General features: G+C 40.3%; 5 protein-coding genes across 8 annotated transcripts; 1 reads left to right on the forward strand and 4 right to left on the reverse strand.

Moving 5' to 3' along the window:
* The first annotated feature begins 16,180 nt into the window (after positions 1 to 16,180).
* On the forward strand, positions 16,181 to 38,672 carry LOC139285705 (solute carrier organic anion transporter family member 1C1-like). The gene is made up of 14 exons (XM_070906330.1): positions 16,181 to 16,276; positions 24,082 to 24,223; positions 27,285 to 27,417; positions 28,244 to 28,365; positions 28,495 to 28,641; positions 29,145 to 29,243; positions 31,348 to 31,596; positions 32,247 to 32,411; positions 33,277 to 33,472; positions 34,050 to 34,215; positions 34,937 to 35,109; positions 37,104 to 37,168; positions 37,383 to 37,500; positions 38,435 to 38,672. The coding sequence occupies exons 1-14, from the start codon at positions 16,181 to 16,183 to the stop codon at positions 38,670 to 38,672; spliced, it is 2,109 nt and encodes a 702-aa protein (XP_070762431.1).
* A 3,222-nt stretch (positions 38,673 to 41,894) lies between these two features.
* Positions 41,895 to 44,212, reverse strand: bcap29 (B cell receptor associated protein 29). The gene is made up of 7 exons (XM_070906045.1): positions 44,121 to 44,212; positions 43,782 to 43,882; positions 43,422 to 43,569; positions 43,128 to 43,263; positions 42,522 to 42,624; positions 42,235 to 42,335; positions 41,895 to 41,930 (listed from the first exon to the last, which is right to left on the reverse strand). Exons 1-7 carry the CDS (start codon positions 44,210 to 44,212, stop codon positions 41,895 to 41,897), a joined length of 717 nt encoding a protein of 238 aa, XP_070762146.1.
* Positions 44,213 to 45,669: 1,457 nt separating this feature from the next.
* dus4l (dihydrouridine synthase 4-like (S. cerevisiae)) lies at positions 45,670 to 47,874 on the reverse strand. Its single transcript, XM_070906331.1, has 6 exons — positions 47,568 to 47,874; positions 47,171 to 47,292; positions 46,927 to 47,044; positions 46,543 to 46,665; positions 46,110 to 46,336; positions 45,670 to 45,993 (listed from the first exon to the last, which is right to left on the reverse strand). Exons 1-6 carry the CDS (start codon positions 47,657 to 47,659, stop codon positions 45,728 to 45,730), a joined length of 948 nt encoding a protein of 315 aa, XP_070762432.1. The 5' UTR covers positions 47,660 to 47,874; the 3' UTR covers positions 45,670 to 45,727.
* A 1,605-nt stretch (positions 47,875 to 49,479) lies between these two features.
* rflnb (refilin B) lies at positions 49,480 to 52,339 on the reverse strand. 2 transcript variants are annotated; one of them, XM_070905764.1, is made up of 3 exons: positions 51,749 to 52,339; positions 51,144 to 51,238; positions 49,480 to 50,932 (listed from the first exon to the last, which is right to left on the reverse strand). In XM_070905764.1, the coding sequence occupies exons 1-3, from the start codon at positions 51,944 to 51,946 to the stop codon at positions 50,614 to 50,616; spliced, it is 612 nt and encodes a 203-aa protein (XP_070761865.1). In that variant the 5' UTR covers positions 51,947 to 52,339; the 3' UTR covers positions 49,480 to 50,613. The 2 variants fall into 2 exon arrangements, with proteins under 2 accessions (XP_070761865.1, XP_070761866.1); XM_070905765.1 differs by having other exon boundaries at positions 51,144 to 51,231; positions 51,745 to 52,339.
* A 267-nt stretch (positions 52,340 to 52,606) lies between these two features.
* On the reverse strand, positions 52,607 to 78,095 carry vps53 (VPS53 subunit of GARP complex). 3 transcript variants are annotated; one of them, XM_070905583.1, is made up of 22 exons: positions 78,009 to 78,095; positions 77,432 to 77,512; positions 76,054 to 76,103; positions 75,890 to 75,956; positions 70,495 to 70,581; positions 69,842 to 69,957; positions 69,197 to 69,316; positions 66,695 to 66,773; positions 66,397 to 66,540; positions 66,160 to 66,302; positions 65,408 to 65,549; positions 64,891 to 64,989; positions 63,798 to 63,892; positions 62,472 to 62,714; positions 60,822 to 60,969; positions 60,418 to 60,500; positions 60,251 to 60,329; positions 59,875 to 60,023; positions 59,709 to 59,778; positions 59,376 to 59,513; positions 54,692 to 54,796; positions 52,607 to 54,001 (listed from the first exon to the last, which is right to left on the reverse strand). In XM_070905583.1, exons 1-22 carry the CDS (start codon positions 78,093 to 78,095, stop codon positions 53,831 to 53,833), a joined length of 2,496 nt encoding a protein of 831 aa, XP_070761684.1. In that variant the 3' UTR covers positions 52,607 to 53,830. The 3 variants fall into 3 exon arrangements, with proteins under 3 accessions (XP_070761684.1, XP_070761685.1, XP_070761686.1); XM_070905584.1 differs by having other exon boundaries at positions 64,891 to 64,983; positions 65,399 to 65,549; XM_070905585.1 differs by lacking the exon at positions 70,495 to 70,581 and having other exon boundaries at positions 64,891 to 64,983; positions 65,399 to 65,549.
* Positions 78,096 to 144,179: the final 66,084 nt, after the last annotated feature.

Raw genomic sequence — 144,179 nt, forward strand, 5'->3', positions numbered from 1 at the left:
ATAAATGTATAATGATAATTAATATATGATGTTAATTATTAATTTATTTAAGTAAAGTCAAATTTAGGATTAATGGAAAGTCTCGTAGTCTCAAATGCTGCCATCTGTAATTTTCCGTGACACTGTCAGGGTTCGTTTTTTTTTACCTACACTGAGGAGATCTGATGATGAGATGTAAAATAATGACGTCTGCGTTCTGCAGTTTCTTTTTAAAGTAACATATTTTGGCCAAAAGTGCAATCGAGTAATCGAAAGCTCCATTGAAATCTGATTATAGGCCAGCAGACTCACCACACCACCTTTTTTTTTCTCCATTTGTCGTCCTTACTGATGACATCGCGTACGGCTTAACGTGTTGTGTCAGTGCTCTCCTTTGATGTCCTCAGAGAGGCAGATTGGTGGTGATGGAGGAAAGTGAACAGGGAGAACAGCCTCAGTAATGAGACTTGGTAATGAAAGAGGAAGGAGGAGACGGAGAAGCCTTTTAGCTTGACTTGTAGCTGCTTATGAGGGGTCAGAGGGGTCTCAGATATTTTTCACATTTCAACAGATCCCTCTAGATGTAACTCTTTGAAGATGAGCCGGATTCAAAATCATGTGATGATGTACGTTTCCAAGTCTGTAAAATGTATTACAGGGATATGCAGTACAGTATATTTGATCTGACATCTGGAAAGCAACAGGGGCACTCGGTGCATCCAGATCCGGAGATTTAAGGATGCTTTGTGTCTCCACTTACCGTTTTGTAGCAGGTACTTTGTGTCAAAACTGAAAAGCGAACTAGGGCACATTTTAATACAATTGAAAGACTTTCTTGTGACAGCACTGAAGCTGCCTGAGATTTAAGGCTGACTCAACATGTGAGATAGACTTGGAAAGGTAAATCAGACTAGGGAGCGTGTGGTTCTATCTGCAGTGGCACTAGATGTCAGAGAGGCATTTAAGCGGCATTGATCTGTAATTTTGCTTAAGCTCTGTAGCAGGTAGGAAATTTGCCACTTTGCAGTACCCTCAATGATTAGCTGAGGTGCACACGAGATGACACAAAATGCCCAGGAGTATTGTGGTTTGTTAAGTCACCATAAACATTCAGAAACAAAATAGTAAACATGACAATTAGAAGCTGCAAGTCGCGAGTGGCAGGTGAGTTCCTGGGTGAGGGGCGATCACTCTGATCACTACCTTACAAGAGAGGGCAACAACATAACGCAACACTGACATGAAAACAGCAACCAAAAAGAGCATAAGATAGAAATACAAACATCCAAGGACATTAAACACTTTATGCAACCAGTCCTTCAGACATCATTCACATCCGCTGGATAAAAACAGCCTAAGCAATCTATTAAACAGGCTTGTTGGCAGACACTGTCTAAGTTTTTGCTGGCTGAACTTGCCCTACTGTGACCCAATTTCTTAACTCAATTAGAGTTTTGCTAACGTTAATACTGTCTAAATCCTTGGCTGTATCCATTGCACTGTTATCAAAATGCCCATTGTGCAAAGGAGAGCTAAACTGTGCAACATAATGCCCTTGACTGCTTATTCGCTGTACTTACAAAAGGGTGCAGTGGTTGAGCTTGTTTTTACTGCTATGAAAAAGAAAGCCTGTGCTAACCAAAGCCTGAGCTTATTGTTCGTGTTCAGTTGAAGTTGAGAGCTCTTAATAGGTGTTCAAAGTCTGATTTTTTATTTATTTATTTACGTTAGCTGTTGCAGACATTCAAAGACGGAACTTTTATTTTGAAAAACTGACTTGGGTTTGGCCTCACAAACTGTAATCCAGCATAATGAATTAATTAAAAGCGAAATGACCTAATGTTGATAATGTTGCTCAGCAACAGAAAAAAAGAGAGTGATATCTGACCCCTGAAACAAAGTACCTGCCAACACAAATGGCAGCAGCGTATTTGTTCCGTGTGCAGCAAGATACAGTTGGATTTAAAGTCCCCTCCTGGACCAAATGTCTTCCAATAGCCTCTCCTCGCATTGGCTTGTCATGACAAATCTACCTGTAGCAGTAAAAATTATCTGTACACACCAGCTGATACACGACTGACCTGCACGTCTGTGGGTCATGTAAGGCATCGACTGGTATTTTTGAATCTCTGTACAGCAACGTAGCTTTCAAAACTTCAGTTACTCTAAAAATAACCAAGACTGTAAAAAGCTTTTGATGAAACATGAATGAGCTTGAGCTCCATGCACTGTATATACCCTACGCACCATACAGTATATCGATGCCTCACTTGCAATCTAATGTGCATACTATTGCAATGGATTATTTTTCCTCACTTCTACCATCCCATGCTCCACCTCTGTGTTTGGGAATTTGAAGACTTTCTCACACTCCCTTCACTTATTCACTTGAATTCTATGTGATCAGAGAATTCAAAGCTCACGAGGGATCAAGTTAGTCAAAATATACGCTACCCTCCTCTGATCTCGCCCTCCCAGCCCTGCCTCACTAACTGTGTACACTACAGTGCAGCAATCAAAGAGACTTAATCAAAGCTGTGATAGAATTTGGGGTCGCTATTTTTGTCATAAACAATCCAAAACATTAGAGCTTGTGTGTGTGTGTGTGTGTGTGTGTGTGTGTAGCCATTGAGGCGGTTTTGAGTGAGACATGTGGGAGTGGTCAACTGGTCAAGTTTCCTTTCATCTTTTAAGAACAGGTTCCAGTTCTTTTTGCAATGAATTTAAAGGACCATACCAGTGTTTTTTCTATTTTCTGCTTCTTAACTACAAATCATGTATACTCAACATAACATATATCAACCATTTTCCCAAAGCCATTAGTTTTCATTCATTTCTCTACAGTATGAAAATCTATTGTCACAATCCATCACACTGAACATTTGTTATGCAGTTTAACAGCGGATGAATTTGAAAGCGCTGCTCTGCATTATTTCACAACACTGCAACTTGAAAATATGAATGCAGACTGGATTTTGAGCTCAAAAAAGTTTCAAGAGTATGCTAGATTTTCGTGTTGTGCAAAAATGTATGGAAAACAATGGATGCGGTTGATAAAATACATCCAAATTGGTGAAACTGGGAGTCACTTGGAATGTAAAGTACAAATGATTTATTAAAGGGAATCAAACATGTGGAACCACTGGTATGGTCCCAAAGTAACTTAACACCAGTCAAGTTGTCTCTGTTACACTTGTAACCGCACCAAACAGTGATGTCACGGTGTACTGACACACCCTGGAGTACACATGTACATCACTGCAGAAAGGTGACAAGTTAAACTACTGAAGAGTCAACAAAAACAAGGTTTTCAGGAGGTGTTAAGTTGCTCTTAAAGTTCATAGGTATCATAGTATCAACTATCTGCTGGCTCTCAATGACAGAAATGTTTGTGACAAAATGATTCATTATACCTCCTAAATACACTGCTCAAAAAAATTAAGGGAACACTAAATCATCACAGTATATCACCGAGTCATTTAAACTTCCGGGATATCAATCTGTCCAGTTAGGAAACATAATTGTATACGTGATTGTATATCAATTTCACCTGTTTTGGTGCAAATGAAAGTGACAACATGTGCACTGGAGAGGCAACAGCAAGACAACACCCAAAATGGGAATGGTTTTGTAGGTGGTGGCCACAGACAATTGCTCTCCCTTATCCTGCCTGACTGATTCGTCTCTAGTTTTGCATTTTGCTAGTGTCCTTGTCCCTACTGGTAGCATGAGGCGGTACCTGCAGCCCATTCAAGTTGCACAGGTAGTCCAGTTCCTCCAGGATGGCAAATCCATACGTGCTGTTGCAAGAAGGTTTGCTGTGTCTCCCAGCACAGTCTCAAGAGCAAGGAGACGGGCTCTTACACGAGGACAGCTGGACAGGGCCGTAGAAGGGCATCAACCCAGCAACAGGTATCGGTATCTGCTCCTTTGTGCGAGGAGGAACAGGAGGAGCACTGCCAGAGCCCCACAAAATGACCTCCAGCGGGCTACTGGTGTGCATGTTTCTGACCAAACTGTCAGAAACAGACTCCATGAGGGTGGCATGAGGGCCCGACGTCCTCTAGTGGGACCTGTGCTCACAGCCCAGCACCATGCAGCTCAATTGGCATCCGCCAGAGAGCACCAGAATTGGCAGGTCTCTTCACATGAGATGAGAGCAGGTTCACACTGAGCACATGTGACAGATGTGAAAGAGTATGGAGATGCCATGGTGAACGTTATGCTGCCTGCAACATCATCCAGCATGACTGGTTTGGTGGTGGGTCAGTGATGGTCTGGGGAGGCATTACCTTGAAGGGTCGCACAGACCTCCACGTGCTAGCCAACGGTTGCCGTGACTGCTGTTAGGTACTGGGATGAAATCCTCAGAGCCATGGTCAGACCTTACGCTGGTGCAGTGGGCCCTGGGTTCCTCCTAGTGCAGGACAATGCCTGGCCTCATGTGAGTGTGTAGGCAGTTCCTGGATGACGAAGGCATTGATGCCATTGACTGGCCCTCACGTTCCCCAGACCTGAATCCAATTGAGAACCTCTGGGACATTATGCATCAGTGCATCCGCACTGCCAAGTAGCGCCACAGACTGTCCAGGAGCTCACTGATGCCCTGATCCAGGTCTGGGAGGAGATCCCCCAGGACACCATCCGCCGTCTCATCAGAAGCATGCCCCGACATTGTCGGGAGCGCATATAGGCATGTGGGAGCCATACACACTACTGATAGTCACATTATGAGTTGCTGTGATGATTTCATCACGCAAGTTGAATCAGCCTGTGATCTCAATTTTTTACCTCGATTTTCAGTGATTTTGAATCCAGCCCTCAATCGGTTGGTGATCTTGGTTTCCACTGACCGTTGTTACGTCATTTTGTTCTCAATGAATTACACAGTGTACAGTAAAGATTTTGAACTCGTTCATCGAGATCCGATGTGTGATTTAAGTGTTCCCTTAATTTTTTGGAGCAGTGTATATTAGGTAAAGATTCTTGGCCACCACAGCAGTTTCGTTTTCATCATGGCAACATGAGCCGGTGGTTTGTACTGGGCAATCACATGGCATTCATAAATCTCGTTTGGCAATATCTTTGTGTAAAAGCTGGGCCAGAAAACAACAAAAGTACAGGGTCTACAACTAAATTATGTCAGTTCATCAAAGCCAGTGGTTTCTTCTAAATGACGAGAAGAAGGGGATTGCTGCGTGCTGGATGAACTTGTGCAAACCAAAGAAACTTTTTGAACTGTTTTTTTGTGATTTGCACAAAATTAGCCCTAAAAAAGAGCATGTTTCTTGTATCTTCTTATTTGTCCAGAACCTGATGAGGATGTCTGGATATGCATATGCTTTGTAACCGTTCTCATACAGGAGAGATAAAAACAACATAAGCACCATTTTAGCACTCATCTAACAGACCGGAGTTCACGGTGTTGTCCACACGTCTTTACTGCCTGTTATTATTTCACTGCCGTGTCAATAGGCAGCAGTAGCACTACAATGGAGCTGACCACCTGTTCTGTTCTCAGACTGAAGCCCTTGTAGTTTCTTTTGATGGTTTGAACCAAAAACATTCCTTTTTGTATTGTTTGTTGTTTCAGCCATTTTTAAAATGCGGCTATGCTCCTGTGCCATACCATTTTCACATGTATGTATGCATACATTGTTTGAATGCTGTATTCATCAACTTTCCTTGTTTGTCACAAAGGAAACCAAAACAAACTTTTTTTCACCACCTTTAAAGCAAGACAAACAAGACTGGTATGTTTTATCTACTAGCAGGCGCTTCACAGACTCAATTCTTTTCTTCTCTCCAGTATCTTGCACTTAACACATGTAGCAATACCTACAGGATGGGGAAATTGTGTGATTCACCAGTATTTGTTGAAGTGGAATATGACATTTTATTTCTAGATATTGTTTGACTTTGTATAAAATATATACTGTACAGATTCAAAAGTATATTATAACAAAAAACTTTTAGAAAAATATTTATTTTTACTGTTTTGTAATTTAGACACAATACTGTAGCTCCTCGATTGCCAGACTTACTGGAAGTGCCTCTTGATAATGTATTACAAAGTAACTATACAATATATTGGGATTATTAGAACATGTCACTAGCAGAGCAGTGTTGATGTTGTAATGTGAATATTGTTGAATAATAAGATTTATAAATGCTGCACGTGTTTGTCTTGTTCTTTAGCCATTTCTCCAACAACTCGTGGGTCATTTTAAAACGACAAGGTTCAAATTGTAATTAGATATCGCTGTAAATTATCTTGCAATTGTTCCAATAACACTGAACATATATTTTCAGTTGGTAATGAGCAACATGTACCGTATATACTTGCTACATTAAAGTATCTGTTGGTGCGTATTAGTCAATTTGACACACAGTATGGCCAAGCCTAACTAGCATAAAGCACAGCTCTATGCCTTTAGCCTATTTAACAGCGGCTCTGACCACATATGCTGATCACTATAATAAATAATGCTGTTAGATGTTCATGTATTTTCTGTTTGGCTGTATCTTGTGTTTATAATTAACTTTCTCACAATATGTGTAATGAAAGTGTAGCCAAGTGTAACATAGTAACACTGTTCTACACACTATTGAGACAGCGGTGCAGCAGCAGTCAAAAACAGACCATTTATTATCTTTACATTCTCATTGAAACTCTCACTGGGGGATGGAGCCGATCCACTGAGCACAAGGCAGATGACAGGACACACCTCAGGCAAGATACTGTCATATTCATGGGCCGTTAACAGTCTCCTGTCCACTGTACTTGCATGTCACTGGAATGTGAGAGAAAGGCAACAACACAGAAAGAACATGTAAAGTTCCCACAGGAAGCACCAGCACTGGGAACCTACTGCTGCCACCATTGAGCCTTTGTGTCTACATCTATTCATTGATGACTCAGGACCAAAATATGCTACTTGCTGTCTGTCTTCAACCCCATAGTTCAATAAACACAGGTGAATTATATGCATATCAATACTGGAAATTATTAGCTAGTTTAAACTGATGCCATCCTAAATCAACGGAAACCAGTACTCCACAGATTTAGCATTAAACACCTGTAACGTTGTATTCACGATTAAAAAAAAAAAAAAAAAATTGATGCAGCAGAACCAGAGACATGGTGTTTTTTATTCTATACATTCTTTTTCATTGTCAAAACCTGCCGCATACATTACCCACAATGCAACACGACTGCCGACAGTTCAGTCAGAGATTTGGGTGCGTTATGCTACTAATGCAGCCTCGAGCCGCTATAGCCTCAAGCAGTAATAAGGAGCGGGCTGAAGAGGTCTGGTAGGCTCACTTTTTTCTAGATTTCTTTCATTTTCAAACTTGTCGTCTTCAGCCCCAACCGACACCGACTCAAGTGACATCACTTGAGTCAATTCATTTTTCTCACAGCTCCCTCTGGAGTCACACTGTAAAAAGACTTTGATGTGTAAAATCTGTGGCGTTCCCTGACCACCATTTGAAAAGTAAACAACTCTGTCCTCAAATTCTTTAAACTCCTTTCCATAAGTTAGTAATATAAGACAAAGATGATTTCTATGTACACAAGGTCTCTATCTGAAAATACACAATTTCTTCAGCACATTGGACCATTTTATTTTATACAGGTGTGTACAGTAAGTGGAGGCAGTAATAATCCAATGATTATTTTCTATGTGATGTATAAGACAGTCAAAAGGTGGACTGGCATGCAATTTGATATTGAGGTTTGCCCCCTGTAAAGTAGATTTTACCATACATTGTTTAGTTTATTTAGATTTAAGCTGAATGAAATATGTCACACCTGGCCGGGTCCAGTGTACTTCATTGTGTTGAGAGATTTCCCGCCCGTCGAGTTGCAAGTAACTTGGTTATGTTGACTACTCTGGATGAGGAATTATTTACTCAAGAGCCCCTCGAATCAAGCTTTTTGGTCATGGCATCTTCCCTGTGCTTATTGCTGTTTTGTGCAGTGACAATTTTTTGCTTCTTTGTTTGACGTGCACACTACTGAAACACTGCCAGTTAATGCTGCCTAAAAGGAAGACAAATAGAAGGATGTGGGATGTGAGGATGCCAGAAATGTTTTGTTGTTGCAGTTCCCACCGTGAGCCTGATAAGAGTTTTTAGTTTTTATGTGTGCATTGACTCTAAACTGACAATGACAATATCATCAAATTCATTCTTATATTAATTTGATGTGTTGAGTATTTGTCAACCATTTTGACACCCGCAATTTCACTTTTGATTTGATAAAATGACTGTATGTTCTATCTAGTATAGATCAAAAGTAATCCCTTTGGTAATCTTGTTTTCATTGAAGATGCCTTCTACATGAAGTGCTCCCTGTCTGATCAATTTCACCTCAGCCTTTGGACTTTACTGGTGTGTGTGTGTGTTAAATATCAAGAGGCATTCTTTCCTTCCATCCACTGGGTGAAGAATATACGGTTAGAGTTCGGATTTGTACTTTGATATTGACATTTTGCCCTTCATCTTTATCACGGTGGTTAATGATATGGTTTAATGATATGGGTTATCTATACTATATCTATACTACAGTAAATGGGTAAGAAGTTGACTTACACTCTTCTCTGTGTATGTCATTGAGTCTTCTGCAAGAACTACATGTGCACACATACACTGCTGGCAGACTTACCTTTTTACCTTCTCTCATTCATGATCTCTCTCTCCCTCCATTCCAAACATCTTTCTGTATCCACGACTATCTCAGAGCTTCACTTCCTCCCCGTCATTCATTCCTCTCTCCCGATAATCCGTGCCCCTCTCAGATCTAGCCTTGAGACATCTGTGGATAATGAGCATGCAAGGGAATCAAGCCTTGCTGGACAGGAGGAGGGATCAACATCAGTCACATCTGAGGGGTGTACTACGAAGCGAGATTAGTGGGTTAGCGAGGTATGTTGAGCCTAAAGCCAGAGTTTTCAATGTCACAAAGCTCTCTTTTTACCTGGCTAGATCTAACTGGTAAGTAACCTGCTCCGGAATGGGTTATGTTCAGAGTTTCAGATTTAAATTGGCTATAAAAAGTGCCACCCTTTCACAAATCAACCACTTTGGAAATGGCATCACCATTCTTGCAAAATCCTGGTTAACTAAGAAAGTTGATAACCGCCGTCACGATCTCTGATGGAGGGTTTTAGGTTTTGTCGAGCCAGCAAACGCAAAGAAAGTCTGGCTATGCCAAACTTGCTTTGTAGTGCACCCCTCTGCTCTTAGATCAACAGACCTGGACTGTTTACATTCCCTCTGCAGTCTTCAAATTATCTCTCTAAGGTCGTCTCTGGCTAAATTTGAAGACACAACTTTTTCTCTCCATCCTCATAACTGTAAGCGACCAAACCAGAGTGGATAGTAGTAACAACTTTCCCAAGAGACAATGGAGTCCCCTGACCAAATGATGAACTGTTGTTAACCAGAAGAGGGAAAAAAAGGATATTTAGCGGGTTTCCTATTGATATAGGATTTCAGTGTGGACAGAGAAATACCAAAAAAATATTATTGTGGAAGCCAAGTTTTTACATGTAAATGGCATTTTCAGATTTAGCCACTTTAGTGTGGACATGGCCTAAATAATCCATTCCTGTAATCCCTATTAAGCTCTCACCAAGGACTGAAATAAGGAAATAAACTGTTTAAATTAAGATCATACCCGAGCCCTCTGACCTCACAGTGGATTCCATTCATCTCACACATGTAATAGACTGGATCGGATTGTCTGGCCTATGAGTAATAAAGTATATCTAAGTGGGAATAGTTAAAGCCAAGATGCTGACAACTGTAGACGATTAGCTTATATCACAATTGCTTACACATATGTTGCAATATTAAAAAGAAAAAAAATATATCTTTGAGACTAATGACTACAGCCATGCAGCTCTGTGAGGCTATACTTAGGCACAGCCTTGCTTTGAGCTATATGCTAATGTCAGCATGCTAACATGCTCACAATGACAATGCAAACATGCTGATGTTTATCGTGTTCATCATCTTAGTTTATGGTGTTAGAATGCTAACATTTGCCAATTGGCAAAAATCATATATTAAAGGTTTTTGGAGAAATATAAACTCGCTAAAGGAAAGTCAGGGGATCAACATCAAGTATTTAAGATTCATCCTCAGGGGACCATGAATGTCTGTACAAAATTTAATGGCAAGCAATCAGGTAGTTGTTGATCATTTCAATTCTTAATTCAGCATCAGGTAAAGTTAAAGTTTTCATTCTAGGTGCTGAAATCAGTGATAGTGACAGGGTTTACATGCAACACTGTATAATGTAGTATCATACAGTACCACTATAGCTGGCGTTATCCAGGCCCTTCATGGACCACATGTCACCATAGCAACAGAGAAACATCAAGTATGTGCATATTTTGTTCATGTTAACAGGAGGATGTTGAGGTGTACACCGTCCACTTCAGAAATTCACAGCACATAGCTGAGCTACAGAACATGATGCAGATTCCCAAACTCTCTAAGATATTGGGAACATGTCAGTGAACATAGGTACATTTAAGCCAACAGGAGAAAGTAATGCCACTTTGAGGTCCTCACTTCCCACAAACCAAAAAGGAAATTGAGACAGCAACAGCAATTTCTAGGCAAGGAGACTTATCCTACTGAGCTACTTTGACTCCAGACCTCTGCCATTTATAGAATTCCCAACAATCTCAGAATATCTGCACCCAAAGACTGTGATAAAGGCCCAGCAGACAGAACAGGAGGCTCCTATATCCAGTGACTACCATGTTAGATACGGAATAGGGGTGGACAAAAACCACAACAGTAAAATAATATTCAGGACAAACAAAATTCATACAAGGTGATCAAGCAGATAGAAGCATTGAGAGGGCAAGAGAAACTAATTACAACTCAAAACAGTCCTTGAGGGAATCCACTAAACTGTAACCCCTTATTGCAAAACCTTATTAAGACAACACTATTCATCCCATTAGCAACTTTTTTTGTTTTTCTAAGCATGCATGTTCTCTGTTTGTTTAGCCAGTGCACCATCTTCATCTATAGCATTGCTAGCGCATACTATCCCTGGTTTGCTTGTGTTTCGCTTTATATTTATGTAGTTTTCTTGCTTTTCCTGATTAAAACACGCCAACAATTCAGTTATTTACTATTATTATTTAATCTAGATTCTCATGAGTTACTTAGCCGATTAGCTTCATTTCCCCTCACTTATCCATACTTACCATGCTTTCCCAGGAGTCAAAGGGGGTGGCAACGGAGTGGCACTTCCTGCTTGTATGCACTTGCTGACACCATCAATGATGTCAGGGGTTAAACCATGAATGGGGAGATAGTCTTTACAAAATGGTGAGCAATATCTAAATTCTTGTTTGCACTGCAGATGTTAACTGATACAAGTAACATCTGTCATTTACCTGTTTTAGGTTTGAGAGACAAACACCCCTGAGAGAAACATGGTTCTGCCTAAACTGACTGTGCAGCAGATTGGAGGGCCTATTTAAGGGGTTAGTTGGGGAAAGATGTCTGTGTTTGTGAGTTGAGGTTGGAGACTACTGTTTTCATGACATTTGACAGGTGTCTCAAATGTTTTCCTACTATAGCCCCGCTCAAAAAAAATCCATAAAAAACTCCTTTTGTGTCTGAACTTAAAGGTGTTGAGTGATCCACCTGTGTGTGTCCGAGTCCCCCCCCTTTCCCCCCTTTCTCTTCTAAGTAACAGTTCAAATTCAGTTTAACAAGTTCAAACTAAGTTCAGCAGTTAAGGTCATGATGTACTTTAGACAACCTGTTGTCCGAATATGGGACCGGACGTCCTGTCTAGCAAATAACATTAATGTGAAATCAACACAGTCTGATCCAGAACATTATGATATAACCCCATCATGTGCCTGTTCTAAAATTGGGCATGAGTGGACATTTCATTTCTGAAAGATGTAATAAATAAACAGGGCTTTTATGACACTGTGCTGGCATGAGAAGACAGAGCAACAAAGAGACAGAGGAATAAAATCGGCAAAATAAACTTTTATGAACATAGACTAAATCAGGGAGATACAACTCATTATAAAATGCAGACTGAGTGACCATGACTCAGAAATTGAGAGGGGAATATAGAGCAGAGGATCAGTGGTCATAAACCAAATCAAAGATGTCAGACAAATTATTTTAAAAGTTTGAATTAAAAAACTTTTTTTTAATTAATTAATTAATTAATTTATCCTGAAAGGTATGATTCTTTCAAATGACACCGTGTCTATAGCTGGTCACAAACATTACAGCTGCTTACTGACAAATGCATGGCACTGTAAATGCTATATGATTCCAATAAAGCTCAGTTGAATTGTACAGAAATTAGAGAAAGGGAGGGGGAGAGGGAGACAGAGGGGGCTGGGGAGAGAGAGAGAGAGAGAGAGAGAGAGCTGCAGATTAAGACAGCCGTGTTTCTGTGTACGCTTGTTGTTCTGAAGCCTCTCTATCAGCAGAGTCAAAGAAGAAGAGGCAGCGGGGTCACTTTCCGAGCGCATCTATAACGCACCACATCTCCAAGCAGCGTTTCACTGATGTAGCCTGCAACCAGCCGGTGAAGACATGTTTCAGAAGATCAACATCCCCATTTGATTTCGATCAGTCTGCCCGAGAGGTACCGTGAAGTCGGCTGGAAATGAACTCTGAAGGTACATGTCGGTCTCAGAGCATTCATGAGTCGGCGCTTCTCCTGCTTCCCCATCCACATGAGAAGTTTGACCGGAGCTGGCTGAAAGGAGGCTGCCTGTGTTTCCGATTGGCTGTTTAATCTTTGCAGCTCCAGCGACTGGACGACTGTTACACGGCACACTGAGGTAAGTGGTGCGTTTTTCTTTCTTTTTTTTCTTTTCTTTTTTGGTGTGTCTGCGTCGTCTCAATCTGACCTCATCGCACATATTCAGATACCACCTGTTGAATATTTGTGTTTAACTAATAAATATCTCATTAAAGGACAATAATTCCTCTTTAAAACATTTTCATCCGGTTGTGAAGAGCTTTTTTTTCCCAATGAACTATAATACACTGTTATATGATTATACTGTGGAACACTGTACGTTTATGTGCTGAACAGTAGTGGTTAACTGTGAACAGGCTGGAAGATGTGCAGGTTGAAATTCTCCACAAAGCACCTGCAGGGCTTCCTGAGGAGCCTGAAAGCAGCATCCTGAGTTTAAATCTGCCAGGGGTGTCTTGCATGTCAGCTTCTTGAAAAATGTTCCTTCGATGAAGATTGTTTGACCTGTTTGATGAGGATATTTGCCAAAAGGCATCAATGGTCCTCAGAAATGCTACCAAACTGCTCAAAAAAGTGTTTTTCCAGCTGCAAATTAGTGTTTTTTCATGTACATAGTTTTCACTGGGCTTACATGTGTTTTAGTTGATGGAATAATGTGTGAAAGGACATGCAAAGCTGCAGGGTTGGTGTTGCCAGTGGCTGCTATAGTACTTTATTTCTACAGTTCTGCTCTGCATCCTGTAAAACTGATAACACTGACATCTTAAAAGATAGAACCACAGCTTCTTCAGAGGGCAATATGGAGCGCGATATACAGAACAGAAATATGCAGAGATATGCTGTATGGGGATATGGAACACAGTATATACGAGAGAGGACACATACTATTCCATGTATATTTAATAAGGGCTGGTGGAGGGAGTGTGCAGCACAACCAGTCAGTCGCTGTTTGTGGCAGGTAGAGATGAAAACGCTTCATATGATGACGTTTCATTTTAAAATGACAGCTCAGGTTGAGCATGTGACCATATTGAAATCTGAGGAGGAGGGTGGGCATCAGTTCGTGTTGGGTCCAGTGCTTGACATTGAATGAAATAACATAGAATGTATGACCAAGACAACTTATTGATGTATTTTTTAATATAAAGGAAAGATCAGCGAATAACAGCAAACATTCACACATACTGCTTTCCCTATGTCGCCTGAAGTATGGCATTTCTATCTTAGCTGATTACAAGTGCCCTTTAAAGGCCACTGCCTTGAAAAACAATGCTAATATTAGAGGTGAGCTGACTAATGTCACTATATTGGGTTTTTTTTTTAGTTCAATTTGCAGCAGTCAGTGGAGGCTTACATGCGTGTTAAGATCTTGTTTGTCTCAATTATTAAAAAGACAATTCTATAATAATATATGATGTAGCAAGCAGAGTGACTCATGTTGGAGCAAAGCATAGCCAGCATTATAATGAGCGTATGAGAGCTTGTGATTCGAGCACTTTGGGAACAATATATGGTAAACATAAACTAGGCTCAAGGGCCCTCATGCTAGCTTCAGAGATTCAGCGAAGACCATTGGATGCATGTTAAAGCTCTTAAGCAAGTAAGTGGACCTTGGTATTTACATCTTCAATATGCAGACTGGTGACATATTCATATACTACAAAATTTGAATACGTCATTATCTATAGTGAGTAAGTGATGCTAGAGCAAGTCACCCTATTAACCTGTTCTTTTTGCTGCTTCATGTTGGCCTACTTAAAGCTGCTGTTGGTCTAATTCCTTGAAAGTAGGTCAAACCTGTTGCGATTAGCCAGCTCCTTCGATCTGCTCCGATCTTCAAGACAGAAAAATCATTCAGGGAGAAATGCAAAAGTGTTACATGTCGCCCTGGTGGCAGTATCACTGACAGAAATGGTGATGGTATTGTGTTAGTGTTCTTTGCTGCATAGCAATCACTAGCCCCGTCCCCTGGAGCGGTTACATTCACTGTTTCACATGACTACTGGAAATGGACTGAGGGGGGAGGAGAGGGCAATACGTGAAATAAGCAAGACCAATGTGAGGAGTTAGAAAGAAAGAATTCATGGAAAGGGAGGGAAAGAAGTCAGGGAGGAAGACATGAAGGAAGAGGTGAAAGGAGATGAAAAGAAGGACGTAAAACCAGCTTTTAGTTTATTCGTATGAAGCCCCACAAATTTTTGCTCCACTTTCCTGTACCATGCTTTGTACGACTGCCACTGTGTTCAAACTTATCCATCACAAACAATTTAGAAATGTCCAAATCTGAACTGCAACTTCTATTGACCAGCGAGCAACCACAGTGACTAACTTAACACTTGCTGCTGCTGCATCACAGTGACGTTACGTTTTTTACGTGAATCTAACAACAGATATGTAGTTAAAAAAGCACCAGTGAAGGAACCAGGGAGTATTGATTTTGCTTCCACAATAAATAAATAGCTATCCAAGCTTTATTGAACTTAAATGTCATTGAGGCAAATACAGTAGTAATAAAGGGGATCAGATCAGAAAACGTCTTTACATGGATTGTGTGATTAGCATATGTGACTGTTTTACATGATGCCTTTTTTCTCTCTCTTTTCTTTGGTTTGAGCCACTCTGTTTAACATGATGTCAATGTAGCTCAGCTGAGGGTGGCACATCCACGCTTTGGCCCACTGCATGGATAGTGCATAGCTTGGCTCAAGAACGTCGTGCTGCAAATGCATAATGGAACAGATTGGCACAACATAAAGCATCTAAAACGGATAATACCATGCTAGTTAGCAAGTGGATGAGAATGACCCAAAAGGCTAAAAATACATGTACATCATACAGCTGTATTTTCCCAAAATACTGCCTACAGTACAACCATGAGTTGAACAATGGGAATCTTTCCCTTTTGTATATATTTCTTTACATTACACGTTAATATTTATATGTACTATGCACAAGTCCAAAAAGATTAATCCACACGTCACTCATTTTCCTCTAAAGTGGATTATATATGATTAAGGCTGATGATTATAGTTTTACCACACTTTACAACTCGGGTTTATGCTTCATTGTATTTGGTCACATGATGTCAGTTACCGGCCAAACAATACAGTAAAGTGTGTCATTATGACATATAGGAATGTGAAAAGTGCATGCGTCAACCGCGTCATTACAATGTTGACTTTCTTGTTGTGATTTAAGTCTTAAGATCTCTAGAACAAATACAAGGACCATTGTTTGTGTGTTTGTGTGTCTGTGTGTCGGTCTCCCCTCTGCCGGCTGCCGCAGACATGCTTCTGTTTTTGTGCTGAGGATGAGAAGTGGGTCACATGCTTGAATTATCCATTTGCAGGGTTGCATGCATCAGTGCCAAGAAATTGCATTACGTGGGAGACTTCTGCTAAGGAGACTCGGAGACATTTCTAGAGGATGGAGGTGGGAGCTGAGCAGGGACGCGCACAGGGGAACGGACGCAGTGACGCCACGGCCAGAGAACCACGTTCATCGCCCTGCACCAGCCTGAAGGTACACAAACTAAACTAATATGTCTAGGATGAAGGAGCTCCAGCTGACACCTATTTCTCTTGTAGATGCTGCGTGTGTGTTGGGGAGGGGGTCACATGCTCTCTTAGTAAGTTTGCTTGCGTGTGTGTGTGTAGAGACCAGTACTAAATAACCAAATTACAGCAACAGTCCAACAAGTCACTTCCACAAGGATAATGTGTGTGTCCATGAGAGGTATACTTTAACCTTTGACCTTTCTGTCTTAATAAACAGGCATTAGTAGAATGCCAGAGGAAATGAATCATGCTTTTCCTCATTCCCATTAGTTCACAGTGCCATAGTGCCCCTCCCTTAAGGTAAAACTGTTTGATGAGTGTTGTTATTCACATGAAAGTAAGAGTAGCCAGTCAACAAACACTGATCACTGATCATCTTATAGATGGGTTTCTTAGCGACGTCATCGGTGAGATGCACGCACAGGGGGTAGAAAACAAACCAGAATGATGGTTATGAGGAGATCAACATGTGAAGTTGTTCTTCTGCCTCAAACTGCATGAATCGCAAAAGCGAACGGTGGAAAATGTTCAATATAACCGCCTTGTTGGCTCAGAGTGTAGAATTAGCTAATAGTATCTAGCAATCTAGTCTGAGCTCTGGATTTTAGGTGGAGGATGGTTTTACACAGTAACTGCAGGAATGCCCTTATTAAGGTAAGACGGCTCACACTGCTTCATGTTTATGGCTGGTTATTTAACATTGCTAACATTTGTCAGGCTCTGTGATCAATGATTTGGCAGCCAGTTTGTTTGACATGCATTTAGACTTTCAGTATGTAAAGGTGCACACTGATGGCTTTGGATGGAAAATGCACCACGTATCATTTTTCAGAGAAAAAACAAACAAACCAACAGGTACGCAAAGTCCCTTTTTATGATGCTGCGGGCCCCGTATACACTGCAGTCATCTTATATGAGGTTTTGCATTAATGTAACACATCTGGCATATATGCATCTGGCAAAATATACCAGACACTGTTATATTTTGATGGTCCAACAGGGTTTTCATACGTGTTGACGTTAATTTAATATACAGAATGAGGGGGCTTCTGTGCTCTTAACTTACGTGCTGATGTTTTTACTGGTTTCCCGCAAGTTGCTTTATTTCTGTCCCACTTATCCCAGAATTAATTTGCGACAATACAAGGCTGTACAGTGATGATTCTTCCTTCCTTTTGCTCACACAACAAAACTCAACCGATCCTCTTTCCTTTATTATTCGTATGTCTTACATCACAGGCATAACAAAGTCTGAGTCTTAAAGTTCACTTTTGACCTTGGAAAAGCAGTTGACAAAACAATCTCACTTCAAGCTGCAGAGCAGTTGCTGCTCTGGATCTTTTAATCATATCACATGATCTCAAACAGCAGATGAAGTTTGCTCAGTAGTCATGTTCTCAGCACTTCAAGGACTTCTCATCCATGACGAACCAAGGTCCAGTTAATAAACTTTAATAAAGTTTAATACATTTTGTCCTTGCAAAGTTTCAAATAATTTTCCTGACAAAGACTTCTGAAAGACCTTTCAATCTATGTTTAGATCAACTTAAGATGTTTTTTTTATTTAGTTTTTAATGACACAATATTACTCTTTCAAATGAAAATTTTTATTTCCAAGCATAAAATGCACCATTGCTCAATTCAATAATTTAAACTGCTACAGCCTGCTACTTGGTCTGGCATGACCTGTAGCGTAGGATGGCTAATGTTAGCAAACCTGAGTCGATTTACTGACTTTATGGCTCATTATATTATTGGGGGTATTTTCCAATGTTTTCCAAATGAAATGGCTCCTTACAATTAACTCAATTATGTATAATTGTGAAAACATTTTTCAATATAAAAAAGTTTTAGATTTCCTCCTTGTATAGAAAAAACTTCACCTGTCATCCCAATTTGAACCTTCCAGAAGGCAACGCCTCACATGAACTTCCTCTGAACATCTCAACAAGCTAGAGTAAGAGAGTGGAATAGAGAAACAAGGCTGATTTCTTTGAGGTCTTGAAGAGTAAAAGTCGTTTATAGACCCTCGAATGGAGCACACTTAGGCTAATGACTCTACTTTAGAAACCACATGCTTTTTTTTAATAATGTTACTCTTGTGTCCTCTTGTTGCCATAGTGAAAATTATATAATGGTTATCAACGTTTCTTTCTGAGGAAAGTTCGAAAAATAAGGCAGAACATGATGTGAATCTCACATGGTTATAAATAGACCACCTCAGGTTTTCCTTTCTTCTCTTTTCTTTCTCCCACCTCAAACACTCAAAGTCCAATTGGCTGAAAGCATGTCTTCTGCCAACAACATGAAAGTTAGTAAAGCCCTAAATGAGATCAGACACTCTTGTTGCTTTTTCCCCACATGAAAGTGATGCGAGACAATGGTGTTCAAGCAGCTTATCATAATACAGACTGCAGTGGCAGGACAGACTTTTATTTCTTCTCAGAATTGTTTGGTTCCTTGACCGGCTGGGTGGGACATGGCACAGCCCGTTTCCACTCTAATCCTGTGCTCAATGTTATTTTCTGCTTTTTGTTAATTCCACCAAAGTAAGTGAATAAGACTAGAACTTTGGTGCTACAAATGTCCCAGTGTTTTTTAACTTCTTATTCATTTCTTGCTTCAAAGACCATCTCAGAACTCGTATGTATCGTATGATAAACTATAATAACATTTAGACATCACCCTCACAAATAATAGAAAACTGTGTGTGTGTGTGTGTGGCAGACTCTTGTCTTAGTCTAAGCGTATTAGGTGGGTGACATCAATGAGCTAAGGACAAAAGCGGGTCGCAGGTCAGGAGGTGGCTTTGTTTAAATTTTCAAACAGTCTTAATGTGACTCACTTTTTAGTGATCTTTAATCACAATGAGGCCACTGCTTATTTGGCACTCACTTTCTAAAAACCAATTAAAAGCACAGAATGAAATTGTCACAATGCATGCCATTGTTGCAAATTCCAAAATGAGCACAACGTTATTCACATGTAAGTAATCCATTACTAATTCATTAATTCCTTTACTCATGATTTACTCAGTAAGGAAAGTAATGACTTCACCCTCCTTCTGAGAGTCAGGTGAGAAGATGGGTAGCCCCCTCATATCTGTCCATTAAATGTAAGGCTACAACCAGCAGCCGGTTAGCTTCGCTTAGCACAAAGACTGGAAATGAGGGGAAACAACTTGCCTGCCAGCATCTTTAAAGCTCAAGTCAAATCATTATATCGCATTTGTTTAAATGGAAGTGTAAAAATGACAGGTTGCTGTTTCCGCCGAATGCCTGGAAACCTCACGGTGATGACAAGACAAAGTCACTGCTTATGTTCAAGAAATAGTTTGAGGTTTAGAGGTGCTGGTTGGCGGATGTTGTTACCTTTGGACAGAGCTAGAGCTAGTGCTAGGCTAGTTGTTTCCAGTCTTTATGCTAAGCTAAGCTAAATAGCTGCAAGCTGTAGCTTGACATTTAACGGTCAGATATGAAAATGTATTGAACTTCTCATCTAACTCGGCAAGAAAGGGAAATTTCCCAAAAAGTTGAACTATTAAGTTCTCTTCACCCACACACGTGTGCATTCTGACAGCAAAAGGAGCTGAGGCAAAATAACTTTCCTTGATAGATATATTGACAATAAGTTGTAATTCTAGATGTTGGAGCATAGTAAAACACTTTCCAGCAGGCCAGTACATGTATTTTAATGACAGAAATTTAATAATAATGCATTAAGCTGTTACATAAATGGTCTTCCACTAAGCCTAAGACAATTTGCAAAAGACAGATTTTTAGATAATTGAGAATGGCCGTTCAATGTTTATAGTTTTTTGGAGCAAATTAACAACTGGATATGCCTTGAATCTTTTTGTTTTTGTTGTATATGTAGAATGGTTGGGATTTTACAGTGAACACGTTGAGGGCTATTTTTTTGTGAAACAAGACGTGCAGATAGTGCAACTCTAACATACTTAAATAGGAGGAAGAAATTGTGCATTTGATTTCAGCCAGTAACCTTTACTTCACATGTTATTTCCATCCCATGTTTTTCTTTGCATTGTCTACAGGACACTGTTGAATAAGAGCAAAATGCCACCACAAATGATTTACCTTTTCTGGAAATAGTAAATAAGTAAAGGGTTTTTCTTCTTGCTGTGGCTGGAAATGTAGTTGAATGCATGCTTGCTTGTAATTTAATCCCCCCCCCCCGGAAAAGCACATGTGATGAGCTACTTTCGTTAATGCCCCACAGCCAGCATTGATAGTTAGCATGATCTCAACAGAGGTCTGTTTGCATTGGTGGGCCTTCATCGATCATATCATGCAAATGGACACTCTGTACGAGGTGACGTGCAGGGATAAGACAAGTTGTTACGCTTACAGTAAAACTCCTGATTTTCTAATTGTTGGTGTATACGCTGAATAGACTCAGAGCTACTCTTTCCCTCTTAAACTGTGTTCATGTGGTTTTACCAGCACTGGTGGTATAGTCAGCTGCTTCCAATTCAACTACCACTAAATGGTCAAAAGGCCAAATTGTATCCTCAATGCTGATTATTTCCACTTTATGAGCAATTGTATTGGGATATAGTGCAGGTTTATGCTATAGGTAAATAATACTTCCAGCCATTGTTCTGTCTGTGACCATGGTATGTCTTTGCCTGATCGTTTGTGTTATGTGACTCTCATGTGCACTGCTTTTCTCACGTCAGTACTGGATACCCAGTAAGGGGACAGGACTGCAGTAAAAGAACCATGACCATGTTGTGGTGGCTCCTGTGTGTCTCTGTGTGTGTGTGTGTGTGTGTGTGTGAGTTGTTGGAGAACCTTGTTGCACACAGTAAACAAGCATGTTAATAAATGTTTTCTTTAGACTGGAATACCTTTATGCTTGACAGACAGGTTATATGGCTTTGTCTTTTTCTGACATATTTTGAAAATAAATACCTAAATAATAATGAAAAAAGAAACTTGGCGTGAAATGAGTAGAGTGGACAGCACACTGTTTCATTGGACAGGTGGAAAGGTCACAGGAGACAAAGAATAAAAAGTTTCGGGGGGATTTGCTCCTATAGGCAAGCAGGAGAAAGCATGTGACTCTAGATTAGATTAAACGAGTCAACCATTCCTGGGCCTCGTTCTTCATACATGGATAACCAATTATCCAGATCAAGTTGACAATTTGACATGAGTCTCTATTTTTTAGATCTTTGAAGCTGCTTTAAAATTAATCTGGAACTGCTGTCCGATGTCAAGTCCTTAAACCCAAACCTGCAAAGGTGCAGGTTTATTGACAGCTGGATTGTGACCAAGAAGTTGATCTGGTGGCACACACACAATTTAATTTTCATAATGAAGAGTCAGCTATACTTATACATGATAAAATATACAACAAAATAAGTAATACAGTTTGTACAAAAAGAACAAAGCCAAATATAGTCTGAGACACTGTGAGTAAAAAGACATAAACTCAACTAAAAGATTCTGACTGTTAGAAGCCCAATGGAGCCAGAACGTATGGCATCTAATGACATTAAAATTTGTCATTTGAAAACTAAAAGTTGACTAAGTAATGATTAACTGCAGAACTCTCTTTGCAGAAAAGTGTTAACGTAATTAAAGCTGCTTTTTAAAAGATTTTAGTAAGGTTGCATTTTCATAGCAGGTATGTGATCATCACTTAAAAGTCCATTACGGAGAACCCCATCAATTGTGCATCAACATCACTCGTAGTCTAACCACATTCACTTGTGATATCTATCTCTGCTTAACAGAGAAGAAAGTGTGCAAACAGTGGAAACATTGTGGAGCACAATGTGGAACAAGATGACACCCGTAGCAAAACAGAAACACATAAAATGAGACTCATGAATGAATCTATTGTCCCAGTGCATGCTAGGAGGCTTCCCAACACACCTACTGCATGTAACTGCAATCACATGGTCACGTGGTCAGCACTCATAGCACTCTTATGAATGCTGATCATGGTTTCTCCACTCATTTTACCTTTATTCAAAATAAGAGCGCACTGTTAGCACACCCAAGATAACTTCATCCACAACAAATCAATCCTCAAACTGCTTTCAAAGAACCAAATTAGCTGGATGAGAATAAACAGGTTGATTTTAGCCTGAATTAGTTAAGCCTCATTTGAAGAACAGGGCCCAGCAGAACACAAATTTGTTTTCATTTCTGACATAATTTCACAGGAAACTGGGTTTAACATGCACACAGAGACTAGTTTATTTTGTGTCTTTAAGAACACTTTATTTCATGATAGACTGAGGATTCATTATCTAATTACTCAGTGCGTACCGACATGTAAACATCCCAAAGCATACAAATGAAACATATAGTGATAAGCAGATATAGAAGAAGAAGTGGTGAAAAGAAATTTCAATTCCTCATTTAATCCTGAGGGTTCCTCAGTATTTTATTCTAGACTCCAAAATGCTTCATATCTTTACAAGATCACCACCTCAAGGCAAGATCATAACTTTCTCAATTCCACAAAATCTGAAGGAAGAAGGGAGACTGTGGTTGGCCTTGGCATGGTGCCCAGTGATCATACAGTTCATATTATTGTGTCTTGTCAGTACTTTATTTGACTTTTTTCTAAGATTTAGATGATTGCTATCTTCTAAGAGTAGTTGGTTTGTGCAGACTTTTATGGTCCCAGGTTGGGAAGAACTGATCTATGCCAAAGAATGAGCAGATCACTTTTACTTTCAAAAGTACAAATTAAAAATGACTGGCTGACAATGATTGCATTAAGTTTGTAATTTGTTGTTATGTCACAACAGCCAAATTTGGATCATAAAAAGCTAATAACCTTTAAAAGATTGATTAAGTTTAAGTTTGAAAGAATCTGAAGAAGTTGTGGGAGGAAAAAGTAAAATACTGTCACTGAGAATATGTCTCAAGATGTTGATTATTTATAGTCTCTTATTATAGTTATTGAGGCGGTTGTATCCATCTTATAATGTAAGAAGTCAACCCATTCGCGTTTTTGTCTCATTTCATTTTGTATGAGGAACTGACATTTCCTGACTACTTTGATGTTAATAAGATTTGTCTGGCATTTTGGACATCTGCCATCAATGAATCTGTTCATTAGATTGCCTTAAGTTATGAGAGAATTGTTGATCTGGGCCCTGCCACTGTTAAAGGTGGCTCATCACTCTTCAGTCTCATTAAAGTGCCAATTAAAACCTTTGAGATGAAAAGATGATAGGTGGGGATTCCTTCTCTGTCTAAGCTACGTTTAAATTGCCTTTTGACTGGTTTTGACTTATTTTATTATGAAGAACTTCATCTTGACCTATGCTAGTCCATCCTACATGGATTGCTTTCTCTCTTTTCAATCAATAAATTCACCCATTTGTCTGGAAGTCTTCACTCCAGTGTAAGCCAGTTATTCTCTCATTGTGTTCATTTCCAACCCGCTCCTCCCACTCTACACCTCTTCACTCATCTGAACCCCATTATTCCTGTGATGCTGGCACTTGCTAATTAGTGAACATTGGACCAGTGGAAGTAGGTTAATGAGGGGAGTTCATGCATCGCAGCATAGTGATATCACACAAGTGCTTCTTTTCTTGTCCGTTCTCGGTGGACGAAAAACAAGCGTAAACATCACACGATCAAGTAGACTGCTGTTAGTGATAATTAGGTTAAAGCACTTTAGTTGCTTGTATGCATTCATGTTCCTGTGCATATTCATGTAAAATCCCTTTCTTTGTTTCTTTCTCTCTCCTTTTCTTATCTCACTTTCTTCTCCCAGATGTTTCTGGTGGCTTTATCCTTTGCCTATTTTGCAAAGGCTTTGTCGGGGAGCTACATGAAGAGCACAATAACTCAGATGGAGAGGCGCTTTGACATCCCCAGTTACCTAATAGGTGTCATTGACGGGAGCTTCGAGATAGGTGAGTAGACCTGCCAGTCACTGCTGTTATTTTGTTGTTCTGTTAGCAGCCTCTTTGTCATTGGCTCCCCTCCCTGCTCTCTTTCTGTCTTTGGGAAATATGAATGGGTCACAGAGGTATTCAAGCTGTGGATAAAGGATTCATCAGGCTTCCAAGAAGAGGACAGAGGGGTGTGTGTGTGTGTGTGTGTGTGTGTGCGTATGTGTGTGCGTGGTGAGTCATAGTGTCAGGGACTTAACACGCTCCGAGCTTTCTTTTTGCTGTGGACAGTCGTAATAAATACTATTGTTTAATCTCAGAACAGAACAGATGTATGAAGCAACTGCTTTTAAAGGGAACTCCGACAATTTTACACACCAAAGTCTGTTTACAGGTCTTGGGGAGTGCTACTACATATGTGAAAAAGTTGTATAAAGCCTTTTGTGGCTCCAGAGGGAGCTGTCTGATAAATGTCCTCAAGTGATGTCACTTGAGTCGGTGTCGGATGGGTCTGAAGACTACAAGTTTAAGAGTGAAAAAATAAGACGTGAGCTCACCAGACCTCTGTAGCCCGCTCCTCATCTCAGCTTGAGGCCAGCAGCCTGAGGCTACATTAGCCACTACTAACATAACACACCCAAATCGCCGACCTGAACTGTTTGCCGTCTAGCTGCTTTGTGGGTAATGTAGGTGACAGGTATTGACAAGGCAGAAGAATGCGTGGAATAAAAAAGACGACATCTCTGGTTCTACTGCATCAATTTTTATGATTTTTTAAAACTGTCCATTGTGAGTCTGACGTTGTTAAAGGTGTGCAATGGTAAATCTATGGCGTACTCTAAGTATATATGTTCAATGCAACAGGGAACACAAACATGGAAGTATACATAAACTTACATGATTGTTGTGTTTCAAGCTCATTTCATGTCTTCAGGTAGGTTGTACTGTTAACTATAGAAATGATTGAAATACCCGATTCCCAGCACTGGTAGTCTGATATCACATAAAGTAAAAGTTATATTTAAATGATTTGAGCAAAACCACAGATTTCATTTGTGAAAATATACAGCTAGTCAGTAGATCTGGCTTGTAGTACTACTGTATACATGCCTGTGGTTCCTCTTAACACTGAAGAATTTTTGATGACATTCAGCAAAGTGTGTTCCCAGATTGTCGTTTGACCAGTTTCTAGGCCAGTTATGTAAGGCTAGTCCATTCAATAGAAATGTCTCTTGGAGGTTATAAATCATACATAGCTTGCAGAGCAGGATAAAACCCTAAGAGACATGATTCATACAAGATAAAAGTCATCATCCACGATCAGCCATTCTACTTTTGTTCTTTTGCTGTCTGGAAGGCAGTTTGAGCCAATGGTGACACATCAGTAGTGAAGAATAATTAACATTTTAACCTTTTTGTTTGATAATATTACGATGGAGGGTGCAACCTGCCTATACTCCGATGGAGGTGGGGTGTAGCTGCTGGAGGAAAAGGTGAGGATGTAACCTCCAGCACAGTCAGAGCTGAATACCCCGGATCTCTCTCCTTCCATCTCTCCGTCTCCTGTGAAAGCTGCTTCTCTCGTGTGGCCTAGGCAACAAGCTTTTTCTATAGGACCGTTGCCAGGGTAACATAGAGGCAGAGCAGGGCAGCGTGAAGAGGAAAGAAAAAGGGAAGGGAAAGTACAAGAAACAAGAGGGGAGAGCAGAGCAGAGGGAAGACAAAGGGAGAGAAGGGGGAGAGGAGAGAAATAAAGAATAATAAGGAAGAGAGAGGAGAGGAGAGAGTGTTACTTGTGGATGTTGATCTTCACAGTGATCACGTCCGCCAGATGAGCTCAGCCGATTGTCCCCATCTGATGTATATTTGCATGTCCTTGTACATATGTTGCATTTAATTCCACACATCTCAGCATGTACTCAGCACACACTCTATATCAACATCCAAAAAAGTTCAAACAAGTAACGAAACATACAAAATTATCATAAAGAGAACGCAATGAAATATGGAAACAAAAATCTCCTGTTTCATTCTTGGAAAATATACACAGCTACTGTGATTACTTGTCGAATACTATGTAAGGTACAAGCACTTCTAAGAATTTCTCACAACCAAATAGGTTTGATAGAAATAGAAATAGAAATTCTTAGAAGTGCATAAGCACATTAACTGACTAATAATTACTTGGCATTTCTCAATGCTGGGCTCTCTCTCGCTCTCTCTCTCTGTCTCACACACACACACACATACACACACACACACACACACACACACACACACACACACACACACACACACACACACACACACACACACACACACACACTGTTGAAGGATTGTTAGAGGGTTTGATATCCCGTCTTTACAATTGAAAAAGGTCAGGCAGCATGGATTAAGCTTATCTTTCTAGGCCTAGTTTTCCTCCTCGTTAACACTTTCCACAGATCATATACAAAATACATTAAAAGGTGACAATAATTATGCCATCTAACATGCCATCTTGCTGCTACATCATATACATAATAAAAAGCTCTTGGAGCGTGAAGATAATGCATCACGTGTGAGAACACTCATCTGCCTTTCAAACTACACATGAACACGACTACATTTCAGTTTTCATCACTTCCTTTTCGCATGAATTGAATGCAGATGTCATCCTATATGGGCAAATGAAAATGTTTGGGTATACTATAATAATGCTATCTATCTGTATTATATAATGGATATTATATACTGGCTAAGGCAAACAGGGAAGATTGGAATGATTGTTTTCCAGATGTTTTTTTTTTTTGTATCTTGTTCCATTGCATTTTTGTCTCCTATTTTGCAACAGAAAGCAAGTAACAGTCATTACACTTAATAATGAAATCCAATCCTAATCTAATCACATAAATGTGTAAAGCAATTAGTGACAAGTAGGTGGCCCGCATACGGAGCCGCAGCTGAATTACCCACAGTGTCTCAAGCTGTATAAATCAAATATAGCGCGGCAACCAACTCCTGCCCTTTCTCCATCCTGTGGGGACTGTAGTACAGTAGCATTCTAAAGCCCTCATATTTCTGGCTGCCTCCATCCTCCCAGGTAACCTGTTGGTGATAGCTTTCGTCAGCTACTTTGGGGCCAAGCTCCATCGGCCAAAGATCATTGCAGTGGGTTGTGTACTGATGTCCATTGGCACCTTCATCATCGCTCTGCCTCACTTCATCATCGGACGGTGAGTAAAAAGAGCCCGGGCCTGGTTGTTGTTTGACTTCATCTACAGACTGAGATACTCATTTATTTTCAAATGCATATTAAAAACTTTGATTCAATACAAGTAATGCTTCAGTTTCCAACACCTCGATAACAGCTGCACAAGACCTATATTTGTTCATTTGTGGCAATTTGTTGCGGATTTTTGCATGTCCATGGATTGAACCAAAGATGGAACAGCCATGTAAAAGTTACCATTGTTTCCATGTGCATCTCATTCCTTTACAAGTGTCAAATATTAGACTCATCATATACTGTGTAACTGACCAATTAGATTAAGTCTCATGGACACAACATGGACATCTAATACATGTGATGCACAACAATGAATGTTCCAGGAGATTTGTACCAGTACAACAGGAAAACTCGTGCTATTTTCCAGGTGCCATTATTTTTTCATAACATAATATTGTACCTAGTACAGCACTGACAAACATATTGCGTGCAAGAGCCATATTAAGAATTGATAAGATGTATTTATTGAGTTGATAGCAAAAATGTTGACATGCTCCTTTAGTTATGCTACTTATTACATCACAGCAAATAGCTTTGGGTTAGAGTTAATCAGTCTGCGGAGCAAGTTTAGCACAGAGTGAACCTTGTCACTTTATTTGTTCTGAGTAAACGTTTTAAATGGAGTCACCGCCTCTGAGATATGTTTCGGCTCAAGCTCATTGCCAAGTTGTAACAGTTGTGGTAGTTCCAGTAAAATTCACAGATTATATCCAATAACCAAGTAAAATGATTATGTATTCTCTGTCCCGTTTTTTTAAATGTTTTGAGTACAGCTATGAATTTGAAACATCAGTGCGGTGGGTAGCAAACTCAACACTTAACCCCTCTCCTTGTCCGGTGGGCTCACATGCAGACCTGACCAAAGATGGTAAACTACCTGAAGTACCAGCCACAGGTGAACATTACACGCACACACACACACACACACACACACACACACACACACACACACACACACACACACACACACACACACTTATCTAGACAAATAAAGATGTCTGACCATACTCATCTTTTCCTCCAGGTTGTGAAGGCGAGTCCAACCTGTCGATGTGGATCTATGTACTCCTGGGAAATGTCTTGCGAGGGATCGGAGAGACGCCTGTTCAGCCGCTTGGTATCTCTTATATAGATGATTTTGCTACTGAGGAGAACGCTGCGCTATATGTTGGTAAGAAAAACAACACCCAGTGGTAGAGATGCACTTAAAAAGTAAAAACACACTTTATTGTCGATGATAGATGCACATCATCCGCAAAATGTAATTTCTTAAATATACAACTACAGTATGTTGTATTTTTGTACAATTTATATTTCTTTATCTATAAGATGTTATTGCTCCCTATATGGAAGTTTGATTCACACCAGTTTCAGATGTACAAGCACAGTGATCAAACCATGACACTGTACGTTGCCATCTAAGTAGGTGTGGTCTGGTTTGGTAGAAGGTGCCCCCGCCATCATAAACTTTTTTATTAGTCTGATAACATAACTACAAAAGTCTTCAAATTCCATTTATCATTTAATTCCACATACTTAGGTTAAAAACATGTATGTGATGTAAACCAATATGTATGTAGAAATTGTGGTAAGATTTTGTGTCTGTTAATATAGATACAGTCCTAACCAGTTTTTGTGTTGTGTGTCTCTTTGGGTGTGTTTATCATATCCCAGGCTGTGTGCAGACCATTTCGGTGGTTGGTCCTGTGTTTGGATACCTACTGGGCTCCCTTTGTGCCAAAATCTATGTGGACATTGGATTTGTAAAAATGGGTGAGTGTAAACACAAGTACATTTCTAAGTATTTTAAGGCCAGACATTATGTAAATTTGCAGACTGTCTAGACACATTTGATGTCATTAACCCCTCATCCTAGACTCACAAAAAGCTCTTGTGAATGGGTTTGGAAACACTTGTTTGTTCTTACAACATCATACATCATATGAAACCCTAGAAATAGTTTGGTTTGCTCTATCAGTCTGTATCTCATTTACACTGTAATATGAGTGACCAGAATAAGTTGGGAAACCTTTTGTATATTCAGGGTTTCCCACACTTACTCCGGTCAGATTCAATCTTCAATTTTGGAGCACGTTCATAATGTCATAATGAATTATTAGGCTACGCTATTCTCTTGTAGCAGCAACCAATGCCATGACAGCTGACAATAGGTGGTTAATAGTAAGTGATGACCCCTTGCAAACTCTCTAATGACTCTATAAGTGGGTCATGACTCAGACATTGAAATAAAAAAATTGAGATTAAAGTAAACATTCTCTCAAGTCCAACAATGTAAATGTAAATTGTCACAGGAGGAAAAGCACAGGTGTAAATAATAAAATGAATGATGTCTGAATATGGTTTCAGGGTTTTTGTATTGTGCATGTTGGCTCACTGTCACACTGTCATGACTTACAGGGACACTTGAATAGAACAGAGCCATCAGTAATGTAATCAGTGAAACATGTGCTTTTCCTACCATTACAGATAAAAATGTCTGCTTTTCATTCATAAAACTGAGGCACGATACTATCAGATATAGCCGTGTGTGAGTCACGTACATCTTGCAGAACTCAGAACAGGTGTGCAGGATTAGCATCAGTTAGCTAATGAACAATGCATGGGGAGGGAGAGGAAGGACAAAGCCCTGTGAGAGGCTACAATCAAATAGAGTGCAGCAGAGGGAGAAGGAGAACCAAGACAAAAACAATAGAAAAGCAGCAGAAGACAGAAAAAAGAGAGAGAGAAACAGTGGGAAAGGGGATGACAAGGCAGGTCACCAGCAACAAAAAAAAGAAGTAGGAGATCGGAAAGAAACCCAAAAGAGGACAAACAACCGACCTATAAAAAACAGAAGGGTGTGCTTCTCCTGCACTGAATTTCAGTTGGGTGCTCTGCTTCAAAAAAAAAGAACTTGAATGTGTTTGTTTTCCTCAGAGTATATATTATATTTGCAAAGATGTGAGATGAAGGTGGCACTTCACCTCACATCTTTTTGCCTTGTATTGATCATTTCATTCAAAACTAGGGGACTGACAAATCTATATGTAAAAAGAGCATCAGAGGAAATGATGACAAATAAGAAAACAAGTCATGTCAGAAGACCAGTTGATAAACCAATGAAAAAACATTCCCTGAATGATAAAAAATAGCTATCCCAAGCCATAAAGTCTGACATAAAGGATGATGTCACATTCTGACCACTCCAACAAACAGATGAGTACTCAAACCTCCATGACATGTCAGGCTTTTCATTTCAGAAATTGAAGCGAGGCTGCAGTTGTTCTGATGACCTCTGTTGTGCCATAATGGAAAATCTGCCCTCAGTGCTCCACCTTTGCATCCTTTTATTTGGTTATACAGTCAAGTAGAGATAGTTCAGTAGGCTTTAAAAAACGTGTTGAACTAAGTATAAAACTATATATCACATTTCACATTTAAAATTATCACACTAAACCAGTTATACTTGTGTACTTATGAGTTATTGGGCTCAGGTGCCTGGTGGCCCGCCGACCATTTTCTCATTCACAATGATTCTAAATCGATTCACACTGGGAATGTTTTTTGGTTTGTTTATACCAATTAGTAAATGTTCAGTAATGTCTCTTGGCTGTTACTTGGGAAGTTGCATATTAGCCTATCAGCGATCTGTGCAGTGCGCGGGGCACATGGGAGAAGTTTGCCTTCAGGGCTTTCTGCCAGAAAGCCTTTCTCACAGAAAGACAGGACACCCAGGAGACCGCTGTCCTGTGTCCTGCGTGAAACCAAAAATCAATGTTGACTTATTATTCTATAACTAAAATGTGCACCCTATTTTAATCAACCTGAACATTACATGAGCATTGATTACGTCTTATCATCTGTACCCCCAACACAGAAACTATCACCATCACCCCAGCAGATGCCCGCTGGGTGGGAGCCTGGTGGCTGGGCTACCTCATAGCTGGGGTCATCACCCTGCTCTCTGCCATCCCATTCTGGTTTCTGCCCCGCTCCCTGCCCATATCCAGGCCACAGGGCCCAGAGAAGTGCACACCAGAGCAGACAAGTTTCATAAAAGACTCTCCTCTTCTGAAGCACAAGTATCCTGCAGACGACAACACTAGTTTCATAGAGATGGCCAAAGGTATGGATGGAGTCATTTCAAGTAAAATAATGTGAAATGTTCATACTTGTCAGAGCTGGAAAACTGTGTATCTGGCTCAGATTCCATGAATGGTCCCTGTAGTTATTGGTGTTCATTAATATTGATGGATTGAACATTTTATAAGAAAAATAATTAAATGTATGCCATCACAATAATTCATAATAATTACTATAATCACATACAAATTCTACACATAGGGGCTTTAAAATTGAGATACATCTGACAGGTCAGACTGTGGGAACTGCATGTTCTGACATTGGACACATTTACCAACTTAAAGGTACTTGTGGAGTTTCCAAGTGAGCAAACAAAAGTTATGTTTTGCAGCTAGTGTTTCTCACTAAAACACACTGAGTGCATTTCCTTCCAATTTCTTTTAAATATTGGAAATAATGCACACAGAAGTCTTCTTCACTGCCTGTGTGGGGGGGGTCTACCCATAGTGGCTTTCATTTTGGCTGCTGTCACAAGACAATACCCCTTCACTTTCTACTTCATGTACCCAGAAAGGCAAAGTTCATTTCATCGCAGTAGTTAGAGTAGTTACAGCCAGTATTCACTGTTGCATATATAGAGATATTGCATATTTATCGTTTTGCGTTTCATCTCCGATTATTATCCCTCTACAGACTTTATTCCAACCCTGCGAACTCTGCTGGGACATCCCGTGTATTTAATCTACCTGTGTGTGACAATCATCCAGCTGAACTCTCTCATTGGCATGGTCACCTACAAGCCCAAGTACATCGAGCAGCACTTCAGGCAGTCTGCCTCAAAGGCCAACTTTCTGATGGGTATGGTACATGTGCCATGAATATTGCTCAGTGTCACATAAAATATTTGTGTATTACATATATTATTAATAGATTATTCTATATTATATTTGATTATGTATATATATTGATATATTATTGGAAAATCAGTACATAACAGACCCAGGGAAGGCTTTTCTGCTTGGTTTACATTGTATGGGAGAAAAAAGCTCCATAGTTTGCTCAAATTAATTCAAGTATGTACACAACATACACTGTAAAGATCACACATCGAACATGTTTATAATTCATAGGGTTTCTTTCTATAAACCATCTCGCAGAAAAAGACCTTTAGAGAGGGGATATTGTTAAAGAAAGGAGAACTGGGTTGGTTATGTTCCAATGCAGCCAACTAACCTCCACAGCTGCGGAGACGGGAGCTTTGTGAATAAGAAAAGTGCTTTTGCATATGAAATGGAATATCTAATGAAGTTGATAACAGAAGATGAAAGTATCTACGTACATGTGGTCTCATCAAGGGAGATGCTTGCACTGACCAGACGGGCTGTATATGAAAGAGAATGCATTATTAGTGACCAGAGCTAAAGACATGGGTGTAGATAAAATGTCATGTCTTCCCATTGATGTTAAATGAAGGTATAAGAGACATAAAAAATAAAAAGCAGGGCTCTTTTTTGATTAAGGCAAGTCTTGTATTTCCTTGTGTGTCTCTGTAGTTTACTTGCATGCGTTATTAGCAAGTCTCACAGAGATGATAGCCAAGCTTTGATATAATATTAAATCATATTGTCTGTCTTTGTTCAAATCCAGATTTAGCCTTTAAAGCAACATCTAATTTCAGTTAACACTGATCCTGTGTTTTGCCGTTTCTGTTATCTTATTTCAGGTGTGATCAATATCCCAGCTGTAGCACTGGGGATGTTTTCTGGAGGTCTACTGATGAAGAGGCTGAAGCTGAACATCATGGCAGCGGCCAGGTTTGCCTTTGGCACGTCTCTGATCGGTTATGTCCTGTCACTGTTCTTCTTCGCAATGAGCTGCGAGAACGCCAAGGTGGCCGGGGTGACGCTGTCATACAACAGGTGAGTCATAGGTGCTCACGCTATTATTCCAAATTCAGCACAACACAGTGCAATTATTGATCTAACAGACAGGTCATTACTTCTGGGAGCGTGTGACAAAAGTAAAGAGTGAGAATGTGGACTAGTATCTAGGGAGTATTGGCACCAGTTGGGCATAGGTTTCCATGGGGGTCCACACATGAAAGAACTGCTAACAGAACAAGCAGGGACATGCAGACTGCACTGAGGCAACCAGCTTAAACCCAGCGAGGAATAAAATTACAAACCAACAAAGAAAAGCATCCCCTGCGTGTGCCCAGTGCACCACTGAGTCTTATACTCAGGATCAACCGCAGACACAACTGAAGTGACACTGCTGACAAAGCAGATTAAAAGCAGCCAGATGGGTGCAATGTGCTAATGAACCTACAGTGAATGTGCTAAAGCTGGCACACACAATTAAAACCCAGCAAGCAGCATTAACATGAAAAGAACACACCAAGTTACATCTCTTTTTTTCCAGCAAATGCATTCAAATGTGTAATTCTACTCTACTACTAAATAATTGCCTCTCGTCCGTGCTTTCTCATCCTTCCAGCATGGATACGATATCTTACGATAAACACTCAGTGTTCACAGCCTGCAACTCAGACTGTTTTTGTTCGGCGAGTGACTGGGACCCAGTCTGTGGAGAGAACGGCATCACATATGTTTCTCCCTGTCTTGCTGGCTGCACCAGCTCCTCTGGCTCAGGAAAAAACACAGTAAGTTGACAAGGTGCCCAAAGTATAAAGAATATCACACAAGGAAAATTGATTTATGGTATTACACCATAGTAGTATGCAGGAACCATCTCCATTAGCCTGCAATGCACATATTCCTCTATTGTTTAGGCTTGTGCATTTCTTTATTCTCCACTGAATGGAGTTCACAGTTGTCGTGATGTTTGCAGTCAAAATAAACAATCTGTCTCAATTGGAACTCATGAAAAGGAACAATAACTGCTTTAACAGAGGAAAGTATTGACATACCTTTCTGAGTTATTTAACATTCGAATCAATTAGATCTGATAATCTATTAGTAGTTTATGTGAGTGTTGTCAAAGGTTGGCTTTTATTTTTTAATTGATTATTAGCGATAGCAGTGATTTCGGTGATCTACAGCCACATTTTTCTTCAAACTGAACTGATAAAAATGGTGACAACCCTGATGTCGTGGTAGCAGCTCCAACCACAGACTGCATCGGGCGGTGCTTTCACATAAAGCTTCGTATAAATTGTGAATGGTGGAAATCCTTAGTCTCATTTCACTTCTGACAGGAGGAGAATAAAGACGCCCTGGCAGCCCTGGCAGCCCACGCCCATTTCCACTTGTATATGAGCGTTATATGTGTATAAACAGTACACTGTGTCTATTGCTGTGTTTCTATGTATCCATGTCCTGCTGTCCATGGTCATGTGTGTGCGACTTTGCATGTCTCTCCAGGTCTTCTCTAACTGTAGCTGTGTCGGTGTTGCTGGTAACTTTACGGCCAGTACAGGTCAGTGCCCTCACACGGACGACTGTGACAGGATGTTCCCGTACTTCCTGGCTCTCTCTGTCATCACTTCCTTTATCATCTCCCTTGGGGGGACACCAGGCTACATGCTTCTCATCAGGTCAGATTTAAATGAAAAAAAATATATAATGAAAAAAAACTTTTAAGTGACTAAATTTTGCATATGTTGTTATGATTTTTCTCAGATTCTTTGACATACTGATGCAACTTTAATTTGGGCATAGATGGTTTGGACCCTTTAGGGCTGTATGCTTTGTGCTGATTTCAGAGGCTTATAGCCAGCAAATGTTGCTAACTGGCATTTAACTTAATATGACCCTTATTTGCAGCAGTGTTTGCAGTGATTTCGTCAGTGATGTTCAGATTCAGTGACAGTTTTCATACAATTTGTTACTTTGAAAGGAAAAAGGCTTACATTTACTTACTTCATCAATTTTTGCCACTTTCGTTGGCCCAATCTGCTTATTTCTAGGAATCATGGGAAGTAAATATTTTTATTTGACTTCCTTAGGGATCAAGGCATGAGACAAAGATTTGAGCCATTCATAGCCGTGGCTCTGCCAAACTGGGGGTTTAAAAATAGTCTTTTCCCAATCATATGATTTCTTGAGGTTCAGATTTCTTGACATGGTCGATTGAGAATCACTTAGATCTTTGAAGGCCAATCTCTGATTTAATGCTCACAAATGAGGTCAGGGGGACTGTGGAGTAACCAACTGCGTGGAAAAAGCTTGAGACTTGAGACTTGCTGATCTAATAGTGAGAGCATTTCCTTATAGTTATTGACAACTACAATTTGCTCCTGGCGCCACTGGTAATATTAGCTGCGGTAATTGGCATGAATTCCTACAAACAAAGTTGAGTTAAAGAAGAAGCTATAATTCAGTGTGGTTAGCAGCAGGTATTTTAAAAATCTCCTGTACAAAACCTGATGATTTCAAAGTATTTCAAAGTATCTTCTTCTGGAACAGGAGAAATGGGTCGTGACAATCGTCATTTTTCTCACGGCAATTGCGAGACACTGTTGTTGACTTCCTGTACTTGCATTGGTAAAGGGGTCAAGTGAAAGAAACTGCAGCATTAGCATGACGGGGATACAGCTGTTTGTGCACTGCATGTGCGATACGTTGTATGTTGGACAGATGGAGGAACATTTCAGCTAGCTGACCAGAGACTGGCTGCTCTGTGTTGTTGTGATTTTAATTCAAATATATTATTTTGTAAGTCGTCAATGATATTCATTTCGTAAAGGAATATTGTCAAACAGAGCAGTGATATTAGTAAATAAAAGTCTAATAGTCTGTAAAAAGAAGTCCACTTGATAATACAGGGGGTTTCTGTAGATGATGCCTGCCAGCTGCTGCACACCAGTGTTCGATGGGCAGGTGGACCAGGCACAACCAGTCTGACTCGCATACACACAAAGGCTTTGTTTTTAGAGTCATGTCCGATGAACTAGATATAGTTTCTTCTGCACCACAGCACCCTCTGCTGGCTGACACTCCACTTCACACTGAGACACCTTTCACTGATGAGACAATCCATAGACATGAGACAGACAGCACACCCTATTTTTTTCACCCTACTCCTTTGTTCTCTATGTATATCTCTTTCTATATCACCAGGGTGTATTAAAAATATAAAGGTTTTATTGAGGGAATGTGGAAGAAATTACACATACATATGATACATGCACACACAAACACATACAAGATATCCTAAAGCCATATCAGCTGATCCTGTTGGAATGCACTGGCCTCACTGTTTTTACATAATAATTTCTTTATTCCTCTGTTAATTTCCAGAGATGTAAGTCCTGAGATCAGACATGAGAGTGTTAACTGTTTAGGCAGAGAGTTTCCCTCCAAAAGTCTCCTGTTTACATTCGGCATGTTCCACCAAAACGTGTTGCATGTGTCCATATGTTCTAACAGACATGTTGAATGTCTTCCTACCTCCTGAAACACTCTGTGTTTACATTCTGTGTGTACATTGGTGTTGGGAATCTGTTTTGTGCTATAGACATGGCTGACATTTTCCAACCAGTTTCTGATAATATTTCCTGAAAAATGTCTGCAATTGTTCTTCATGCAGGTGCATCAAACCACAGCTGAAATCTTTGGCCTTGGGTTTCCATGCCCTGGCAACACGTACCCTTGGTAAGTCTCCATCGAAATATGTCCTCCATTGAGCATGTTCGAGGGGCTGAGATGCAAACTTTCCTGTCACTTGAACAACCAGATACACTCCAAAATGCTTGTGTTTGCCAACATGTCAGCCTTATTTACATGTTCATCCTGACTGCTGCTGGACAGCGTTTGCAGAATGCAGGGGGACGTGTTTGTGAAAATATGTTTATGTTGTTTCCTACAGCAGGGATCCCGGCACCCATCTACTTTGGTGCAATCATTGACACCACATGTCTAAAATGGGGTCAGAAGAGGTGTGGAGGCATAGGAGCCTGTAGAATCTACAACACCACTGCATACAGGTAGTGCTCACATGCAGACACATCACATTCAGAGATCGGTGGAGCTTTCATTGTCTGTATTTTATAGGTTTCTGTGAATATCACAGGCTCAGAGCGGTCTACTTCAGGCTCAGACCTTTTTTATATTTTATGTGGCAATGACTTACAAGAGTTTTGTACAATGTGAAATTTAAGACAGATTTGAACAAAAACAACCACTGAGCGCCTTGAGGTTGCTACATGTTTAGCAATACAAAGGATAAATAAAAAATCTGTCTTGCAGTTGCTGCTGCAAAGCTGCCTCATATTAGGTTACATCTGTCTTTGGTTACAGTAGCTTTAACTTGTGATGACTGTCTCTATTTGTTGATGCAGTTTGCGTGTGTTTGGCAGATGCTGTCATGATTACTGACTGCAGTTTCCTTTGACACATTAAATAAATTTGATGTTTTTTTTTTTGCTATTGTGCTTTTGGCTTGACCTTCCATATGTCTGTACGTCCCATTTTTCGCCTTGAGGGCATTTCTTCAAATTTGCCACAAACAAGGACTCAAGGATGACCTGAGTAGAATTTGGTGGTCAAAGGTCAAAGGTCAAGATCACTGTAACCTCACAACACACGTTTGTGGCCATAACTCAAGAATTGATGACCATATTTCACCATTGGTCGGACAATGAATTGGTGACTTTTTGACTCAAAGGTCACTGTGACCTCAAAATGACCATGACAAACACATTTTTGGCCATAAATCAATCAGGACAACTTCACTGTCCTGGAAAAACACTTTTTCCGGCCATTATTCAACACTATCACTCAGGACCAGAACTGCCCAGATGTCTTTTCTCTATTCTTTTGTTTTCTAGCAACTAATACATATATAAATAAAGAAATAATTGAACAACCCAGTCATCTTTACCAAGTCAATTATATTTCTTTTACATCTTAATTTCTCAGGATAGCATACCTGGGTCTGACTCTGAGCCTGCGGACTATCTCGTTCATTATCTGCATCCCGGGCTTCATTCTGCTCAGCCGACAGCTGAAGGAGGAGGAAAGAAATGCCATCCACGGAGCTCTGGCCAACGGCGGAACAGAGCTGGAGGCTCTCAGAAAGGAGGAATTTGTGATTTCTAATTCCAACCAGTCACAACAAACGTCAGACAACAGCACAGACAGGGAGACACGGCTGTGACAGATCCAGCAGAACTGCAGCCGCCCCCGTCTCCTTCACACACAACACAGATGAACAAATACAACCACACACATACATATACACCCACAGTATGTACAGAGTGACACTGTACACATGCACTCACAAACACAAATGAGATTTGCAGGGAATCACATGTTGTATCCGATCATCTCAAAGGAGAAATTCTATATTTGTACTACTGGACCTGTGAAGGCTTTGTGAATTTGACAGAAATTTGATATAACTGAAATATGTCTTGAATGTACACGCTGTTATTTTATTTTTTTCCTTTTTATAAAGAAAAGTATAACAATATTTTTCTGTTTTAATGGTGGCACAAGAGATTAGATGGGAAATGTGACTTGTACAGACTACTGCAAAAACAGTATCATTCTGTAAACCAGCACTTATAAAGCTGCCTCTTTGGATTTTTCTTTCAAATGAATTTTTTACTTCCTGGCATCACTGTTCCTGAACATAAGAAGAGAAGTGGCCTTATAAACCCGAGGCACAAAAATATATATAACGATGAGGAGAATTAGGCCTTCAAAGAGACAGGATGTGAGTTTTTTTCAGAATTTTAAATAGAAAAGATAAACAGGTTGTTGTGGAAATAGTAACTTTTAGAGGGCTTGGCGGTTGTTGATTTGACATATGTGCCTCATTCACTCAACAGTTACCTCTAAATCATGTGTGTCATCTGTCTTGCTGATAGTAGAAATACTATTTCACTTAACTTTTAAATTTCAGACTGAATGTAAGTCTTTACACTCATTTAGAAAAAAAAATGCTTCATTTCTGACTGACTCTTTAAACTTTTGTCTTTTTACTTTAAGCCCGAAGTCAGGTTTGATTGTATTGCAATCTGTGTTGTGTGCTTTCTGGATGTGAACTTGTTCCTTTGGTATTCATACTGACAAAAAATGGAAATTGTATTTTAGTGAGATCTTACCTGTTTGTCTGGTGGAGCCGGCTCTGATTTCAATATGGACGACGTCCAAAAGGAGGCAGTACCATATTTTTAAACTTTCAACCAGCACCAGCCCCATTGAACTCATATCTAAATCTGTTATTATTAAGGAGAAAAATCAGGAATATACAGCACACTAGACTTTGTCATGACACTGATAATTAACATAAGACTGAATTTGCTCATAAGATCTCACTGCAAGAGGCAGAATTTGTACTGTTTCAACATTGCTAAAAGATATACTGTATGCTGTCCCAGTCTTTAGGCAAATGATCCCACTGTGTGTGAAGTACCACCACAGGAAATGTGCATATATGTTTCTGATGTGTATTAAGTTCCATGTCTCCAGCCATAGCTGTAAGTGGTTTCACTGGTCTGTTTTTAGGTTATGTTGGGTTTTCTTTTGCGTGTGTATTTCTGCACATGCATGAACTCCTGTGCCAACACCCACAAACAGAAACATCATGGTCTATTCTCAGGTTTTTCCTATCAATTTTATGCTCATAAACAGCTTCGTCCCAAAATCAGAACCCATTTAAAATAAATCGACTAGCTACTGTATCTCAAAACAATTGTTAAGAAAAACAATACAAAATGGATATGTACCATGTTGGCAATTTACAGTGTGTGGTGACTGTATCGTCTTTTGAATTCAGGTTCAGTTTCAGGCACAGCTGGCCACGAGTACAGACTCAGAGAGGAGCAGCCAGACGTATAGAGGAAAGAAGTCATTATCTCAGTATTGTAAGGCATTTACTTGCATTTAAGAAATCAGAATGTAAATAATTTTCTTGGGATTATTTTTGTAAAATTTCAAAGGATATCTTAAATGTAACACTAAAATAAAACTTTTAATATCCAATCAAATTACGTGTTGGTGTTATTTATTCAAGGTGCTAATTACTCAAAACAAGGCACAGCATAAATCAACGTATCTTTATTAAACAAAATGTACTACATCCATCTAAAAAGGCACTTCAACCAGATTTCTGTCTTAAACAGAAATGTCAGAAGACAACGTGAAGGTATTTTTGCTATTTTATAACCTGTAAAGTTAACAGGTTAATTCAATAACCGATTCATTCATTGTAAATAATCGTAAACTGGGGAACATTGAAGCGTCTGGTGATAACAATCTTTGCTCCTCTTTCACATTGACAAGACTCTAGATAACGGGAAATATAACAAAAACCATACAGCCCCTTTTCATGACACATACAGCATAACTCGCAGTGCAACTGTCGCACCAACCCCCAAAAAATGAACGCTTGAAACACACAGTGCAGCAAATATTCAACAATCTGGACCTTCTGAGGCTCAGAAACACACACACAAGACATATTTTAACTCCTACCTTTAACCCGGATATAATCGAGCTCATTTTAAACCTTAAGTAAAAGTGGTTGAATCCAATTTTCTATCCTTGCAGATATTCAGTTTCACTTACATCCACAGATACAGATTAAAATTAAGAAGGAAACCAGAAGAAACAGCACTGGATGATTGAATTCTCCAAAATTATTAACACCCATTACTTTAAAAGGTTAAAAAAAGTACAGATCATCAGCTGGGATACAACCAAAATGTGAAGAAGATTTGTCTAAGTGCAACTATACATGCAAACTATACTGGCACAGTCATGCAAGCACAGACTGAATTTACATACTGTTGTTAAGCTCAAAGTGGGTGTGGCAGGACTCCCTGCTACATACAGAAATAAAGAAGCAAACCCTTGGTGTCAAAATACATTCATAGCTGTTTACCACAGTAATAGAGTGCTCTGGCTTAAGACAAATCTCTATACTGCTAAAACAAATGACGGAAGCCATAAAAGCCCCCCCCCCCCGTCGCATATTTCTTTAACATATTAAGTGCTCTGTGATCAGACCTGGGGCGATTACTGACTGAATTCTCTTCAATTACCTTGCACAATTAACCTGCCTGACAGAGTGCGCACTTGAAAACACAATCCTCTTAGTCACACTGCGCCAGGCAGAAACAGGAAACCATCAAATATTACTCATTCCATTTAAGCCAGTCTAATAAAAATTTTGCCTCCATGCTTTAAAACAATTATTGATATCAGCCAAAGTCTGTACCTCAGAGGAGCCAATCCTGGTTGTGTGAGATGCACTGTGACACAAGGTGTTATATGAAGGCAAAGCATGCGTTGCAGTGGCTCTCTCGTGGCTCTCTCATGGCTGGGCTATGTTGCTGTGCAAACACTTCAACCTTTAATGATTGTGCGATAACTAGTCGTCCTTTTTGTTTCCACTGTCTTGAAGATTCTGAAAAGACAAAACAAATGAAAAGAAAATGACAGTTAATGTTATTTCATTGTTGTTTCTTTTATTGAGATCCTGGAAATGAATGGGATTTGTTGTCCTTTACTGTTATTAACAACCTTTGGTTTTCAATGTCTCAACAACTAAACATAGGCAATAGCACTTTTTCAATAGGCTCTGAGTTGATGATAAAATGGACACCTCCAACCTGCCTGATGCTGATTAGTCTGAATGTCACTCTGAAATTGAGGTAGTGAATGACCCATGAACAAGTCATTATCCTGCTGTCTTTAAGACTTAGCATCACCTGGAGCTCCTGATGTTCTTTCAACAGTCTGTCGTACTCCCTGGCGAGGCCCTCCATCTGCTTCCGCATTACATCTGCCTCTGACTGGGAATTCTTCAGGGCTGGAGAGGAAACAAGCACACATTAGGGCACCCTCATTGTCTTTAGCTACTAGAGGTGACGAGTCGTAATGATTACAATTCTCATATCAGCTTTCCTGGAGTCATAATATAAAAATAACACTAACACGTGTGTAAAAGCAAAACAAACATTACAGTGGGCATGTGAACATGTACTTGGATACTAACCATCTCCTGAGGTCTTCAGTTCTCCTTTCAGTTTCTCTGCTTCTTTCCTCAACAGCTCCATGCCCTCAGCTGTAGCCTTATCACCCTTCCCTTCCATCAGAGTCTGAAATACATCGAATGACATGAACCTCAAGCACATGAAATACAGCTCTTCATCCGCTACGTTTAACTCCAATGTAAAATGTTCAGAGTGTGTATTCACATCTAGAGGTGGTTCATGAGGGGAGCCAAACCAAGTGTGAGGGTTTGGTAGAAGAGTGTCTCAAACAGAAGTGGTACAGATGGTGTCTGCCTCTAAAACTGAAAAGAGTTCACAGGCCACCTTGTGCAGGGAAAACAGTCCAGTGGGCATCCCAGGTATCCCCAGGAATAACAAACAGGGCCATCAGATACACCAAACAAAGATAGCTACAGATATAGTTGTGAATAACAGTGTTGTGGACTATAGACGGTACATGGACAAAAGCCTGAGCCTGATGCTAAAAGACAAAAAACACCAAGTGATCCCACCGCAAATAACTGAAGATGTGGTCAACTGCGCATGGTTCCACAGGTGCTGACAACAGTGATATCTTTGAGTCTTGACCCAAACAATGTGGAGCCCACCTGTTTCAGCAACTCATTGTCCTCCATGTATTTCTTGGCAGCCTGGTTAGCACCATCAGCCTGCGCCTGAAGAGCAGCCGTAGTGCTGGACGCTGATGCCAGTTGGTTAATCAAGGTGACCACTCGCTTCATAACCCTGCAAAAAGACAATTAAATAACAGGAGTTGGAGAAACACCAAATTCTAGGGATGGGTCCAGGTCTGCAAATAATTTCTTATTTTCATTAATTAGTAATCTATTGATTTCTTTTTTGATATGTCATCCGTGTATCAGTATAAGAGGGAAAAGACTCACAGCCAGAGGAAGACAGCGAAGCCAGAGATGTAGAGGTTCCTCTGGGCCCTGAAAAGCTTCATGTGCAGGTGATCAAACATGTTGGGCTGCAGCTTGGCATCTGTGCCAAGTTCTTTAGCTGAATATTTCCTCACCTCACGCACTGCATCTAAAAGAAAAAGATGCAAGCAATGAGTAATAACCAAAACGTTACTCCTTTTCTACTACATACCAGCTTCTCCAGCTTTCTGTTGATGTTTCCGAACTCAAAAAGGTTCACACCATCTGAAGTATTCAGTGAGCTCCAACTTGGAGTTATTACCTACAATATCTACAAGGTTGTAAGAGAAAGTATCCTGACACACTTGAGGTTTCACTTACCAAGGAAGAGAACAATAAGTATTATGATCATTGTGAGAAACACTTTGTTCCAGAACTTCGCCACACAGCTCCAGATCCTCAGCTGGAAAATACTCTGCCACCTGCCACCACACACACACAGGGACATATAATCACAAGCTTCACAGTAAGTCACTGACCCACTCACTACGCAACATACAATCACAATCTTCTGAAAGATCACCAAAACTGAGTATATTTGTCACAGCAATGCGCACCCCTTGCTCTATGTTTATGCTGTATTGATTATATTCCCATGTTGTGGCAATACAAACCTGACACACACACACACACACACGATTCCAAGCAACTGCTGCTAACCTTTTTGCGGAGATGAAGGGTAAACAGAGAATGACAAGAATGCCAATCTCCACATAGAGAAAGAGGGCCACAGCAGTCCATTGCAGCGTCATGTCCAGTGAGGGCCTCTGAAGATAACCTGACCAAGACAGACATGAAACCTTCCTGAGCAGCAGGTAAGAACTGCAGCCTCTCTGACATAAAAACAGAAGACAAAACTATAAAGGAACATAAAGCTCAGTCACTACAGTCGGGAGGTTTAGCTAGCGTGTATTTTTTCTTCCACTTGGGCAACAATACAGCTTTTGTTGAGAAAAACGGTAACTTAAGCTCCTTACCCGCTCCGCTCATAGTTCACATACCTTCAAGTAAACTCAGTCAAACTTGTAACGTTAACCTACTTAACGTTACAGCGCCACCACAAGCAATATGTGACAACAACTAGGGGGAGTGTTTATATGCTTATTGGATGCAAATATCCATAACATATGCTTTCGCATTCAATCATGATTTCACTCTTTTCATCTTCTGTCAATGTTTAAATTCATAAATCCAATGCTCCGTAGACTAACGTAACCGTAACTAAAAGCTAACGGCAACCTAACGCGGGCGATGTAGAAATAGCTAAGCTAACTAGTTAAACGTTTGAATATAACAATTAGGTAAATATCTAAGTTCACGTCACAATTCAGGTATAAAGAGTACACAACTTACCAACAAATCGCCAAAATACTGACTAAAATAGAGTAACTTTGGTTGACTTCTGAAATCAACCAGAGCAAAATGTGTCTGTCTGCTTCTCTCTTCCGGTTCTAGCCTCTTTGGTACCAGCTAGCTCATAGCTTCCGGTCCTATTTTTCAAATTAAAACCAATTCCATTATGTTGATGTTTAATACAAAACTTAATTTATTTAAGTTCATTAGCATGTTGTAATCAAACACTATTATACAATTTTCATTTATATGGAAAATGCGTTGTGGCGTGTTAATTGGTTCAGTATTTACTAAAACAAATGTTGACTTTGCTTTGAAGGCAAAATCGCATTACTTCCGGTCTATTCCTCTTTATTAGCAAAACCAAATACACATTCAATTACGTTAATGTTTCCTGTGACACAGTATTTATAATCACTCTTTTGCTAAAAGTGTAACACATACTTTCCAAAATCCTAGACCCTAGACTGAATCAATGCACCAGGGTCACATTGAATTTTTCTTTTCTAACTGCAAGGACTCAATTAAAGTTATTATATATGATATTTGATGATAATTACGAGTATTTGAAATGTTCTTATTGAAAAAACGGATCAAAATCCTAGTGATCTGTGTGGGTGTGCAGCTACAATAGTATGTCCCATGTTACATGTGCTAAATAATCAGTGAGAGGCAGAAAAATCAAGCCTCAGTAAACACTTACATGTACTCCTTACTATTAAAGACAAGCATTAATAACTAAATAGTCTGTGTAAATAGCTACATGATTACCGTTTAGTTTAGGCTTGACTGGAGAAAATACAGCAATGAAGAAGACATACAACTATAGCTTTGCGTTTTTATTTGGCATAAAAAAACAAAACAAGATAAAAAATAAAAGTTAAAATCAAAAAACATATTACATTTCAATATGCTCATGTTCCCAGATCACGCACTGACCCGTACGTGTTTTGGAGGTAATCTATTACAGCTGAGGTACTGGATAGAGAATTGAACACTTTTCTCTCAGGCTGGGAGCTAACCCTCTCCAGCATGTAGATAAGATGATGGTGGAAGCAGGTGAATGAGGTGCCGTGTTCTACAGAGATGTCCACCCAGTCCCATATACACTCCAAAGGAGTATCCTCATAGCCAGTGAACATGGCCGGGTTAGCAAGCAACCCCCGCGCAGCCATCACACCTAATAAACAAATCCAAACACACAAGAAATTAACAAATTTGAAAGGAATATTGTCATTGTTATATTATGCATTTGTCAAGACTGCAATTTGTTGAAAAAAAAAAAAAAAAACCTACCATCAACACCAGTAAGTTGGTGAGTGGACTCCACATCACGGAGGTACTTTATGTCTCCATTGGCAATGACAGGGACGGATACGCTGTCCTTGATTGTCTTTATGGCATCATAATGGACTGGCTGATGGCGTTCTTCTGATGTACGGCCGTGGACTGTTATCCATGACACACCAGCTGATTCAGCCTTCTGACACAGATCCACTGTCCGCCTCAGGTCCTTGTGAATTCTGTGGGTGAAGTGAATTTCTTACTTCACTACTATTATTATCATTATTATGTCCTACAATGTGTTGTTACTTATCGGCCAACATTTAAACAGGGACTAATATATCTGCAATAAGCTAATGTCAGCCAAAATATCAGCCTCGCAGATTTATCAGTCTACCTATAGCACAATGTCAAAATGGTTCTGTTTTTTTTTTTTTTTTTTTACCTTATTTTGATAGACGCTGTATAGTTTGGATTGTCCACTTGGTTTCTTACAAGTCTGACCATGTCTTTCACAAGTTCAGGCTTGTTGATGAGGCATGCACCATATCCGGCTGACATAGCCCATCTGAAAACACAACAAAGCCAATCAAACAACCTAGATGAAAAATTCAGAAGGATTTGCAAGCATATTCAGGGGGCACAGGGTTTAACAGATTACAGTAGCACTTCATTAGTATTCAAAATAACAGGGATGAAAACAGAAACATGCAAGTTTCCATTAGAAATGAATAAGTCAAACAAACTGTGAGCCTTGCTGAAATAACAGTAATAAAAAGTGACCAGGAGGCCAAAACGTATCAGGCTGGTGGACTGTCAGTAGTTGTACCTTTGGGGACAGCCACAGTTTAGATCAACTCCATCTGAGAAAGGTGCTACCACGCAGGCTGCATCAGCCAGAGTCTGGGCATCATGGGAAGCAAACTGCACTATCAGGGGCCGGTCACCTGAGGAGGAAAAGGAAAACAAAGGTAACATCTTTGTGTAAAGATTTATATTAGATTCATAAGAAGTGGTGGTGCAGCAAGACAGTATGGTATAACTCCGTTACATATTGCAGTGTTGCTACTCACTCTCATTGGTAGTGAATTCACTGTCTCTGGCTTTGACAGATCGCATGAAGTCAGCAGCAACTATCATTGGGGTGAAGCAGATATCACAGCTGTATTTCCTCACCAAGGACCTGAATGCCAGCCTATGGAAAAAAAGACTTTGAGTATTGTGTGCAACACACACAAACACACACACAATGAAAGGTAGCTGTACCTACAGTGAGTCTCATGTTTAAGGCAGAAGAGCAGAGCACTTTTTGAAATACTTATTAAATGAAGCCAACTAAATGCTTAACGTTGCGTGAATTCAACCTAAACACAACCTTAGTGTTTTCCCCCTTTAATTTCATGTGGTTCAGTCCTGCAAACATAACAAAAGCAATAGCGACCTTTACAGAAATACACAGATTCCACTTACTTTGAATACCGAACCATTGGGGCACATATTTTCAGGACTTTCCCCTTTTCAAACATGTCCATGACACTGGTTTCATTGTTAGAAGTCTTCATTCTTCACAAGTAGCACTGTTAGCCAGCTAGCATAACAAGCTAACGAGCTCAATATCCAAGAGGGGACCTTCGTTTGAGGATATGTTCTGTCGTCTGACATCTAACTATTTCATTGTTTCAGACGAGTACAAACTGGATATACGCTGTAAAATCCCAAACTGTCACATATAGTTACATAGATATAGCTACGTTTTACGTTTACTTCGGAATATTAAACAACGATGCTTCCGTCCTCCACGCGGGGAACGTTGTGGGCGTGTGTTTGAGACCTCTGAACCCGTGCGTCATACAACGCAATGTGTGTGCTTATTTATTTTATTTAAGTTAAACATCCGTCCACTAGTGTAATTAGTTTAGATTGTACAAGACAAAGTAATTTCTGGTTAATAAAACAATTGAAAAACGTAGAAAATGGTGTCACAGCGATACCTATAGTGCAATGCTGCCTTCAGTTCTGTGGGGAAAAGGTAATTTACCGGTTTGATATAAACGCTACATTTCCACAAAGAGCACCAAATGGCATTTTCAGAAATGTATCCTACAGATAACTATACATGGTGATAACGATAAATATGTAGGCAACATATAAATAGAAGACAAGCTGGAGAAAATACAATAAATGTTAGTGCAAAGTTAGTTTATCTTCTTAACTGGTAAACCCAATACCTGGCAGGTTGTGAAAAGCAGCCCCATCAGTGCAACAGCACACAGGGGTTATAATACCAAAAGGACAAGTTGTGTATTGACGAGACAAAAAGTGAAATACACTGAGGCGATGGTGCAAGAGGTTACCCAATATCTACTGTTCCTCAGCTCTCATCAGGTCAGGCCTGCCAATGGTGGAGGCATCTTCTGAGGACCCCCCCTCCCGACACAGAAATGCTCAAGAAACATTGAACTTAAGGAAAAAGCACCAATGCTGCAGTATGGCTAAAGCCAATCAGTTGAACTTAGTGGTCATACGATTAGAGAGAGATTATGAGTTGGATTTAATATTTAACTTATTTGTGGAAAAGTAAAAAGCCAAAGGTTACAAACTGCTGGCTGATATCAGAAGGGGCTTTCTGATGTTTTCTTTGTAAGTTTGTTACCACAATCATTTACAGCGACTATAGAACGATTATCCCAGATAAAGACTGGGGCTGCATTTGTAATATGACCTGCTCCAAGTGTTGTATGTACTGACTATGTATGGTGTAATTTTGATACTGGCTCAGTTGTATGTTATCTCAATTATCCCCAGTTTCCAGTGCCTTCACTTCAACAGGTCAACAGGAAATCTTTATAAAATCTAAATTAAGATCTATAACAGCTGAAAAGGTGATTTGAAGCACAGAAGAAACCTTGCTCTGGAATGAAAGCAAGTTGCATTTAGTACTTTCTCTTTCTGGCCACAAGAGGGCATTAAAGCAGCACCCTTCTAAAAATCTCTCTCCTTATGAGGAGTCTTTTAAAAGGGACAATTCACCCAACATCAAAGTATACATTATTTTCATGCCTGAAGAGATCAATAGCACATCCATTTATCCAGATTGTTTTAGTCTGATGTGATATTGTATTGGCACAGGAGGTCATCTGCTCAGTGGCCTTTGATTTGTGCCACTCAAAGCGTCAAAAACCTTCAAAAGTTTCTCTCCTGAAGTGGAATGTAAACATCACTTGGTCATTCGCAAACCACGTGAAGAGCTTGTTTTATTTTGTGTTCAGATATACCTGTCTTTCCCTGGGTGAGGGAGGGTGTGTGTTATTTTGTAGGCCAAAGCAATGAATAATTAAATCTGTTTGCTGTCATCATTTAAAAAAGGACAAGGACTACCTCCTCACAATTGCTGAATTAATGAACACTTTATTTCATATTGGCACTGAATAAGTGACTAATATCAAAAAGAAGCATCAACAGATACATCAATAAAGGCACAAAGGGCATCACAAAAACATCCCTTGCCATGACTGTGGAGAGACCCGTTAATCAGCTGATAAAATCTTAGAATCTTAAACTTCAACAGAATAAATACAATTTCAATCCAAGTCAAGCCAAAGAAAGTGATAGCAGTGGAATGCAGCTTCTTATTTTCACTAGTAAGCCAGTGAGTGATGTCAAAAATACTTTCTATCCACTTTTCAGTGAACTCCACACTCCATCTATACTACCTACTTAATCAGTTTGTTTATGCTTACACATCACAATGAACAGAAAAGTTCCCTTAATCTACCAACATTTACAGAATACATTATGAATCGCAGCCATAAACAGTGGCCAGAGGGAAGGCTTGAGAAGAGCTTAGCTTGTGCTAATGTTGTGCAGAAACACACAATACCCTGTGAGGAAACAAAACACGTGTTAAGTATTTTCACCACATCCTTTGAACAGTGTGGATAAGTTAGTGATTTCCAAGCATGCATCCAAACTCCAGCACATTTAATTGCCTTTCCTCTCCCTTACATACTAGTCGCTTTGAAACACATTATAACTTAGCAGTTCTAAAAGCACTCTTCTCTATGATTACAAACAATGAGGCAGGCCTCATTGTTCAAATTTAAAACAAATCCCTATGCATACTTTTCCAACATGAGGAGAGTGACTTTGCTGAGGGCAAACAAGTATTCCCCTCATCTCTGTCCATACGAGTCAATCCTACAGCCAATAAAAGCATTTAATGAAATATCCATTCCAACTGATAGATCATCCATTGGCAGGGATACAAACAAACAAGATATGGACTGAATGGATGTTTCACCCACTTTGTCCACATCTAGTCATCTCTGATATCTGTAACATCACTGCACAGAGTGTTCCTGTCTACAGATTGGGAAGGGTACTTAAAAAAGGATAACAGGCTACACAACTGTAAAAAGACAACACAGCAGGTCAATGGCACCCAGCCTTGGGGGAGCTACAGTATAGGGGCCATGGGAATAACCACCCTTGCACATCCCCAGCCACCTGCTTCCCCTCACTGAGGTAGCTTTCTGTGGCCAGCCGCCTCCAGCTCCACACTGGAGAGGAAACGCCTGGATAGTCGGTGGCAGTCGTAGCTCAGCTCTGTGGTGTAGACGGCGCTGGTTTTCTTGGGGTAGACGATGGTGGTGCTCTTGAAGAGCTGCGGCCGATGGCGAGGCTGGAACTCCAGCTGTGTCTTGTAGTGGCGCCAGGTGCTGTGGGGCACCGCCATAATGGTCTGCCTGCAGTGTTCAAGGCCCTGGCCCCATGGCTGCAAGGCCACACCTTGGATGAAGTGGCGGTCCGAGTCATAGTGCAAGGATGAGGTGTATCTGTGGAGGAGGGAAAGTGTAATGGTTTTATTTGGTGCAAAACTATGGAGTGAAACTAGTCTGCACAAATTACACTACAAGGTCTGTCCAAATCCACTGTTCTCTTGTTTGCTTATGTTTACACTTTGCAGTTGTTGGCCCTCTAACCTCTACATCCTCACTCCTCCAGCAGGTCTAATGCTGCACAGGGGTCATATCAAAGCCAACCCACCTTATTTCCTTTGGCGGTAATGGATCAAGTGATATGCCTTCCCCAAAGGACAATGGGTGTAGTGGCTGGAAAGACCCACTGGGTAAAACTGGAACCTGTAATGCAGAAATCAGGCCCACAGTCAACACATAAGGAGCCAATACAGTCAAGTTAGTTCTCATAGGCCCAGTTCAGTGTGAAGTGACCCACTTTCTTCAGTTGGCCAGAACATGCAGCAAGTTCTTGCAGGGGAATCTTAAGTGTTATTGTCAAAGAACTTTCCAAAAATGTGGTTTATTTAACTAAAAAAAGGCTCATAGAGTCAGCAAAACAATCCTGTGTGCAGTGGCAACATATATTCCAATGCAAGGCAACCTGGAATTTGCAGGATAAACTACCCTGTAACATTTACTTATGCATTTGTGGAAACCATCAGGCTTTCATGCGTGTGACACTAAATTCCTAGCAGTAAGTCAAGTCTTCCGTATCAAATTGCACGTTATGGAATGTACTGGCTTTTAAAATGACAAATGTTCATCTGCAATTTGTGGTCGTCTGCCTTGTTCCGAAGAGAGTTCACATATTGCTTGAATAACAGCATGTAGTCAGGAGCTAGTGTTACCTACCAGGGAGCCCCTTCCCTCGTCTTCAGACACCGGGCTCACGCCCCCGGCTTTCTCCGCGCACACAGGCAGCAGCCAGGCGCTGGGGCTCGGGCTCGGGGGCAACCCAGAGTCCGGGCTGTCAAGTCCTCTATCAGCCCTGCAGCTCATATCCAGAGGATCTCCTTCACATACATTTGGCAAGTTTAACCTGCCAACCATTTCTGGCTAAAAGTTGCTAAACTCCAGCGAGTATCGCAGGTTACGAAAGAGGAATACTTCCAGATTACAGTTCCGTAAGAGGGTTTTTTTCTCGTCTTCGGGGTTTTGTTTTGTTGCAAAGTCCTACGGTGTTACCGCTGACCTCTTCCCGGACAGGATGCACGGCTGCCCGCTGGAAATATCATCAACCGGGCGGTAATTCAGTTCCCCGACCGCCACCAAAGCACTAACTTAAAGCCTCTTCAAAACAAGAAAACTAAAAGCTGTCCTTTACTTTGACATTCAAAAGTACCAAAGCATGTCCCAACTCCAAGGTGAATGTGTATTAAGAGATGAGAAAGTTCGTCCACTTGTGAACTGAGCAGAGAAAGGATGTGAGGGAGTCCCGCTGGCTGCCCGCGGCCCGACTTCAAACTCCTTCTCCCTCAAAGGGGCCTTCAAATCCACAAACACACCAAAGGAAACGCCTTTTGGAGCATTTACAGCCTCCTGATTGGATGGCGGATAAGCGGCAACCAGACACGGAGCTGGTCATGGGAACTTTTCCAACCCAACCCCCCCCACCCCACACACAAAAAATCAGGTTGATATTTTTTCCTGGTATTGTGCATAATGTGCAAATTGAAGCAGTATACACCCATTTGATGAAGCACAAGGGGAAACGGTGGCAATGTTTTAATGTTGTTCAACAATTGCCTGTGTAGCATACAATTCAGACAACACAAACAAGTAACATCTTGTACCAGAAATGTGTACACTAATGCAGTTACATTTAATCTACAAGGACCTGTTAAACTGTGAGGCACTGGCGTCAAAATCAGTGATCATAACCACTGACTTCCAATAAGTAGCCGGTTTCCTTTTTCTTCCAGAGACTGTGATGTGCTGTGTTTGACATTGCTGGGGATACGGTAAAGTATTGAGACACACAACACATTTGGTTGTGTCTCTGTGTGTTTCTATGACATAAGATATTCTTCTCCAAACTTTATAGAAGTTTGCACTTTGCCCTTTAGATATGGAGGGATGGACACACTCTCGCTAAAAGCTTGTTTTCATGTCAATACAAAGAAGACAGAGGATTAAATTATCAAAGAATCTTTTGGACTGACCGCACACATGTGTACTTATGTACTCATATACAGTCCTGTATATACCCCCGCAGGCAATGGCCCAAGTTAAAATACTTTAGCTAGCTGGTTCTAATTTCCAAGTCAACCTAGAGGGATTTTAAATGCCAAGACAAAGCCGGCATCTGACTGAAGATGCAGGAAAGTCCAAAGATCCTCTTCGTCCCAGACTTGGGGACTCTAAACCCGGAGATTCATTTTAGGCCACTGTTCGTTCACACAAACAATGCCGATCTCTATGATGCTTGTCCACTTTAATAGATGGCAGGGATGCACACAAATTTCAACCCAGTATCCCGCCACTCGAAAATAAAACTGTTGAGGAAAACCATGGCTATCCGTGAAATACATTTTGTTCAAACATCAATTTAAATTAAGATCATGCTGCCTGTAATCATCCTGGATTAGACAAGTCCCAAAGAGGCAGCCAGAGGCTCTCTGAGCAGAATTTAGTTAACAGCACTACATTTGGTCTTGTGAGTGCAAATACACTGTGCAATAATGTACTAATGTTACAAAGCTCAAACATTAGTGTCATGAAAAGAAAGATGGGAAATTACAGAAGTAAATGACATGTGTAACAACAGCAAGCAGCATTTGAGGAAGTTTCTTCATAATCCAGCGTCAACTTGGGTTCATATAACTGTCAGTCAGAAAATTCAGTCCACTTGCTCTTTGTAGTCTATGAGAGGTGAAGACCGTCCCATCCTGCAGCCTTATTAATTCTCAAGATGCAATTTCAGTGTGTGTCTGTTCACAGTCGCTTCTTGATGAGTTTCTCTAGTTTACGGATGCGGGAGGACTCCTGCTCAGGGGTGGGTGCACTGAAGGACAGGGAGAGGCCGCCGTCGGCCCCAGAGGGTGGAGTAGGTAGCCTCTGCCTGAAGAGCTCCAGCATGCTGCTCTGTTCACTGCGCTTCAGACCCTACACACACACAAAGTACACACACACAAAGTACGCACACGCACATGCACACACACACACACACACACACACACACACACACACACACACACACACACACACACACACACACACACACACACACAGGGGAAATCATAAAGTATTAAACAACCTCTCGTGTATTGGGTCACAATAGCAGGTTGGACAACGTTTCAAACAGAAGCTAAATGAGAGAAAATGCAAAGTTACAATGTTAAAGCAATATTTTTGGAAATGCATTTGCTTTATTGCCAAAAGTTAGATCAGAAGATAAATACCACCATAAAACCTGTATGTTCAGTATGAAGCTGAAACTAGCGGCTGGTTAGCTTAGCTCAGCATAAAGACTGGAAGCGGAGGGAAACGGCTAGTCTGGCTCTGTCCAAAGGTAATAAAATCTGCCAGCCAGCACCTCCACAGCTCATTAATACATATTAATTAATATTTAATCCATACAAAAACCAAAGTGAAAAACAGTGCCAGGCTAGCTCTTTCCCCCTGATAAACTAGGCTAAGCTAAGCTAAGCTAACTGGCTGCTAGGTCCAGCTCCATATTAAAGATACAGATATGAGAGTGGCATCGATCTTCTCATCTAACTTTCACCAGGGAAGCAAATTTCCCAACATTTTGAACTACTCCCTTAAATCACTGGTAAAGTCAAACCAACTGACCTTCATGTCCAGAATCTTCTGGAAGGTCTCAGGGTTGCCATCAGCCAGGAGCTTGATGTAGTTATCAACAAACACCACTGGTGGTTCATGTGGGGCCATCACCACCTGTGGAAAAGTAGAGTTTAATGTTGGTTTCACCCCTCCCTCCTTTCCTGTGAACCATCATGGGACAGCCCAAGAGATCTTTAAATGATCCCACATGGGGCAGCTATGGTCCAAATGAGGGAAAGGGGGGCTACAACTGACAAAACCAAGTAGTTCTAGCTGCAAACAAAGTCGAGACTATGGTTCTATATTTAGGAGCCCACTCCTTACTCTTTTTTTCCTTTTACACACCAATTATTCCATGCATGAGTGGGCAAGAATTAGTTTCACCGGTAATTATTTTTTGGGGTATAATGAGTCTGGGCAAAAATCAGCATTAGCCAAGAGCAGGCAGAAAAAGTTTAATGGAGCACAAGTCTTTCTGGATTGGACTCTCTTGGTTGTTTTTTTTTTTTTCCAACAATAGAGACTGGGTGGAAAACGTGGATCGAATAGCATTTCTTGCAGCCGCTACAAAGCAGGCAGACCAACACATGGCTGACAGACCCCAACCTCCCATCTCATGCATACGCATGCACACAGGGATCATCTCACAAAATGTTTCTCCTTTCCTTTCCTCAAGATTTACTCCTCTCTTTTTACTCGAGGTAAAATCAATGAGAAGGTGAGCTGCGCACAGAGGTTAGAGAGTGGAGGAATGAGAAGCAGGAGAGAAAGAGAGGGAAGAGCAGGCATGAAAGGCTCAGGATTGTGTGGAATTCTTTGCTTTCTTACTAGCCCTGCTGACTGAGTGATTTACTTAGCAACTGTCCTGGAGCCATGCCAAGGGAAAGGTCTGTAGGGACCTTGTAAAAAAAAAAAAAAAAAAAAAAAAAGGGAAAGGGAGAGGGAGTTTAACAATGAATACGGGCATAAAAAGGAGAGAGCGAGAGGGGGGTGCATTTAGGCTGAACAAGGGTGGGGAAGGGGGTTGCCTTTTAAATACTCCCCAGAAGAGAACTTCAGAGGTGGGAGAGGGAGCTGGAGCTATGGTGGGCTGGGCTGGAAGAGCGTGGAAAACAGCCACGTCTCACAGGCATTGAACCCGGCCAGGAGAGGCCGTCTCAGACAGACAGAAAAGAATCCTATGTACTTTGAACATAACTGAACACTGGCTCACAATACAGACAACCCAAATATATTCATTGTTAACCCTCAAAGCAGATTCTTTGACAGCTACATGAAGATTTAAGAGATGGGATCTTAAGTGGAATCATAAAAAAAAATACTCTCTTCTGTGAACTGAAGTGCCAGTTAATATTGCACAAGTTTAAAAACTTCAATAATCTGTATTTTCTTATATTAAAAATGGGTCGCTAGTAGTGATGAACCCATAGAGAGTTATCCCCCGACCCTGCAGTTCCCCTTAACAGACCGTTTTAGCATCTTTCAGCTCATTGTTTTGGTTTTATGACACAGAACTTCATTGTTTTGATTCAGTATTACTGCTCTCTTTGGCGTGGTTTGACACGGCTGTTTTCATCAAACAAGCTCTGATAAATCCACTGTTCACTACCTGCCCAGCACCAAACAGCAGAGCGACTAAGTTAGCGACTAGCATTTGGCAGCTAAAGACACAGATATTTCCCTAAGGAGTCAACACCACAAACTCCAAATAAATACTTATGTTAGTCCATGTGTGCTGGATGTGCAATTAGGCAACTGTCTGCTAACAGGTAACAACTTTATAAGGTGATAATATGTCAATGTTGCGTTTATAGCTTGTTTCGTTGCTTCCAAGTGGCAACCCCCCCCCCCCCCCCCCCCCCCCCCCCCAACTTAATTAGTGATACTTAAAGTCATAGTTACTTCACATCTATTTAGTTTTGATTAGTGTGAAATCATTAAAACAACTCTAGAACCATAACAGACGACAGAATAATGTGCAGCTTTGTGCATGGCAAACAATTCAACACCAAACACCCTAACCTATATTTGGTGAATAATTATTGTTTTACTCAATTGTACACCACTGAGGAAAAACCTGCCAACTCTTTTATTAAAGAAATCTAAGAACAGCTGATGTAAAGATTAAGTGTGTTGAAACACAAGCTTTTCTTACACTCCAAAGTACCCCACTGGACTATCTATACAAGTTCTCAAGGCATTAAATCTCAAAGTGAGCTTTGAAACCTTAAAGTGCTCCTTCAATTGTCCCAGTGAATTGCAGTTTCTTGGTGGGGGTAAGCCAGATTTAATGTCAAGTCACAGCATCACAGAGTGTAATTTAAAACTATTGTTGAGGCTAGACAGAGGAATCCTTGTATTGACCTTCTTTCGATGGGTTTGCCTTTCAGAAGCGTCAGTCTCAGCCCAAGGTGGGAGCAATTACCTGTGAGGAACCTTGATGTTGCACAAAGTTGATAGCTAAAAAACTGGCTATAGTGCAAAAACTTCTCTTTACTCATATGAGCTTTCTCTTTTCAAGGCCAAAAACATTCAGAAGATTTCAAGAGGAAATCTTTGTATGGCTCTTTCAAAATAGCGTTCTTTAGAGGGATGCAATCCAGGGAACTCATCCTGTTATGCCTTCTGGCTACTAGGGACAAAATGTTATGTTTGATTGCATCTTATCTATATTATATATATTGTGCAGCATTATTACTCTTCTAAATTGTGTTAGGCCTGTACCATTTGTCTATCATCATAATTATTACTAAGAATCTTCTATTCTATAGGTTGTTCGTTATCAGGGTTTTTCTTTTGATATTTCTTGTAGTATCAGATTTCTAGCCTCCACAATGATTATTTTGTCTTCTGCTGTCACACTAATGCACGTGAATCACTCGAAGGCCTTCATGCAGTGTCAACTACGTCTGTGAGAGTTCTTCAGAAGCCATATAGATCACATTCCAGCTGAAGGGGCCCGCTGGCAGTCGAATTCAGAGAAAGCAGACAGTAGTGGGCTGATGTGAATGCGTCCTATAAATCTATAATGTGAAAGCCCCGTTAATGTGTGGCAGATGAGTGGAAATTCATGTATATACATTCAGGGCTTTTTTTTCAGGGAACAAAGTCAGGCCTTACACATGCCATATGGAGCAGCGAGCATCCCAGTAGAAAGCAATCAGAAGAGGCAATCAAATATGAAATGCTGAGGAGGGGTTTGCTAGACAGTCAGTGTCTGACACATAACAAAGTTAGTGTGCCTGAAGGCCCAAGTCTAAGGCAGGGTGTGAGACTGGCTACAATATAAAACCGTTAATTGAAAATCTGCTGTCTCCCATTGATCCACCGGCTAGCATAGCACGATTAGAGCAGGTCACTAACTGTTATTAACATCAAGACAGTCCAACCACGATCACAGGAAGGAAAGAAGGTCTCCCTGGAGTCCAAGCGAAATCAAAAGACAGGCAGGCGTGTACTCTCTATCTGTGTGTCTGTGTGTGTGTGTGTGTGTGTGTGTGTGTGTGTGTGTGTGTGTGTGCATTTCTCTACACTCCAGAGACAGTTAATTAGGGAGGGGTTAATCTATGGCAGCCACATACCAGTGTCCTCCAGGGTCTCATAAGGTAATTCTGAGGCAATGCTAACTGGCTGAATCCTGTGTTGGCTTAACATCCAATATACACCATGTTACACTACGTGTGTGTGTGTGTTTTCGTGAGTAGACGCATGGTTGCATGCATTCACTTATTTACTCACTCACACCTTTCCACTGGCTCAAGGTCAGCCACACACTGCGTTAAAGAATATGTGCGTGTGTCTTGTGTTGGCCCGTCTCTCACTCATTAAACCAGTAGTGCATGAACTCCATTCCTATCCCCTCCCTTCTTCATGTGAGGTGGGTTATTTCATGAAAACATGGTCATAAAGTGCTATTGTGAGTGGGGTTAAAGACACAATTAAAGGGTTATTCTGCCCAAAAAATAAACTCTAAGTAGATAATCTGCTCGAGCGACTCAAGACAAACAATGTAATACTGGCTCGCCTTTCAAACCACAAACACTCAAAGGAGAAATGTTTGTTCAGTCTATTGTTGCTTCTAACGATGGAACCTCAATCGGTGGAAAAAGCAGTTAGCTGCAGGTTGTGCCAGACTATTCTTGGTCAAGCATTTAGCGTCAAACCAAAGCTAATGTTTAACTGGATATGTCAGAGTTTCAACATTAAAACAGGAGATAAAGAGAAATCATCCAGACCTCACTTACACAAAAGGGTCTATCTAAAGTTCCGAGCCTTTAAAGGTCACAAAACCGGAGCTTTCGGTGGTAAAAAGGGCCAGCATGAATTTAGCCACCCAAGTTAATGTCATAAAATCTGAAGTGTCCCATAAAGATTGAGTGACTATGATAACGTGTTTAAGTTGAAATATTTCGTATTTAGAGTTGAACTCAGGTTCCCATTAAAATCCATCAGTTGAAGATGCAAGCTCATTCACAGTTTATACGTGGAAGGTAAACGGTTTAAATTTATCTCTTCTGGGCTTAAGAGCAAGGTTGAGTGTTTTTCCAACATTCATCTAAGGAAGGTTAGGCTCTGCACTATTTCACACTTTGTGACAAATTTGCGCCTGAAGGCTGCACAGCTAAAACAGAGCTGCTGCACTGGAGTCCACTTTGATTTAATGAAGCCCCCCCACCTTTTTTCTCCTCCTCACCTTAAGGATCATCTCTGCACGGGTCATGCCTTTCACCACTATCTTGGTGTAGCTGGCAGGTGCCTTGCGGAGCACCTGGGAGCCTATGGAGGGCAGATCCAGCAAGACTGTCTTCAGGGAGTGAGTGTCAAGGAGGAGCTGGTGGGGTAGGACACACAAGACAGAAACTCAGGCATATAAGAGCAGTTATTCAAGGTGCACATAATGAATGTACAGCATGAATTTCCTGATGTAATAATCATGCCACAGCGCACATATATGTACGGCTTGAAACGTGCTTAAGATGATGACTCAAATGAAGCTTTAGGACAGATTAGCATAAATTAAACTTACTTGTTCAGCTCCCACCATGCTGATAGGCTTACATCTGAACAGGTGGTTGATAAATTTGGGAATGAAAGAACTAAGGAAAGAAAGAAGTGACAAATATTTAGGAACCTTTAATTATGGCTTATGGATAGAACAATGATGTGTGTATGAATGTGTGTATGTATTGTACTTTGTGAACTTGATGCAGAATTGTGTGAAGTATTTCCGTGTGGAGGCCAAATTGTCTCTAATGATTGGCACATTTTGCTTTATGTGCATGATGATCGACGTCACATAAGGACTCTGATCACCAACGTGCTCCACACTCTGCCACGGCATCTGAGAGAGAGAGAGAGAGAGAGAGAGAGAGAGAGAGAGAGAGAGAGAGAGAGAGAGAGAGAGAGAGAGAGAGAGAGAGAGGAAGCTTAAATATTATTTATCATCGGTGGAAATGTTCAAGTTTCTGAATGATGATTGGTGGCAAAGAGACATTCACATGGTATTGGATTCCAATATCTTATATAAAGTATGAGCTGAATGTGTGAATGTGTGACTGAGTGTCCGACCTTGCTCATAGCAGTGAGAGCAGGGTCACAGGCAGCATCGAGATCTTGAACGAGTAGCTGGATGCTGTTTGAGATCACGCTGAGAAAACATGAAAGTAAATAATTGACACCATTAAACCATATAAAAGAACAACATGAAAGAAGGTATGCTCCCGCTGGTCACTTACGTGCTGAATGTATCCATCTCCCCAGTCAAATTAATTCTCTCCATCAGGACTTTATCTACTTTCTCCTTTAGTTTCTCTTCCAACTGGAACACATACAGACAAAAATGTTAATGCACACACATAAAAAGTTTAATTACTCAGAGTGCATTCTTTCAAATGTGTGTTGGTTTTTTTGCCGTATGTGTGTATCAGAAAAACAGTATGGATGAAACCTTTGTGTTGTAATCGTAACTGCCACTGTGAGTTTCTTAAAACACTGATGAAACACAGGTCAAACTATCTGTAACTGGTACATGATAAGCATTTCTTGTGTACCCTTGCAAACACTGTCACTTCAGATAAACCTCTGGTTCAATTTAAGGCATGAATTCATATAAACTGTGTTCTTATTTGTGTGTGCATACCTGTTGTGTGGTAGCCAGGCAGTACTCTGCAGTGCTAAGGATGCTGCAGATCAGGCAGAGCTCATCCACGGTGAACTTTGCAGCTTCTGAGCCTTCTTTCTCCTTCAGCAGACTGCTGATGGTAAGACCCCCGCTGTTACTACTGGATCTGGATAGAGAGATAGCCGTAACGGGGGGGGGGGGGGGGAGATTAACATGGAGGGGAAAAGTGCTTCCTTGACAGAAAATCTGCACTTTGTGTTTCTCAACTGATCACAGCTGAGAAAAATAGGTTGACTGGATTTAGTCTTGTGTGTTAAATGTTTGTGGTGGGTCTTCACTTTGTTTATATTTAGATCATGTATTAGTGTATGCCTTTAAGTTATAGGGTGAATGAGACGGATCAGGGGTTGAGACGAACCCCAAGATGCTGCTAAGACTAGCTGATGTGGACCCCCTTTGCTACTGAGCCTTAAGAAAAACTCTTTTTAAACCACAGGTAAAGAAGGCCGTTTTCAGTAACTGAGACACAACAGGCATAACTACAAGCAGACGCAAGTGTCGGGACGCTGTGCCAATGGGGCTTCAACGGCACCCAGTCATTAATAAACGTCATAACGGAGACATGTGGGTAAAACCACAACATAGTTCAAGCTCCTTTCGAGGGCCCCTTTCAAAACCTCGCAAAACCAATTCACAGCACACCACATTGGACGACCGTGTCTGCATGTGTCTGTGAGTGTACGCACTTGCAGAGCGCTTGAGTGCATCTTTGTACAGTGTTTGTATACGCCTCAGAATATGGCTTACATTAGTCCGCGAGCACAAGTGTGTAATTAGCATGCATGCATATCTGAGACAGAAACAGAGCACGCCTGTATGTATGTGTGTGTGTGTGTGTACACCACAGTCAGTGATGAGTTCTAATGTGGCCAATGAGCCAGAGATGTTTTCGCTGGTAGCATATTAGGCTTTGCCACAACATAACTAGCTCCAGATCCCTCATAGCATGCCATCTCAATCCATCAAACACAGCGCGGAGGACTGGAGACATTAAGTTTCAAACTAAACTCCTAAACAGCCCCATCACCATACCAAAAGAATGAGCAAGTATGGGCGTGACATGCTTGTTTGTGAAAAGAATAAATATGTGTTTGTGTTACTGCCCAGAAATTTTAACAATTCTCACGGACGGAAATTGTTGAAATACTAGAAATAGATTAGATAGAGTATTTTTGTCAGCAGGACGGTGTATTGACTCAAAATATACAGTCACCATGTAACATGCAACAGTGTGGCTGAATGACGTGTTTCTAATCAGTTTTGGGAAAACATTGGAGGTCTATGGCACAGTGGAACACAGACAATACTTGTCAGTAGAATCAGTTAATTATTGGCTTTGGCCTTTTCATGGTAATAGCTGAATATAAGAAAAAATAAAATATCACCAGACTTATGCTTTATCATACTTATCTTCCTTTGTTAGAATAATATTCAGAAAAGCCACCAAGTCACAGATTAGAGGGAAATCAAACTTTCTACTGTTTTAATGTTTGTTTTAATTCTACTATGGGACAAAGTTTACTCACTGAAAACCAAAGGTAACCTTAGCTCCATGCATGTATAACGTCACCTATATGAGACTTTTTGTTTAACATGAACCAGTCTTACTTAGGCAGGTTGCCAGAGAGGATCTTCCAAGCGTACTCTCTCAGGAATTTCTGGAAGATGGTTGAGAGGGCGATCATTGGTTCTCCAGTGCTCAGCTGGGAGCACTGCACCATGCATTTCTTGTAATAGACAAAGAGGTCAGCACAGCTGGGCAGGACTGCTCCGCCCTCCTCCGTGCCCGCCTTGGGTGGGCCTTGTGCTCGGAAGTCAGCCACAAACCGGTCAATCAGTTCGCCCAGGTTCCTGCAGATGCCCAAAAATGTACAGCCAAACCCACACAGGTTCACACACACACATGCACGCACACGGGTGGTTGGATTAGGGGCACATGAAAGGAATTAAATTAATCAAATAAAAACATTTAAACTGTAAAAACATATGATTGGTTCCCAACCCCAATAAATAAATAAAAGGATAAAATAACACAGAGCCAGATGGATAAATAGGAGAAAATATTCCAAGCATATCAAAATCCTCAGTACTACAGTCAACAGGTCCACAGTCAGTTGGTGTGGCCCAATCCTACTGAATGTTGGAACTAAAGCCAAGGACAAAACAAGCAGACCACTGTTCTCTCCTGCTATGTCCCACTGGAGACTAGCTGATCTGGCCGTTGCCTGTTTAAGGCCTTTGGACTGAACTGAAATGAGGTTGTAGCTGCAGAATAGGTCAATCCTGTTCCCTCGGACAGACAAACAGCCTTTAACGCCCCAGAGAGCAAAGAGCCAGGGGCTGCATGCAAGCACAGCAGCCCCAGAACTGTGTTCAGTTTCAGGAGAGATCACCATGGCTGCGATATGGGTGGGACTGATGGAGGAGAAGTGAAGGATGGTGGGAGGTGGAAAGAGGGAGGTGAAAAATGATGCAGAAAGAAAACAGAAAGATAGGGAGAAAAATAAAAAAGAAAGGACAAGAAATTGAGATGAAGAAAATGAGGAATTAAATAAAATTATACAGAAAGAAAGAAAGAGACCAGAGAAGGGGTACCAAAAAGAAAAAAATAAAGGAGGTGGGAATGAAAATAGGCAGATCTGCTGTGGCAGCACTTATTCAACCTCCCTCTCTCTTTCTCTCAGCGTCTGTGGTCGTGCAGCTAATGGGAAACATTTCTGCCACAGTGGAGACAGAGGCATGTACAGGAACAAGAGATGGAAAGACAGAAGAGGCAATGAAGTAGAATGGGAGGTGGGGGATCTGATTGATGAGTGGGCAATGGAAAAAGGATGCATGTGCCAGCTTTACACACAACCTGCTCCTGATTCTGGGGTCTGTGTACCACGACCCAATTTGGCCTTGTCTGCTTGTATGAGTGCGTGTTGCTCTCACTTGTCTTGGGATTCTATGTAGACATATAGATGAGGTTCAAAGCACTTGGAGACAATGCCATGGAAAGGGTTGTCCGGAGCTTTTGGCTTCCTGGGCTGAAAGATAGGAGGAACAATGGAGGAATTAGTGAAATAACAGGCTTTAGTTGTAGCTCCTCTGAGTACCAATCAGTGAGTGTGTGTCTTGCCTCCAACTCAGCAAGCAAAGGTAAATGTCAAAACGCCGAACACAACAAACTGTTTTCAAAGATAAGGCAGTGTGGGAAATTCTATATCTGATACAGTGCCACGTGTAACATTTTAGAAACTGAAGCAATTGACTTTCCATGCATAAAATACACTCAGCTACCACTTTATTAGCTCCACGTAGCTATAACTGATGTAGTCAAATACAACAGTCCTGCAATAAATCCTACATTCAAGAAGGTTATACTTTTTTATACTTTATAGTTTTTGTTGAAGAGGCGTGGATTCAACTTTATGGTCATTTTGGAGGCTACACTTGTGTGTACTGTGGTGCTGTTGAACTGAACTGTGTTGTGTTATACTGAGAGGGATTTCTAACCTCATTGTAAGGCTGTTATATTAAAGTGGAGTAGTTTTACTTAGGTGTATCTTATAAACTGCCAAAAGAGCACATGTTCGGTGTCTAATAAAGAAAATGGGTTGTATCTACACAAAATGTTTTGATCAATTACCCCACATTAATATTTTTGTTCTTGATTATTCTAGCAATAGATTGCTCAGTTCTTGGTCAATCTATTGCTTAGTTTAGGTCCTGATTAAGAGATGGTGCACCTACATCCTTCAGCCAAGACAACAAGTACATCAGATTTATGTGTTCAAACTAATGCCACATAAGCATATGGTTGTAAGTTTAGGTAGTAAATGGAAGAATATTCAAACGGCTACAACACTACTGTTCCATTTGCCACTGCATGGCCATGAGCAAATGTGCCAGTCATATTCCCTTTAAGAGGAGCACTTTGGGGAAAAAAAAACCCTGAAAATGTATTCAGCCTAAAGAAATCTCCTCATCAGAGGAAGCAACATCCAACAGTCCCTTTCATGGGGGTAATTCCAGGTCAAGTCACCTTAGCCAGATCCTCGTCCTTCTCTGTGCCCACATCCTCGCCTGGCTCATCCTCCAGGAAGGGGTTAGTGGATTCTAGAGGGCTCTCTGGCCTCTTTTGCTATAAAAAAAAAAAAAAACACATATGAAACTTCAGTATCTCTTCTATTGTTAAATTATTAGAGCATCATAAGGGGTTTTACTGCCACTAAGGCAACACTACTCCTGACTGACAGAACTGCTTCTGCAGGTTTCACCACTTTCTTCCATGTTTATGTCGGCCATGTCAAGAGAGGCTTTGATGAAACTGCACCTCCAATTATAAAACTCCACTCAACTGATTCCCTCATTGAATTACAGAACCCAACAGGCAAGGGTGTAAACTGACCTGAAGACAATAAGGGCCTCTGTCTAGCCTAAATATGATTATTTCTGAACAAGCTTGGCCTAGTTGTACCCCAACAAAATAACAAATGTAATCTGTTATTGTGTGCATGTGTGTGTGTGTGTGTGTGTGTGTGTGTGTGTGCTTTTCTCACTCCAGGTACGTCAGTCAAGGTGCATCCTGTGAAGCGTTTGGCCAGAAGACCCTCGAAGTTTGTGGTCCTCTGAATAGCAAACAGAAGCAGCTTCACCTCAATCTCCTTAGCCCGTGTTCGCATCACTTTGGCGAGCTCCACCCTGACAAACACACACAAACAAATGGACATAGTATCAGTTTTGAGTATATTACATCTAATTTCTATTCTTTGACATCCCAAAATATGTCCACTGATCCTTGTTAGTGCATAATTGTAGTCTTACATCTGTCCTTTAAGCAAAAACATGTCTTGTCAGGCTTTTTTCTGATGACACTACTACGACTTTTGCCAGATGTCTTTTTATTGTCAGTTGCAGAGTAACACACAAATGGTGGCCAGTCCTTCTTCTGTCGTGTAGCTGAGGGGAAAAGACTTAGAAGTGTGGACAGTAGGTCACTGCTCATGTAGGCCACCTACGTCAACTGCACTGAAACTTGCACCAATCGCTCACGCCAGGCACGCCATCCCAGTGTGGTTCACTTCATAATGCAGAAAAGTCCCACAACCAATTTCTCAATTTCTGCCCTTTTAAATTTAATTACATTTAATTTCTTGTATTTTCTTCTCTTTTCTTGGTAACAGAGAGCCACCATAAAATATTATGTTGTTAGGTAAAGCCACATACCATAAAATTCATTGTCTAAGATCATTTGCAGTGCTTGTTCCTACATGTGTCTTTCTATTATATGTGTATGTGTGTGTGTGTTTACCTGGTGATGTGGCAGAACTCCACAGCAATACGCTCCGTCATGCACCATTCCTCAGGAAACATGCGTCCATACTTCTCCTCATAGTCGACCAGCTGCCGTTTGATCCAGGCATAGCGGCGATCAATCTTGTCTAGCCATGCAACCTGAGCAACAGAGTGGGATACTTAATTAAGTAATCAGGTATTCACTTGAATTAGATGCGATCTGGCACATTATGGAATTCAAATTCTTACTCACATCTTGGTTTTCCTGGAATAATACCAGGTACTCTGAGAGGTGCTGCCTGATGAACTTTTTGATGATCTCCTGTTTGATGCGCGGGTCCAGCACATTAGCCACCAGGCAGGCGTCTCTCAGCACGTTACTGGGACCGCCTGGTCTCTGGATGGATTGTCAAATAAAAGTTTGACGTACAATTTTGTACAAGGAGTGAACAAGATAAGAACATTGTCAAATAGAGAGACATAGAATTCATTTGTCCCGAAAAAGTGAAAACTACAATCTGAAAATCCAGATTCCTATACAACATATTTACCTTGGAGCCCTGAGAGGGGAAGGCTTCTTCAAAATCTGCCAGGATCTGAGTCCCCAATTCACTCTGCGCTGCCTTTACTCTAGATAGGACAAAAACCAACAACACTAAATTATTCATTGTTATCAGTCAAGCCTCCGATATTCAACAGACTTTAGCCTCCTCTAGTGCTTGAATATTGTGACTTTAAAAAGGTACCTAGTTTAATTATTGTCCAAGAATTGCAGTATTTACGTGTGAATTGCAGGCACACCTCAAGACCATTGATGTTTTTGAAGTGTTACCGCACTAAAATATTTTGAAAACTAAACTAAGCTAACTGATACCATTACCTGTCATAGTACATTATTCCCCAACATTTGGAAGGTGTTTTTCAATCCCAATATCAGTACACAATTTTGCAGGTGTCTTTACGTGCATGCATTGTTTTCTATGAAGGTGAATAAACTGGTTTCTGGTCAGTACATATGACAGAGAAGCGTTTATATAATGAGGTCTGCTTAGCACAATTTGAGTCTGTAGAGTCCTCGGAGAGTCTGTGTTCGCCCGAAGGCATCCAGGCCGGGTTAACCAGGGACAGCACCCAAAGTCATGACAATCGTCCAGAATAAACAGGAGGGGGTGGAGAGATAGTATCACCAATGGATGCCAACTAAACTCGAAGCCTTCTTTTCAAGCGCCTGCTGTCGCCTAAATACCCAACTATCCACCTCTGACTGGTTGGTCTGGTCAGTATGAGACTCTAATCACAAACTGCTCAACAGCTCCTGTTTCGGGCTATGTCTCACACTCTGACAAGATGATGTCAGAAAGTCTTATTAAATCATTCTGGAGTCTGGATCTGTTTTATCTGACTGAGGCCAGGCTTGCAGCAGCGGGCCTGACTGTGTCCAGTCAAACATTGTGTCACTGTCAGCCAGCTGAACTGTGACAGTCACAGTGTGGTTGAGACAGTGAGAAAAGCATGAAGCGATGGCGAGAAAAAGCTTATTAAAAAATTATCAAAGTTGATCCTGTTCAAAGGTGACAGCTGCACTGACTCCATTTAGTCATGCTTCAAAGTACCGTCAGGACAAAAGGCTAATTTCTCTCACTGAATAAAAGAAGTAAAGGCACGAATAGAGAAATGTCAGATGGAGGCTCTAATATGCATTTAACCTGTAACCCTGTAGATTTTGCACATTTGTTTAATACTAAACTGTGCTTTTTCTTTTTTTAAGAAGTAGAAATATCCTCTGTAGTTTTTACAACTAAATTATGCACTTATCTCTTATTTTTCAGAAGAATTTGCTTTGCTAGTCCTTTAATTGTCTTACTATTATTAACTATACAAAAATGGTTTAATTGTATAGGTAACTAATATTTGCTCCCTACTTTTCCCCCTTCATCTGCCTCTATATCCATTGTTGCCTCTTTTTGTCTGAAACATTTGTTGTCTGTGCATTTGTCTGTTTCTGGCTGATTAGTCTGCGCACATTTCTCACATCTTGGTATTTTCTATTAACTGTTTGCGTCCAGCTGTCTTCCCTGTCTGCTGTCATCTGTTTCTCCAGCAGAGTCACTTCTTCCACGCAGCTGTGATCTGGTATGAACACTGTCTGCCACACCTCAGTCAAAACAGAAGAGAAGGTCATCCATTTTTTGTTTTTGGGGATCAGCACTACTTTGAACCTGAACAGCAACTTGACTAATGTGTCCCAAATTGATTCTGGTGTTCTTGGAAAATAATAGTAACAATGGAAATGTAATCAGGCAGAGCTGTGGGAAACAACACAGTAACAATGGACTTTGTTCTGTTTGTGTGTGTGTGTGTGTGTGTGTGTGTGTGTGTGTGCACATTTCTGTGTGTGTGTGCACATTTCTGTGTGAGTGTTTAAACAAAAGACCACATCCAGATATTGGCATGACTCTCTCCAGAGTAAACATTCCTAAATGTACCATTAATTAAAAGTCACACAGTTAGATTGACATGTTGCATGCATGAACAACCTTAAGTGCATGAAGTAATAAATGCATCTTCGACAAGCACAAACATGGAGATACAAACACACCCTCCATAAAGTGTGCCCCTAATCTCTCACTGTGGAAGAAATGCTGGCATAATACGACACTATTCAGTGGGTTTCCTTCCTGTGTGTTCGTGTATGTGTGGGATTGTGCGTGTATGTGTGAATGTCTGCATAAACAGGATGTAATACGCAAAATACCTCCAGCCAAATACTGTAACCACTTTTCAACAGTTCAGCTGACGAGCTGTGGAATATTTCAGCTGTAAGCGGAGATCAAGCTCCGAACTGGCTACTGGAAATGAGCTGTTCTTACAGCTATGCCACTCACCAAACAGCCAACGTGAGCTTGAGCAAGGCACTAAACCCCAAAGCATTGAAGAGTTGCTGCACTGCAGCTGATACACTCAAGGAAAGTGTACTTCAGGAAAATATGTAAAGAAATAACCTTATGTAAGCGCACACATCACTGGTGAGCGAGTGTGTGCATATTAGTTACCTCTCAGAAAGCTGTCTGATCTGGGGTATGCCCATGTACTTGTGGAAATGTTCAAGCACATTGACCACTCCCTGCAGAAGGTTGGCCACCTCTCCATACTGCCTCTTTCTGGTCATGGCTCTGAAACACAACACGTGTGTGAATTATTTCTATTATTATATATGAAAACAATCTATCTTTATATTATCTATGACTATAATTGTAAAGTGATTATGCCACATCCATATCAGTTGAGCATCATTCAAGTGAAACATCATTCCTAACACTCTATAGAGGAGAATTACAGATACAGACTAAAGAAGGATATGAATAGACATTAAAATTACGCCACTTGACTGCACAGAATGTCTTTGTTTTCATCCATCTGAAACAGGGTGGGCTTTTCTTCTTGTTTACAGTCAGTATAGATTAGTATAGCTTTTACCCACCAGGTTTTTTTTGTGAACATTACTGAAAACAGATTGGACTGCATAAATCATTCAGCCGATATCATTACACAAGGTTTGATACAAGACCTACCTTGTACTGGCAGCAACTAATCCTTAAAAGTGCATCTCCCAACTACGGAGTCTTTATTTTGGTCAAATAAGCTTCAGGGTAAATTGTGCAATTGTTTTCTGATCTGTTACATGTGATTGTACCCACTCTAAAGAGTCAACACCCCCTGCCAACATGTGCAGGTGGTTGAGGGTGGTGATGGATGTAGTGAGGTGGCGCTTGGCATGGTCCAACTGCTTTATGTCCCTCGTAATCTCCTTGACCTGTGCAGGAAGAGGAACCAGTCAAACAGGTTGGTCAAACAACAGAGAAAGACAAAGGAGGAGGAAATAGCAGGGAAGAAAGGAGGAGGTACAGAGTTGGGAAATGAAGCAGCAATAAAAGGTGAACAAATGTAGGAGCGTGGTTTGCTGGATGGAGCGATAGGAAAAAGAGTAATAGACCAAGATGGACGACACACCCACTGGTTTGAGAAACAATTGCTCCTACATGCCTCCTGAGGGAGGGTCTGCTTGACAATGCCCCCCCCCGATCCTTTCTTTACTCACCCAGCCTACACTTGTAACAGACCGACACATGGAAGGTGCATTACCTCGACTTTAAATAACTCTTTCCTCTGCCCGCTATTATAACAGAAGGAGGATACAGGCTGTATCTCCCCTGTGCTAGGGTCATATCCCTGATAAGCTTCAACAAGCCACCTTTGAGTGTGTGTGTGTGTGTGTGTGTGTGTGTGTGTGTGTGTGTGTGTGTGTGTGTGTGTGTGTGTGTGTGTGTGTGTGTGTGTTTTGTGTACATACCATTTGTTCAGACTTCTCTGCCTTGTCCTTGATGTCTTTGATTTTGCCAAAGAGCTGCTGGATGGCTATCTGGGCCTCTTCCAAAGCCTACACAAAACAAACAGGGCAATATGAAATACACAGAGAAGACACCTTTTCAGCTACTGTTTTTATTTATTTATTTTTTTTCAACTAATGTTGAACAACTGATAATGTGTGTTTGTGTGTATGAGTATTGAGAGTGGGCCCAAGGAATTCTAAGGACAAAGCCCAGCTCAGCCCATCCCTAAGCATCTCAGAATAACACCTGAAGCAAAAAGCAGCAGGATGTGGAGGGAAAATGGAAAACCAAACAGAAAGGCTTGAGAGGAACACAGGGATGAGAAACGTCTCACTCAGTTTACTCTCACACACCAAGAGTGGAAGAAAGCTGAAGAAAGTTGCCACAACTGAGTGGACGTCATTTACAGAGTTTTCTACCTGTTGGCTGGTCAGTCAGTAGAGCGATGGCGAGTCAGTACAGACACGACAAGATAAATAAATAATCCCACATGGGATGCAATACAGGTGTGTGTTTAAGGTCATACATTCTTCTTCCATCTTCATCCCTTACAAATTAACTTTCTCACTGTATTGTTCATACACTAAGCTGACAGACTGTACTGTGCTGTGCATTAATTGTGAATGAGTCAACCTAACAAATGCACATTAAAAAGCTTTCTGGTGTCTGTTAGAAATATCAAAGAAGAAATGAAAGGGCAGGGAACATGGAAACCCAGTCAGCAGTTGATGGTAAAACTGATTTATTTCTTAATCTGCTTTTAATCAAAATGTATAACCCCATACATAAAGCATCAACTTTAGATTACCTTAAAAAAAGCTACACTTCTAATAATACTTTGTTGTGAGAAGCAGGGCAGTGCGTAGAATAACTGTGTGTCAGTTGTGGTGTGCCAGTCTGGGTCAAATTTCCAGGGATTTATTTTATTCTTTTTTTAATTTTTTTTATCCATGCTCACTACTGGCTTTGGTCCATGTGAAAAACTATCCTGCTTATGCCCGTTCCCAGTTCTGGAATGGGGGCAATGTCAAACAGACTAATTGGCCGTCTAATTGACAAGCTATCTACATATCTGACATTGATAGGTCTTAGGTTGACGCAGGAGCCATAAGGCTAATCTCCACATAAAGGCTGTCACTATAGAGGCTAAAGAGATTATGAGTAGTTTTAACAGCCTATAAAGCCAGACCGGATAAGATAACATTAGACAGTTACAATTGTAGATAGTTAACGTGCTATTCTAATATTTCCCCATCATCTGACATGGCAGCTGTTCTTTGATGGCCCTAAACAGAGATTGTGCTCCGACATCTGATGCCAAGGTAATTGGCTTCACTTGGCCCGATGCTGTGGCGGCACTGCGACACAACTTTGACTCTCCTCAGACTCACACTCACACACACACACACACACACACACACACACACACACACACACACACACACACACACACAAGGAATTCTAACAGCCGGCACCAGCTGTGCAAGGAATTTACCACTTTTACAAGCACCTCTAAGAAACAGCGAGAGAGCAAACACACAAAAATTGTGCACATGCATACACACACAAACATAAATACAGCTTGCACTGACAGCCGAGGATTCATTTCCCTTCCAGAGTGTCAAAGAGCAATGCTTGGTGACAGTGTCGTTGAGACGGTCATAAAAGAAAACACCATATGACCAGGCCATAAAATCCCAACAAAACCACGTTGACATTGAACCCTCCGAGGGCAGTTTTAACCCACATGTTGTTAAACTAAGCTAAAACTTCATCTACTCTGTGTAGAGTAGAGTATTTTCCGACAAGACAGTCTGCATGGAGGAAAGACAGAGGGGAACTCTTCTTCAATCAAGATGAGCAAAAGCTGACTCTAACTTGCATGAATCCTTCTTTCTTTTTATGCTTCAAACAACCATTTGGTTGTTAGGTGATTGGATAAATGAATTGGAAAAATTAAGGCAGGTTAAGTGATTACTCTTTGATCTGAGAGTGAGAAGGAAGGGAGTGCCGCTGGATCTTTAAAAGAGGGTCCCTGGAGGAGTTCTTGAGCAAACAAAGTGCATGCAAAAGAGGCCAGAACCTCCAAGGCTGCAATTGTCGCTCATGCAGACTCAGCTGAGTCAATCTGGCTCACTTCCTAGCGCTCATTTCCTGTATTTAGCCTTGAGGAAAGCAGAGAGAGACCACTGCCCAGAAGGCGCCTCCATGCCCAAGATGTTATCTGCTCTCACACAAACATGCACATGCACACCAGTGTATCCCTAACATGCAATAAGCAGCACATGTTCCATGGCACACATAGGCAGTACTATAGAGTTTAAAAAAGGAGTGGGGAGCTTCTTTTCAAAGCTTGAACTGGCTTGGGATGCGCTTCACTCTGACAGACATCAGCGTAGCTTTCTAAAGTAGAGGGTATATTAAATGGTACTTGTGAGTTTAAGGCCAAATACAATAAATCTGATCAACCAAACACTGTTAATTTAACAGTTGGAACACTGCATGAGCACAGCACTTCATGTAAACATTTTTAGGGAGGCAATTTAGAGAGGAGTGTTTCACTTAACAGAGAAAAGAATAGCTCAGGAAATGCATTGTATAGAATCACTACTCCTGTTAAAAAAAAGTGTTTTGTCATAGCTAAGCCTGACAGAAAATAACAACACATCATTTTTTAATGCATTCTGTTATAAACAGCAATATGCTACTATGCTGCTACTAAGCTTTTCCTTGACTGATTAATTTCCCCTTCACATTCAGTCCTGGAAAACAATACAACATTTTGGCACAGTTGGAGTTTGCAGATAATGTAATAGTCAGATTTAATAGGCTATACTGAACAAGTCACTAAACCTAATTAAGGCACAGATTGATAGAATCTGCAGAGTGTGACCCAGATTTTCTTTAAAGACATACAAAAGTTAAACATGCTGCAAAACAGTAAATTAGGGGACAGAAGAAAGAAAGCTTTAGAGTGGAAAAGACTGAGCTCTGAGTAGTTAAAAGCATGGAAACTGAAACAAGCTGTGAAGAGTCTTTTCTGAGTTAACATTAAATATTTACATTAATGTGGATTCTATAGGAAGACCACCCGGCATTGTATTTTCTAATGCAGCCCTCTCAATACCACAGGCGACATATAAAGAGTGCGCACACGCGCACACACACACACACACACACACACACACACACACACACACACACACACACACACACACACACACACACACACACACACACACACACACACACACAGGAAGAAAAAAGCAAATGCCAGGTTGCCAACCATGCAAGCAGCAAGTACAGCCTCACTTTTAGTGTGTCTGTGTCTGTGTCTCTGTGTGTGTGTGTGTGTGCGTGTGTGTGTGTGTGTGTTTGCACCCCTGTGCACAGCCAGTCTCTGGCAAAAAAAAAATGCTCAGCAATCAATTAACAGGAATGCGAATGGCAGGCAGTAACTGATAACAAATGTTTAGTCTCGTTAATGAGATTCTCCAACTCAGACTTCCATTAATAGACTCCAACCAAAATGCTTTCACGTCCTTCACTTTCATTACAAATAAAAAAAAATAATTAACGCAAAACAAGCCTTCATTAGCACTACGATATTGAGCTCAGCTGACTGTGGAGCAGGTGTGCTTGCGGTATAGCCATCGCCATGACAACCAGCAGAAGAGAACATCGTACAACATTGTGTTTGGTAGGAAACTCTCAGCTGGCAGACACAGATATTTTGTGTGGGTAAAGTCGTGTACATTTACCAACACAGCCAGACTGGTCAGGAGATTCCCACAATCTGCCCTCATCTTCAGCAATTTAGGAAATAGCATCTGTAATATTCTGACCACATGAAATCATGCAGGTTAAAAGGATTAGTCTGGATTGGCCAGAAATGAGCCACATATGAGCACTGTCACAATTTCTGGTTAATGACATGAGTGAGTCCATGTCATTATAATTGAGTTTGTCTCTAAGCCACTGGTCACCAAGTATTACAGTCAATAACGCTGTCACCAATTTGGCTTGTGGGGCTATGTGTGTATGCATCAGTCTCAATGTGATGCAATAGCCATTTCAGTGTTTCCTGGGTATTCATTAACTGGAACCACCCATACAAAAATTATATGGCAAATTAAGGTTATCTGCATGAAAGTATCTACCAAATATTGATGTTGATTTTTACAATTATAAAGATTTTTTGTTGCCAAGTAACAGCCATCGACACATACAAATATCAGCTCTATTAGCTACTAGGGTCTGACCACTGAGACAGTCACACTTTCTCTCTCCTACTATGTTGCTCTCTCCATACTTCTCTATAAATGTTACCATCTTGAGGTTTGCTTAGCAGAAATGACTAAATTGCTGATCTTGTTGCTTTTATGCTATTGCTGTCTTTATGTTTCATTCGCCATCCTGAAATGAACACCTCTCCGTCTTTCCGTCTGCAGAAAGGATTTTCCCTTTGGAAATGTTGGAATGGCACTGTGGGGTTGGAAAAACAAACTAAAATTATTGTGTGTGACTGTATAATGTTATTGGTCTGGAGGAGATTTAGAGCCTTTCCGCTACCAAACGGTAGCTAACTGGGAAAGACAGGGCCACCGGGCCAGACACCGTGACGACAACGCACACCTAATCATGTCAACTGGTCAGAACATACATGGCTCACCCATCAGGTGTCACGTTCCCTTTAAGCCACAGCTCCTCGAAGGAGCAAGGACCTGGATTAAATCAGCAGGGGCTGTTCTTTTCCGTCATGCTCCCACAAGAAAAGGCAAAGACTCAAAAGCCTGGGTTTAAAAGAAATTTAAGCATTTACATACGGGAATCTATTTCCCAGACGTGTTTTCCGTAAAGAGGGGCAGTTTGAGCAGTGGGAATGGTTCTGAGTCATCTTGTCCTTTTCCATGGAAGCAATGTGGAGAGAGGAAAGAGCAGGCGAGCAGGAAGAACATGTTTTTCTGGGTTGGAGCACCATTCTAACTTCAGCAGAAGGATGCTGTTTCTAACACAAAGTGATAAAAATGGCTGCTGGTGGTTGTTAGTGTCCCCCATCTTCCTAATTAGGGCATGCAAGGTCTACATGCAATTGATTTTCCTTCTATCTAAGACCAACACACTTATCGATCAGCCTTTGCAAACTCTCAAGCTCTACCACCATCACCACAACACAACATTATTCAAAAACTTCTTTGAAACTTAAATCTGATATTCAATGAAAAATACAACTAAAATAAAAGCAATGCAATTTTTTTTCCAGCCATATTGCCAGAAAGATGATCAAATTCATTGCAGAGAAACACAATTGATCAAATTTGTCTCACCACCTCTATGAAGTGCAGCTCAACTCACCTGTCTGCCGTCCTGCCCAACATTGGTCTGGCCTCTCACCACTGTCCTGATGTTGTCATCCAGGCGCCTATCAAATGTGACACAAAATAGTGCTTGGTCACATTGAGAGTAAAATACAAAACAAAACCAAGAAATGTATTATTAAGTAATTGACGTGAACTCACCGGATCTTCAGACGAATCTTGTTTACCACGTCGTCAATATTAGCCAAAGACTGAGGGGAAATACGAAGACAGGAAATCAAGAAAACATGAAGCAACCTTTTATCAGTAATACCAAAAACAGAATGGTTGACTTGAAGTCGAAAAATTCTGTGTTGTCACCTACAACTGTCTGAGAGGCCAACAAGCCACATACTGTATATACAGGGGAGAATGGATGGATTACCCAAATACACACACATACTCTTTTCTGAGTAATACCCTTCATTACATCATCCTGTTCCCTAAACCTGCTGTTTCATGTTTTGTGCCTTTCATCCTATATTTTACACGAAACATAACATCCCTGAACAGAAATATATACTTTATGGTATTGAATGCATTTGCACTTTAAACTTTATATTATACAAATAAGTTCTATTACATCTACATGTCAAATGCAGGGCAGGTGTAAACCCTCACCTCTTGAATTACTACACACAAAACCCAATTAGGTGAAAATACATGCACACTACTAGGAGCCCTTTCACAGTGTATAAACACAAACTATAGGGTTACAGTGACCCCTCATGGAGATGGAGTATACATAGACATGTATATGGATGAAGTATACTGTATACACACATTTCTAAGATTAAGTGTGCAAATAAAGTGCAAAACAAGTCATTTAGGATTCACAATACACACATGTGGTCACATACATGTACACGTACATATACATACACACTCAGACACCTGCACTCATGTATCAATGCATACACTGGCCTGTGCAGTACACACACACAGGCACATGTATATAAATACGGTTTTATTCTGAATCTGTTTTACCCATTTGTTTGTTTAGTTGTCTTACCTTGATTCTAAATGCCTAATCAAGGTTAGGGACTGCAAAGTAACTTCAGCTAGACCTCCAATATACATTACATCTGTTACATTCACTTTCCCTTGGTTATAATGGCTACCTGTATTGCTCCTGCTAAATGAAACAAAACACAGTTTCATCCATGCACAGACAAAGAGTTCAAATCTATGTAACAGCTTTGGTTTATGAATATTTATAGTATTTCATAAACCAACCGGGTAAGACATTTTGGCATACACAGGTGTAAATAATAAAATTAGAGGTGACTGATTTTCATTTAGCTGCTTCAGTTTCAGGGTTCATGTATTGTGCATGCTGCCACACTGTCATTGCTTACTGGGACATCTGAGTAGAAAAGGACCATTGTTACGGTAACACCTGTGCTTTTCCTACTGTGACTACCGTCAATTCACTTGTTTCATATATTAACTATCGGCTGGGCCACACTACAACGGATATCAGCATGCATGTCACCAGGGTAAGTCTGGCTGCAGGTGTTTCTGTGTCACTCCACTGTACCTGCTCGGTGGGGAACAGTGTGTTGATGTACTCCACAGCATTGAAGTCTGCTCTGTCCAGCGGGTCTTGGCTGGGGAAAACCTTGTACACAAAAGACAACCGACATTTGGTCAGGAAGTCATGGCTGACGACGTTGCACTGAATATTTGATGGTGTATTAGGATGACTTTCAACATACACACTGGTGATGCCTTGTAGCGATATTCAGTGGTTTCCTGAAATAACTTTAACCAATCATTAATGACAACCTGCTCGTACGTGTTAAGTTAAATGAGTTGTGTGTAATTACAGATGCAATAGTATCCAAACATTCACGACGATAATCACCGAAGAGTCAAAGGCAAAAACAGCTTCGTAAACTAACGCCACTCAACTTTACCCCAAAGAGTGGAACTATCTGTCAAACATTCCTGCAACGCTAAGCTAAACACTGTTAATATAGTGGGAAAATCTATGTGTCATAGCTAGCGGTCGTAAGACAGCAGTGTCACATCCAGTGAGCCCGCAAGATGGCTTAGCCTGCTAACAGCTGGCCGTGTGTTAGCAAAACCAGCGACTACGTTTTAAAAATGGCTACCTGTTCAATGGCTAGTTGCACCTCTGGGGTTAGATGCAAAATAGCCTCCAAATCCTCAGCAAATTCAAATTCTTCCTCCTCCATCATTGTAAAAACCACCAAAACAAAACCAAAGACCTCTCCAGCATATCACTTCCTGGTGAGGAGGCTTCTGGGATACGTGATGACGGTGGAGAAAATGGTGCTTTCGTGGCTGTCGGAAATCATGGTGAAAATTTGAGAGATGATTTATACTCACATCTCTCGCTTCCTCTTTCTTGACTGACATCGGGTGCAAATTTAATCTGCGAGTCAGATCCTTTCTCCCTCCTAAAAGTGCACATGAATGATACAACAAAGTGGTAAATACGACCAATATTTGGGTTTATATCCTTACAGCCTATGGTAACTTGTTGGTTGCCAAGATGCGAGTTAGGGGTAGGGAGTCAATAAGTGATGAATATTATAATTGTAATTATTCATATGTATGTAGCATATTGTTGCCTGACATTAAAAGTACATAACATCTTACACGTTTACCAAATGAGTAAATTAGTAGGAACATTTTTACTTGGTATGTTTCAAAACCCATAGATGTAGCTATTGAGCCACCACAACATTTATTTTGTTCGACAGACATTTGTTTTTATTTTGGATCAAAAGAAGTTGCATATAGGAACCACGGACCATTTGTACACATGGAGCAAGACCTGTTGAAGGTGCTCATTAGACTCCACAGGGCGCAGGCGCAGTCTGTGGTGCAGTGACATAAGGTTAGTATTTTATTTTCTATTGAAAACAATCATAAACACAGCACAAATACATGCATTAATAAGAAGAAGAAGGGGAAACATGGTGCCAAGGGAAGAAATTATAAGTTTTAAAAACATTTTGGGTCTCCTCAGCAACTGAACTGAATTGAATGGCTAGTATCTATGATACTGTTGTTGGCGGATGTGTGTCTTCCCTCTGGCTTCGCAGGATCATGATTTCCAACATGCACAAAAGCTGGCAGTCGGAACTCATGAGGAGCATGTGGAGGCATCAACATGGTTCTTCTCCTGACTGCATTAGTGGCTGTGTGTATTTAAACAAACTACCATCATAATTACATGTAAATTACATCAAATATAGATGATACACAACAAGCACTTTTCCCTTTTTATTCCACCTTCATCCTTTAAAGCCCTATTTGAGCTGAGCTGATGAAAATCTCTTCTCAGAATATTTTAATTAAATTGTATAGCCTTACAACCTCTTCCCACATTATTTGCCATCCACAAGTCTTTGAATCTCCTCATAGCTCTGCTCTGATCTTAATACATCATGGTCTGTCCTGACTTGTAACATGATTTAATCGACAATGTGCCTGCTCCTTCTTGTATTTTATTGTCTTTTTGTCTCTACCACACCTACTGTGTCAAGAAACCGGCCTCCTACGATGGTAACATTTTTCTGTCATCTGTGCACACATCACCGTTTAAGGAGCAGCAGTGCCCCCTGCTGTTACTAAAAGAAGCAACACACACACACACACACACACACACACACACACACACACACACACACACACACTCCCATAAACCCCAGCTTCTAAGCATTACACTGTTCTGTTTTATTCCAAAGAGAGGCATATAAACCCATAAGAGAGCTTTTAGTACAGCATTTTAAGGACAAGACAGAAGAAGAGTGGCAAGACAGATGAGAGGAGTAAGGCGTTGGAGCGGTGAAAAAGCAGAAGATAAAAGAATGAGGAGAACAGAAGACAAATGTATCAAAGAGCGAAGGGCGGTTTAGGAGAAAAAAGAGGACAGAAAAGTGAGGAGAAGACAGAAATGGTGGTATCAGGTTTAACTGGATATTATTTATAGGGATGAAAATCAATAGGGTAGAGAAGGAGAAGAAGGAGAAGGAAAACAAGACATGAGGTGATCCAGTGTAACAGGTCCTCATCATACCTCTAGGATTAAACAGTCTCTGTGATGGCTCATTTTTATAACTGAAAGCAAAGACATAATTGATGATGGAAATGACTGCATGTATGACTCATAGGCATTTGAGAAAATTACTAAAATTCATTCTCAAATACATGTTGTGTGACATTTTAATGGATGTAAGAATGTCCTGAAATGTAAAAAAGGGTAATAGTGGAACACAGAAGAGGGGAAAGAAAAGCAACAAGAGACAGAGGGCAGGAAGAGTGAGGAGGTGGCGCTGTGTTGTGTTAGTGTGGGACAGAGCAGCTGTCTGACTGCCGATATAAATGTTTCCCACAGAGGAAACACATTAAGTTGCACAACTCACCAGGGGTCACAACTAACACTGCAGACAAGCATTGTGTGTGTATGTTTGTGCATAGTGTGATGGAGATGTTGCAATTTATTTTAAGACCGTGATATGTAAGTTGGGATGTAATATCGAGTCATAATCATGCTGTGTAGACATCTGTTAAAATTATTAACACAACCATGTAAAAATACTCTGTTACACGTGTCAAAGGAATATTTTGCTTTCTTGTCGAGATCAATACCACTCACACATCTGTACGTTCAAGACAGGAGCCAGGCTAGCTTTTTCCTTCTGTTTCTTGTCTTTATGCTAAGCTAAATGGCTGCTGGCTAAGCAGTGAATAAGCAAATTTACCAAAAACTTGAGCTAGTCCTTTAAAGTAAAGGTACACATTCTGCAGAAAGGCCCAAAATGGCACCGTGAGTAAAATGCATATTTATATTCTATATTATCAGACTCTATAGACTCTGATGCTATGTCTTTTGCACACACGATCTATAGGAAACATTTTATTGTTGTAGTCGGTTGAGGTGGAGATAATTTGAACTACTTTATATACTGTGGGGTTGTTAAATCCAGTGGTTCCCCTACAGAGGGTCAGAAGATAAATCTAGGGGGTCATTTGTCATAATCTTCCCAAATTTGTATTGATGTATTTTTACCTTTAAATGTTTGCTTTTTTGTGAAATATTAGATACTTTTACCTCTTTGGGCCTCAAACCTACTCAAATTAAACGATCAGTGAAATTTAGAGAAGGTGGAAATGCTAACAATTGAAGCATGAATCAAGGGGCCCGAACCTTGCTTTTTTTGCAAGGCAGTAGGGTAGAGAGCATCCTGTGGGTTTAATATTTAACAATGCATTATATTTCATAAGCTCATTCTGTGTGTGTTTTTTAATATCAAATCTAATGTAAAAGCAAAGTAACTATAGTGGTCAGATAAATGTAATGGAGTGAAGCGCACAATGTCTGTCTCTGAATTGTAGTGGAGTATAAAGAAGCAGAAAATGGAAATGCCCTTGGTTACTTTCCGCCACTGGTATAAACACATTCAGAGTCAGATTGGAAAAAGCTGGGTAGACAGAATGAGCAGATAACCACAGTCATGATAGCACTTAATTAGCCAGACGGTTTCTGATAGGTTGTGGAAAGCCATTTACTGCTAATGTCCCAGCTGACTATGCTGAGCTGTTGTCACTAATAGTTTTTTTTCTTTCTTGTTGGCCGGGCAGCATTCAAGAAACAAGAGACTTCGGGTCAAGCAAAAGCGAGTGGTTCAGCAAGGCGAAGCATACTTGAGTCTCTGGAGTGGAAAAGAAAGGCAGATGAGATTAACGCATCAAGCACTTATGCGAACAATCCTGAGAAGGAGACCCTTGATATGTATACATGTCAAGTTTGAGCTCCAACTCTCATTTTCTGAATCTGAACATGTATCTCTGCCCCTCCATACTGTTCATTTCAACATATCAATATGTAAATTGAAAACTGTTCAAAATGGTCGGTACCTGTTGAAAATAACAGTCTTAGAGGGACACTGACCTGAGAGCATCTGTATGTGTCACCACTCACCACAGCCTCCAATGCTGTGTTGAAAGCTTTCCTCCCAAAAATCAGCTGCTTTGAGCATAATTTGCAATTGGAAAAGCACTGAAGATTTGCAAAGTGGATGCAGCAGTCAGGGCTTGGAGTGTGGTCCAGGGGTTTAACTACTCCTGGAACAAAAGGAAGGGAACGATGTAGGCAGAATTTCTCTCAACATCCAGTCCAAGATGTTCTGCTTGATGAGATTTCCGAAGATTGTTGCATCAGTCAAACATCAGAGTCTTGTGTTTTGAATGTTTTGTTTGATTTAAAACACAAAATTAATGTGGGAAAAAAACCCTGCATATAATGTTGTAGACCAAAATCTGTTTCTAAGACTAAGTCAATGTATATTAGCATGTACAAAAGCGCGTTTTCTTTTTAGCTACATTCATTTAGCTACATTATCCTACCCTAACCAAAGTTGTGTGTCAACAAATACAGCAAAACATTCAACTTACTGTTTTTGCGAATTGTCCAAACCTGGTCAGACCACCAAAATATAAATCCCACAAGCTCACTGAATGTGGTATGACAGAAGTGTAGAGCATGGTGGATTAACTCAGGCCTGCAGCATAGATACTCTACAAGGATGTCTTGAAGAAGCAAACTGAATCAGTGGCAAATTTCAAATATAGTTCAGTTAATTAGACAACGCTTGAGAACGAATTGGCCACGATATCTGACTGGCTCAGGATTTGTACCCCTGTGGCATTGAGGCAACATTGCCTGAATAAAAAACATTTATTGCATCTTCTCATGTTCTGTGCTCTCACTTGCCTCCAGGCACATGAAACATGCCATCTGCACAGACCTGCGAGAGCAGTACAAAGTAATAAACATGCATCACTTTATTATTTGCAATGGTGTTCATAAACTTAATCCGAATAGATGGACCAGGGCTTCTGCTAAAATACTGATGAGATGCTTCCAGCTCTCAGAATCTGAACAGCCTGTCTGGCCTCTTCAAGATGATCACAGTGCATGAATCACAATGCATGAAGCAGTGGAAGTGGAAAACAGCATGGAACAAACAACCCGCGAGCAATACGCTACCAATATCACTGTATATCGGTGAAGCAGAGAAAAACTCACAAGGCAGAGATTCAAGGCTGGCAGAACTAGATGCCAGCCGGTCCTCCAGCAGCATCTGCACAGCTTTCTGATCAAGCTTGAAAACTGATCAACTGAACATGCAGATCTTGCCTTGTGAGCTCTTTCATTTCCCACTTGGTCTCCACCACACATCTACAAATGTTTGTGATTATAAATTATATAGTATCAAAATGTGGTCCATGCTTTCATTAAAGAAGCAGTTCATGTAGTAAAGGGGAGAGTTTTTGGGGAAATAAAAAATCGTATCGTCTTGTATATGTGTTGCTATGAGGCACAAAGGATATAAAAGATAATTATAGATGAATTTACTTTATTACTTTTGTTGTGATAATTGAGTAGTGAACATTTGATGTCATGACAGCCCTGGTATGCACAATGCTTAAGCATGATTAAGCTTAGCTAAATGTCATCTTGAAATAGAACATCCAACCGTTGGTCCTTTATGGTACAGTACCTTTATGGTACATGCTCTAGCATGAAGCATACGGTTTTAACCCTCCTTTTATCAGTTAAAATTAACATGCAGATTTAAATGTCAAGGTTGAATTTAATATGACGATTTGAAGAGCACCGGAATCATCTTATTTTGCCAAGATGATCTGTCATGGTGGATTTAGAGCCTTATTTGTATTGAAGCTGATGGAAAAAAAGGAAATGGAGACAGAATGGTGGTTAATTTTAACTCTTAAATGAATTCAGCAACAGGGATCTCAGAGTTTTAATTGTCACAGTGGCAGGTAAATTAAAAATGATTGGACTTATTTATTTAAAGATATGGGGTGCAGGAGGGTGACTCCCTCTGCGATACAAATTATTTAATCACTCATGTAAATTGTAGGTTGAACAGAAACATGGGGATGTCAGTGGTTTGGCTCAAAATGACAGATGGATTTTATCACAAATTTGTATGACAGTTGAATGAAACCGTTTTTTTCTCAAAGTGATTTCTGCAGGAGATTTAGCCCCCTCTTAGCACCATGCTAATAACAGCATGGAAATGAATAGAAGCAGTAAGCCATCTTCCTTGCTAGGGGGAAGGTTAGCATGATAGTTTTGGGTGCTATAGCATGTTGGCTGACAGCAGGAGTCCCCTAATAGCTGCATTAGTGTCATAGTCCATAGTGTTGAAGTCCTTCACCCTCATGTGTGCTAATCCAAGGGCTTGGTCTAAGTGTGCCATACTAAAACCTTGCATCTGTGTTCACTCTCATAGCATATGTGCTACATGAGTGTCCAAATGGCCAAAAAAGAGAACAAATAGAAAATCCACTGAACCCTAAAGACCCAAATGAACATCTTCTTCTTGTGGGTCTGTGCGCACTAATTTGTGCATGTGTCCATGTATAGTATGTGCGTTTGTTTTTATTCCCATGCACGTGTCTTTGCACACACGCTTGTGTATGCATATGGTGCATGTGAGTGTGCTGGGTGTGTGTGTGTGCAGTGACAGATGGTCCATTTAATAACCTTGCTAGCATGGTCGCCTGTGGAGTTGGCATGCCCAAGATGTGGGGAGTGACCTTGTTTTTTATGACCACACAGAGAGCAACCTGTTACAACTGGGAGTGTGCATTGTACAGTATGTGTACGTTGCATGTGTGGCATCACCATCAATTGAAGGTCAAAGTTCAATACCTCTCGTCACTTTCTCAAAAGTATAAAAATAACTCCAGGAAGTTACTGCGCCTGGCCAGGAGCTGTAGGTTTTTGTCTTTTCAAACAGATATAACATGTTAGTTTGGGAGCTCTAGAGGTGCTGGTAGGTGGATTTTGTTAACTTTGGACCGAGCCAGGAGCCGATTCCATCAGTTTCAGGTCTTAACGCTAAAAGCTAACCGTCTTCTGCTGTAGCTTCATATTTACTGTACAGACGAGAATGATATAAATCTTCTCACCTAACTCTTGGCAAGAAACTGGATAAGCGTGTTTTCCAAAATGTCAAATCTTTCCTTTAAGATGTATCATTTGTATTACACAAACATATGCAAAACAACTGTTCTGTACATTAAAATATTACTGAACAAAATTATAAAACTAGAAGAGACATCAAAATAAAAAAATAAACTGAATCTATCAAACCCACACAAAGCCATAAGAAAAAACATGTAGGACTTTAACACTGCATCAAAACTTACATGGGAGACAACAAAGACAAGCCTGACAACAAATTGTGCATGAATCTAAATCGGCACCCAGAATGTGTTGTTTCAACAGCGAGACAGGGCCTCTCCCCAACCTGGTGCGACATGCATTTGAGGGGGAATGAAATCCATTTCCTGTAATAAAGTGTGGTGCAAAATTAGAGAGAGCATCAGAATTAAAGTGAAAAAGATGAATCATGAGCATATATCACAATCAGGATAGACAAGAATCCTCCACCTTCCAACATAAGAAAAACTATGTCTGTTTCATTAAAATAAATCCTTTCAGGATTTTGTCTCTCCTCCACCTGTCTGTATATTGCCTGCATTTTGTCTCATTTCTCGTTTTTTTGTCTGCTCCACACCTTAATTGTCCCCTTTTCAGTTTGATATGACTGAGCTGTGCTGTGACAAAGCAGAGAATTACCGTGCGTGGGAGTGTCTGCGTGCATGCATGCAGGTGTGGGTGCAAATGACCGTGAAGGGGTGTGTGTCTGAGTGTGGGTTGCGTGCTTTGCGTGTTCCCAGGAGCATGTGTGCATGAGAGTGTCGGTGTGAGTCTCTGTGTACCGTCTGTGCCAGGATGTGTAGGACTAATCAGAGCACGGAAGACCCTGTAGTGGCAATAATAGTCGCAGATCACAGGACATTAGAGCACAGTAATGACTCTTTCCATGTCTCTCTCTCTCTTCCTCTCTGAATGTTGATTTCAGTGTCTGTCAGAGAAATCGACAGGGTAATTACATGCATGATTCTGTTGCTCTCTGTCACTCTGTCTCCCTGGGTGTTTCTTTCTGCTCTATTTTTTTTTTTTTTTTTTTAATGTTCCAACAGTTTTTTCCCCTCCATGCCTCTCTCGGGGTATTTTTGAGTTCGAGTGAGGCTTTGTGCCGATGTTCCTTTCATGGCATCGAGGCGGAGAACGTGAAAAATATGGAGATGATGTGGAGGGAGGGAGAGAGCGAGATGAGACAATGAATCACATGTGGAGGAAGAGAGACCAGAAAAAAAGGAGATAACAACAAAGAAATCAAAGATCACAAGAAAACAGGAAAATGCATGATGATGATTTTCATATGAACTTTCAAAATTCTTCACATTGAGAGACTGACTTCATCTTCTAGCTAATTTCTGATTTCATTGGGAAATTGCACTTGAATGCTGCCAAAGGATCTGTCTTTCCAAATTCAACCTAGTCTATGTGTACATTGTAATCAGACTCATTTCGGCATTTTTTCATGTTCAAACATTAGTTGGATTGTTCTCCTAGAGGAGCCACTTTAAAGGCCACTATATGTGCTCCCCGAAGGCCATGTTGCTATACTGTCAATACCAATATTGTACATAAGCTTTGTTTTAAATACTGTGGATGATTCATGCTTCTCTTCTCTTCTCGCATGTAATCAGTAGCTGTTAAGACTGTGATTAACCCTAAATATTGATGAGTACATTACAGCTGTGTAATTAGTTCACTGGACTAATCCATTTCCATTGCCAGATAAATGTGCCCTCAAGCTGTTGCATTGACACACAGGCACACAGACACACAGGCAAACACACACACTTCATCAGACCGGATTTCTGGGATCCTGAAGAAAATCCACTCCTGGAATTAAGAGCAAATGAGGCGAATGGGAGTTCTGGCAAGTTGAAACCACTTAAAATGTGTGTGTTTCAAACATTACCACCATTAATGAATTCATGAACTGCGCCCTACACCGTGCCCGGTCCTGGTCAATCCACTTCTACATACTCCATACCATAATTGAATTCCGCTGTATTCTTCCGCTAGTTCAAAACGTACATTTCCGAAAGAAAGAAGCCATGATACATGGAGCAATAATCTGTATATAAACTCATCAACTGTGTCATACTTTGATTAAGACTTTTCTGAAAGAAAGCACAAGGCAGATTTCCTGTGTGCCTTATATTTGATTTGCGCTTGCTACCTGCATATAAGGAGCACCTGATTTACAAAAGGAAACAGCTCATTATACAATCAGTTCCTGACTGTCTTCCAAAATCATCTGGCAATGTTAACTAACTGGCTATAGCCTTCTGCCCTAACATATTTTAACAAGCGAAAGTTTTAGCCAACAACCATTGATTAGCCGGCTGAAAGGATAACCACTGGTGTCAATTTCTGTAACTAATTAGCAGGTGTGATTGGCCAGCTCACAAAATTAAACTCTTGGCTGTTGTGTGGTTAATGTGCAATAAGACTGCTGAGTCTCTTCAGAGTTCTGAGTCAGGTCTGGTGCCTGCAGCAAAACGGGTAATAAATATATAAATTATTGACGGGTATGAGAAGATGCATGCTGGCTGCAGGTGAACAGGAGAATGAAAACAAAAAGTTAAATAATGTCCAGTGTTGCAGTCGTCTTTGCCCATCTTTGCCAGTGTAGCCTTGCAACCAGTCCAGCCACTTAAGCAAAAAAAGTCGGCTGCTCACTGTTTCATCATTTCTGGAGGAACGGCTCACCAATATGTAGGACAGCACAGAAGTGCTTATTCAGTAGCATATTGAAAGATATAAATGATCAATGTGGGTACCCACTGCTGTGCCAGCTGTGTGTAAATTACACACAGTGTGTCTGAAAAATTAGAGACTGCAAATGCAACGCACATACCTGTTGCAAAATGAGGACTTGTTGAATTTCTGACTGTCACATTCAACAGTTGTGAATGAATATTGGTGAGACTCATGACAAGTCATCTTTAGGCAGATTTCGTACAGGATTAAAAATGTGCACCAAAATAAGAGAGGCAAAACATAATTTAACATTTTGTTTGGCAATTTTGGAGAAGAATATTTTGCCTATATTCGATTGCAACAGGTGACAGATGCCCTATGGTGCAGTTCTGTCATGCTACTGTTTGAATTTCAATTCCTTGTTACCCACATGTAGATCCCAACGTACACTCAGCAAGTGAGCAATGACCTAATCTGTTCAAATGTCACTCCATTATCAACACTTTCTTTGCCTCTTCCTCTTTCGAACCTTTTCTCCTTTTTCCAACTCCGTCTTTGTCTCTACTGCGCAAAGTAAAAATAACTTCAGAATAATGTAAAGCAAACAAAGACAGACACTATTGTTTTGTTGTGTAGTGCCCTGTGTGGTTGCAGCTCTTATTTTCTGCTAGTTGGTGTTAATCTTGCCTTCATAAAATGTGTTAATGCCTAGTGTTAATCAGGGCTTCTACTGAATGTGTCTTTGCGAACTACAGGCTGCTAAATGTCAACTGTTAGCGGATTATCTGCTGCCTGGAACCCCGTGATAATGATATATGGAGTACGCGTTTCTGCGTGGGTGCTTCTGAAACCGCGCATGCGTGCGTGTGTGTGTGTGTGGTTGCATACGCGCATGTGGTGATTAAGACAGGCTATTTCTATTTTCCTGGCTCCCTGAATGATTTCCTTTTGAGAGTAAACCCTTTATTCTGCCACTTTTATTAAATCTGAGGGAGAGAGAGAGAAATCGCGACAAAGGGAGAAAGAGAGGGTGAACGGAAGAAGGATACCAAGCCAGAAAAAAAAGAAAGTCAGAAAGCGAGAAGGAGACAGAGACAGAGAGACATAAAGGCAGAGAGGGAGAGTTTTAGAGGGGTGTATAATCCCTGTACTGTTTGTTGTGTTTCCTGTCTGCAGGGTGGTAGAATTTGAACACTCCATAAAAACCTGGCTTGGGCTCAGCTATCCCAACTCACATCAGCAGTCTTTAAAAGTGCTTCATTCATCAGCCTGGCAACAAAACCAAGAAAAAAATGCATGAAATGAGAAGCAATGACACAAAATGATTAAACACTGAACAACTGGACAACCATAACCATAATAAGTGCCACATACAACAATACACATCACGTAACAGTTAGGTAGATACACATCAACATGCATACTAATAATCAGTGTGTCTCATTAAGTCAGGTTATTAGACCTCAGCGTTAATTGAGTCATTCTGCTAGATAATAAGGTCGTCTTAATTTCCTCTTCCTTCTCCCTTAATTTTTAACCTCCCCTTGATCTTTTTTCTCCTTCCTCTGAACCCGACTGTTGTTTTTCCGTCTCCTTTTAGGATTCCTCTCCATCCCTCACCCCTGGTCCTTTTCTTTCTGCCAATCTCAACATCTTCCTCTTTTTCCACTCACCCCCACCTGTCTGCCTTCCTCGACTCCTCCTGTTTTTTGCCTCTCTCCTTCCTTTACAGTCTTCACGCCTTTCCCTCCTTCAATTTCTTTTTTCTTTCTTTGTCCCATAGTTTGTTGGTATAGTATTTGTAAAGGCACACCCCGGTGCAGGTGGGGTCTTTGCTGGTTCAGGTTTTTGCATAGCCCTCACTATTATGTACAATTAAGTCAACACACACAAGCTGTATCACATAGCATTGCATCATATGCCACCTGCAGCATGCATGGGATGTACTGTACTGTACAAACAGAAGAGTCAAGAGTCAAATCAAGAGACAGTAGTTGGAAGTTATCAATCTGGGGAGCAAATGTGACAAAACAGCTGTGTTGACTCTCATCTGTGCTGGAAAATACTGTAGGACAGTGGCATTTCCTGACATTCGACATGCGTCAAGATGTTGGTCTGGGTTACCCTTTAGGTTCATGGGCACCCCTGTCTCTTAACATGTCACCTGTAACACCATCTGCTGTATTCTTGCGTCCACCATAATCAGTGTATGACATATTATTTATGGGGAAACATGTGAAAACATGTTCCCAAGGACTGCAGAGAAAATCATCATCTAGAATACAGCATTATTGTGAAGGGAATAAAAACAACACTGTTCCAGTATACACTTCATAAATGCAATAATACAGTATACATCTTCTTCAAGAAGTAAAGGGTTCATTCTTGTCTTCAGTAAGATTGAGGATCACCAAATGCATGATTTCAAAGCCATTTTCTACTGCAGAGACTTTTCCAGGAACCCAGGAACTATTTTAGAAACTTGGGAACTTTACTTGCTTTTTGACTGAAAGAACCAAGGTCTATATTTAGTACTTTCCAACGGCCAATTTACTCCAATAATTATGCTGATGTATCAAAGAGAGGAAGCTTCTACCTTAGTATCAAAGTATTTCCAGCACATCTTACTCATCCCCAGCAGGAGGCATCCCCACTAACTGCCACTGTTTGATCATCAGCTGATTTGACGTCATACTTGCCGCCTCATCTGTCGTCTGCAGTCTGAGTAAAAGGGTTTCCCCGCCCTTGAACCCAGCAGCACGCTGGCACAGTAAAACTGAGTGCAGCCACTGGAAAACTGCATCTATATATGCCAATGAGTAAATGATGAACAGCTGTGCAGGCAGATGGCAGATCACGAGAACAACAGGGAATTAAAAGATGCAGGAACTCACTGTGGGCATCTAGTGGTCAGGTATGGCATGACTGGTGCGAATCTTAAACGTGACTTACAAATGTGATTTCTTTTATTCACTGAAAAAAATCATCAATCAAGTTTGTTCAGATGACTTTTGAAGAAAGCAATGAATGCTGTGTTTATTCCTACATCAGTGCTTTTTAAACTATGTCACCCACATTCCTGCTTCCCCATACCATCGAAGCACAAACCTTCATATTCACAAATTCCAGGTGTCGCCATATCTAACAAATCAGTCGGCTGGTGCATGTTGAACTTTAAATGTCATTGTTGAATCTGTCATTCTGTCTTTCAGGCCGAGCGCTGCACAACCCACCTCGTCCCCCCGATCACCACCGTGATAAGGTCTTTGTATCATCCCAAGAAGGAGTTTCCATCACTGTCGGAAGTATCTTCAGTGTCTCGAGTCTAACCGGGTGATCTATTGTTTTCTTTCCCCACAATTTTCATGGGCATGGATTTTAGATAAGAGTTTAATCTGCATCATAAATTCATAGTAAATATTCTTAGTCTTCTATTGATCTCCCCTAAGCGAAATGTCTTGTTCAAATCTAAGATGCAGGATTATGAAGTAAGCCTATTTAAGTGGCACTGATAATACCTTTTCTTAAAAAACTCATTATTAAAAAACAGATTATTAACAAATTACAGCTGCCGTTAAAAATGCCACACAATGTCTGCTGGTGTTTCCACCACTTTCTTCCCAGAGCAGATATCAATAGATAAAACTTTGTTAAAGAGATGTCAGGGAATGCCGTGACTTGAAAGTTTCAGTTCATGGGCTTTGCTCTACAACTACCAACTCCACACCTCTTGCCAAATCTGAATACAAACCTGTACTGTAAAGATTTTGGAACGCAATGGTAACAAGATAATAAATTAGCTTAATTTCAAAAGACCATGATTGCCCTACAGGCACAGACCGATGTTACACTTTCACATGAGCCCAGTGATAAAATGTTAAGATCTTAGTGCAGACAGAAACAGTGCAGTGTTCTCATAGGCTGTATGGTGCTGATGTTTACTTTGAACAAAAATGTTGTTTATCTGATCCATAAAGATGACAAAAAAAGACTAATGTTGGCACTTTTATGACCCAGGTTGTGTATCTGTGCATGTGTATGTGTGTGTGTGTGTGTGTGTTTGCAGTGCTAGCCTCATATTTCTCGTGCTGACTGTGCTGAGAAAGTAGTTCTCTGGTGCTTTCTAGGCCAGAGATGCACCAAGTGATCTCAGTAAGTGCAGCATAAATAGAGTGCAGTGTCTCTCTATCTCTCTCTCTCTCTCTCTCCCTCTCACACACACACACACACACACACACACACACATATACACACACGTACACACACACACACACACGCACACACGCACCCTCAAACACAGATCTGGAAGCATAGATACACAGGTGCATTCACATATTTGTTCTATACTGAAGATGATTTAATTCAGTACAAAGGCCACTACAGACTACAGATAAAGTGGTTACACATACACACACACACGCACACGTACACACACACACACACACACACACACACACAGACACACACACACAGACACACACACACACACACACACACACACACACACACACATATAAGTGCGCACACAAACACAGAGATTCAGACACACACACACTTAGAGCTGTTATTGACAAGAGTTCCCTGGTGTGATTTACCCTGCAGCTCTGCACCAGATGAAATGCGTTGCCCTACTCTCATCTGTCCTGTCCTCTCCTGTTTTATTCGGGTCTGGTGCGGCCCCTTACTCGGTCCTCTGTCTGCTCTCCTCCGGTTTGGTTAGTGCTGATATTTTCCATTCTGTTCAACTTCATTTTGTCGTGTTTCATTTAGTGTCTTTTGTTGTGTTGTTGTGGTGTGCTCTGCTCTGGTTTGTCTGGTTGTTCTGCCTCTATATTCTTTGTTGTGTTCTTCAAACGGCACAACAAATGGCTGGTTTTGGATAATAACATTGCATAGAGTTACTTTTGGAATTATTTAAAACTATCAGAGGGAAAATGTTCAAAACGATGTGTGCCTCAAGATCTCCTGCGTCATCTTGTCTATGAGTTTTGTTTATATTCAGCATTTTCACCAGACGTTTTGCTGAGAAACACACGTCACTAAGATCTATTAAACATGTTGAATGAATTTCCTACATAAGAAAATATTTGCAAAACAGTTTTTAGAGATATTCTGTGCTATTACATGAGATATTATTTAATTATATTTACATAGTGAATATTATCACATAGATTTTGGACCTTTTGAACATTCCTGGACAAAAATAAGATCTTAGATGTTTTAGTTGTATTGATTCATTTTGATAAAATTTTCAATATGTGATTACACCAATCGAACAACTGTGAATTATTAAGTGTTTTTACAGAATAATGTATAACAACGCTGTTTGTTTTGTCTAGTGAATGTGCGAATGAGTAACGCAGGTTTATAAAGATTGTTTCCTTCATGTATAGTCAAACAAAACTCTGTACATTTGATACTAGTGCCAATGAGTCTTCAAACAGATAAAGTGCAGCTGTGCTTTCCGCAGATATAGAGGAGGAGGCCCTTCAAATAGACCACTCCATAATGGGTCTAGAAGCTCGTTGTAAACACTCAAGAGACCAAAATGATGGTACTTAGGAAAACCTTTGTAAGATGTTTCTTTAATGGAAAACATATGATCTCCTTCCACAGAACAGGCATTTAAGAATACACTTGATTTAAATAATCATCTACACCGGGGGTGCACACACTTTTTTAGCATGCGAGCTACTTATAAAATGACCAAGTCAAAATGATCTACCTACTATAAAAATGCAAAACATATATTTATTTATAAATATATTGAGTATTCTTTATATGTACAATATATGTTGGTGTACCTTGCATAACTGCATGAACCCATATTGCACAATATAACTCTATACCTATATATTACCTTACTCTGATGACTTGCACTGAATGGAATCAGCCAGGGATGCATTTTGCCGCACTTGGCGCGCTTGTACGCGCATGCGTGGTGACCCATGTGTCAGAAAAGATCAGATGTCAGACTGGCTGCCCTGTATGTCAATCAAGTGACAAATTTCATAGTGAGGATGGATGATAGGCTGACGTCTATTTTTTTAATGCCATGCGATCTACCCAAACTACCTTTGCGATCGACCGGTAGATCGCTATTGACGTATTGGGCACCCCTGATCTACACAATGTGCAATCCACAGCTCATCTGCCAATGCCCTGCTCAGCCATGTAGAGCTGTACAACCTCAACCTGGCACCTGGACCCATCATTATTCAAACGTTCCAAACATTTTATACCTAAATATACCCCTGTGGATGTCAGTACCAGTGGACGTGTTCTTATTACCAGAGTTCAACTGTGTTTTGAGTGTTAGCTCAGTGTTTGAAGTGTGAGTCCCATTGAATAGAATTGATAGCTCAAATAGATACAGTGACTCATTTATAAATCTCTCACCTCACCTCCTGTCTATCTTCCTGTTCCCTTTCCCCTTTCTCTTTCTCTGTCACTACTTTTCACAGTTTTTTGCTTCTCGCTCTATCTCTTTTCTCCATATCCTCCTTTTCTGTCAATGATGATTTCTCCATCTTCTTCTCCTGTCAGTCGTCCCCTTCACCTCTCCCTGTCTTCCTCCCTGGCTGTCAGTTGGTCCTTTCCCTGGAGGCACAGCTGGTTTCTAAAGAAACAATTTTAGACAACAGACAATAGAGGGAGAGAGAAAGAGAGAGATATCAATACAGTGTTTATCCTGAGTGAAAAAGAAATAAATAAAGATCAGATGCTGACAGAAAGAGTTGTAAATGAGGAGAAAGAGGATCAAACGGTGGAGGGAAGATGAGGGAAGTTACACTGGTGCAGTAAAATAAACCACCAGTCAAAGCACCGCATTCAAACTGGTAACAAACAACTAAAAAGATGCTATTGAACCTTTAATTGTCTCCTAAACAAAGTGTGGAAAAGATCGCAATGAAATGCCACGGTAGTGTCCAGATTTAACAGATTCCATGACTGACACATCATCAGCATTTCAAACATTTACAACCTGACATGTGGAGGGGTTCAGTAGTTCACAGATGTATTTACAGATTTATCCCAAAACTGGAGCCAGTGAGATAAGGTGGAAGCGCGTCATTACAAACAATCGCCTTTTCCCCAGTGCATGTTAATTCCCATTAGAATACACAACATATGCGAGTGGCTGATGTACAAATTATCTTATCTATGATTAACAGGTAATGAATAAAAATAAATATGTGACTCCTTTCATGCTGTAGTTCAATAGTTCACAGCAGATGTTTCATTATCATATTTAATAATTCATAAAATAGGTGTTTTAGGATTCAGAGCCTTAGTTATTTAAACTACATTGGCTTATTGGCTTACTTATAACTTCAAATGGCTGGCAAGTCACTGGTATCAGTTTAGTATTAAATACTTTCTTCCTTTTTTGCATAAGCCTGTTACTGTGAAACCTTTTCCACACTTTCTAACCTCCTTCACTCATGTTTTTTAAAAACAAACAGTTTCAAGGTTGAAAACATGCACTAATATATAGTAAATAGTAAATACTACACAAGGTCAAATATGCTGGTCAGTACAGGTTACCGCCTTCTGTTTATAGACTGATCTCCTGTGGTATCAAAACAATCTACATTCAGGATTCTGATGTATGTTATTTGTGTGAGGACACATATTCTGTGTACTTGAATCAATCCATCTATGTAGTGAGTATCTAGCATGTCTGATTTGGAGCATGGTGAGAAGGCCGTGTTTTCCAGGTTGTTCCCCAGCTTTGGATGTGACAATGCACAGATCCTGCAAAATACAAGACTCAACAGACAAAATGACATCTTTCATCCACGACATAGCTGTGTCTACCATTACCCCCCTTTATCTGTTATCATGCTGCTATTGTTAGCATGATTTGTTCCAAAGGTTCTGTTGTTAATTTCTTCTTCATTCCCCAGATGTAGGCGATGATTCGATGATGGAAGGAAACTCTGCTGATACTGACTTTTTACATAATATTCTTTATTTGCATCAAAGTTCAGGATCAACAGGCATGCGCATCTTGGCCTGGACAGCACCCGTAGCCGAATCAGTACTGCTGCCCCGAACACTGTTCAGGCTCATCTTTTATACCTTTAGACATGCATGGGGTCCTACTACAACACACAAGTCTGTAAACTTCCGTTCCCTATCTAGGGGTCAGGAAAAGAGACCTCTCAGAATGATGTTTCACGTACCTTAACCTCTCAGAGATAACTTTTCACATACCAAGGAAGATCTCGTCTAAACAACAATGCATCTTATCTTTAAGGTGCCCCAACATCTGTTAATTGTTTACCTGGAACATTGCATACATGGCAACTTTGTACTACATATCATTGTCTGAAAAGACTACCTTTATTATTAGTATCAAATAATATACATCAAAACAAAATAACAAAGCCTAAAAGAGCACAAGAGAGTCTTGTAGTTTTTACCTGTCTGTCTGTGTTCCTCCCTTGAGCCCTAAAACTTCCAATAAACCCAGTTTAACCTTTAGGAGTTTTCTGCTGGCTTATGTTACTGTACGCTGCCACTGAGTGAATAAATTCCAGAGGAGTGGAAAGCATCTTTATTGCAGAAATGGACCAGAGTCACCTGTCAAGCAGCCAAGAAATATGGTGTCACAGAATTGCTTGTTGACGGCGAGGCAGTATTAAACGTGGTTACAGTCAGAGAAATCTTTCCATTGTCCCAATATGACCCCCGTCCAAGAGCTTGACAGGAGAGTGTGTGAGTGCATGACTGAAAAACACACTGAAGGAACTCCTATCATCAGTAGGGATGCACTGCACTCCATTACTTCTCTTCTGATACCAATTCTGTGACCTAAACTGGACGATACCGAGTACTAATGCTACACCAGTGCTCATTTTAATTTTCAATTTAAACCCATAACTGTGTTAAAGTGATTGGGTTGGTTCTTTTATGTGTAAGGTAACATGAGGTGGTAACTCCACATCACTTCTTATCTAAAAGGGGAGCCATTCAAACACCATTTGTTTTAGGCCTGTGCACGTTTTGCTGTCTTATATTTGGGCTAATAGTGTCAATGCTCTGTACCTCATAATGTACATTTCCTGAACAACCTACTCACTAACCCCAGCAAAGCTCATAAATCAGGTCTCATAACTCTAATCATGTTCCGTCTTGAAAACAGGCCATTTATCAGTGCAAAGTTGTGAGACTAATGTAACAGTTATTATTATCTCAATTACAAAGAGGAAAGGGAAAAGAAAGCAAAGGAGTAAAAGAACTCCAGGATGACAAATTTCACCCATCTACTGAACATCCATCATCTATATATCTATATAGCAGAAAGTGGGGATTGAATAAGTGCCATATAATGAGGTTTACGTGTATTCACAAACCTTTGTTTCCTTATCTGAACAGAGGGTCTAAGGATAGAAGGTACAGATTGTAAAGCCCCCTGATGCAAATTGGTGATCTGTGATATTGGGCTATATAAATAAAATTGACTTCACTTGACTAATAAAAATGTCATTAAATTTTCTTACTATGGTTGAGATGATTAGCACCTCAAAGTGTGTGTTCTTGTCTATGTGTGTGTCAACAACTGATTTTTGTGTACATCTGTTTGTTAGTGTGTGTAAGAGAGAGCGTGTGTGCATCATTGTGGAGAATATCTGAGTGCAGAGGCCGTGTAGCTGAAGGTCACTCTGAATGGAGGCAGATAAATGAACTGGAGACACCAGCAAGCTTATTACTGTAGAGCGCGTGCACACAGGCTGACGTGCACGCTAGCACACACCGGCACACACTGCAGAGACTTATTACTGCTACTGTAGTGACATGAATTGCTCCTCCTCTGATTCCCTCTCCCTGCCTCTCTCTAAATCTCACCGTGATAACCTCAGTTACTCAGATACAGATACAGAGGGTCTGGAAACAATAGTCGGAACACCTATACAATATAATGCAATCCAGTTCAAAAGGCATGCAAAAAATACTACTTTTGTGAAGCTTGCAGTGTTGTCACCCTCATGTTTTTGGCTCAGTACCTCCATAGTCTGACTACTTTACTAAAAAGTTATTAATTTGACCAACAGCCTGGGTTTTACGAATGCATTAATATTCAGAACTGAATGTACTTTTTGTACTTACTTGCACACTTTACACTTTATGTTATAAAAATTGTATTCTTTAAAATCTTTTCATATAAAAAAAGTACTATATTTGATACTTTTTATTAAGTGGTGTGTTTTTATCAGTAGCCACTTAGTGTATATGGACATGATGCATGCACACATGATAATTTACATTTCTAATGGAGAAATTTCTGGATAATGGCAAACCCATTAACCTGATAATAGAGCCTACAGACTCCTCATAGTCTCCTTTTATTATCAATGAATCGAGATCAACCAAGAAACCATGAGTTTCTTTATTATTATACAAGTTTGCAGAAAGATTTCCTTGCTGGACCCATTATTTTATATTTGCATTATGAATTTTCATTCTTCACATCCCACCTTGAATGATACTACAATCCACACAGTCCACATTTCAACATAACTGAGGGGTTACATTATGCTGTCCATACACTTCATGCGGTTGGAGTTAACAGTCTAAACTGCTGCCAGACTTCTCATTTTTTGAATGACCCCACTTTGTGCTGGCTGTCACTGCTGGTTGAATGTCAGGATAGAAATGGCTCTATCTGGTTTGACACAAGATGGTCCACACACACAAAAGCACTCGCTCTCTCTGAACAATGCCAACATCCAGTATTTACTTTTATGTTAACCAAAACGTGACTGCACATAAAGAAGCATGGACTCGAAACATGACAATGTGCAAGCTAGAAACTGAATTTCTGGGTAACCTGTGAAAATCCTCTCTTCAAGATTTGAGTGAATGCTGCACTACAAGCAATTGAAATTGACCCGTGTAGGCCTGTAGACCCTTGTCCGTTTACAGAGAGAATATGTGTCAGGTCTTTGCTGTCAATTTGACAGTTTTGAAGCAGGTGTGAGGAGGATGTCTCCAATAGTTTGTGAATTCTATGAAGGAGACACACAGCGAGGGACAAGACAAAAAAGGACTGTCAGGATTTAGAGTGTGAACTGTCTGGCCTAGTTGAAGTTTCCCCCATAGGTGTCCACACTTGTAATTGACAGTCTGTTGGCCACGCTGGACAGAAGATACAGCTCATATCAAAATGTTCAGGAGTGATTTAGTTTTATAAAACACATTCACCTCTGTACCTGCACTTTGGCACTGAGGCTGCAGAGTAAACACTTCAAGGACTCATAGAGGAAGCTATTCAATTTGGGGAGTTTATGCTCAAACAAGATAAAATAGATCTGCCCATCAACTGCTCAAACAAATAAGAAGACAGAATATACAGCTAATATCTCCAAAGTTGACACTGCTCTATGCTGAATTCATGTGCTTTTGATGTGGTGGGGCTTCACTCACCAGGATCACAAGTGTGCACACTTGCCTGACCAGTCCATTTTGATTATATTGTTGCTATTTTTGTTTTCTTTCAAGTTGTTCGAAGTAAGAAGTAAATGTTCCAGGTTGTCACGTAGCTGCTGGACTTCTCTGTGCAGTACTTTGATCGGAGACATTCTGGTCCAGAACGTTTATTTTCAGTGTATATGAGGATGTTGCTCACCTTTGTGCAGCATAATGTTTTTGGAGAGATGGATGGAGATATTCCAGAGCTGCTGTGTGCGTCTGTCTTTTTGGAGTTTGGTCTTAGTTAGTCTTGGCCTTGTTTTTGTCTTTTATCCTGTTCATTGTGCGAAGACGAATGAAATAAATGAAACACTAATTTTCCAGGTCGCCTGGGTGTGTAGGCCAAACTCAGTCAAAAAAATAGCATAATGTGCTTTGGTCTAGCAATAGGAAGCCGCCCTCTTGAATCTCACACCCAGTCTCATGAGAGTTGCGTTCAGTCCTGGCATGCTGGTACAAACGGTGGTGATGGTGTTACAGCGTTGCTAACACAAATGGTCAATTGGTCAATTATCACTTTGTCACTTTTATATAGCGTCTTTGATCATGCATATTTCAGAGAAAATAATAACAGTACATTCTAGGTAATACTGTGTGTGACACTTGAGTGTGCATCACTGTTTACTTACTCCATCATACCTTCAAGGGGGCATCTCAGAGTATTGGGATGCCACTCAGCACAGCAGCAGACACTCCCCAGAGGATTAGAGCCAAGCTGACATAAATAAACACTTCTTATACAAATACTAGAACCATCATGAGCTGCGTCTTTTCACCAGCGTGTGATGTATATAAAGGTGCTCATGCTATATCCTCCCGCCCCTTGCAGGTGCCCAGGCCAAACAGTAAGGGGTCACTATGACAGCAACACAGACATGAGCCCTCACTGGCTTCCCACCAATTATAGCGAGTTAACTCAGCCAAGCTGGAGATAGTGGTGTTTTACCACTGCGCCATTTGTGCAACAGGTTTGGAACAGTTAACTCCACAACAAAAACAAACAATCACTAGAATATTTATGATGTATAGTTATTAATAAATATTATTTCAACTCCTACAATAGACACGCCTGCACATATTCTGTTTATTTATGTAGACATGATTTGGATTTTCCTGATCCCCGTTTGAAGAACCCAAAACTCTTGAACTGCCATGTTAGTTTGCTTGTCATGTCTGTAAAGTAATCTTGCTGTGTTAAAAGTGCGAGAAACAGCCAGCCAGGGAGTGATTGTAAGGCAAAGAAAAAGAACAAATATCAAACTCTTACTTTATAATTCCACATCTTGTTCACAGAATCTAAAAGAGGCCCTTAGTTTTTTGGGAACATGATGATCCGGATTCTCTTGTCTCTTCGTTCAGCCTCATTGTGTCATATCTTGGCTTTCACGCAACCCTTCATGGCCATGTCCCAACAACCAGATTATGGAAAAGATTAAGCAACATTTCTGACAGTTTTAATGAAATCTGATAAGTGGATATGTTATGCTTATTTTCTGTTCTGCCTTGTTTTGAGAAACGGGAACAGAAATGGAAACAAACAAAACATTTTATAAAAACATATTTTTGTGATGAAGGTAAAACATATGGCTCTAAATAAACAGAAAACATGAAATTATTTATCCTGCAATTATAAATGCAGTGTATACAGTACGTGTACATATACAGTATCATATGTGTTTCAATAGACAGCCTGGTTGGAGTTGATTGAAGTTTGTTTTCTGTGACAGAAGATGGATGTGTTTTGTTTTCTGTGTACTTGTGTGTGTGTGTGTCTCTGTGTGTGTGTGTGTGTGTGTGTGTGTCAAAAAACAAGTAAATCCAAGGTAGCCAGATATGCGTCACTCCATCCTGAGAGCCTGGAGGGTTGTTTTTAGAAATAACAGACTGGTGAGTGTAGGAGGGTTCTCTCACTTTTCCTTTCTTGTCCTCTCTCACATCTTTTCCTTTCTTACTTTCTGTCTTTCTTTCTGACCACAGGCCCTCCTCTCACTTCCTCCCACTTGCATTTAAGAGGGAAAGCATCTGAAGAGAAGCTGTCTTCCTTTTCAGACCCCTAATCCCTTGTCTATTCATCTTCTTTTCTCCCATCCTCTCTCTTTCACCAGACACTGAAATGTCAAACACATGATTATCTGCCTTTCTCTCCCTTATCCCTCCCAGCTGCCCTTCTCTTCCATCTTTATTTTCTCTCCACCCTCTGCTCCATGTTCTTGTTAGTACGTCTCTGATGGTCTCCTTTCCTAATATTAATTACGTGTTGATTTGTTGACTCGACAAGTGTTAATTGGAGTTTATCCAATAATACAACAGATATGTTTTTGAAGTGGGTGTTGAAAACTAGGCCAGACAAATATAAACACTGGCATTTAATTGATGCAGTTTTTACACTCCTGGGGCCAAATGTATAAACCATGCGTACACATGAAAAGTGTACTTACACCACTTTCCACGCAGGTTTCCGAGTGTCACTGAGTGTCACTGACACTGACAAGAAAGAGACTGGAAACCTGGACCTACTTCACCTGTTCATATACTACCTCATTATTTATTCTTTAAATGTGCCGGTGCAATACATATATGTCATACACAACAGCGCAATACATAAATACATACATACATACACACACACACACACACACACATATATATATATATACATACATGCATATACATTGTTATTGCATATATTTTTTACTTTTATTTTCACTTAAATATTGTAAATGTGTATATTTTATTTTTTATTTTCTATTTCTTATTTTTATATTTTTTTTTACATACTTTAGCTTCTAATTTTGAATGGGAGCACCGGTACTGTACAATTTCCCCCCAGGGATCAATAAAGTATTTCTGATTCTGATTCTGATTCTGTATACAAAATCCACGGGCGGTGAGAATATATGTACAGGTACACATCTTTCACACCATGCTTACCATATACGCAGTCTTTTGAGTCCGATTAGTTTGATGTTGTGAGCTGGCAAAAAAGGACAATAAATATGTGAATTTGTTAATAGTTTAAAAAAACCTTTCCTATGATTACACAGTGATGCATGAGTGATTAGCAACCTTTTTTTGACAAGCCTTAATTTCGTTCTATCTTGAGTAAATACGTTTGTCACTATGCATTATAATAATTATACTGCTAATGATCTTTATATGAACAAAAAGGGGCATGGTTGTGCTTGGATTCCACAGGTGGTAGACTGCTCTAGCAGCCAGGAAAAGTTAAAAAAATTGTAAGGGCGTGTGCGGCACAGTCTGGCGGTGAGGAATGCAGTCCCCTTCCCACCTGAACGCGTCAGACCTGATGCCCCCTCCTTTGAACCCGATGAACACCAGCAAGCTGCAGCAGCAGTCTAACTGCGTCTTGATGTGATGCAGTGACTCTAAGCATGGTAAGTCAAGTGAAGATTGTGTGTGTTTTATAGAAGTGGTAGTGTACAGCTTATTTCACTTAATGATTCCTTTAGTGTCACTTGCAATTCCCTCAGGTCCATGGCAGGATTATTAATACAATATAATTTTGTTTTGTGACTGTAGGACAGTGGGACATGTGCATGTGCCGGGGCACCTCAACCTGTTGGCTGGAGGCACCAGGGTCTCCACCAGAATCTGTGAATAAAATATTCTACATTGAAACAAAGGACAGACTAGTCTTTTTTTATTGCAAGTCCGATTACAGTAAGATTCAAACTGGGCGGCTCACCAAGTTCCATCTGTGTCTCCTCGCTGCGCGCAGTAATGTGATTCTTGGCCTCATGCTTGAAATCAGACCACTTTTTAAAAAAATCTAAACTAATGGCGTTCACTGCTTCGGTTACTTTCTGTTTCATTTTGTTGGTAATGCCAGAGCTTGGGCTTCCAAATAATTTGCATTTTCTTCTGTTAATGTGATCAACCATTATTTCTACTTCACAGTTAATCAAAGTTCTTGCCGTCTCCACATGGTATCTTCGTAGCCGCTGTAGCTCAGATGTGTGAGCTATAAACTTAGGGCCATACCTACGCTTTAACTCCTTAATGCACAGCTATAAATTTGGATTTAGATTAAATCTCCACTTGTGCACCTCCGTCACTCAATCTGTTCAAATCCTATGATTCACAAAGCGCTCAAACAATTGTGTCAAACTGTGCCCTGTTGGTGGCATTAGCGATAAGGTCAGGGTTCAATTGAAGCAATAGGATTCAATTTATGAGGTGGTGCCTGAGAGTAAGATAACCAGGTTTGGGCTAGCTATAGCTGAAGAAGAAGAGCTGTGTTGTATTGTTGTTTATAGCTTGCTGACTTTTTTAGCAACAGAAAAACCATGCTGGTGGACTCCTAACTCCTAACTACCATATGCTGTTTATTTTTGTAATGTGAAGCAATAAAACCACTTCTCAGGATAAATTATCCCCTCATGTCTGCAGAATGTGCCGACATTAGGCAGAAGGATGAACTTGAAAAAGTCAGAACAGACTGAATTTTACTCTGAACTTAGAACTGCATTTTCTTGATGGATCTTCTAGGTCTCAACTACACTCTGTAGCTGCACTGGGATCAGATAGTGTAGGTCTCTGGGTATCTGATGTACAGAGAAAGTAGAACAGTCATTAAACAGGCAAAAAAGAAATTGGATGAGAATGAACAAAAATAGTAGACGAAGCAATTCAAATGGTTCAAGAGGAGTTGTCCTTCATGGAAGGCAAGGCAGTGGGGGGCCGTTAGGGAGCAAAGCTGGAATGTCTACACCTAAAAGAGATGAAAGTATTATGCAGAGCTGCAGCGGTCCCACAAAGCTTTAGAACAGGAGATAAAAGCTCTTGGCAACAAACTGAATGAATCTGATATTGCCACAGTAAATCCTACCCAAAACCTTTGCCAGTCAAGGTGCCTGAAGTGATCGATCTGAGGAAGTTCTACACCTGTATTTGTGAAGTTGAAGGAGGGCAATATGAGAAACTCACACTGGCTCATACACCAACCTGATGCAACAGATAAAGAGTGGATTCTGAATTGATTCTGCTTGAAATAAAAACTGATTTCACCCTGCCTGAGCCTTAGAAAACACATTAAAGGCACATTACAAAGAAAATGACAACCTAGCAAAACCTCTCTCAAGGACTGACGATCATCGCATGCTCCTTTGTCACCCAATTTGACAAACCTGATCCCCAAATCCTGTCTACCCAGACCCAGATCTGCTTCACAGAAAGGACTTTAACAGTGCTCTAACAGCTTATTAACGGTGAGCTAGCCAAAACGCTTATGGTTCCAGATAACTCACCCCTTCCAGAGAGAAATTAGATCTTACTGTCCCTGAACCTGGGTAAACTAAAGTTTCTGACACTGAAATAGGCCATCTGTGAATGCTGTAGATACTTAATCATGGTTCTTCTTTTGCAGGTTTTGCAGAATCTGCTTACATACTGACAGTAATGAGGTTAAAAACTAGATGGGTCATGGGTTACTTAAGTCAGGCAAAGCAAAAGCAATTAGCTTACCAAGAATGCCAGTAAAAGATCTATACGACAGTTCAGCCATTTTCCAAAGATGAGATGCAGATGCAGCACAACAACAATATCCTGTGACTGGCAAAATATTTGATTTCTGAATGAGAAATAAGAGACCTGTTGCACACACACTGAAAGCTGAGCTTCTTGAGGCTGTAGACAGGAAGTTGGGCAAGCACAAGGTGATTAGCACAGATGGGGCCATGCACAGGATGAATCAAACCAAATGGCAGCCTGTGCTTCCAGAAGAGCATCGTGCTTTCATTCTCAATGAGCTGCACAAACGAAATGGGTCACTTGGGCACAGAGAGGCCAATAAAGTTGATTAGGGTCTGTTTCTTTTGGCCCAAAGTGCAAATGTGTGCAAGTGTCTCAAGAACAGAAAGCAAACAGACAGGCATGTGCACCCCTGATAAGAATTTAAACCATTCCAGCTGGTTTCACTTGACTTTGTGTATCTTAAAAAAATGTGTTTGTGGTTATGAGAAGACACTCATGATAATGAACCATTACACTTATTTTGTCTGAGAAAATGCAAGTACCAGCTAATGACCAAAGTTTAGTTTTTCAGAAATGCTGCGCCACAACTCGGGATGAGACTCAAAGCACTCTTTAGTATCTGCGGGTCTCCAGCCAGCCCATATCACTCTCAGGGGAAAGGACAAAGAGAGAGCTTTAATGGAATTGTTCTCTTTATGTTAAAAACACTTTCTGATGAGCAGAAATGGGAATTGAAAATTCACCCCGCCCCCCAAGGTCATGGGTGCCTATAATTGCACAGCTAATGAGGCCACAGGCTACTCTCTGTGCTTCTGGCGTTTGGCAGGCCATCCACACTCCCAATAGACCTCCAGTTCAGGATTCAATAGGAAGAATGCCCAGGCTACAGGGACTGTAGGGAGCAGATAGAGGAAATTAACAGTATAACATGAGAGTCCTGCTTCTAGTGGCCAGTCATGTCCTGGAGAAATATGTGACTGAGAGAGGATGACCGACCTAAATACAGTCACAAAGGACGTCCTTCTAGCAAACTGAATTGAATTGAAAAATTGAAATTGAAAATAGTCACTAAAAAGATTCCCACTTAAAGTAAAGGCAAAGACAAACTGAAACAAACACGTGCCTGAGCATACACAACAAATTAGTAGTGATGACGAATCAGATGATGATATTCCTGCAATGATAGTCACATGGTCTCCTGTTAAAACCCAACAGGGGTGTACTGACTTTGTGAGTTTTTGGCCACAAAGATGGCAGTGTATTCATGACTGTGGGGCACAGTTGACTGGGTGACTTTATAGCCTGAATGCACACTTGTCAACATACTGCACATTCAATGTTATTATTTTCCATGCACTCAAGTTTAAGGTATCAGGAGGTATAATTGAGTGTTCAAGTGTGGGAGGCTTAATGTACATTCATGAGGCTGTTTCAGGAGGACATTTAGTGAATTGAATTTATGTAAATTGAATGTTAATTAATTTTATTTTGGAATTGCATTTTCTACATGTATATACAAGGTTTATCATTCTCTTTTTTTATATTTTTAGGTGGGTAAACATGGGCTTATCCTGTTATACATAATGGGGTGACTTACCACAGTCCATATGACAGATGAAAAGAATCTGAAATACTTCACAAAATTCTGCATTGGGGATTATAGACTAATCATAAAGCTTAAGGCACACAGGTGACATAATGCTGAAAATACAGTCAAATCTACAGGGCGACATAAAGAATACTCACTATATCCTCCTCCACCTCAGCACATTCCTAAATGTCGTCTGCCTGCTTGAGGGTGGAGAAATCCATCAGTGGAGGTCGTTTCAGGTTCTACAGGTATGATGCTCACCGGGAAAAGAAGTGGTTCTTTCGGCCAGGGTTGTTTGCTCCAGGTCCTCACACCACATGCATTGCTAATTTTTTATCCAAGCAGCCACTCTGGTGAAGAGCACTGCATATTGTAGATTTGAGTACTGCTGTCACGGCTTCATATTTCTCTATGGCAAACTTCATAGGTTGTTTGCTGAAAAGCTTGACAGTATCTGCATTTGTGTGTGTGTGTGTGTGTGTGTGTGTGTGTGTGTGTGCTCTTGACAAGTCAGGAAATATGGTCTTCAAACCATAGGCCAAGTTGCCAGCTTTAAAGAAACTTCTTGGTGGCTGTGCCAAAGTATCACTGGCTTGTGAGAGAATTCTTGCGCACATTAGCCAATACACACCCTTGTGGTCTATTATATTGCTAAGTTGTGTTGTGTATTGTTATGCCAAACCGTCTTTCTTAACTCCAGTCTTTGGCAATGACTAATAGAGGGCATTCAAAGCTTAATGTGAAATTGTTCCAGCATGCTGAAAATAAAGATTGTGATGTGATTCACGACACGCACATGAACCCAGAGGTACCGAGCATTGTGCAAGCACGGTTTCTTAAATTCAAATTAATGATGAAACTCAAGCACATTCTTATTATTAAGGGCCCAAATGAATGCAGGACCTATTCTGACTTGAGTTTTATGATAGACCACAGGGACTGATGGTTGGTTCAGATCTCTTGGTAGGGCTGTCAGACAGCTAACTTAAGCCTGCTGTCAGCTTTTTGATAAGTAATAGTGCTCTGAGTTCTTTTTTAGCCTCATTCTGCGTCTCTTTTCCTCTCTCTCTCTTCTATGCCAGGCACCATTTTCCCTCAACAGCTTTGATGTTTCTCTCTTCCACTCTTCCCTTCTGTCCTTTATTCTAATCCACTTAGTCTCCCCTTTCTGTGTCTCTCTTTCCTCCCCAGCCCTCCCTGTCTCTCCCCAATCCTTTCCTCCCTGTAAAATTCAGGTGAAACTTCCCAAGTTAAGTAGTTTTTCTTCTCTGCTCCTGTCTTCCTATCATCCTTCCCTCCCATGCCTGCTGATTAGCAGCTGCTCTTCTCCACCTTTGTCCCCTTCGCGCTCGCCTCCGTCGCCGTGCTGAGGAAGTTACCCTGACTTTGAAGGAAGCATGATATTTCAAGCTGAGCGGAGAGAATGAGCGAGAGAGACAGAGGAAAGACAGAAGGCAAGGGGAGGAAAAGAAAGAAAGTGGTTACTGATGAACTGACAGAGGAACAGACACAAGAATCAAGCTGTGCAGACACTGACAAGGAAACTGACAGGATAACCAGGATCAACAAAGCTAAATGCAGACAAGTAGTTAGACTGACAGAACGACTGAGAGGAATACAGTTACAAGCAGATATAAACACAAAATAGACAATGACAATAGAACATAAAGGGCACACACTGACAGGGAAACATGGAAGTGGCACAAAGACATTTTTAAATTTACAATTTCACATTTTAGACACATAGCTGAGGGACTAAATCTCCAATTTAAGTTCCAAAGACAAAGGCAGTAAGCTTGCATGTAAATGGATAGACAGACGTTAAGGGCAAAGACAAGTAGGCAGACTGCCATACTGTATTCAGATTGGCAAATAAGCAAATGCTCAAGAAGACGGATGGGAAATTGTACAAAGTGAGAGAAGAGAGACAGGAATGCAGAACGTGCAAATAGTCAGACAGGCAGATAGGTTTGGCAGATGGGCTCGGAGGTGTGCAAACATGCAGGCCTCTGGGTGGGCAGACACACAAACAAACAAACAAACAAACAGAGAGTCGAGCAAACTTTGAAATGAAGAGGCAGATACACAGACAAGTAAGCAAACAGGCACAATGAAAGACACACAGGCAGAGAGGAAGAGGAGTAGGGATGGGAGGAATATTCACTCAGCATCTTATGATGGTATTGCTCTACTTTGCTTTTCTCTCTGTCATCAGACATACTCTCTCATGCACACACACACACACACACACACACACACACACACACACACACACAGTCACATGCTTACAGACACAGACATACAGCCAAGCAATCCAGTGCTTACCCAGGCATGCCAGGCTGAGTGCCATCAGGAGCCAGGGAGAAGCAGCATGCGGCTTTTGAGTGCTTACACACCGTACACACACACACACACACAGAAAGAAAAAGTGAGAGAGAGCACTGACATCTGTTACTGGCTCAAGTTCAGGCAAATCAACTTATGCCACACTAGAACAGAATTCCCATATGAATTCCTATGATGTGAAACTGTTCATTCAATATTTCTCTATAACACCAATCTTCCACAACTAGAAACCATGGCGCAAATGCCTATTCAAGGCTAAAATGAACATAAACAGAAATGTAAAAGCAACTATTTGTGATTTTAGGGGGTTTGGAGCTATTTCTTATTCCTTGGCAGCATCTCCAACTGTAGCGCAGGTTGCCAGATATGATTGGTGAGCAGAGATTTTGGTAAGAAGGTATGAAACCTGGCAATCTCACATGATGACAAGACTCCAGGTTACTGTGCAAAGTCACTGCACCCAGCTGTTGTTTACCAAGAAATAGTTGCGCCACATAAATCTCCCTAAAATCACAAATTGTTTACATTCCTGTTTCTGTATGATGTTTCCCCCTGCTGCTTGTCTTTGTGCTAAGCTAGGCTAAAAACTGACTCCAGCAATGTACTTCTGGACTGCACTTAATATCAATATATAACTCAATATTTCTTATATTAACAATGAATGAAATGACTATGTGTAATGAGAATGGGGTCACTCGTACCCACAGAGATGTGTTACCTGACTCTGCAGTTCCCCTCAGCTCTGCGTAGCATTTTAGCAAACCTTCAGCTCACTGTTTTGGTTTTGCAGCCCACAACTTTAATGTTTTGGTTCACTCCCACTGCTCTCATCAACCTTGTTTCCAGCCACAGCAGGCAGGCATGTTTAGAAGAAAAAACAACACTACACTACCTAACAGAAGAGGCAAAAACTCTAGCAACATATATAGTATAAAGAACAACTTTATTTAGGGTTAGGATGACCCTGATGAAGGCCTGATGTATGCGTCAAATATTGGTCTCCCAATAAACATTTCAACTTTTAATTGAGATTTAAACAAAAATCAATTAATAGAGTTTTAATGCACAAACAGTGGTAGCTTATCGATACCTTATCCTCTCACTCAAGGAAAGAATGCAAATAAGCATGTTTCGTTTTGAACAATTCCTTTAATTGATAAGCTCTGTTGGATTTGAGTATACTCATATATATGGTATACTAATGATATCCATGGTCTCATAAATTTCTGATTTGGTGATTTGGGAAAGTGTGCTCCCCGCACCCAACCCTGAATTTAATTCAGACTTTATCCTGAGCAGTATAGATGGTATGTTGTATTGCTGGCTCTCTTATAGATAGTACTGTATATCTTATTTTGTTGCTGCTGCAATGACCCAATTTCCCCACAGGGATCATTAAAGTTTCATCTTAAAAATGTAGAGCTAAATTTAGGGATACTGGTGTATGCTTAGAATAGTAAAATAACACCTGGTTTAACTGCAGCTGTCACTGTGCTTCATGCTCCAACACTTCTGTCGTAGTCAGAAATATGCTGGACGATGCCACACTGTGCCTGAACCTCTTTGCTTTGCCGTGTTTGTCAGGTTCAGCTTTAACATTGTCTGTAAAGAGATAAGTGGAGACTGCAAGGTTTCTTACTCGAGTCATGCCTTCTTCTCTAATATTGCTCACTTACAGCATCAAATCTCTCCCTCTCTAGTTCCCTTCTCTGTATTCCCCTGTAATTTAGGTGTGAACTCCTACATTTGCAGCCGCTATGTTCTGCCTCGCCTTCTCCTTTATGCCCATCTCCCTCTTCCTCCTCTACTGCCTCTTACCCCCTCAGGCACAGAAAATGATTCAACTTAAAATGAAAGTGTGACATTTAAATGAGCAAGAGCAAGAGCAAACAGAGGGAGAGAAAGAGAGAGAGGGTGAAAGGGGTAGACAAAGTCTGAGGGAAGAGGCTGATTAGGTAGAGGAAAAGACTAAGTACGAAAGCGTACGAAAGGGAAAATTAAATGGAAAGGATACACATTTAATCACAATCACAAGTATATACATGTCATTACAACTCTTGCATATATGGGAATTAATCGTCAAGATTTAAAAATAACTGGTAAATTAAAGGCTCCATACGAGAGTAGGTGAAAATATAGTTAAAGCAGAGTTCTTTAAGCTACCATATGTGTTTAAGCCCTTTACATTCTCCATCTAAGGTTAGTGCCTGAGCTTTACAAGCAAGTAAAGAACTCAATACTTTCCTCTCCTGATAGAGGACAACAGGAATCATGCTAAAATAAATGCAATGAAAAAGTGGCATTAAAGCCCTGCTTCACTGAAAAGCCCTTGGCCAGTAAATTAGTGCAAATGTATGTCGCTTGGACAAAAGTGTCTCTAAAATTAATAAAAGTAAATAAATATAATTATATAATCACACGGTATGTAAAATGACTTTAAAATAGAGGAGGCGCCACTATGGCAGGAGTTTTGACCCCTCTGAATATGTATGTGTGACCATGTGACCAGTGTGTTTATGTCTCCCACATGGATAATAAAGACTTCTTTCCATCTTTCCATCTTTGACCAAAACCAAAATCATGATGAAAATAATTGCTGCATAAAAGTGTGGATCTATGATCTATAATATGATAAAGCAAAAACCTGTAAGTAAGAATTGTTTTATTTAGTCGACTTAAATTTATTTTATGCTTATGCACAAGCAACTCAACATCTCCATGACAAGTGAGCAAATTTGACCCGCAGATAAAGACCATAATATGTGGTTGAAAGCTCTAGGAACCTTGAGTTAAGATTGTTTTCGTTCAAACTTGGTTCTGTGTTTGATACATTTGCAAAAGTAGATTTTATGGCTTCAGTAATGGACAAACATGGTGGCAAGCCATTCTGTAATACGCAAAACTGGACGACCCGTCTTTCTATCAACTGATGATTCTTGTTCAGGCCCAGCAAAACTGAGAGAGAAAGAACAACCAAAGAGCTCTTCAAATAACTTATATTTCACACAGTGAGGTATAACATGCTGAAGTGTCTCACATAACCCATGTGGATGTTTCCTTATGATTTGTACTTTACTCAGCCTACAGTGTCTAAGCCTAAGTGTGGTTATCTTGACAGTATCTCTCCTTTCATCTGACGTGAAGATATCGTTCCTTTTCACAGAGGAAATAAAATCTTTACTTCCCCTCACTGTCTCCACCTCTTCAGTCAGCGAGCTGACACAGCTTCATTTTAAGTCACATGTGAAATGTGGCTTACTAAATTGAGATGTGAAAAGAGCCATTTCATTTTAAACAAAGTGGCACATAAAGGAGTTTCCAAAAAGAGTAAAACCAAAGTTCTCTGAAGTCAAAGAATTATGCTTTGGGTCCAGAAGTCAGATATTTACAGAATACAGAGTTTCTGTTTTTGTGGTACACTGGGTCACTACAGTAGCAAATAGATGAGTGCTTCGTGTTTAGATGTTGTACTACATATCATATTTCAGACTCAAATGCTTATTGACATGAGATTATTGACGTAAATGTAAACACAAATAGAGAAATCCGTTTTCAATAAGGGTTTGACTTTATCAATAGTTATCCTTATTTCTTTTGTGACAAATGTCAACATCTCCTTTCAGCTCTGTTGCTCAGGGATGTAACAAAACATAAACCCGAGGATTACACATGGCTGGGAAAAGGTCAAATTCTCAAGAACTGAGATGTTTTTTTGTTTTTAAGGCGACAAATGGTTTGTTGCCTCATCTTGTGGGTTACTAAAAACCAATAAAAGAGAATTTAAAGTTTTGGGAGCTTTAATCCAGCGTGTGGATACTGTCCATTTTTATTCTCCTACTCAGAAACAATAGCTTAGCAACAACATGTGTGAAAGCCTAAGGTGACAAAAAGCTGCTGAACACACTGGCTCATTTGTTAAACAAACAAAAAAAGCTGAATCTGTATACCCAGTGGTGAACAGGTGTCAAAATGGATTTGTGTTTCCCTCTTACCTTCTTTCTCCATGCCATTGCTAAAAAAAACAAAGATGACTTGTTTTTCAGGTTTTCACGGTTTAATAATAAATAGATGAATAATACATATGAATCTTTAGATGCCTAACCTGAAAACAGGACTGAATGATTGATTGATTGTTGACGTTTACTTCAAACAAAATGTGTCATTCAAGCTGTGTCTAGACAGACATTTATAGGCTTCTAAATAAATGAGTGCAGTTAAGATTGAATCTCAAAAATAAAATATAAATATCTGTCCATCAGGCTGTCATTTGTAATTGTAAAACCTCAAAGATGGCTCTCTTTCTGTGATGTGATAATGTTTCAACTGGAGAGAACAGCTGTTTCTTTCATTCTATGCATTTGACGTGTGATCGGAAATACAAGCGCATCAACCAAAGATAGAGTCCTGGACACAAGTCGTTTGTTAATTTTGTACAATTGCTAACATGTGAATTGACTGTTCAATAAACCCCTCCCACAAACAGCGATTGTCCAATCATAGCTGAGAAACTACAACTAGGCACAGCAAGCCTGTCGAGCTTTGAGTCTTTCTGCTTGTTGAAGCCGTATGCATGGAGCTGTAGTAAGAGCGATACTCCGTATAAAGACTTATTTTTACCCTCTCCAAAACCAAAAATACAAGAGAGAAAGTATAAGGAATGGATTGAACTGTGTGTTTATCTGCTCTAACATGGGTTGCAAATGGTAGCATGTCTGGCTAACTAGCTCACTGCCTCCGGTAGTAACCTAACCCAGCGTTACTTCTGTTCAGGACTCGCACATCCACTATGTAGACGTACGTAAGGTGTTTCAGTTGTGAAATATTACAGCCTTCGCTGGCTCTGTAGCTGCGGGGTAGAAGTGTACATTACATACAACACACAAATTGAGGTAATTTGTGTCATAGTGAGTAGGCTGATTTGGCAAGTGCAAAGAGGATATCACTTAGCTTGAAGACTTTTAAAAGCATAATCCAGAGGCTTTTTTCATGTTTCTTTTTCTGAATTTAGGACGCAATCTAATGCCTCTGACATCCTAATGATGTCTTTTTCCTTATACTCTTATGTTGACGGGCACAGTATTTAGAAGCCCTTCATACGAATATCCCTCTTCTTTTCCCAGAGCAGACACTGAATACGTGAAGAGTTTTGTTCCAAAATGAAATATCGACCATTGGTAATGTCACTTAAAGAAAAACTGTGTTTTTTTTTACTTGATGTTAAAATAGTTGTGAGCAGACAAAATACATAAATACATAAATAGTTTTGCTTCAGAATGAAAAAAGCACAGGTATCCAGTAATAGTGATAGACTTTACATTGACAATAAAGTCTTCCTATGTCTATGGTAACAAGACTTCATCCTCAGGCAGACTGTCTTGATTCGATATAGATAAGGGCATGTCCAGAAGTACTGAAAACAGGAAATAAAAGCATGTCAATTGTGATAAGAAGCAACCTGCTCCGTGCTAGAGTGACTCAAGTGGTAAAATCCTGACTCTCAGGCATGGCACATCTGTGCTTTAGTAACCGAAAGAAGTGGAGCAGCAATCAGGCTTATAGAGGCTTTATGACTGTGCCACGATAGAGAATATTGTCATTCAAACATCTATGGATGATATCAAACTGGCAGATGTGGTCCATCATGAGAGCAAGTGAGGGCACAAATGATGCCTGTTTTCTTCAGCAATTTAGCTTTTTATTAGCTTTTTTTCCCATCTACATTCATATGCAGATATTTATAATAATATAATAATGAAAAAGAAGAAGTCTTGGCCTGGATATCTGTTAACTGTTATCCGGATAGCCACTGGCTTTTTTTTTCTGGGTGCCTCAGGTGACTGACTGACTGACTGGAGCTTGTTGAAACACAAGATAACTTTTGAGACAAATACTCTTCTCAAACAAATTGGGAAAAGCAAGCTAATACATTATTTCAAGTTACAAATGACGGCAGAAGCACTTTTATCTTTGAGACACTTTCTGTTAACTTTTGAGCACCTTGCACATTTCTTCATCTTCTGATTTCTATGACACAATACTGGAAAATGCAAATGAAGCATCCTAAAAGATACGAGAGGGGCAGTCACATATTAGTTACATTTTTCAATTCATGAGTCACTGGTGAGGCAGCGCTCCCTACTGTGCTGAGTCAACGCCCCGTTTGCAGACCCAGAGCAAATCAAAAAGTGTTTTTAAAGTTCAACTAAAATATTCAGAATATTGTGTATCCCCCTTGATATTTTGCTTGCATTTTCTCATCCTTTGACACACAGAGATCAGAGCAGATGCTGAGCATTAGTTAACAATATTCTCTCGTCACAGCAAATGGGCAGCATCAGACACAGAGGCATCATATTTTCAATCTATTCAATGTTTCCCCCTAATCCCAGCAAGTCCCTTGTATGAAATTACATTCAGAGCATAAAGCAAAACCAAAAACGCTGCACTTTTCCATAATTCAGATATATTGTATCTTGTAGGCTCAAACATGTCGCTGTAAAGTTTTTACTTGTTAGTTTGTGAATGTGTTAGTGTGTATATATATTGCAAACTATTGTAAAAAGTAAAATAGAAAGAATAATCCACGCCTCCAGTCAATTTATACATGCTCCCTTTCAAAACACCCTTCCTATTATTACTGCCTGACCTGTATTTCATTTGATTTGTTATGTCTCATTTAGCAGAGTGACAAAAGTGACAGCACACTGCTACATCATGAGGCCATAATGTACCAAGCAGCTGCTAATAAATGTACTGGTCGAAGAAGGAGTGGTCTGGATGATCCGTTCTCCAAAACAGGCCTGTTCCTGTTGCAGAGTTACTGATACCCCTCTCCATGTAGCCGTTCAGAACCACACATTCAGCTAATTAGCTTAGCACATTAGCAATTTGTAAGCCTTATAAAGGAGCCTATCAGCAGCCGCCCATTCCCACTGTGGGAAACCAAGACTCTGCATGGTTTTATCCTTGTTCCTTTCCACTTTATGTCCCAGTAATTGTCTCTATAATGTGTTTAATTTATATCTGTGTTATCTCCTCATTTCAACATGTCTCCAGGCAATGCACTCTGCTCAACCAACACCATTCTTTCTATTTAGTCAGGTCTTCCAGGTCAATGTGGAGAGAGAGCTTTGGAGCCATTAGTCAGCAGTTCAGGACTTTTTTTCCCCCCTCCACATTAATTTGCCCTCACTGACACATAGATACATGCATCCAAACAACACAGCTGCTGCCTTTTCCGAAGCATATACCTGCAGTCACCCATCCAAGCTTTCAGGCGGGTACAGTAGAGCAGATTAGCTCACTTCCATGAAGTGAAGTAACTTCCTCTTCATTTTAAAAGTGGTGCTGCTCCATGCTGTACCGTATAGTATATGTTGCAATATGCTGTAACATACTGCAACATAGGAGACAATAATTACTGTCCTCTCCGTCTTGGGGGGGGGGGGCATCTAATCACATACACCCTGGTGCTGATAACGAAATATTTTAAGTTTTACTCATGAGTTTACAGTTTATCGCCTTTGTTGGCATGTCATGGCCATGAAATGTAATTCTCACACAGCAGTGAAAGTATTAATTTCCACTGCCTGGTTCAGGAGTTGTATGAGCGTACATTGCATTGTTGTTGTTCTGCATTGGAGCTGAGGACACCAGAGCGCATAAGTGGCGGGTGAAGAGAGCGAAAGGTGAAAAGAAAATGCACACTTTTCCCTATTTGTATTTCATAAGGTATGGTCTACTCCTGTGCTTGATATTCGTGAGCATGCCAGTGCAGTGACCAGCAAGAAATGTTTCATCAGGTCTGGTTCCAACCTACAGAAAAAAAGGAATCTCCATTTCAGCCTAACTTGGAAATCTACGTGTGGCACATTTTACCCTTTGCCACAAACCGTGGCCCTTGGACTGCACTATCTGTGCCCGTCAGCCACACATCAACGGCCAGGGAGAGTGAGGTGACTTTTAAGTCGTGGTGGAGAAGAGTTTCTGTGTAGACAGCTGCTTGGAGAGCCCGTCATCATCCTTTGGAGCCAAGCAGTTGGTAGACAGATTAAGAGATGAGATGTTGTTACTGCCAGGTTTTAAATCCACCAGTGGTCTTGCAGTGTGCATAGCGTAGTGAAAATCCTGCCAACGAAGCCCATTCCAACAGCATAAAGATTTGGCGGTGACAAGATGGCCAGAATAGATGAGTCCCCCACTTAGGCTTGAAATAGATGTGCATGGGAACATCCATTTCCACAGGGAGAACCTACTGTGTGGGACATCCATAAAGTAATGTAATTTCTGCATTATCCCGTGGAATTGATTCCACCATTCTCAGCCATGCCATTCTCAGAAAAGTCAAGCTTTTCTTGAACAAATCACGAGGACTGGATCATACTTGTGTTTCTTATTTCTAAAGATTACAATGTTACTGTTTTATGTTTTAAAGAGACTGAAATAAACATTTTGGTTTTCAGGAATGGCAAAGTAAAAAAAATTCTGCTGCTGCCACCCCAGCTCTTCTATATTCCCTTCGGAATTTGATGCTTATTACAAGATTTGACCTTATTTAGCTCCAATTAGTGTAACTTAAACACATTTAAAGAAAGAACCAGCAATATGCTTTTTTATCTAAATTTGCTTGGACAGCTAGTTCTGTGCTTGAGGCTTGTTGAAGCTTTAGCGCAAGGTCCTGGCATGTTTAATACTCCAACATAAACCAAGCCGCTGCAATATGCCTAGACTTAAAAGTTGTGATAGATGCAGAGGTATTTCATTAATTAAAGGTCTCCTGTTGAGCTAGGGTACAGTCACAGCCAATACTTTCTGATAAAAGATGTCATGGTTCTTTCAACTGTTCAAAAGACTGTCTGATAATGAAAACTTAATTTCATACCCACAGAAGTGCACCATAGTATGACCTGACTATTCTAGCACTTGGCACAAAACAATCCACAGAATCAGTTTGCATGCCTCTTTTCACATGAAAAATATTCATTATTAGCTGGTAATGTGTGGCCATTTTCATTGCTGTTTGTATGGATTGTTAATTCTATAGTAAATCAATAAAAATAATAGTTTTGATTTAACCAAAACAGTGACACTTTCAGAAATATCAAAAATGATGATTGAGGGCACGGCCCACTAATACAATCTAAAGTGTGTGGCTCTGAAGGCAGTCAGTTCAGGAATAGGAACAGCTGACCTGAATCACAGGTGATGCAGAGAGATTGGCAGCAGGTCAATGGCAGCATATGTGTCAGTCTCTGAAATCAAAGACAATCTGCAGGGATTCTGTCTGGTATACACAGTGATTCACCTTGCGTGTCTGCAAGGTGGTTTCTTCTGTGCAAGCAGGAGTTTTGGAGGACAGCAGATTATAATTTAAACGTGAAGTAGTGGATTTAGTCTTTTCATGGGAAAATATGGTTTAAGTAAAACCAAAAAAAGGGTATCCTTTTAAATAAAACGTGGTAAATGGTGAATGGACTGCACTTTTTTACTTTCGCGGTCTAAAGTTGAGTGTGCGAATAAATGTATTTAAATAAGTAATAAGTAAAAATGGCAAACAAAGTGATTTAAGAACACAGGGTTGCTGTGAAGATAAAATATTAAAAGAAACTTATTTAGCAGCTGTTAAAGCAGAGTAGAGTATGGTGGTAGTCTAATTAATTGCAGAATATCAATGTATTTCCAGACAAACATTGCAAGATAGAGATACCAAAATTGAATTGAAACAGAATAAAGGTTATTTCGTATGATCATGATGTTAATGCAGTTGCCAGGGAGTAGTTCAGGGATACTGTAGTGGAGCTTAGATCTACTATTTGTAATAAAAAACTGGTGAACCTGGTGAACAATGTATATTTATGTATGTTTTACATGCTGAAAAATGTTCCTTGCTATAAAACCTGTCCTGTATAATATAATGAATGCGTTTTTTCTTTACATTCGCGCCTGTGATCAGAAAAGTCAATATAAATAAACACAACTCCAAGGTGGTGTCTATTATGGGTCGAAATTGAGCTGTGAATATAATGGACGTACAGTAGGGAAGGCTAAATGAATGAATGCATGGACAAAATGACTGTGGCCCCGGCAAGAGCTTGGCCCAATCACTGAAAATCACTCAGACAGTGTTGAGGCACTTTAGTTTAGAGCTGTGATGGAAAATGCTATCACCCTCTGGAGGTCTTGTTTGACCTCTGTCAGCAATTTCATATTTCTTGTCCTGTCTGTCTGGAAGACGGAGACTTGTCGTAAGGACCAGGGCCTCTGCGTTTTATTACATCACTTGCTCTAAGAGTGTTGAACGTGACCTGGACTTGTCTGGATCCAGATTACACGCAATGAATGAACATTTTTACTGGTGAGGAGAAATACAATTTTTTTACTTTAACTTTGATACTTTGACTTAATTTCTCTGAAACCAAACCAAAACTCAGCCTGAACTCTAAATGTATGCCTTAACATTAAAATGCCCGGGTGTTATGGTAAATACCAACAAGATTTCCCAACATTTGAGAAATCATCCTTGTTAGGACATTTGGTATTAGCACATACAGCACACACACCGAAAGAAGGCGGCTTTCATGGTTTGAGAGGCGTTGATAATTTGAGTTGAAATGAGCTTGTCTTCATTAATGACAGTCACTGCTAAACCGTTTATCTTCATATACCCAGGTTACTGTGCTAAAATGACTCCCTCCATGCAATTCCTACTAATAGCTCTCTTTAATGTCAAAGAGAGAGCACAGCCTCGGAGGAGAGTGCTTTCTTTCTGTCTTTGATACATCTAAAATATACATGATGCATGCATGTGAGGAAATGTTGTCAAAAGGTGAACACTGAAACACAGCAAAAGCCACGGACTTGTTTCTCTTCAGTTCCTGGTTGTCCTTACAACCCATGTAAGGTGATGACAGGTGTGAGCTAATTCATGTAATTCAGTCAGCTTGAATGTGAATCAAAGTAGAAAAGGACACAAATGATGAGAACAAAGTGAGCTCAGTGTGGTCATGCATGGGGACTTTGCTGTGCTAAGCAAGGAACACAGTGTATAATCTTAAACTGCACCATCTATGCTCCTCATCATGAACTGCACACAGGCAATGCTAGCAGCAAGAAATATTAATATTGTTTTGGGTGAATGTGTGTTACGACATTACAACTGCAATGAATGCAATGTATTTCACATAGTTCCTACAGTTCAGAAAAATGTGTTTAGGATATGCAAAGTCTCATTCTTACACATTAGCATAAAAAGATAAACATAAAAAGAAGAAAATTATAGCAAATGCATAAATAATGAGCCGTGTTAACTGTATTAACATACTGTATTAACGACAGCACAGAGAGGTGATAGAGGACGTGTTAAATATGAAATAGACAGGCAACCACTTAGTGCGGAGTCCTTTAATCCCTGTGGCACATAGAATATTAACAGGAGTGTGGACAACATGCTTAACAATGGACCTCCAGCTTATTCTGGACAGCGAAATGATATATACTGCACCAATGCATGAACAAGATGTGCAAAGATGTTTTCAGTCAATTACTGTATTTAACCAATAGAATTAGTGTACTACAAAAACACATGCATCGAAATATCTGCAGCATAACAAGCCAAAAACACCATCAGAGAAACCCACAATAACAATCCAAGGAGCCTCAGCTCTTACACGTGTTCAAACAGTAGATACTACCTCTAATGGGAGGTTTAATACTCTCTTTGGGTTTTTCTAAGTATTTTAATTTAATTTGTGTGTTTTGTGTTTCAAAAGGAGGGGTTTTGTCTGTTTAATGCTGCTTTTGTGCTCTGTTATCCATGTAGGATTTGTTTGGGGACAAGGACATTGTATTTGTGTTACAGCACTGCTCCTCTTGGGATTTTGAATTTTTTTTATGCAGCTTGTAAGAGGGCAAACACAACGACGTCCACGAGGCTGATGTCCCAGTGGTCGTGGCAGGCTATTAATGGTGCTTTGCTTCTGAATGGGTATTGTATGGTGCACATGAATAAAAAAAAGTAGTCCCTGAGGTTTGCATTGTGTTTAAGTGCAATCATTGGCATTTTCTTGAATATGCTAGGTAGCTGTAGCACAGCACAGTGGGCATAGTATAAAGTGCAAATGGGATGATCACTGGTAGGTTTGGTTCTTTGATTGCACTCTTACTGTATATCTACTGTATATATTTACAGAAATTTGAAAGTTAAATTATGTTTTCAGAATAGATGTAAGGGGTCTGCTGACTCTGCCTTAAGCTCTTAAATCTTTAGTTTTTAAGGGCCAGACCCTGGACGCCAGTAACACTTCTATCTATTTTTATTCATCATCTTGCGAGGTCAGGCTGAGACACAGCTTGCTGTTCAAACAAGTAAACTCATAATGTTGCTCTTGGGCGGGTGCGAGGAAGCCTTGTAACAAATCCAGTAACTTCAGTATTTTGTCATGAGGTAACATACAGTCTTTTTATCGCAACACAGTTAATAAAGCTGCAGCTGTTTGTCTCTGGTGAGTTCCAGCTAACATGCTCAATGAAGTTCCAGTTCAGTGGCTCTTAATTCTGGTTCTCAAGGGGACTAGAGCACTTTGATTCTTCATTCTGGTCATCAAATCAAGAAGTGAGTAACACCTGGGACACAAGGTGTATGCAATTTACTACAGTACCCAACAGGATTGAAGACCAGCAGTACTCCCCCCAAGGCTCAGGACTGTGAGGAGCCAGTGTGTGGGTAAATTGGAGGCCCGAATTGAGTGTGTTTTTTAAACTAATTTGCATAATTTCCTCTATACTTAAGATGTATCTAGACAGGCATTTAATTACACATTGGAACTCACTTTGAACGTTTTAAATATCCTGTTAACTTTTGCAAGCAGCAAGTTTCCAGATAATAGAAACACAACTGGAGTCAAACTACAGTCCAGAACACGCTGCTGCCCTCTGACATGCACCAAGACAGCCCACCCCATAATAGCGGCACTTTTTTGAGAGTTGCTTCCTTGCTTGGCACATCCTAGTTATTGGACCATGACTTCTGCTCTTGTCAGGTGATAGCACGTCCTCTCGAGTGCTCTGGTCGCTGTCACGATTAGGTGGAAGGGAAACTTATTGTTGAAGTGGAAAGAAACCAAACCTTTGCAACCGACACTGTCGGATATTAAAAAAAAAACATTGTTTGGTGAGCCGTAGCTGGAGAGGCTTTTCAGGTGAGCAAACTTGCCACATAACACAAACAAGAATCCAAGGCAGCACTCCGCCTTTACTTTATATTATAGCTATATAATATGTTGTGGACCTGCTGATGTGTCATGTTTGCAGCGATGCTTACTGGTGCAAAGTGCATCACAAGACAAGAATATTCAGCTTAACTCTCACGGACCTTTATAATACTTTTAGTGACACCACTGATGTTGTTTCGGATGAGTTTGCTCAGGGTACCCCAGGTGTGCCTTATTCCACTGAATATACTTTCATTATTGCTTCAAGGGTGTTGCTGTTGTTTGGATGAATATCTATTCAACTGTTAAATTTATTTAAGTTCCCGTAATAATTTCACTTTGGGCAAACTGTACGCTACTTACAAATATAACAAACATAAAAATCACATCAGACTCAGTATGGGAAGATATTCAGTATTAAATGATGTTATTTGGGATCAGGGGAAAAAAAACACAAAATGCTTGTTTGTCCATGCCCTCTAGAACAGCATACTGTATATATGCATTTTCTGATCTGATGCCACTATCGACAGGACAACACAGTTTCTCAAAGCAAAAAAGCACCGTTGGAAAAATAAATCTGGTTTTGGTTGGGAACAATGGCAGTCATGGTTAAAAGAAACATTGAATCCAATGTGTCAGCGGGCCTGTAAAGCTCATTGACACACTGCATGTCGTACTGGGCGATACAAATACATATTACTATTAAGTTCAATACCAGTTCCTGTGAAAAGAGGTGACGAAGAAGAAAAAGTCTCAGTCAGAGGCTTCGGAGAAAAAACAGATGTTATCCATTGCCCATATGATGATAGCATCATGCTGTATGTAACACAGGCAGTAGAGCAGTTTTATTGATTTCAAAGGAAATCATTCTTTCATTGGATGATTGCAATGTGTAACACCTGCTGTCTGTAACAGAGCCTGGGGGATAAGGTTTGGGACCACCTTGGAAGGCACACTGGACAGGAGCATCCATCAAATCTCATAAATTATTCACAGTTTCAACTTGATCATAGGATCCACACAGCCACACAATGCCTGGAGGAAAAATCAGTCCTTGTTTTCCTCCCGCTGGCTTTGGATCTTGTCTGTCACTTTGTATGGAAATGCAGATGCTTAAGCAGCAAACCTGAAAATAAGCAATTAGCAGCATCAACCACCTTACTCTCAACAACTGGAGTTTTCTCGAAGGGTTTCTCGCTATTGATGCTGAAATTGTCCTTGGTGGTGTTCCCTGTCTGTAATCCCCAGAGAGCCTGAGTTGCCATTCCTTCTCTGCTGCTTTTCTCAACATTTCTTCTCCCCTTACACACCTTTCCCCCTTTCCTCTTGGTTCTCACTCGTGGTTTTCTTTTCCTCTGTTTTCTTTGTCTTCTTTTTCAAGTCCTGTGTTTGCATCTAATAAGTGTAGCCGGTTGTTCTGTATTCAGCGCACATCCCATCTCTCCATTACCTTGTCAGTACCATCGGACAAGCACCTGCCTACTGATGAGGGAAAGAGAGACGGTGAAAGAGGAAAGGAAGGCAGGAGTCCAACAGCTGGGGATTATAGATATGGGTCAGGAAGGGGACATTACAAGATACAAGAAGATAAGCAGCTACATTAACAAACTCACAGAGACAGTTTGCAGTTGACATGTCAACAGGCACATATGCACACATAAGTACTATACAAGTAAATCCCCAATTACATGTGATACAGATTATTTTTTCTGTTCTAAATTGTTTACTGTGGACTTTTTCCCTATAGGCCTCTAGGCCACTAATTGGACATGGTGGAAAAAGTGTTATTTCTAATAGCCGGAGGGTCAGTAGGTAAGGGTTTATTTTATGTATTTCCAACATTCAGGGTTGAAATCCTTATAAATGTATTAATCAATATTATATGATAGGGGGTATGCACATTGACATAATGTCAGTTCCACTTGCAAATGAGCTTAAGCGCTGATTTTCCGCATGCACTCATTCCAACTGTTCCTAGTTTCACATTTTAGTCCCCGTTTTTTTAAGGGTCTCTCTCCAATCAAGTGTGCTTCTTCATTGCCAACGAGGAAATTAATTGAAATTTCTTGAAAAAACTGAGGAAGGCCTAGTGTTTGTGACTGATGATTTTCTAATCATACATGAATAATATGACTGAAAGCCAGGGTTGGCATTAATTTATGTATAAGGCAAAACTGACATTCTTTTCAATATATTTCTTAACATGTTAATTAACATACCAAATAACCTACCAAAGTATACTTACTCTGCAAACGTTATTTTCTATTTGAGTTTTGGTTCTTCACAACTGCAGCACTTTTTTTTTTTACAGTGTTTCTCCAACATATTTTCACAGCTTTCAAATTCGTCACTGTTCTCCTGACATATTTAGTTTCCAGGTTTGAAATCTTGTAAATGGTGATCTGAAAACTGGTGTGCATATGTTGGGAAAAAAGAAACGTTGAAACCTGAGTTTCGAAAGGGCGAATCTTTATTTTGAAACTTTTGCGGACGTACATTTGCACTCGTATTGCAGACTGTTCTTTCAGAGCTGAGTTTACAACACCCACTTTTCAGAGATCTACCCAAATCAGATTGTTTTCTGATTTCCAGTATTATCTGATTAGTTGTAATTAATCCCTTAATCCTAATTAATTTTCTCTTTTTTTCTTAGGCTTCTCTTTCTTTGTCTTTTTTTCTTTCTGCCTCCATTTTTCTTTCTTTTTTTCTTTGAGTGATACTGACATATTTAAAGTAATAAGTTATTGCAATTATTAAGTCCAAACAAGTCTGGTTTTGCCAGACTGCGAGTGTCGCCCATTAGAAAGGTACACTGAGTGACTAAAGCAAGGCAGCCCTGCAGTTTTGACATATGCTGTGAATACTCATACGCAGATTCACAGACCTGTATTGTGACTTTATTGGAGAGAAGTTATCATGCCCATTTCATCAAATTTGTGTTTAGGTATTAAAAGTCGCCATATCTAGTGACACTGTTGCTTAATTGTCAACACTGGTTTCAAGTGTGCCCCACTGTGTCCCTTGAAACTGTTGTGGGCTAATCAGACCTTATTGTGTTGTCTTTGGGGTCTGACAGTTTAGCAACTCTCACATCTTAGATAGTCTTCCTTTCCTTCTCCTCTTTCAGTCCACTTTTACCCATCTCACTTCCTTTTACTATTTTGCTCTTTCATCCCATTAACACTAACATTCTCTCTCCTTTCTTTCCCCAACCCTCTCTGTCTGTTTCCCCCTCACACTGTGGTTCCAGTCTGAGTGGAAAATACTTAACCTTTGACCTGCTCAATAGTCCTCACCAGCAGCCAGTTGCTACATCAATAGTCATTGCTCTGTAGTACACTGCATGGTAAATGGACCTTTTCAATTGGGCTGATTGTAACAATTCAACCAAAAATGGACTATCAAAATAATGACACCCGACCGTGGGGAATTATTGGACTCACAGTACCTGCCAACAAGGTGACATACTCGTCTTTGTACTCAGCAAGTCCCTATAGTGCCAGCGACCCCCATTCTGAATCTATTGCACAATTTTGCAGAATTGTCAGTCTAAACTTGAGTTTTAAGAGGTGTTTAAGAGCAGACTCTCAGTTGTGTTCTGCAGAGGAAGCTATTGGACGTAACCACTTCAAAACCAGAAAATCTGTTCGGCTACAGAGTACTCCATTACTCCAATACTTCATCCCACAGAGGACAAGATATAGACTAAAAAAAGGACACTCAAGAATAGATGATTGACTGATTTAAAGATGCTGCAAACAGTGTCTTCTAACAGCACTATACAGCAGGGACGTTTGGAGCTTCAACAATTCACTGAATAAAAGAGAGCCATTATAGGTTAAAACTATTAAATAGCAGGAAGCTATTAAATCTTCACTCATTTTTTAGCATGCACATGGGGTTCAAGAGAAGCCAACCGCTTTTTCCGCTCTTGTCTCTCAATATGAAAAAAACTATGCAAAAGCAAATTGCTGTATTGCAATCTTTGAATCATTATGACTGAGGACTGTTAGGTAAGAAATTATGTCTCCAAAATTAGCTGATGACCATTTCTGGCTGCATAATTCAATAGAGATCCAGTATGTGTTCTGAAAAGACCAAAAAAGCCTTGTTGTTGACAAAAAACCTTCACAATAAAATCAGCTTTGATTTATTCCTCAATCTGAAATCACATACATCTGCTGTCCACTTCAGTCAAGAAGGGCATTTTCAGCATTTTTCATCAGTGGATCAATTTGAATTGATTTAAGGAGTAAAGAAAAAGCAGATCGTGGTTGAAACTTCTTTATTAAAATAATTTGAGTTCGTTTGGTTGGTGCTGTAAACGGATATGCCAGTTGCTCATCTGTTGTATTTCTAACAAAATAGACTTATAAACAAGTCCAAATTTGAATCACTAGCCAGACTGACAAGTGATGAATCTGACAGACAGCTGACCACAGTGGTCTTTTTTATCTGAGTAAAGGTGATTGAGTGAAGGATGAGGAGGCAGAGATTGGTGACAACAATATCCTGAAAAAGTGACAAAATGTGTCTCAGGGAAAAATGCCAATAAGAAAACAAAAGTAGACTTTTAAACTCCAGTTAAACTGTTACTAAGAAAAGAATAATAAATATAACATCTCATTGCATTTGTTTTATTGAACATAGTTCATTTTGGAGCACTGTGAAGGGGGTAAATTGTATGGAAGGTTAGATCGGAGGATGGATGGATAATCAGAATGTATGGATGATTGGAAAATCTGAGATTCTGGAGATTTGTTAGTTGACAAAGCTAATTTTGGCCTCTCTCTCACACATCATCAGTGAAGTTAATAGAGCCTGAAATGGTCCACTCAACCAGCCAATCACTCTGTTGATCGCATTTATTGATCACTTTACATCCTTCTAGTTCAGTTCAGCCACTTTCTTTGGTCTTGACAGTACGGACATTTGGGCTTTTATGTGTTGGCTGGGGCATGACTGATCAAAGGTTCATTATGTAACAACACAAGCAACACACAAACAAAACAAAATCCCTACTTTCACTTAAATGTTATTGAACACAACATATTTCTTATTTATTTTATTCATTTTTCTTATCATTGAGGTTTATATTTTAGTTTCATAATTTTTTGAAAGGGAGCAAATCAAAATCTTGAATCTTAAAGCTAACTTCAACTAAGATATACTCAGAATCTCAACACAACAACTCATCATACTCAAAACCGTACAAGGTACTCTGTATTAAAGGATAGATTTCACCAACATTTTGGTGCAATTGTGGAGGTGCTAAACCTACAGGATTACCCTGAAAGCCGACAAAATGGTCAGAATCAGAATCAGAAATACTTTATTGATCCCCGGGGGGAAATTGTACAGTACCGGTGCTCCCATTCAAGATTAGAAAGCAGCATAAATTTAGAAATGAAAGTATTTACAAAATATAAAAATAAGAAATAAAAATATACACATTTACAATATTTAAGTGAAAAATAAAAGTAAAAAATACATACAAAATGTATCATGCTTGTTTAAATCAAACTAACTGCTATTATGAAATAATAATAATAACAATAATAGTAATAATAATAATAACAATAATAGTAATAATAATAATAATAACAACAATAATAATTATACATTTTATTTATAGAGAGCTTTTCATACTAGTACTCAAAGACACTTTACATAGGTTAAAATGGTGAAATACATACAAATATAGATACAAAGTTAATAAAAATACATACATATAAATCAACCACATTAGATTACAGAGAAAAAACAGAAATGATGTAAGAAAGAAAACACTGTTGTATGAAATGAGAAAATGGTGTGTTAACCTCCGCTAAAAGCCAGTATGTGTCCTTTTATTGACCAGCACTGAGGTGCTTGTGTCTGTACCACTGCACACTGCTGGGAGTAATGGGGCTTGAAATGGGCGACAGGTACAACCAATCGCACTAACTGATTAAATTAACTTGTGATTTTGCAGAGTGATTAGATAGATTTCTGATCTCACCGGTTGATTAACTAACCTGATGGTGACAGAATACAGGGTTCAAGTCAATGTGAATCCAGTGTACTGCAGTCCATCTCAAGAAATACAAGGATTTCAGGACTTGTAATCTTAAAGTAAACATAGGACCTAACCCCATGATCAAGATGCCAGGGTGTAATAGACATTGTGACTGGAGGGTTGAAAGTGTAAATCCTGGATGGATCTCTTCCCATTAACCATAAGAACACTTTCGCTCTGAGACATGAATACACAGTGTATAGCTGTACCTGTATGAAAACCACATCTATAGTCTATCTAGTATTACTACTAAAATTGTCAATGTGAAAGTTGACCATACCAACAAACTTGTACATCACAAACATTGCCACCGGCTCTTTGTTATTAGAGCTGGTGTCTTGGCTGAAATTGACAGTTTGCTGAAGGCAAGTATCAGAGAGAACCATTATGTCTTTCCAGGTTTCCTCTACAGTGGATACATGAGAGAAAACAGGTGGAATACGGATGTATACCTCTGTGAACCAAACAGTGATCACACACACTACCACATGGTGGTGGGTGGTCTGGCTGGGAACTTGTTTTCTACAACTGAACTCGAAAATGCATCCAACCATATGCCCCTGCGTGAAGATAAAGGAAACCTGATAGCATTGATCACAGATGGAGGTCTCTTCAGATTGTGTAGGGTTACCTATGGTCTGTTTGTGCCTCTGCTGCTGAGCATGATCACAACCTCCACACTGCCTTTGCAGAGAGAGGCGTTGCTATATTTTATTACTTGACATACTGTATGTTATGTTATTTTTTGTCAGTAGAAATGGCTTTTATATTTCTCTTACCGTTCACTTTAACTTCCAGTTTCCAGGATTGAGCATTTTGAAAATATAACTTGTTAAAAAAACAGAAATAGATAGAAGACCACAAGGTTGCACAGAGAGGAAGGCATGGAAACCAGAACTGTGCCAACTACAATACATTTGGCTGAAAAGCCCCTCATTACACCAGAGTCCCAACTGCTTATCATCCTCATCCAGCAGTGGGGGCAAAGAGCTGTCAGTCACTGACTGATTGGATCATGTCTCTGTTCATGGGTAAGACAGTGATGGAATAATTCCCTAGTCTTTAAACATTTGCCTGGAATATGCCACCATCTTTTTATACACGGTACTAATGTCAATTTCACTGTTGTCTGGCAACGTAGGAAATAACGGGAGCACGTTCAAGGCCCTTTTCCTGATTCACTTTCCAAGCTATCAAAGCATATTTTTGAAGTGTTGTTTTTTTTGATGACATAAAAAGTATGCATGAATGTCATGACCAAAAAGGTCTAACATATACAGGAGCATGGTAAGAAAAGATTGCAACTCATGCAGGACCTAAAAATAAGCCCAACCAGTTTTTGACCTTGATTTCACAATGACATTGATGTGCCCATTGACTTTGTTAACCAGAATACATCTGCCTGCAGGTGTAGGGGAGAGTGAGCACTACCTACTTACTTTACATTAGCAACACTCACTATCAGAACCCTTACAAAATACAATACAGTATAAAGTGTAAATGTAAAGACACACAGACAACAGTATAAGGGCAAGAAGTAAGAGGCCTGCAGCCATACTCGCTTATCTATGTGAAAGCAATCTAATGCTCTGTGGACCTCGGGGATCAGGGTATTTGTCCCTTGTGCACCAGACACAGTATTACGGCTCTCCCTGCTTTCTCATGCTGCCATGCTGTCTGAATATGAATTAGCTGCAGCACAGAGCCTGAACTGTAGCAGCCCGTAGGTCGGCAAGGGCATAGTGGTGCTGTGCAAAACAGGGTTACACCCCATCATGGAGGATGTGCAAGGGCATGCATGTTTCTGATAGAATTTTAACAGGAGAAAGATTTGAGACTCCATAAAACACCATAAAACAACCCAAACTAGCACAGGCAGGCCAACCAATCCTATGTTGTCTGATCGTTCCGAAGTGTCTTATAGCCAATCATCTCAAGAAATCTGTGAACAGCAACATAAAGATAAGGTTGTTGTGCTCATGTGGAAAAAGTCTCAATTCCTGCTTTAAAGAGCTCTTCCAAACTCTGTTACTCTTTTGTCCAAAAGCAGTAGTGCCTCGTAAGGTGCTGAACTCTACAGGATGGGGATCAGCAACCCACTAGATGGCAGCACAAGTAGTATTTGTAGCCTGTGTATAGTTATTCCTGTGCACTAGCACCTCCTGACGCTAGCACCTCGTAGCACGCCATGTGGGTCAGCGCGCAGATGACAAAATGTACGTCACATGACTAACACGGACCCTCGTGGCCCACACAGACGTGGAAACCATGAACCTCTGTCGATCTCTCCAGTTAGCCGTTAACATTGTACTGAGCAGAGGAGCAGAGAGAGAGAGGCAGAGGTCTCTACCAGAAAGAAAAGAAACCTCAAAGTTCAGCTAGTAAACACTGAAAACTAAATATATGTCTTACTACTTTTGCTCTTAGTCTCTGTCTCTTTTTTCACACTCTCTTTTATCATTATTTTCCCCACGGTTTGGTCCAAAAGCTGAATACACTTTAACACAACAATTTTCAGGGAAACTTCTTTCAGTGACAACATAGAGCTGTGGCTAAATCCTTGAATTACATGCCCTCCTCAGCCTCTGGACTCCCAAGGCTTTGTACTTGTGATATATGGCCTGACATCAGGTCAAAACAAGAAACACTGTCTGTCAATTCCTTATAGTCTATACACAGTGGACACCTTTAGCCTTGGGCTAAAGGAAGGAAATTGCTTAGGACTACACTCTAAAGGTTTTGTTCAAATGAGGATTTTGTCCCAAACCTCATTCATACTTAGATACATGGACATTACAACATGAGCACTTGACAATACTGCAATCCAACACAATGTCCTTGAAATAAATACTGACTGTTTGAAGCTTATAATGTTTCAAGACAGTCAGAAAGTTGCTATTTTTTATTTTACATGTTTTAGCTTTAGATTTTCTGGTAAAACTGGATAATAACCCTTACTCTGCTTGACTGGCATTGCTACCAAAATCACTCATCACCTGTTTGTACATACCAGAAGTGACAGAAATGGTTGTGTGAGAAATGAAGAAGAGAGCTTGAGAGAGAAGTTCAAACCCTGCTTTCTTTCTCACTTGCACATACCGTACCCGCCCAATCACTGCGTGAAGTGGGCGTGAATGTAGGATTGTCTGTTTTTGACAGTTACAGAAATCGTCGACAGCCCCTGCTATTCTGACAGTGGAGAGGTGTGGGGGACTGACGCCTTAAGGATCTGCCTTAACCAATTCAAGTGATGAAAATATCAGAAGATGTGTACAATGTGCACTGTCTGAGCAGCCTGGTTCAAGAAGTAACTGTGTGGACAAATGTGGACAGTCTTCACATGAAAATGGCAGTGCGCCTCAGGTGGCAGCTACACTTGGAGAGAGCAAAGTTTGGGTCCATTTAGAAATGGTAATAGTAAAAAAAACATTTTTGACTTGCATCATAACCATATAATCAAGTGAAATTTACGAGCTGGGCATAGCTTTAGTTGCAGCAGCTCCGTGTATAGTTGACTAATACAACTGCAAGGTAACATGAATGACCTGGATTAGGACAAAAGCCTTTGTCCATTGCTACTTGCTTGGGCTTGTGCAGTGCACCACTGCTGGGCCATTAGTGCACCCTGCCAGTTCAGCACCTCAGTGACTGCTTATTCCCATCCAAACCAAATCAAGGTGAAGTGCTCCCTATCTAGAGCAATCATTCTGCTGCATGGACCTGCTCTTGTAGTAGTATGATGCAAAGTATAAATGTGGCTTTGTGTCTATGGATAAAAGGTCTAACAATCTTACCTCCAGTGGCTCACCTCTCTGGGCATAAAGTTTTGGCATCCATGATCTTAGTGACCCTTTCTTCTTTCTACGCACTGGTACCAACAACAGCTGATTGATTGTGTCTGACAACGAACTTTGTTTGACATGGTGTGAGTTAGGGCACCATGCGATTCTCCTTACAATCAGATAATTTCAGGTAAACCTCCCTCTTGTAATGCTTCTTGTTCAAATGTCAAACTGTCTGTCCACGTCAGCCTCTCTGCTGCAGAATTAGCCTGCCAGATGCCATGTCAAACTCTGTGAAGTCACATCAACCTCTGTTTCCCTTCATTCGCTTCATGTCCTGTGTCCCTCAATTGTCTTTAACTCTGGCTTCAGATGCTTTTCCTTAAGTAGATTGATTATTCTCAATTTAACAAGATATTCTGCTATTTACTGCTGTAGTTAGTTTAAAAATTGTCCTGGATAAGGAAGTTAACTTGACCTAAATTATGCAAAATCTTGAGATGTTTTTGTTTTTCTCCCCAAATGCAGTTGGTGCTCCCTAATGGAGAAAAGCTTAGCTCATTAAGAAGGGAGTTTTCCATCTCCATGTCCTCCTTCCCCTCCCCTGCTCCAGTCTTTGCCCCTGTCCTTTGTTTTGGTCTTTCCTCTCCTTCTCATCACTTATTTCATCTCCTCTCTCTTCTCTGACTCTCCTCTATTCTCTCCTCTTATCAGATATTTACTACTGGTAGATATCTTTCTCTCTCAGGTTGGGATCAGTGTTTTCCCTCTTCTTAATTTATTCCCTGCATATGTTTTATTTTGTCAGTTATTCAGGGATCTGGTAAATATTTGCACAGAGAGGCCTGCCGGTAATCAGCCAGTTGGCGTATCATCACTGTGTGTCAACTGGAGCAGGCCAGTGTGTGTGTGTTTGTGTGTATATGTTTGGGAAACTGTGAGAGATTGCATTTTAATGTGTGTTTTAATGTGTGTAAGAGAGGACTAGTGTGTGTGAGTGTGTGTGTGTGTGTGTGTGTGTGTGTGTGTGTGTGTGTGTGGGGGGGGGGGGAATTCAAAGTTCCAGAGGGAAAGAGAGAGGGATTCAGCAGTGGCAGCAGACTGGTATCGATTAGATGCTTTATAGAGCCTTCCAGATAGAAAACAAACGGCGTGAAAAAAAAACCTCACTTCTAATGAGAACAATGTTTTTGGCGGACCACAGTTAGGGAGAGTTAACGAGGGAGAGGAAGCCGAGGGGGGGAAAAAAGAAATCGGAATGGGGATAAAGACAGGGGGATAAAGAACGAGGGCTGAGAAATAGCATGATTCAATAAACTCATGTATGCTTGTGTTGATGCACAAGCATTTTTAACTGGTTACATAACAATATAATTGATGTTCTGAGGAAATCCGCCCTTCTAAAAAATATCCCATTTCAACATGCTTTTGTGTTACAGTGCCATAATAGGACAGTGACAATGTGACAGTAAACGGTACAGTGCTTTACACATTCATGTGTTAATGGAAAGATGATATCTGTATTAATTATAATCTGACACCTTCTTGACAGGTTTGCTAGTCTTAATATATTTTGTTATCATTATATCACTTATCTTCTGTTCAAGCGTAGATTTTCAGAAGCCAACATAATGACCTGCAGTGTTAAGGTAGTTTGTTTATTTGCTGTGCACCAGAGTGTTGGACCGGGTTTTATGACCTACCAGCTGTTTGTTTCAATAGAAACTGCACTCCAGCATGTAGGGGGGTTTAGGTGCTTAAGATGGACGACCTGTGTGTCTTAGTGTGTGTGCAGGATTGCTTAATCAGCCCAGTTATTGTATTCTATCTATGCACATCGTGACTGTGCGTTATTATATAGCATGCATTCAACAGGATTTACAATGCAAATAAACCTGTTTTACATCTGTTGTGATTATATTGCACTTTGAGGTACAGGCAATATTTATCATAATGATAACGATGAATGAACACTTTTACCAGAGCTCCAAAAGAGTGAAAAATTGCAGCACAGTTATTAAAGCAGAGATAATGAAGAATAAAGGTGTTTTCTGACATGAGGATAAAGATAAAGATTCACATTTCCTCCATCAATATCCTACAGAGTGGCCCTGTACTTATTCTATATTCAGTAGCGGTGTTGCATTAGCCCCACACAGTGTACCCGTTGTATCACCCCCAACTATTACTTAAACACAGTGTTGGAGCAGCATGTACAACTGTAAGTGGAGCTTCCACAGCAGTGCACATTTGTTAGGTATAGATTAAATATTTAAGCAGCATAGTAGTTATGGATGAATGATGTTTTTTTTAGCAACTGTCTGGATAGATGAGGTGTTTGTAAGAGTGATGATTATGTAATTTCAAGAGAAATATCACAAAAAGAGTTTTCACAGCTGGCTGAGATGGGAAACTTGGGGTATCAATAAAGAGAAGATTCAATAAAAGCTGATGGGAACAGATTTTGATGACATTGCAGTACCTGCTTTGGTTTTTCTAATCACTCAACCGCAACATGCCTGGTCTGAGAGAAGACGCCTTTGTTTTCATCCCTATAGCAGCTGATCAGAGAGCTGGTTCTGTAATGTATCCTGTAATACTGGCTCTTTAGTGGTTATGTAACATTGCCACATCCACTTGGGTGTATTTGCATAACAGGAGCTGATTTTTTCAACGTTTGCAAAATTAGCTTAAAACAATGGGAACATTGTGCTGCTGTTCTTTCAAATGGGACGCTCTGATATTGCATCACTTTTGCAAGCCAAAAACATTGCTATAATATAGCTGCCCAACTAGCCAGCAGGAAAAATGGGGACAACAGGGACAACCCCACAGGTTTGAGTCTACTCATTCAGAATGGCACGGTATATACATCATTGCCTAAAGCCTGAAGTGCCAATAGAGGATAACTCCTGTGTAAGATACAACAGTGCTTTCAGAATTCATGTTTTGTGTGTTATAACATGTGGTTTCGTAGAAAAGATAATCATTACAGGCGGACACCGAGCAGAGCCAATATTTACTGTGTGCTTTGTCTGTACATGTGTTCGCATGTGTGCACAAGGCTGTAACGGGGGCTGTATGCCTGAGTTCAGTCAAAGTACATATTTTCGCAGACTTAAGCAGAATTATCCTTGTCAAGGTCTTATCTTTCTCTATCAGTCCCTCACTTCTCACTCTGCTAACCCCTCTCTCCCACTCCTCCTTTCCCATCTCTCTCTTTCCTCCCTTTGTTGTTGTTATTCAATACAAAGGCCTGAGACCTTGAATCAGTGCTGTTGAAACTGTTTTAATACAACAATGTCGCCTGAGCTGGCAAGACTGATTAGCATTGTGGTCCTGTGTCACTGGAAGGGATCCCAACTACTACTGGTTGTTGGCTCTTGTTGCAGTCATCAATTTACCTGCATCAAAGCCTGGTAAAACTATTGTGGAAACTACTTCAGATAATACTTATATTAATTTAGCACGCATAATAATTTACTACCATGCTAATTGTTAAAAGTGTTTAAGCTGGTGTAAACCATGGATGGATAGATGGGGATTAATATTAAAATGTGTAAATCAGGCGGAAAACCTCAAGTCCAGTCAAGTTTATGACTGCCCAAACTTATGCCAAATGCAGAATCACTTTATTTTGTTTAGCCTAAACCAAATTCATATGATTCAAATGTTGCTGCAGTTGTTGGCAGCACACAGACTGATGCTAGCTAGGAGGAAAACAACTTACGAATGGAGCACTAGTGAAAGTTCAGTCAGGAAGACTCCTCTTTTGCATACTTAGGCGGTAGTCATTCATTGTTCACCTGTCATCTTGCTGCTGTCTTTTTAAATATGGTTCTCTCTGTCCGCCTTCAGTATGTTCATGCTGCTATGCGCGCCCTCCACCTCCCCATCACCACCCAGTCTCTGCAGATTCATCAGCTTCATCATTTCAACAGCCTCATCAGCCTCATCCGCCTATCAGTCTCAGCAGAGTCATCAGCCACCACCACCACCAGTGTCTGGTCTCCATGGGGGGATTTATCTTGCTGCTGCTCAGGGCAGCCGCCCCTCGATTCCCAAATCGCCCCGTGGAGTCTAAGCGTCTGTCAAGACTTAATTATCTCATATCATCTGTTTTAATAAACATTATCTTTACTTCATTCACTCATCTCTTCTGACTGAACGGAGCCTTGCCAGTGCAGCATAATTAGTTTGTTTTTTGCTAACCAATCATAAGGAAGAATATGTGCTTGTTTCCACACCTCAGGAAATCTTAATCATTAAACATGGTCCCATATTGACATCTATGATTACGCTGAACCTTCGGCTGAAACTCATACCAGGCCTTGCAATAACAAGGATGACACCAAAAATGACACTGAAAAACTTGACGATAAGCGACAGAATATGTTTTGAACAATGACTTTGTCGTATTTAAACAGTTTGCAGCTGAATTTGTGCGAACAGAGTTGGCTGGCACTGTAGCATTTCATTCATTTCAACTGAAACCCAAAATATGCTCGGCATATTAAGATAAGATATAAGAAGCTCAGCAATGAGGACAAAGTTAAATAAGTAAATAAATCATGTTTACATTTAAAGTTTAATGTGGATTTGTTTTTCTTCTGTTTAAATCAGGTAACAGATCATTTAATGCTAGTTGTGCTTGCACATGTTATTTTATAATAGTATGGTACAATATCATGATTTTGCTGATTTTTACATACATACATTTTTCTTCTAACATACTTTCATCCTCCATCTTCTCGTACAAACTTTCTTCTCTCCATTTTTGGCCATTTTCCTGTGACTGGTTGCTCCATCAGATTGTTCCCCACCACAGTGTTCATCAAAATTAACACACGCCTCAATACAGCACATACCTCCCACGCTAACAGCACACACTCACACAAACATCTTTTTTGTCTATCTATCAATCTATCTCCATCAGATTATTCTCCACGGTATTTGCCAAAATTAACACACACCTAAAATACATTCCTCCCGCGCTAACAACACACACACATAGATGCATGCAATCAGGCACACGCTCGGTTTTGCACACACACACTACCAAAAATACACACATTAGTGTTGACAAAATAAAATGAACCCTATCTGTGTGGCATTTGCTTGACAGCTCTGCAATAAATGTACAAGTTCCAGTATATAACAGAAATGGAAAAATGAGAATAAAATACAGACCATAAAACTTTGATATGAAGGATTGTTACTACAGAACAGTGCAATACTGTAATCGTTTACAGCAGTTATCTGGTAAGAAGGAACAGAGAGTATCATCGTCTCAGGAGGCTTGACCAAGGTGAGATGGTCGGATCCCCAACATACAGTTCTGTATCTGTGCGGCTAATTAAGCTTTGATAAATATGGCAAAGTGATGGAACAGTACAGTATGTTTGCTGGCTATACTGGACTTACAGTACATCTTAAGCATACACATTCAGTCATCATTTAAACGAAACACCTCTGTTGGGAGTTTTTCCCACTTACGTGAACTGACCTAGAAGCTACTGCTGTTACTGTAAGGACACATTTATTTAACATTTGCATTCCCAGCATGGTTGTCATGCATTATTACCCATTTATACCAGTAATCCGTTCACTCATGGCTATTGTGCTGTCTCTAAAGGGACAAATTGCAAACATACATTCACACCACAAGCAGGGAAATGGTCAAATACAGACAGGGGAACAAAGATTCAACATTACATGGATGGGTACACATATAACCTCTGTCGTCATGATGGTGATGTCGCCTGGCGGAGGTATCATCACCATTGTTACTGCCTTTATCCTGGTCCTGAGGGTCAGCATGGAAGAAATCCGCTGCAGGTGTTGGACTTACAGATGTATCAGGCAGTGAGAAGACACCTGCTGCTATAAGGCCTGTGAGGCAGGAGGGGCATGAACTCATGGCCCTGAAAAACAGTGGATGTAGAAATAGATTCAGCGAGCAAAAAAAAAAAAAAAAGTAGGCAGTCCTGACTGGGCAGCAAGTGCTGTATGTAAATTTTAGTATGTGGTGGAGAGCAGTGGAGCTTTTTGAAACCATTAGAGGGTGTGGACTGCACAGAGCAGCAAAAAGAAAAGGGAGAAAGCAGCAAAGAGGAGAAAAAAAGGTGTATGTGTGTTGCCCACACAAATATGGTGTGCTTGTGCGTTGTGGTACGTGTCTCCTGTCACGCTTCATCCTCCTAAACTGACTTGCTTCCTGTTTCTTATTGCCTGGGGCACCATGGCAACATGGTGACCATGAAATGATGGATGTCACTTTCTCTACGTGTATCTATTTGTATGTGTGTGTGTGTGTGTGAGAAAGAGCGAAAGACAAAAGGAAGGGGAAAGCACGCGCCTGTGTGTGAGTGTTAGATGAAGAGTTTTTAGGGGATATATTGAGACAGGTGCGGGCGTTGTGCTCTGTCTTATTCTTTTTCTCTTTCACACATCCTCTCACCCCTGCTTTCACTGTATCTCACTGTTTGTTGGCAGGTAACTATGACAATGCCAAGAAACAGACTTGGAATTGAAAATAGCACATCAGCATCATCATCATCATCATCATCATCATCCTCCTGAGACGGCAGCCTCGTTGCCCAGGAGGCAGCAAGGCTCCTGTACTTGTAATTCACTTTGTAATTTTTAGCATTCAAGAGGTTAATCAAATGCAACCACTCTCGAAACATTCGGGTATTTTGAGCACCAGCCACAATGTCTCAGTAATTACAGAAGACTTCTTTGAGTGCTTTATCAAGTGCGAGAATATTGGTTAAAAAAGAATGACATCTGCATCTTATCTTTACTGGTTAGGTTGACAGACTCTCTCATTAAATCTTTTTTTTCCCTCCCAAGATCAGCTGCTTGCAATGGAGCAAGAGGAATAAAAAGTACACTCTGTATCATTTTTTATGTGACTGAATCGGCTTACTGGGGAGCCCTTCATCAGTGAGAGGGGCAGGTAACTATAAATTCTCAATATGGTGTTGTGAAGATTCTGTATGGAGTATTTTCAGCGTCCAAATCAGGTCAGTGCTAACACGGTGTGTCTCGAATGCACAGAAAGCTTTCATTTAAATTGATGACTGTATGTGCACAGCCTGTACTGTTTATTGCACTATAATCGCTCTAAATGTAAATGTATAGATGGTGTTTTAATGATTTGATGGCATGCAATTTTGAGTCAGGGGTGGTATAATCTAAAACTGCTTATGCAAATTAGACTCACACTCTCTATCACACACTCACACACACACACACACACACACACACACACACATTCTACCAGAGATCAAAGTGGCCATGTAGCTCCTCGAGATTTTCTTTGAGAGTTGCAGTGCATTACTGTTGTCTGTTTGACCAAGCTGCTGCTGTGTCACCGTGTGATGGTGGTTGTCATTGTTACTTCTCTGAATCAACACCATCTGTTTCCATCTTGCTTTATGTTTTTAGTAAATTCTACATCAGTGCCATCCCTGTTCTTTTATCTGTCCCTCAAAACTGCGGTATTTTTGCTTTTTTCTTCTTCTTCTGGTGCCACATGAAGCCTTGGTAGCTGCCTTTCAAATCAGGGGCATTGTTATTGTTAGCACTTCTCAAAATTAAGGTAGCCTAAAAGCTGCAAACTTCAGCTCTGGAAGACAAAACTAGTAAAATGTACATATGATGTGGTGCATTTTCTGTACTGTCAAGGCCTCCAGGTGCACGACACACTTGGAAATGGGGTGATATCCAAAAAAACAATCATCAAGTAAGTATGGTAAGGGCTAGCATCAATCATTGGCAAGCAAATCAGCTCCTCTCATCCCCTTTGAAAACCATGACAAACAAACATCACAAGTCACAAGTGCAAATTAATTTTATGGCAGCACAAATACGTCACCTCTCTGGACACATTGAAAGCAACAACCACAGTTATCATTATTTATTGTTGCATAAACTGACGTTTCCCTGTAATCATCCTGTTTACCATCCACAAATAATTGTGTATTTTTCATTCCAACAATTATAGTTGTTTTCTGCTCAACTGCAATCAAATTTATCCAACAGGATTCTCGTTACGAACAGTGATGACTCTGCCCTTACACATCATTTGTTAATTGTTGCTGCTGAACTCCAGGCGCTACTTGCCAGACCTGATGGAAAGGAGATGATGCACGCAGCTGTCGCAGTTCGGTAACCCGCTGCTTTAAGATGTGCTTGGACACCGAGAGAGGATTGGTGGGATTTGGCAGTCCTGAGGACGTTCAGTGATGTAGAGAGGGGAGACTTTTAATTGCCCCCGTATTTTTCATGGATCTGTATGTGTGTGTGTGTGTGTGTGTGTCCAATGATTCCCTGGTTTCAACTCTCCTAATAATCCGCACTACATAAACTGCATAACCAACCGGTCTGATTTCAACCATTGAAGGAGCTAGATTGCAGTAAATATGCCTAACTGTGCCATGACAATGCAGCTCACCTGCACGCAGTACACGGCTGACCTGGTCTGGCAGGTAGCAGCAAACAGAGCAAAAAGCAGTCAATCTTCTCACCAAATTGCAGTGTGCTGGTGGATTGCCAGCGACAGATCCCTACTACACCTCTCTTCCTGCTGTTCAGGTGCCAAAGCTTTAAGCCCCCTATTGCGTTCAGTCTAGATCGGCCCACCATCCAACCCTGTGACTATGCTATAGTGTGGGATGATAAGCACCAGCCACATATTAAAATGATACTAAAGACTGCAGTGTCATCTACTACAGTATAATATTATACGGTAGCAACATATTGGCTTGTTTAAGAGTGCCATCTGTACAGATGAACCTCTCTTGTTTAAGTGAAAGGAATGCTCATTCAACTGGAAAAAGAAAATCCTCAGCACTTTCATCAAGAGAAAAACAGCAACAGCAATGAGAGGACTGGTACACTTATTCCAATAATAATAAGAAAATGCAAGTGAGGAGGACTGGATGTCAGAAAGACCAAACATAAGCAGGTGTGCCAACATTTATGCAATTACAGCACAGATTTCAACATCCACCTGGAAATCTTTAGATAAATCAGTATCTATTGATCCCTACAAGTATGTAAAACCTTTAATATTGGGCCTATTATAATTGTACATTTATCTCTGCTCAGAGTAGTAGACTTTAACTTTGATGCATTTGTGAATTCATTATTTACATGTTTCAAAGTTGAAAGGGTTGGGAAATCAACAGCAAATAAAATACAATGCAATCCTTTGATTAATGAAACAAAAATACAATTATTTCAATATTTTCAAACAACACTGCAATGCAGCAGAACTTGGACAGCAATGTGCTGCTCAGAAATAAAAACATACCAACAGAAGAAATGAATAAAACATTCCCAAGGAAACAAGTTTAAAAAATAATTAAAAATGTATTTTGGATTAGCATATGTCTTAAGCTTGAACAGAATAAGAAAGGCTACAGGGAAAGTTTCCTTTGTGTGTGTCAAAATCTGTCGAGCTGTGAAACAGAGAGCAAAGGAGAAAGAGAGATGAGTGTGTCTGGTTATGTGATATATGTGTGTGTGCTTTAAGGCCACAGTGCCGCACACAGGCAAAATCTGTTTGAAACGCTCTGCTGTGACAGGTCATAACCAACAACAGTTGTGTGTGTGTGTGTGTGTGTGTGTGTGTGAATGCATCTGTGTGTTTGTGTGAGAAAACTTTTGTACTCATTTGTCTTGATTTTTGTATGCATTTGAGTGCATTATTATCTGTGTCAGTGTGCAGGAGCCGCCTGATGCAGGCTGACAATAGCTAAAAAAAAGCGTTGCTTCGGGTGCTACTGAGATGATGAAATCTGGTCCAGGAGGGCCAGTTTGAGTAATAGATCGACGAGTTTGAAGGCTTATCAGATGCCAAAACACTGTACCACAGTTTATAGTAGTATGAGGAATGATTTTACAACTCGGGAAAGTTATGACGGTGGTAACAATTTCATCCACCATCTCGATAAACGCAAGGTTAACAGTAATGTACCGCAAAAATCTCAACCCTGTCACAAGACAAGAACGTAAATATTGTACGATTATGTTGAGTGACAATGTTTTTAGAATTCTTTCCACAGTAACTGTGAATGGCCACTACGGGATGGTTAAGGTTAGGGAAAGCTGCTGCGGTAGCTGTAAAGCTCTGTTCTACTCTATGCTACTCCTTGTTATGGTTTGGGAAGGATCATGGTTAGGGTTAATAAATAGACAAACGTTAACTGCAGGTTTGTGAGGGGGCGTAAACTCCGGTCTGAGTAAATCCCAGGGATACTGGGCTGAAATATGCACTTCCACCTATGAGACTGTGCAACATGGTGCATTGACAGATGACGTTGCAGCAAAAACTTTTTACTAGAACCTTTTCACTGCTAATGCAAGTCTTGGCCTTACTTAAGAATACACACACGTATGTATGAAAAACATAAATACAAGTAAAGGAAGAGAGAGTAATAAAAGGGGAGAAAGTTCACGAGAGAAATATGAGGACAGTGTGACAGACTGGAAGCTGAGAGCCACTGCAAGGAGCACTTAAACCCACTAGCTTGTAGTTCCCTCTGTGCACATATTCCCTGCCCAAGGAGACAATTTTAATATCAAGACTGAGTACACCAAATGCTTTTATGTTCTATATCACTTTGCTTCAGATCAGATGAAATATACTAAAGTTACCGCTGGTACTATTTTCTATCATTTCTGTATTTAAATGTAATATCTGTAGCCCCAAAGCAACATCCTTTAAAAAAGCTCTGCCACTGTCCATATTGGAGCTTAAGTTAAAATAGAGACAGAAATTCACGCATTAAAAAAAAACATGGATGGAGCGGCAGAGAGGCAGAAGATGGGAAACGTAAATCTACCAAATCAAACTTGTGTATGTATGATTTTTTTTATGTTGTACCACACAGAATGTTCTAGGTGAGTCAATGGCCATCTCAAATTGTCCCAGACAGGAGATGTGACATGTGAATACTAAATTTTGGCATTGATAAAAAAAATATTGGCATTGAAAACAAAACCTGAACGGAAAAAGGAAACATTGGCATTGAAACACTTGTGTTGGCACTGAAACACGTATTAGTACGGTCAGCTTTATCTTCTGTCATCTTTGATTTTTCTCTTTTCTTATGCTGCTGTCATGGTTTTAATCTGATTTCACTTCAAGGCAAACGGAGACCTAGAATCAAAAGCAATTGAATCTGTGAACTCATGATCGTTGGCCATTATTGTGGCTTCAGCGTGGCTGTCTCCATCTTTACCCCAACCGACAGGAAACTGCTCCGCTGTCAGTATCTCGTTAATGGCTTCCTTTTGTCAAATCAGGCACACGCATATGCAAATGCACACATGCACAGAACAGAGATACAGGATACTGACTCGAGGTCGAAGGATGAAAATGATGTCAAAGTCAGTTTATTCTTGCTTGGGGTTGAGTTCCCATTGCTTAATTTTTTGATAAATACCAATTTCTGTGGCAAAAGTGACATGTGTTTCTGTGTATGCATCATAGCTGGCCCAAGATGTATCCTGTCATGTACACCGTGTGCATGAGCTTCTAAGGGATTATCATAGAAAATGCAAATACAACCTTAGTGCCAACAAATGATGTAAATGTGCTGACTCTCTCACAGTGCCCCTATTGTTTTGACATGGATAGGGCCTTAATCACTGGGCTCATTTCCAAAGCTGGCATGCACAACTGACATCTGCCCAATGTTTCTCCAGGTAACATTCACTCTTTTCTTCTTGGCAACAGGTGCTGTGTCAGCTGGTGTAATAAGGGTATCGGCTCTCTGTTTTCCACTGCCTGGCATAGTTTGTAGTGAGCAGACGCACCGAATAAGGTGTTAGTCTGACACAATGCATAATCAACGGTATGTTGCAATCAAAATTACTTTGGTTCCACTGAACGTAAATGTTTCAATCAGGTTGGAGTGCACAATTACATTTCTACCTGAAGAGGATAACACAACAGCACATTGACATCCAGTTGGTATGCACAAAAACTAAGAGAACTTTCCATTTTAAACATTGCATCATACAAAAAAAATGAAATGAAATGCTTTATGTTCTGCAGTGTCTGGCTATTACGGTCCATGGTCCTTATCTGTATCCTTTTTTAGACTACGTGGCTCTAGGGATGCCCATGTCAGTTGTTTGGTCCACCTCTTTGGTCTAGACTGAAATATCTGTTGGATGCATTGCCATGAAATCGTGTACAGTCATCCATGGTCCCCAGAGGATGAAGCTCAATGACTTTGGTGATCCTCTGACTTTTCCTCTAGTTTTTTATGGTCATCAGGGGATGTATTCAAATGACTCATAGAATGTATTCGAATGACTTATACCTGCTAAGGACGTTAGCATTTTCCTCTAAAATGTGCAACCTCACAGAGCTGGTAGCGTGGCTGTAGACTCTTAGTTTTGTTGATACTGACAGTGGTTCAAGTGAGAACTTGTAATGGGAAAGAGGTTGCTCACAGTGAATAACCTACCCAATAACCCCCCTACTATGCAGCTCAAGCACTTTTTTCAGCCCCTGCTAGGTCATTGTTTGTTCTTATGGCACTTTATTCTGGCAGACAGACAAAGAGACTAGCCAGTGAAGAAAAGCGGTTAAGAATTTGAACAT

Source organism: Enoplosus armatus, chromosome 5, assembly GCF_043641665.1.
Source record: "Enoplosus armatus isolate fEnoArm2 chromosome 5, fEnoArm2.hap1, whole genome shotgun sequence".
Lineage (NCBI taxonomy): Eukaryota > Metazoa > Chordata > Actinopteri > Centrarchiformes > Enoplosidae > Enoplosus > Enoplosus armatus.

Coding starts and splice junctions, on each gene's coding strand:
- LOC139285705 (XM_070906330.1), top strand. CDS start 16,181: ATGGAGGTGGGAGCTGAGCAGGGACGCGCACAGGGGAACGGACGCAGT. Junction 35,110..37,103: donor GGCTACATGCTTCTCATCAG/GTCAGATTTAAA, acceptor TTCTTCATGCAG/GTGCATCAAACCACAGCTGA. Junction 37,501..38,434: donor TACAACACCACTGCATACAG/GTAGTGCTCACA, acceptor TTAATTTCTCAG/GATAGCATACCTGGGTCTGA.
- bcap29 (XM_070906045.1), bottom strand. CDS start 44,212: ATGACGCTGCAATGGACTGCTGTGGCCCTCTTTCTCTATGTGGAGATT. Junction 43,570..43,781: donor ACTTATTGTTCTCTTCCTTG/GTAAGTGAAACC, acceptor TTTTTCTTTTAG/ATGCAGTGCGTGAGGTGAGG. Junction 42,625..43,127: donor ACAATGAGTTGCTGAAACAG/GTGGGCTCCACA, acceptor GATGTATTTCAG/ACTCTGATGGAAGGGAAGGG.
- dus4l (XM_070906331.1), bottom strand. CDS start 47,659: ATGAAGACTTCTAACAATGAAACCAGTGTCATGGACATGTTTGAAAAG. Junction 47,293..47,567: donor CCAATGGTTCGGTATTCAAA/GTAAGTGGAATC, acceptor TTTTTTCCATAG/GCTGGCATTCAGGTCCTTGG. Junction 46,666..46,926: donor AACTGTGGCTGTCCCCAAAG/GTACAACTACTG, acceptor TTGTGTTTTCAG/ATGGGCTATGTCAGCCGGAT.
- rflnb (XM_070905764.1), bottom strand. CDS start 51,946: ATGGTTGGCAGGTTAAACTTGCCAAATGTATGTGAAGGAGATCCTCTG. Junction 51,239..51,748: donor ACGAGGGAAGGGGCTCCCTG/GTAGGTAACACT, acceptor TCTGCATTACAG/GTTCCAGTTTTACCCAGTGG. Junction 50,933..51,143: donor TTACCGCCAAAGGAAATAAG/GTGGGTTGGCTT, acceptor CCTCCTCCACAG/ATACACCTCATCCTTGCACT.
- vps53 (XM_070905584.1), bottom strand. CDS start 78,095: ATGATGGAGGAGGAAGAATTTGAATTTGCTGAGGATTTGGAGGCTATT. Junction 66,303..66,396: donor TATTCCAGGAAAACCAAGAT/GTGAGTAAGAAT, acceptor TCTGTTGCTCAG/GTTGCATGGCTAGACAAGAT. Junction 54,002..54,691: donor AGAAGATTCTGGACATGAAG/GTCAGTTGGTTT, acceptor GTGTGTGTGTAG/GGTCTGAAGCGCAGTGAACA.